At 38.1% G+C, this 144,179-nt stretch overlaps 1 protein-coding gene and 1 pseudogene across 1 annotated transcript; one reads left to right on the top strand and one right to left on the bottom strand.

Moving 5' to 3' along the window:
* Positions 41,238-140,297, top strand: LRPPRC (leucine rich pentatricopeptide repeat containing). The gene is made up of 38 exons (XM_018055178.1): positions 41,238-41,434; positions 50,638-50,837; positions 52,163-52,285; positions 55,877-55,998; positions 56,105-56,163; positions 56,842-56,928; positions 57,620-57,746; positions 58,281-58,425; positions 58,740-58,885; positions 59,154-59,259; positions 59,341-59,448; positions 66,725-66,843; positions 68,291-68,384; positions 71,537-71,603; positions 80,349-80,376; positions 82,852-82,909; positions 84,002-84,108; positions 84,326-84,403; positions 84,932-84,976; positions 85,319-85,423; positions 86,406-86,536; positions 87,242-87,327; positions 88,752-88,959; positions 96,210-96,334; positions 96,837-96,943; positions 108,032-108,100; positions 108,897-108,987; positions 114,926-115,068; positions 115,205-115,310; positions 120,213-120,339; positions 125,973-126,061; positions 129,620-129,824; positions 131,570-131,709; positions 131,854-131,969; positions 134,370-134,444; positions 135,572-135,656; positions 137,888-138,030; positions 140,139-140,297. Exons 1-38 carry the CDS (start codon positions 41,286-41,288, stop codon positions 140,193-140,195), a joined length of 4,176 nt encoding a protein of 1,391 aa, XP_017910667.1. The 5' UTR covers positions 41,238-41,285; the 3' UTR covers positions 140,196-140,297.
* On the bottom strand, positions 116,962-118,298 carry LOC102177169 (annotated as a pseudogene).

The raw sequence follows: 144,179 nt of genomic DNA, 5'->3' as shown, positions 1-144,179 counted from the left end.
TTATATGTCATTTATATGTGGAATCTAAAATATGATACAGTGAACTTATTTATGAAGCAGATTCACAGACACAGAAAACAAACTTACAGTTCCCAAAGGGGAAGGGCAGTGGGGGGGATAAATTGGGATTAGGAGATTAACAGATGCACACTACCACATACAAAATAGATAAATAACAGGGATTTACTGTAGAGCACAGGGGACTACATTCAATATCTTGTAATAAACTATAATGGGAAAGAATTGAAAAAAGAATAAATACATATACATGTATGTGTGTGCATATATATATATGCGTGCATGCCAAATCACTTGAGTTGTCTCTGACTCTTTGTGATCGCATGGCCTGCAGTCCGCCAGGCTCCTCTGTCCATGGGCTTCTCTAGGCAAGAATACTGGGGTGGGTTGCCAGGCCCTCCTCCAGGGGATCTTCACAACCCAGGCATCAAACCTTCCTCTCTTATGTCTTCTGCATTGGCAGGAGAGTTACCACTAGTGCCACCTGGGAAGCCTGTATGTATATATACATGTATATTCACATATATATGTGCATACAGATATACTGTTCTATATAGACATATATACACAGATTGCCCGCCAGGCTCCTCTGTCCAAGGGATTCTCCAGGCAAGAACACTGGGGTGGGTTGCTATACCCTTCTCCAATATATATACACATATCTAACCAAATCACTTTGCTGTACACCTGCAACTAACACACTGTTGTAAATCAACTATACTTCAGTAAAAATGTCACAGGGATGTAATGTACAGCCTATAGCTAATAACACTGTAATAACTTTGTATGGTGACAGATGGAAACAAGACTTATCTATCAAATTAAAAATAAAAAAAGAATGCCATGAGTCTTGAATGTTAGTGAAACCACAGACCTGAAAGCAGGGTCAGCACAGGCCTGAGCATTTGCTTCCTGGCCCTCAGCAGTCCTTACACTCAGAGCAGGAGCTTATGTTTGATAGAAGCTTGCGTAGAGCATAACGTCCCAGGTTTGGGACATCTGAAAGACCTTACAACATGAGCCAGTCCAAGGGAAGCTGGAGACGTTTCTGACTCCCATACCGGGACAAAGAGGTGCAATGCACCTCGGCACTGCACTGCAGGGGTGTTGCAATGGCCACAAATCATGAGGTCTGGGATCCAGTAGACCCTGATCCTGATCTCAGGGAAACTGCAGACAAGCAGGTGAGTGTTCCCCAATCAGACACCTCTTCCCCTCACCTCATACGGAGGGTTGGTCACATCTTCCCCGTGGGGCCCACTAGATCTGCTTGGAATCTGTTCAGAGTGTGTGGCTGCTGGAAGCGGACCTGCGAGGCAGATATTTCTATCTAGTAGGTAAGCCTGCCATCTAGTGTCCATGCTTGGGTAGTGCAGGGGCAGAAGTGCTTTCTTCGCGCTCTGAGCTGCATGCACTCAGTTCACCTCAGTTCAGTCGCTCAGTCGTGTCCGACTCTTTGCGACCCCATAGACTGCAGCACGCCAGGCTTCCCGGTCAATCACTAACTCCCAGAGCTTACTCAAACTCATGTCCATTGAGTCAGTGATGCCATCCAACCATCTCATCCTCTGTCGTCCCCTTCTCCTCCCACCTTCAATCTTTCCCAGCATCAGGGTCTTTTCGAATGAGTTAGTTCTTTCCATCAGGAGGCCAAAATATTGGAGCTTCAACATCAGTCCTTCCAATGAATATTCAGGACTGATTTCCTTTAGGATTGACTGGTTGGATCTCCTTGCAGTCCAAGGGACTCTCAAGAGTCTTCTCCAACACCACAGTTCAAAAGCATCAATTCTTTGGCACTCAGATTTCTTTATAGTCCAACTCTCACATCCATACATGACTACTAGAAAAACCATAGCTTTGACTAGATGGACCTTTGTTGCCTAAGTAGTGTCTCTGCTTTTGAATATACTATCTAGGTTGATTATAGCTTTTCTTCCAAGGAGCAAGTGTCTTTTAATTTCATGGCTGCAGTCACCATCTGCAGTGATTTTGGAGCCCTGAAAATAAAGTCTGTCACTGTTTCCATTGTTTCCCCATCTATTTGCCATGAAGTGATGGGACCAGATGCCATGATCTTAGTTTTCAGAATGTTGAGTTTTAAGCCAACTTTTTCACTCTCCTCTTTCACTTTCATCAAGAGGCTCTTTAGTTGTTCTTCGCTTTCTGCCATAACGGTGGTGTCATCTGCATATCTGAGGTTATTGATAATTCTCCCGGCAATACTCTGATTCCAGCCCAGCGTTTCTCATGATGTACTCTGCATATAAGTTAAATAAGCAGGGTGACAATATACAGCCTTGACCTACTCCTTTCCTGATTTGGAACCAGTCTGTTGTTCCATGTCCAATTCTAACTGTTGCTTCTTGACCTGCATACAGATTTCTCAGGACACAGGTCAGGTGGTCTGGTATTTTCATCTCTTTAAGAATTTTCCACACTTTGTTGTAATCCACACAGTCAAATGCTTTGGCATAGTAAATAAAGCAGAAATAGATGTTTCTCTGGAACTCTCTTGCTTTTTGGATGATCCAACGGATGTTGGCAATTTGATCTCTGGTTCCTCTGCCTTTTCTAAATCCAGCTTGAATGTCTGGAAGTTCATGGTTCACATACTGTTGAAGCCTGGTTTGGAGAATTTTGAGCTTTACTTTGCTAGTGTGTGAGATGAGTGCAATTGTGTAGTAGTTTGAACATTCTTTGGCATTGCCTTTTTTTGGGATTGAAAACTGACCTTTTGCAGTCTTGTGGCCACTGCTGAGTTTTCCAAATTTGATCACCTCCACTAGCTTTGTTCGTAGTGTTGCTTCCTAAGGCCCACTTGACTTCGCACTCCAGGATGTCTGGCTCTAGGTGAGTTGATCACACCATCATGGTTGTCTGGATCATGAAGCATCTTTTTTGTATAATTCCTTTGTGTATTCTTGCCACCTCTTCTTAATATCTTCTGCTCTGTTAGGTACATACCATTTCTGTCCTTTATTGTGCCCACATTTGCATGAAATGTTCCCTTAGTATCTCTAATTTTCTTTTTTTTTTTTTTTTTAGTATCTCTAATTTTCTTGAAGAGATCTAGGCAGAAGCATATTCTTTGGCTGCCCTCCAAGAGGGCACACCACTCTGCTTTCAGAGTGGATTTGATTTTTTAGAAACAACTGAAAGTCACACTAAGCCAAATGGTTATTGGTGGGAATACAAAGAATAACACAGATTTTTCTCTGTGGTTTGTAACCATCTAAAAGCAAGTGACTATTATGAACATACATATATAAGATAAAATATATTTTTATATGTAAGAATATATATATATATTTAATTAGTATCTTAAGAGAATTAAAATTCTCCATTTAAAAAGCCCAACAATGTATACCACAAACTCCTCCTTGGGTATGTTTTTATATAGAATTTAAAGTACATCCTCTAGGGATGAATGTTGGTGCCATTTTTTTTTTCCATGCAGGCTCAACTTCTAAAAGAAAAGAATAGTCCGTTTGTTTTATTTAACAGCTGAGGAGGGAGCTGTCTATACAACTTGATGGATCCCAGGCGCCCCTTATATCCTGCCCTCTCAGAGCTGAGTATTAAACCCAGAATTGGGTTCTGCCTCCAGGACCATTCATTCTGGAGCTTTCTTCAGAAGACTTCTGATGAGGGAAAGGGCTAATGGAGGGACACGAGGCAGGAGATCAGCTCTGTTCCTATTTCTCAAAGAAGATGTGGAGCCCAGTGTCTGTATCAGGTGAGGAAAAGGGCCCAGAGTCTGTCTGAGGCCACAGAGCGAGAAACAGAAAATTAAGCAGCAGAGACTCAGACATCTGGTCCCTGGGGCCGGTGACTGAACGCTACTGCTCCCTCGAGGAGCAGGAGAGCCAGAGCCCCAGCCTGAGCCTGGCTGGGATGGGAGATGCTAAAGAGAGCCCTCCCCAAACCAGCAAGGCCAATCCCTGGTGGTCAGGTCTTGGGTTTTGAAAGTCCTTGAGCTTCCTGTGTCCTGGGAAAAGGCCCCCCTGAAATTCCTAGAGCCCCCTTTCCCTGGAGTACAAGGTGAACCCATGTCCTTGGATACTTGCTGACTTCAACATTATCTGAGCTCAAAGGGTCCCTTCGGTGGGAATGAGGTTGGAATTCAGCCCCAAGCACCAGAGAGTCAGAAGAGTTAGCTGACCTTTCTCTATATGAAACAAGGCCAGGAAAATAGGACCCTCACTTGGCCCTGAGCACTTGGCAATTCCATTATTGCTTTTGGTCAGCCATATTCTGGAGCTAGAAGAGTCCCAGCTAATAAAAGGAACAAATAATTTTAAAAAATCACTAATACTCCAAATGAAATAATGGGTCTAGGTAGCAATCATCAGTGGATGCTAAGACCATCAAGTAAAAGGATGATGGAAACTTTGTGGACTGATACTACCTAAACCCACTGATCAATCTTGGTATCATTAAAAGTTGAAACAACCAGATTCTATATGCCTCATAGTATTAGCACCAGATTATGAAGCTGAAACTCCAGTACTTTGGCCACCTCATGCAAAGAGTTGACTCATTGGAAAAGACTCTGATGCTGGGAGGGATTGGGGGCAGGAGGAGAAGGGGACAACAGAGGATGAGATGGTTGGATGGCATCACTGACTCGATGGACGTGAGTCTGAGTGAACTCCGGGAGTTGGTGATGGACAGGGAGGCCTGGTGTGCTGCGATTCATGGGGTCGCAAAGAGTCGGACACAACTGAGCGACTGAACTGAACTGAACTGATGAAGTATTTGTGCCTAAAAATGTTGATATTGAATCTAATTTAGGACCTGGAGATAACTACCAGCTTATAGGAAATATGGAGGATAGAGGAACATATTACTTGATCCCACAAGAAAGCAATCAGATGAATACAGAACACAAGACAAATTACCTGGTTCCTCCTCAAATCAGTGTGAAGGTGGACTGCTTTAGAATAAAAGAAACCAAAAAGACATGGTCATGTGCAATATCTGGATTTTGAAAAAGCCAGCTCTAAAAGGATATCTAAGGTAAGCAAGAAATTTGAATATGGACTGGGTTTAGATGAGAGTGAGAACTGTTGTTAATTTTGTTAGGTAATTACGACACGGTGGAATAGGAAAACTCTTATAATTGGAGATACAAACTGAAATATTTCAGGTGAAATGACAAGCTATCTAAGACTTGCTTTGAAGCACTCTAGCAGGAAAAAATGGGAGGGGTAGGTGAAACAAGATTATAAAAATGTTGATAATTATTGAAGTAGGGTGATGGAGGTTCTTTTTATTCTACATTTGAGTATGTTTAGAAACTTCCATAGTAAATGCACACACACACACACACACACACACACAGACACACATAAACTGTGGTGCCCTTAACCCCTAAGCAGATCTCAGTTCATACTGTATTATGTAAAATTCAGCTGCAGCTTGGGGTCTGAGAAGAACAGACTTACACAAAATAGATAAGGAATACCCATAGAGAATTCTGTGAGACTCTTCCTTCAAACATTTGGATTTGCAAATATGACTTAAAACAACACGACGGCATTGCACGCCTATTAGAATGGCCAAAACCCAAAGCACTGACATCCTCAAATGCTGGCAAGGATGTGGAACAACAGGTGCACTCATTCATTGCTGGTGGGGATGCCAAATGGTATAGCCACACTGTATGATACTATAATGACGGATACAAGTCACTATACATTAGCCCAAACCCACAGAATATATAACACCAGGAGTGAACCCTAATGTACACTGTGGTCTTGGGGTAATAGTGATGTGTCAGTGTAGATGACTCAACCGCAACCAATGTACCACCATGGTGGGGGATGTTGATAACGGGAACCTTATGCATGTGTGAGAGAAGGTGACATACAGGAAATGCCTGCACCTTTCGCTCAACCTTGCTGTGAACTTAAAACTGCTCTAAAGTATAAAGTCTATTAAAAAAAAAAAGACAATTGAAATGATCTTTTAAAAAATATTCTATAGTCTCCACAATGGACAGAAAATTTCTATGTAAGAAGAATCTAAACCTCAATTTCTTGGCAATTCTGGGGACTGGCTACTAAGGTAAACAAAATAACCGGTATCTCATACAGACAAACATGCAAAGATGTCTACAGGGCACATCAACAAGCCGGAACACAGGGGACCACACAGACATATGTGCTGACACACCCCAGGCACAAAGTACACGCACGTATACTGACCCTACCACAGAGTCTAGCCACCCGGACGTGTGTAAATGTCCAGATACTCACAGGACACGAGAACATACTGCCTCCCACACAGTGCTGAAATATAAATCCAAATCCAAACAAACGCATTTAATAGTACTGAATATTAATGCATGGCTGGATAGAGAGGAAAATCTTTGGAAATGAAAACAAAACTCTGACACCTTAGTACTCCTGGAAGATCTTTTTTAACTTGAGGGTAAGTTTAAAGTTGTATCTCCAAAAAAAAAAAAAAGGAAATGTCAAAAGAAAAAAGACAGCGCTTGACTTTCCTGTGCTTCATTCTTCTCACGTCACACATTTCTTCTGGAAAATCTAACCCAAAGCCACATTCAGTACCTGTATACTAACCACTCCCAATTCTCCCTCTAGCTCACTCCTCTCTCTAAGCGTCAGACCTGTATTTCCAACTGCTCATTGAACAGTGCTTCTTGAAAATTAAGGTACAGGCTAAGTTTATTTCTCTCTCATATGATAATTCAGAGGTGGATGGCCCAGAGCAAGTCAGATGGCTCTGCCATCTTCAACATATCTCTGCCCAAGGTGGCTATTTCACCTGGTATCTTTCAGCCAGTGGAAATGAGAAAGGAGTCAAGAGTGTTCATGCCCAATCCTTCTAAGAGCAAGAAACACATCACTTCTCACATCCTATTGGTCAAAGTGTGGCTGCTTTCTGCAAGGGAAGCTAGCGAGTAAAGTCTCTAGCTGAGTGGCCATGTCCAGCTAACACTAATCCTCGCAGAAGAAAGAAAGCTATCAGGGGATAATCAAACCAGATATAAATAGAAGTCAGCTTCTCAGCTTCTTGGGGCTTCCCACGTGGCTCAGTGGTAAAGAACCTACCTGCCAATGCAGGAGACACAAGAGATGTGGGTTCGACCCCTGGGTCTGGAAGATGCCCTGGAGAAGGAAATGGCAACCCACTCCAGAATTCTTGCCTGGGAAATCCCACAGATAGAAGAGCCTGCTGGGCTATAGCACATGGGGTAGCCAAAGAGTTGGGTACGACTGAGTGACGAGCATGCGTGCATCATCCTCGTGGCCCCCTCTCCTAGGTATATCTGTTTTTCTCCTTTGATCCTCAGATTAATAAATGACCCAACATTTATCCAACCATCTAAGTAGGTTTCCCAGATTAAATACAGGATTCCCAGTTAAAGCTGAATTTCCATTAAACAAGAAGTTTTTGCTTATCAATATGTACCAATGTTCCACGTATTTTTATTTGCTAAAGCTAGCAGCTCTAAACCCAAACCAGAAGCCTTGAAGCCATTCTGAATTCCTCTCTTCGTTTCCCATTTTCAATTGTCTTCCAAGTGCTGCTAATTCTCTTCTATATTTCTCAATCTGTCTCTTCCACCTACACTGTGCCTGCCATCACTTCCTCTCTCAAAGATTTCTGTATGCACTGCTTCCTTCGTGGCCTTCCAATTTCCAGGCTTGCCCCCATCTAATTCAGGGTTTGCACAACAGGGAAACTGGTCTTTCTAAAAGGTAAACTTGACCACATCACTCCCCTGTTTAAAATCCTTCCATTCCAAGGAAGATGAGTGAATGTGGAATCAACTACAATGTTGAGTCAAAGGGACACTGTGAGGTTCATATCATGGAAAGTGGAAAGAGCATGGCAGACTACTAGGAACTTAGAAAAGAAGAAGGTCTCAGGTCTCATGATAGAAACTATCCTATTGAAAATGAACATTTCAGCAGAACTGACACCAGCCTGGAACGGAAACTCCAGGGAAAGTGCCGCTTCCCTGTGCAACTCCAGGGATGCTTGTCTGTGCAACCACAGATGTAATATTTTCTGACACACTGATATGGAAACATTGGATTTGATACCTACTTTTGAGATTACAGAATTAAAATCTCCTTCATTCCTCTAAAAAATATTCTTCTATTCCATTACTCCCCATAGCTTTCAGGATAAACTTATTAGCCAGGCTGATAAAAGTCCTGACCTTCTGGCTTCTCTCTCTCTACTCCCATATCTCTCAGCATATAATCCATCAATAGTCCTGAAAGAAGCTCTAGCTACATCAAGTCTCTGGGAACCCTGTAAGACAGCCACGTGCCCCTTTCGATCATGTATCTCCTCCATCCAGCAAGAGTTTCTAATTCCTACTGCCATCCCCACGCACCCTACTCTTTGCCTGTCTAAATCTTACTCATTCTGAAAAATCCAACTTAAATGTCACTTTCTTCTTACTTATTGTTTTAAGCACATATGTTTGTTCCCATAGCCCTTGACACACACTGTATTGTAAGAGTTGACTTATCTGCATGTTTTCCCCAACGACATTTTAAGTTCCTTTAGGATGAGGACTGTATCTTGTTTTGATACATTCAGCAACTGATCAGCACTGCTGCTAAGCCACTTCAGTCGTGTCCGACTCTGTGACCCCATAGACGGCAGCCCACCAGGCTCCCCCGTTCCTGGGATTCTCCAGGCAAAAACACTGGAGTGGGTTGCCATTTCCTTCTCCACTGATCAGCACTAGTAAACAATAAATATTTATTAGTTAAATAAATATTTATTTGGCTTAAAATGGCCTTGCTCCCATTCCCGGCTGATCCAGCAGGGCTCAGTTGGACAAACTCCATTTCCAGATGTGAGCTCTTCTGTGCCAGTCCTAAGCTTGTTGTATCTTTGTCTGTACTGAAACTCTGGGCTTTGATTTCCCTGGCTCATCTGTGATGAAAAAGCTTCTTGTCCACTCCATTACGCTCCGACTGAACGGATGCTGGAATAAGGAAATGACACCTTACCGAGTGAGGCCCTGGCCAGTGCCCTTCCCGAGCTGAGTTTCAGATCATGATTCCAGCTGACATCAGGCAGCTGTTAGATGAGAGTTTTTCTCCTGCCCTCCCAACCCCCACGATCTGCCCCCAGCCCTCCCTCCTCCCGGGGGAAATCACTTCTCTTTTTTTTCATTTTGGGCCACATCAGTGTTTAGCAGGAGCAGGCAGCCATGCCTTGTTGGAGCTGTGATCTAACACCAGCTGACAGGTGGGTTTCAGGGGTGTCTCTGGGGCCGTGGCCTGTTTCGTGGATTTACCACTCTAAACTCAATTACAGGAGACTTTCACGCTCCACAGGCAATTCCAGTCCCTTTTTAATAAAAACTCTGGTGAGTAAATAAGTCATGATGATGATAGGGGCCTGCCATTTAATATTCATTGAAGTACACATGTTTGGAAATTGGAAGCAGAGTTTAATCCATTTTCATATTTATATCAACATGCAGCTTTAGAAAGGATCCCTCCTTTCCTCCAGCAACCTTGTCCATTTCTTGTTTGGAACGATAAAGGTAAACTGGACTTTTTTACTTTTTAAAAGAAATTTGAAATATCTGAAGTTATAATTAGGAAAGAGTGAGCTTCAGATCTGTTCATCTTTGACTCAGAACTAATTCCTGCTTTTCATGTGAACTTGTGGGAGAGGTAGGTAACAGATAAATCAAAGATGTTACCATTTGTGGCAGCTAGATTTTTTTGGATTTGACTTTGCTATGGGAGCTCAGGGATTAGAGCCAGCCCAAGGAATGCAAAAGCACCCCACTTTATGTAAAAGTAAGACTCAGAAAATCACACTGTTCGTGGTTACCAGTAAAGGTTACGGGACTGTTCGTCAGGAGGGAGATTGAAAGCCGGGGAGAAAGAGCTAACAGTGAAGGGTGTGGGGCACTGTGGTGCTGCCCCCTCCTCACGCCTGCTTTTTTTTTTTTTTATGTGGATGAATGTTTAAGTATGGCACTGTGGTTGAAGGCAACTCTTTTAATAATGCAACACACAGCTTCCTGAGGGGACAGCAGTTGATTTGGAAACTGAATATGGTGCACTCTAAATTCTCCTCCTCGAGGAGGGCTGACTAACTGATAAGTGCCATGAGCGAACACGGGGACTCATTCTGTCAAATCAGCTTGCTGCAAAGGCCCCGTGCGGAACCCTCTCCAGTCTCTGGGAGCTAATACAAGCAGACACTTGTGACATTAGACAGTGCAGCAGGCCTGGCATAAAGGGAAAGTTCACCATCCGCTGACAAGGTGGTCTTTAGATGACAAGGATAAAGAAATCAGTGCAAATTTGTTAATGTAACAACTTGGAAAAGTATGCTTAAAAAAAAAAATCCCACCCTTATGGAGAGAGAGGATCAAAAGGAAAAGAAGGCAAGTGTAGTACTTGGAAGCTTTTCTTGGGCTTTCTGCACCTTCAGGGCCATTGACTTTTTTCTTGGTCCTTCTTCTAGGCTGGGGTACCTTCAGTTGAGTGAGTCTTAAGCTTCGTCATTCTATGAGCTGTTCTGAGTTGTTGTTGTTCAGCCTCTCAGTCGTGTCCAGCTCTTTGCGACCCCATGGACTGCAGCATGCCAAGCTTCCCTGTCCTACACTACCTCCTGGAGTTTGCACAGATTAATGTCCATTGAGTCGGTGATGCCATCTAACAATCTCACCTTCTCCCATCCCCTTCTCCTCTTGCCCTCAATCTTTCCCAGCATCAGGGTCTTTTCAGTGAGTCAGCTCTTTGCTTCAGATGGCCAAAGTAACAGAGCTTCAGTATCAGTCCTTCCAATGAATGTTCAGGGTTAATTTCCCTTAGGATTGACTGGTTGGATCTCCTTGCAGTCTGAAGGACTCTCAAGAATCTTCTCCAGCACCACCATTCAAAAGCATCAATTCTTCAGCGCTCAGCCTTCTTTATGGTTCAACTCTCACATCCGTACGTGACTACTGGAAAAATCAGTTTTTATTACACAGACCTTTGTCGGCAAAGTGATGCCTCTGCTTTTTAATATCCTAGGTATGTCTTCCAAGGAGCAAGCGTCTTTTAATTTCATAGCTGCAGTCACTGTCTAATAAAATAAAATCTATCACAGCTTCCACTTTTTCCCCATCTATTTGCCATGAAGTTATGGGAACGGATGACATGATCTTAGTTTTTGAATGTTGAGTTTTTAAGCCAGCTTTTTCATTCTCCTCTTTCACCCTCATCAACAGGCTCTTTAGTTCCTCTTCACTTTCTGCCATTAGAGTAGTGTCATCTGCATATCTGAAGTTGTTGATATTTCTCCCGGCAATCTTGTCCCAGCTTGTGATTCATCCAGCCCAACATTTCGCATGATGTACTCTGCATATAAGTTAAATAAGTGGGGTGACGATATATCTCCTTGTCATATTCCTTTCCCAATTTGGAACTAGTCAGTTGTTCCGTGTCCAGTTCTAACTGTTGTTTCTTGACCCAGATACATGTTCTCAGGAGACATGTTTAGTAAGATGGTCTGGTATTCCCATCTCTTTAGGAATTTTCCAGTTTGTTGTGATCCACACAGTTGCGTCAAGCAGGGGCTCATTGCAGCGGCTTCTCTTGTTGCAGAGCACGGGCTCTAGGCACACAGGTTTCAGGAGTTTCCATGAGTGGGCTCAGTAGTTGCAGTTCCAGCGCTCGAGAACACGGGCTCAACAGTTGTGGCGCACAGGCTTAGTTGCTCCTTGGCATGTAGGATCTTCCCAGACCAGGGATTGAACCCATACTTCCTGCATTGGTAGGTGGATTCTTTACCACTGAGCTACAGGGAAACCTCAAAACAGTACGTTATCAAGTGGGATTGGCAGGAGGCAGAACTGTGCATGATTAAAAACACAGACACTGCAGTTGAACAGAAGTGAAGCGAAGTGAAGTCGCTCAGTCGTGCCCGACTCTTTGCGAGACCTGGGTTTAAATCTATCAAACAAGTTATTCACCGTCTCTGAGCCTCAGTGTCCTCAGCTGTGAAGTGGGGGCAGTAGAGATATTTACCTCCTAGGCTTGCTACATGAATTAAACGAGGTGATGTCTGGCTGATGCATATATCCCAACAGAGGCGCTAATGTCTGTCAACAAATAATGACTTAGTTATTCTATTCTCAACCCCTCCACTCATTAAGAGACCTCGGTGCCTCCCAGGTTGGAGCAGAAGTTCTGCAATGGGAATCAGCACCTGTGGGCTTTAGAGCATCCTTTGTGCTTGACTAAGAAGTTTGCTGATGGACATATGATGTGTTTACTAATATCACCACACATCCCTGTGTGGCAAGGTTCTTCTGTGAGAAACAACAGTAGCACACTTTTCCTACCTGTCTCTGGATTACTGTGAGATCAGATCCCTGTTCTCATGTCCATAGATTTTCTTAAAGTAAAAAGGCTTATAGCTTCCCCCCCCCCCAACTCTTAAAGTTTTTATTTACAAGCTGATTAACAAGCAATGTTCTGATAGCTTCAGGTCAAAAGCGAAGGGACTCAGCCATGTATATACATATATCCATTCTCCTCACAACTGTTCTCCCATCCAGGCTGCCATATAACATTGAGCAGAGTTCCAGCTGCTATACAGTAGTCCTTGTATGTTATCCAGGCTTATAGCTCTTTCAAAAATAATTTATTGGATGCTGTGGTCCAGGCTGTGTACTGGGTCTTACTTGTAATACCTTATTTTAATACTCACTATCAGGTGAATATTATTATACCTATTTTAGAGATGAGGAAACTGAAGCCTGGGAGGTCAGGCATTGCTAATTCCCCCAAGGTCTCATAGCTAATAAGAGCTAAGAATCAACTCCAAAGGTCTTAGAACCACTGTGCTTTAAAAACTAATTCCATTAAAATACATTTTAAGTTTGAGACTAGTATTGGCCATATACAATTCATCTCTCTACCAGGTTATACAGTCATCTTTTTAAAAAAAAAATACTATTTTTTCTTTAAAACAATTAATTTATTTACTTTAGGCCATGCCATGGGGCATGTGGATTTAGTTCCCCAATCAAGGATCCAACTGGCACCCCCTGCATTGGGAATCAGAGTCCTAACCACTGGGCCACCAGGGAAGTCCCATACAGACTTCTTTCTGATATTATAAAATCCTTAACATGGACAGTGGCCACCAGTTAAATGAATAAAGATGAAGCATTGGGGAGAAAATAGAATGATCAACACAGAATCCACCCTCTTAACTGGATGATTATCTATAGGCACTGGCTAGTTGATTAACTTTCCCTGTGACCCATGTGCATTTGCAATGATTATTATTATGATTAGCATATGTTTGAGGACACTAACTGCAGAAAGTGCAGTCACCTGTGTTAACTGAGCTCTACCTCCTGATTGTTCCTGGATGGCAAACTGACATGCGCAGCAAGCAGCCTCATGGACTTCTGAAGTTGAGCAAGGTCTGTCAGAGAGGGAAAATCCATATTAATGATATGCTATAAAACACTTTTTGTTAGTTACGTATATTCCTTTACTTTCATTTCCCAAGAATAGCTCAGCTGTCAAAGCATTTCCAAGATTTCCATAGATTCGGCAAATACTGTGCGATCGAATTATTGCTCTGAGAGAAGCTACAATTAAAACACATTAATCACTGTAACAAAGGACCCTTATTGAGGCTGACAAAGATGGTGAAATCCGATGAATAATTGGTCTGGTTAATCTTTTAAAAATGAATTAAACTGCTAACAATTTAAATCACTGTGATATTCAAAATAAGCCTCCAGGGTGAGCAGAGAATGGGAATATTATCATCACTTTTAAAAGATATTTTCTTCCTCATTCTCCTCTCTGGGTTTGCGCTCGAGGTCCTGGATGAGAACAGTGGGATCCAGAGGAGCAGCTGGGGAGAATGAGGCTGACCAAGCTTTCTCCTCCTATGATTTTTCAGTGTATCTAAGGAAGTCATACAGTGGATGGAAAAGGAACCTTGCATCGTGACCTTTAAATCTGATTTGGAACTAGTACGGCAGCTGCTTACCAGCCATTCTCTATGGCCTCTGGTACATCTACCACCCATTCTGACTTCTCTCCCACTGTGAGCCGACCAACCACGACGACAGGGTCACTCCTGTATAACTTCCCCTTTTGCCCTTCTCTCTGGTCAGATGGCTTATTCTTCCATCCAACACCTTTTCATCTTGCATTGCAATTACTGTGACAGATTTGCTGTACTCAGAAATAAACTAAGATGGGTAAACATGAGCTAATAAATCATGGGGAATGGACAGCAGGGGACAACAATCCTTTGGGATCTAGTCTTCACTTTGGCTGAGCCTCCATAGCCTTTGGGGATTTTAGTGATGCTGTGATGTATGGTCCAGGCCCACTTCAGGAAGAACTTATTTCTCCAGCTGCTGGGAGTGCTGCTGGAATTTGGCCCTCAGTTATTAGCCTTGAGTGAGAAAACTGCCCCTCCAAGGTCACGCTTCCTTCCAGGGACAGCTGGCAACTATTAATTCTGATCAAGGTGGTGGTATAAAGACCAGCCTGACTTGGGACAACTCCAAGGGTCATCCTGATACCAGGGTTCCCTGTGGGGTTGGCTAAGGCCTTTGTTGGGAGAGTATCATAGCCCAATTTCTCCCTTATCCAATCCTAATTCTTCTTCTCCCTTCTGTAAGGATTAATCACAAGAGGACTCCCTAATAAATAAACTGACTGCCAAACTGCTTCTCAGAATCTGCTTCCTTAGAGGCCCCAACCATAACAGAAGAGGTTTCACTTGTGAGATGGAGATCTCTGATGACTTCCCCCAAGGTCTCTCAACTAATAAGAGCCAAGAATCAGCTCCAAAGTTGTTAGAACCACTGTGCTTTAAAAACTAATTCCATAAATTCCATTTTAAGTTTGAGACTAGTATTGGCCATATACAATTCATCTCTCTACCAGGGTCTACAGTCATCTCTATTTTTTTTGTAAAGTTATTCTTTCTTCTTAAAAATGAATTTATTTATTAATTTATGACTATTGATTTACAACTAATGATGACTATTAACCCAGTAAAAGCAGGCGGGAAAAATAAATCAGGCAAGTTCCCAAATCAGCTGCCTCCAAGCTCTATATTGCTCCTCCAGCAAGAGTATTCCTACCAACAGGTGCTATAGGAGATGTCAAGGATCATTTTAAAAGTTCTACTAATTCCCTTCCAATGAAAAAGTCGATTGTGAGGATACTAAGTCTTTCGTGACTTTTCATAGGAACAAAAAGACTGAACCTGGAAGAACTTTGGCTGGAATTACTGAAGAACACTGAAATCTTTAGAGATTAAATCAGGCTATGGTATATGAGTGTGAGGGTAAAGCGTCTGCTTGCATTGCAGGAGAACCTGGGTTCAATCCTTGGGTCGGGAAGATCCCCTGGAGAAGGAAATGGCAACCCACTCCAGTATTCTTGCCTGGAAAATCCCATGAACGGAGAAGCCTGGTAGGCTATAGTCCATGGGGTCTCAAAGAGCTGGACACGACTGAGTGACTTCACCTTGTTCTATTTTTACACTCAAGATTGCTTTTTAACATTTTGTTTTATAGCTATGCAACACAGTCATGTGGTTTCAAAGTCAAATCTGCAAAACAATGTGTACTCCAAGAATTCTAACTGTCCCTGATCCTCCTATTCCATTCTCTCCTTCTCCCCTAAGAAACATGTTCAGGTGTTTCCTTTGTTGTGGCCTATATCTTTTTAAAAATCTTTCTTCCTTTTCACTCTCTCTTTCTCTTCACTCAGTTATCTATTGTGCTTATTATTCTCTTTTGTGTTTTCCTAATTTAGTCTTTATTTCTGAAATAAAAATTTCCCTTTAATTTGAAAATTTTCCTGGGTTTATCACCTCATTTCCAAAATTTTCTGATTTTGGAATTTTGGATTCTAAATTGTCATTCTTTTATATCTTCTATCAGCTTTGAATTTTTCTTTTAGCTTGTTTGAAATATTAGGACTTGTTTTTCATTCATGAGCATATTTTTCTAAGTAGCTTTAGTTTGGAGGTGAAAAGGGGAGCCTGGTGGGCTATAGTCCATGGGGTTGCAAAGAGTTGGGTACAACTGAGCAACTAACACCCTTTATTTTAAAAAAGTAAGATAAACTGTGGGCTTCCCTTGTAGCTCAGTCAGTAAAGAATCTGCCTGCAGTGCAGGAGACCCGAATTCGATCCCTGGATTGGGAAGATCCCCTGGAGAAGGAAATGGCCACCCACTCCAGTATCCTTGCCTGGAAAATCTCGTGGACAGAAGAGCCTGGTGTGCTGTAGTCCATGGGGTCGCAAAGAGTCTGGCACGACTGAGCGACTAACACTTAGTTACTACTGTTAATTTCCTGGCTGCTAAATCCAATTATCTTTTTTTCAGTTTTTATCTTACATGAGCTCTATTTACTCTCAGACATCATTGAGCACTTCCTCTTTCCTGAATGCTCTCCTTTGCTAGCTTGCTTTCTTCGGTTTCTCGTTCCTCAGCCAACCACAGAAATTTGCTGTTCTAGGGATTCCATCATTGACCCTGATCCATTCTCATATTGTATGCCCTCCCTGGGTGATCCCATTCACTGCCTCAGTTTCCACTACCACTCAAATGTTAATCACTTCCTATTTACTACTTATTTACTTATCTGGGTTTCCCAGGTAGTGCTAGTGGTAAAGAACCTGCCTGCCGATGCAGAAGACGTAAGAGATGCAGGTTTGATCCCTGGGCTGGAAGATTTCCACCTCTCCCCTTATTAAAAAATGAACTTAAGACATCTCACCAAGATATATAGTGAAAAAATTAAAGGAGAAAATCTAGGCAAAGGGTAGAGGTGGAGGGGGGAGGTGCTAAAAATAAGGTTGAACAGAAAATCTGGCTCTAAGATTTCCTGTAGCCAGTGCAAAAAGGAAAACAGAATAACATGTGTTTCACTATTTGCTCAATAGTAGTACAGAATTTACAGTTCTGAGACACAAGCATTTGGTCCCCTAAAGTCCTCATTAAGGGGACATTGCACTGGGTTATGGTATGTTCTTACAATGTATTAGTATAGTAAGTACAACAATGTTTTTCTACAAGCTGCTTTTTTTTTTTAATGCCTCTCAATATTGATGAATTTGATTTTTTTTAAAGTAAACATATGGAGGCCAAAACGATATAGTCCAGGTACTCTGGTCTGTGATAACCAAGGCTAGTTTTTCAAATATTTTAACAACAGACTTCTTTGTTAGAAAGGAAATCTGATTTGGAGTACCAACACTTAAAACCAATTCGGTTGGAACAGTTCTGATTGAAAGAGCAAGCAGAGACCCATTCCCTCCATCGTCTGTCTACCCCCTCCTGCCTGACAGCCTCTGAGGTTCAGCAGAACAACTTCTGGAAGCCACCATCCTGACTTAGATTCAAGGGTAAATTCATCTTGAATGAAGAGCTTTAGACAGTTCTCTGTAATTATACCCTGAGGCTAAACTTTGGATCAGCATTGACTAAGAACATGGGGCAACAATTATTCATCAATATACTAAGCAAATTAGCGTGACTATTTTGGAAGACAGTTTGGCAATATTTTTTAAAAGTAGCAATAAGTCATAGTGAGTTCAAGGTTATATTCCCAAAATATGTAAGTATTCTAAGTTGCAATTTAAGGACAGATTCACATGATGAAATGATTGGCCAAGTTGAAGACAGGATCAGGATTCTCTTAGGCAGTGGTTCTCAAACTTAAGTCAGGTATCAGAGTCACCTGGAGGCTTGTTAAAACAGACTGATACCCTCCACCTACAGAATTTCTGACTTAGTAGGTCTGAGAAGGAGTCTGAAAATTTGTGTATCTCACAAATTCCTGGGTGATGCTGATACTGCTAGTCTGGGTACCACCCTTTGAGAACTACTGTTCTTAAAGAAATCTAGGGAAACCTCCAAGGTGGCTACCCACTGACATGTATGTAATGCCCTCAAAATGTAGTTTTGAGGGGACTTCCAGTGGTTAAGAATCTGCCTGCCAATGCAGATTCAGTCCCTGGTCTGGCAGGATCCCATAGGCTTCGAAGCAACTAATCCCATGCGCCATGAATACTGAGCCCACGCTCTAGAGCCTCAGCTACTAAAGCCTTCGTGTCCCAGAGCCTGTGCTCCGCAACGAGAGAAGCCACTGCAGTGAGAAGCCTGAGCACCACAATGAAGAGGAGCCCCTGTTCGCCACAGCTTGAGAAAGTCCACGCATAGCAACGAAGACCCAGCAGAGCCTATGTATATATGCATGTATCTATGTAAAATGTTTGAATACACTCTAACTCCTGTATAGAGCTATCAAGGCATTCATCCAAATTTTATCGTGCTATACAGAATGATCCAACTGTAGTCTTTCCTCCAAATAATAACCAGGTACCCGTAAGCTTTATTAAATTATCTACTATGAAGCTTCCCTTTTAAGGAAAAGGAAGAAATCAATATTTCCCAGAATTTCTGGCAAGAATTCCCTAAGGCATATATTAAAATATAGGTTCACAGGCCCCTACCCAGGTATTGTTTGAAAATCAATTTTTGAGAAATAAAAAATATTGAAGAAAAACTCCATTCTATCCTCCTCTTTGGTTCTGTGGCTAGGCCTAAGGACTAAACTGACCTAAGACAGATTAACAGGAGGAACGCATACATATTTCATTTAATATTTTTTATGTGCACACAGGAGATTTTATAAGTAAAATGAAGACTCACAGAAGCAGTTAGAACTGAAATCTTATACACCTTTTAAACAAATAAATGATACATTTGTGGAGAGATGACAAGACAAAGAGGTTTGGGCTATGGCCAGTAAATTGTGGGAGAGTGACTAGGAGGTATATGAGAGAAACTAATGGAAGACGAGAGTTATCTTAGAAGCTTGTTCGTATAGATCCATTTCGGCACTGGCTCCCTGTCTCCTGGGATAAGAATGTTCTCTTCTCGGTACAGGGAGGACATCTCTCTCAAGAGTGATGTTGCGACTTGCTTGTAGATACGAAGGGAGCGGTCAGAGAGCCCTTCCTGCATCTGCTCTTTTCTCAAGTGACTCAGCTTAAAATAATCAATATGCCAAAGTGGAAGATTCAGGGGTGGCGTGTTCTGAAACCTTTCAGTATACTGGCAATTCTAGATGATTACAGGGAGGGAAAGAGAAAAAGAACAGCCCCTGATTTCCAGGAAAAGACGACACAGTGGGCTCAACGTCTGACACACTGACCTGCTACTGCTAGCCCATACTGTTCTCTTGTCAAACATAAACATCCTGCAGAATGTCCACTTCAGACAAGGTCGCTATACGACATGAAGCACCATCTCTCCCAGTCTCCTGGCTGACATGACTGACTGTCCCTATAGATAAGATTTATTGAGATGCCCCATTACAGAACTGCCCCACTTTCTAACAGCACCTGATCCAGAGTGAGCCCCTGCTTCCTTAGACCCTGCCCCAAATTACCCAACCACAGCTTAAATCCAAACCAAATAAGGTTTTTTGTTTTCATTTGCTGTGCCGTGTGTCTTGAGGGATTTTAGTTCCCCAACCGGGGATGGAATGTGGGTCCCAGCAGTAAAAGTCCCGAGTCCTAACCACAGGACCACCAGGGAATTCCCTCAAATAGGTTCTTTTCAACACCCTCTTACTGAGACATCTACACTGCAATGATAAACCCAACTTCTTCAACTACAATACAGGCGTGTTTCTGGTCGTGTTAGGCTGAAAGGCATTGATAAATTACAAAGCCTCTTCGGTAGGTCTAACTTCTAAATAATTGCTGTGGTATCTGTTGGATTTTAATAAAACATGCTACCTTCATATTAAGCCATTTTTATTACTTTTCTTTTGACAAGGATTTTATTATTCATGAAAGTTAATTTGGAATGCTCAATTACACAGTTGTGTCCCATGCATATGAATTCAACTTGCACATGCACATTTGTCTCAAGAATAAAAGGACTTTCTTGGTGATCCAGTGGTTAAGAATCTGCCTGCCAATGCAGGGGACACAGGTTCAATCCCTGGTCCAGGAAGATTCCAAAGGCCGGAGCAACTTAGCCCACGTGCCACTACTTCTGAAGCCCAGGCACCTAGAGCTGGTGCTCTGCAGTGAGAGAAGCCATGGCGGTGAGAAGCCTGCTTGCCATAACTAGAGAGGAGCCCCTGCTCCCCACAGCTGGAGAACAGCCTGCGCAGCAACGAACACCCAGCACAGCCAAAAAGAAAGAGATAAGATTACTGAAAAAATTTCCTGATCATCTACAAGTGAAGAAATGCTGACAAATCTGGCTATGCTGACTATTGAGTGGTAATGCACAAAGAAGAGCCATTTTTATATACTCATTGACAAAGACACAGAAGTTATATTTCAAAACCATAAACTATAATATTAGCATTAATTCAGCTATAGACCAATAAGTAGGTATAAGTTTTTCCTCTTTTTCAAGAAAAATACTTATCACATTTTAAGTGCTATTTTTATTACCTTTTTCTTTTTTGTATAATAATATATTTTTGTTTCATTTAAAGTTTTACAGGCATGATTATACACATGATAAATCAATATAAGGTTTCACTTTGTATCCTTTTTACTGGCCATTTTTCCTGTGTGTGTGTGTGTCTATTGAGGTATAATTAATATATAACATTCATTTTAGGTGTACAACATGACTTAATTCATGTATATATTCCTAAATGGTCACCACAGAAAGTCTAGTTAACATCTGGCCCCCATACAGAGTCACGAAAATCTTGTTCATGTGATGAATTTTATTATTCCCTTGTTTCATCTACAGTTATTACTGAATAATTGTGTTGAATACAGAAGGGAGTATTTAACAAGAATCTGCTCTGAGTATCCAACATACGAGGGGTGCCACTGCAGACCAGGCCCTCTGTTTTGGAATCTCAGCCTAGATTGCACGTTCCCTTTCTCTTCCCAGGTAACCTTTACTCATTCTTGGGCCTCAGCCAAAATGTTCTGGAAAAAAACAACTTTAAACCTTCCCCAAGTTAGGAGTTTTTGTATTTTCCCCTCTGGAGCTATATTTCCTTTTTCATATAGTCAGTGCTTGTTTCACTGTTTTTGACTTCAGTTAGCTTGTGAGCAGCATAAGGCTTGTATTTTTCCTGTTTGCTCAATAAATGTTTGCTGAGTGCATTAAATAATGAATCCCCCTCCCCTGACGGCTAAGGAAACAGAGCAAATAAGTAATCGGCCTGAGCTACTCAGCAAGTCTTTTGGTAGAATTCCCAAAGCAGGAAGTTTCTAAATAGAAAGTTTTCTGGGAGCAATTCCCACAACCAACTTGTGAGACTCAAAATGAGCCACCTTCGGTTTTACCTTTCCTCTATTCTTCCAGTCCCTGCCTTTATCTATGCTTTAATTTCACAGAAGTTCCCCAGGAAAATTCAATGTAAAGATAAGAAGATATGTCTAAAAACAAAGAGAATATCAAGAGGAATAGGACTTGAGGGAAAGAAGACCAGGAATGTCCTCCATTCAGAATAGATCTGTGAGGAGCAAGTACTTCTCTCCTTTAACCCCTGACCCTGGCAGGTATAACCTACTCAGAATTAGGAGGGGTGAAGGAGCGGTAAACTTGGGTCTCCAACAGCTGACGCAAAACCCAGAGGAAAGAGAATAAGACTGATTCCTGGGGAGGGGATCAGGGAGCCTTTCGTTTTCCTGAGGATCCACTGCTAGCTGAGGTCAGCAGATAACAGGAGGCCAGGCATCCTGGCTGAGGAAAGCCTCAAGTTCCCCCTCTCTTTAACAGTTAAATTCAGGGTGATAAACATTCACCAGTGACTCATGTTCCCGAGAGCCCTTGGATCACTGTGTTCACGACTGACACCCAATCCACAGGATGGCTAGCAGGGGACCTTGAGCAGTGTTGCAGCCTTGACCATCAGAGTTGCTCCAGGTATGATATGAATACCCAGTGTTGACAGGAATGTCAAGTGTAAATAACTGAGTCTGCTTCCCCAGCAGAGAAACTCAGTATTCTGCATAGAGAATTGCTCTACTGATTAAAATGTGTATTTTGAGGCAAAAAAAGATTTCCTACATTATAGTCAGACTGAGAACTCGCATGTCAGGCTGAAGCCTGATACAAATTAAACAAATGGGTAACAAACCCTTCTGGAGAGGAGCTTATAATGGAAACCCTGACGGGATATAATTATTATGATCTGGATTTTGATCACTACATTCTATTGAAGACACCTCTGGTATACAGTAGTTATGTAAAATACCTGTACACTGTTGTCAAGTGGCATTTTAGAAAAGCATTGAGTTAATTTTTAAGAGCCTCAAAAGTCACAGTAATGATTAAATGAGGAAGCCAACACTGTTTTCTCTTTGCTACAAAGGAATTCAAGAGAGGCAAGGGGAGGTGACTGGTGGCAATCTACTTAAATCCTGTCTGTTTTTCCTTCTCATCTAAGAGGTTCTCAGCCTTCAGAGTCTATTTTGTAGGTCTAATTTAAGGACTGGTACACAAGTGTAGCCTGACAGAATTTTTCCAAATAATTAAACTTGACATATACCTATGGATGGCTTGTGGTGAAAGTGAAAGTTGCTCAGTCATGTCCAACTCTTTGCAACTCCATGGACTAAAGAGTCCATGGAATTCTCCAGGCCAGAATACTGGAGTGGGTAGCCTTTCCATTCTCCAGGGGCTCTTCCCAACACAGGGATCAAACCCAGGTTTCCCATATTGCACGCAGATTCTTTACGAGCTGAGCCACCAGGGAAGCCCAAGAATACAGGAGTGGGTAGCCTCTCCTTTCTCTGGTGGATCTTCCCAACCTAGGAATCAAACCAGGGTCTCCTGAATTGCAGGCGGATTCTTTACCAACTAAGCTACCAGGAAGGCTTGTGGTACATACAATATAAATCACAGTTCCTGCTCTCAAGGAATCTACCATCTAGTGGAAGAGAGAGAATCCAGATGCATGAAGTACCAACATGCAAAGCTATGCATTTTAGATACCATGGGGCCTAAAGGCTCCTTATTTAGTTGGGAGGTTAGGAAAAGCCTCTGAATAGTAAGGCCTTAAACAATAGGCAAAATCTTCAAGAAGAGATAAAGGTGAGGAGTGTTTAGGGCATGGCAGGCAGAGGGGACAGTAAGAACTATGGTGTGGAAAAAAAAAAAAAAAAGAACTATGGTGTGGAGGCCCTAAAGTTCTGATGTGGGCAAAGCATTAGACAAGAGAAGTCCAGTGGGTGATAGGCATTAGCATAAGGTCAGCCCAGAGCAAAAGAATGGAAGAAGACCCCATGGGTATCATGGTAAAGACTTGGAACAATAAGATTGCTTTATGCATTGAAGATCTGTTAGGTCAGGAAGAAGTCCCATCCGAGTCTAGCATCTCCAGTAAGAGCAAACCTGATAATGTCCCTCAGTGACAGAACAGCCCCTTTAAAAAAGAGCAGTTATGATTCAGATGCATTTTATAGATTCTAAATCCATTTACACTTACCTTTCCTTCCTCTATTAAGCAAAGAATACTACCCTGAGTCCAGCTTCAGATGTCTAACCTCAAGCTAAGTCTGATTGAGAAGTTTGTAGATAAGAATTAAGAAACTAGAAATAACCTCAAAATACACTCTTAGAATGAGGCCATGCAGCTTCTGCAGTTTTCTTGTCCTTTTCTATTCTGGGCCTCAGTAGGAGGCAAGCTGGGGACCTCAGACCAGAAAGGATTGACTGGCCTTAGGGAGCTGAATATGAAGGATAACTGAGTTCCATGTCTTGGTAATAAGGGAAAACTGAGTTCAGAAGTATAAAAAGTGCCACTACCCATTTTCTTATTCCAGGGTCCTTAATCTTTGTGAAAAGAATTAGTTTCCATTTTCTGAAAGCTTTGAGTTTTCTGTACATCTGTACACATCTATACATCAAATTTCTATAGAAAGCACACGTGGGGCTCTCCTCTCCCAGGTGGGAGTCCAAAGAAAGAGAAGCTTGGTAGAAAGGTTCATCTTTGAAATTCCTGAAAGACTGCATTCCACTCACTGGTTTGGTACGACAGATACACTTCACCAAGACTAAATTCCTCTGCCTGGAGACGCCACAGCATCGCTGTCCGTGGTGCTGACCACCAGTGTTTCGCTTTGCTTTGTCGCTCAGTTGTCTCTGGCTCTTTGCAATCCCATGGACTGTAGCGTGCCAGGCTTCTCTGTCCATGGGATTCTCCAGGCAAGAATACTGGAGTGGGTTGCCATTCCCTTCTCCAGGGGATCTTCCCAACCCAAAGACTGAACCCAGGTCTCCTGCATTGCAGGCAGATTCTTCACTGTCTGAGCCATAAGTAGACATAACTGTTTCTCTTATTTCTGAGACACTGACGATGATGAGTTGAAGGTCCTTCTGTACACTGTGTCCAAATGGTCATAGTTGTATTTATCTTCTATTTTAAGAGCAATTTTAGTTTTTACAATATTGCAGAAAAAAATATGGCTTATATTTCAATGTAGTATTTACAGACACTGCAAGTTCTACCATGTTTTAGTTGATGATAAAAGATCCCCCTCAGGAAGGCAAATTGGCTATTCACTCTCCCCTCATACCTCTCTAGTTAAAACTCTACCTGGCTTTGAAAGTACTCTATAAATAACCTGGTCACAATACTTGCCTAGCCCGATCTCCTTTCAGCATACACTCTCAGCAGCAGAGAGCAACTGCCTTTTCACTCCTCACATGTGACTATCAATCTCCTCTAGTTCTCAGTTTATTCTGATTCCCTGGCTGTAATTCCCCTCTGAATTTCCTACTTTCTCATAAAAACTCTACCCAGATTTCAAGGTTCCAGCTCCTACACTGCCTCCTCCATGCAATCTTCTTTGATAATCTGATTACCTCCTTCTTCCTCTTCTCCAGGCTTCCCTGGTAGCTGAGACAGTAAAGAATACACCTGCAATGCAGGAGACCTGGGTTGTGAAGCTCCCCTGGAGAAGGGAATGGCTACCCACTCCAGTATTCTGGCTTGGAGAATTCCATGGACAGAAGAGCCTGGCAGGCTACAGTCCACGGGGTTGCAAAGAATTAGACATGACCGAGCGACTTTCACTTTCCTCTTCTCCAAATTCCTTCAGAATTTGTTATTTGAAAAATTTGGTATTTCATCTTGGATCATAGCACATTTAGAAGGGAATCTCAGCTTTAGATGTGCCTATGCCAATGTAGCACAATGAAATGGGCATGTGTTTTAGTATCAGACAATTCTCAATCTCAGCTCTAACGCTCTCATTCCCTAGCTTGAGTTGAGGTACTTAACCTTTTAAAACCTCATTTCTTCTTCACCCATGAAGAAAAATGTTTAACCTATATATCATGAAATTATATATGCATTATAAATTATTTGGCACACAATAGGCTCTCAATAAGTGAGTTTTTACTCTCCTCTTCCTCCCCACTGTAGCCATCACACTCCCCAGCACAATGTTGAACATATGGTAAATGTGACTTTACTGAAATCATACAAAATTCAGTTTGTCTACTCAACCTTTCTGTGAGGTTGAGCTGCAAGATACTGGCCATCTCTCATCAAGCACATTTTGGACAGAGAAGTGTCCACAAAACTTGAGAGAGCAGACATCAGAGAGACCATTAGAGGAGATGTTAAATTATGTGGCTCTTGAAATAGCTACTATGATGGTTAATTTTACGTGTTAATTTGATTGGGCTGAAGGATGCCCAGATAGCTGGTTAGATATTTCTAGGTCTGTTTGTGAGTATTTCCAGATGAGATTAGCGTTTGAATGGGTAGACTGAGTAAAGAAATGGATTTCATCAGTGTAGGTGGGAATGATCCATTCCATTAAGGGCCTGAATAGAACAAAAAATGTGGAAGAAGGGCAAAGTAGCTCTCTATCTGAGCTGGGACATTCATCTTTTCCTGCCCTTGTACATCAACATTCCTGGTTCTCAAGTCTTCAGACTCAGACTGAATTATCCCACTAGTTTCCCTGGTCCTCTAGCTTGTGCATGGCAGATTCGGGGAATTCTTGCCTTCCATAATCCTGTGAGCCAAATCCTACAATATTGTCTCCTTTGTTGTTGTTGCTGACTTGCTACTTCCCAGGCAAGAATATACATATGTATATTCCCATGGACACAGAAGTCTGGCAGGCTACAATCTGTGGGGTCACAAAGAGTCAAACACAACTTAGTAACTAAAAGACTATATGTATATGTATATGTATATATATATATATATATATATACACCCTATTGGTTCTTTCTTTGGAGAGCCCTAACACAGTCATGTTCTCAGTCAACGTCTGATGACTGAGTGCAAAACTCATGGATGTGGGCACTGAATAAGGATACGTGTAGTTGTGGAAATCTGACTCCTGCACAACCTGTGCCCAAAACTCTTTAAAATTCAAAGTACAGTGTTGGAGGAAATTTCCCCTCTCTACAATTGCCAAATTTTGACATTTTTTCCCCCTGACATTTTTATTTTCTATCAGAAAGGGTAGAATTTCTTCTGAAAAAGAGAAGAAAAAGAAGATACATAGAATCTCCATTTTAAGTGTTATTTTTGTTCTTGAAAAGGCTTCTCATAGACTTTAAAAGAAAGCTTTTTTTCCTTCAGAGATTTATTTTGATAGAATTATCTGAGCCTTGTCAGGGAGAACAAAATTTTTGTGAGCCTACCATACCCGTAAAATGCCAAATTATATGCTGTAAGTTTTTTATTATCTCTGGGTCCAGTCAAAGAGAGAAAAGATTTTGAATCCAGAACTATTAGCATTTGGAGACAAAAGAGAGCCTTCACTGCAGCTGATACCTTGGGGCTTGTTCCCCAGCCCTACAGGCTCCATCCCTTAGGTGGGAAGATGCTGTATCCCTATCACACACACACACACGCACACTCTTTTTCTGGAAATCCAAGGAGTTTAAAACAGGATCAATTTCCTTAGCAACTTCTTTGAAAAGCTTTAAGTTAACTTTATAATGAATATCAGGAGATGAGCATATACACACACAACACACCCCTCAAAGTAACATTTTACTGAGGGCATTAAATCCACACTAGTTTGTTGTGATCACAAAGAAGCAGCAGAATGCAGTGGGAAGAGCTTAGACTTTAAAACCAGACACACCTGGCTGTGAATCCCAGTTCCTACTACCGTCTGGCTCTGCTACCCTAAGCAAATTACTCTCCGAGCCTCAGTTTCTTTATTTGTGAAGAGGAGATAATCATAACACCTGTGGTTAGAATTTAAAAATTATGTATGTAAAATGCCTTAGGTATTGGCTTGCCTGTAGTAGGCGCTCCATAAGTGGTATGCTATTACTATAAATGAAGCCTGGACTACAACGTCTGAGAGACAAACTACACTGTTGGAGGCATCACAGGCAGGCTAGTTTGAGTGCAAAGAGGCACCAACAGAGAGCAGCTGATGAAGCTGTGAAAACAAGCAGGGGCCACATCAGAGAGGAGCTCATGTGACCAGAGGAAGGACTTTGGGTTTTTGTTCTCAGTGTGATGGAGAAGCCATAAAGAATTTGATTAGGGGAATAAAATTATTCAATTATGTTCTTAAAATATTTCTTTGGTTGCTATGTAGAAAACAGACTGTGGGTGAGTGGTTAGCAGACTGCTGTAGTAGTCTAGGTGAGAGCTGATAATTGTGAGAGGCGATGAGGCAGATGGCAGCGAGTGTTTGGATGTGCAGTATCACATGATGGTGGAGCTGACAGAACTTGCTGATAGGCTGGAGGCAAAAATATGATAGAGGGGAGGAAAAATATGATATTTAGGATTTTGTACTGAGGAGTTAGAAGAATGGAATAGCTGTGAGACAGGGAAGACTGTGGGAGAAGCAATTTGGGTCAGGGAGAACAGGGCATGACATGTTTTAGACATGTGAGGTTTGTAACATCCATTAAACATCAAGGGGGAATTGGAGTCTGGACCTCAGAGGAGAGGTGAGACATGAATTTGGGTGTCATCATCCTAAAGATTGGTATACAGAGCCACGAGACTGGAGGAGATTGACAAGGTAGAGACAGAAGGAATCTGAGGCCCAGGACACTGCTTTGTTTAGAGGCTGGAAAAAGGAGGAAATCCAATAAAACAACACTTTGCAGGGACAGTCACCCCTGGATTTGGCTTCTCAACCATACTGGTAAGTGAAATGGTGGGAACAAAACCTGATATGAATAAGTTCCAGAATGAATGGAGTAAAGGGGGAAAAAAATAGTATAGGCAACTCTTCAGGAATTTTACTGTAAAGGGAAAAAAGGAGAGAGAAGCTGGAGGGAGAAGTAGAGTCTTGAGGTTTTTTTTTTTTTCCAAGATGAAAAATATACTAGAATGCATGCTGATGGGAATCATTTAGTAGAGAGGAGAAATTAACGGCACAGGAAAAAGAAGAGAAAATTTCAGGATTGAAGTCCTTGAGTAGGTCAGAGGAGGTGAGATCTGAAGAAAAGTGGGAGGGTTGTCCTTAGACACAATGGATTGTAAGAGGAAAGAAAGCCAAGTTTATGGGCAGAGATTCAGGAGGCTGGCAGAATAATTGTCTTGCATATCCCTGAACAAGGCCTGGGCCAAAGCACATTGCTGGAGAATACCCTATACTGGGCATTCTACAGTGTGATATTCCACAGCACAACACAGGGAGAGGTAACTTTGTTTTTCTCCTGTTTCCCTCCCATCGACCTCTCCTGGTTGTCTAACCAGACTCCAGCATGAACACTGCATGCTAATGAGACAACATTTGGTCCAATCCCAGGCCTTTCTTTCTGAATAATTAATCTGGCACTTTACCAGCACCTACAGCCTTGGTTTTTTTCTGATGATTAAATAAAAGGCCAAGGCTCTTAACAACAGTAAACAGGCTCTTCGGTGTGGTTTGGCTCCATGTCACATTAACCCACTAGGAAGTTTGGAACAATCTGATGAAAGGAGCACCCCTGCTCCTTTTCAGCCCTCCCCCAAACCGTAGCTCAGAGAGCAGGGGTTCAGCTGAGTCCTTCCGGAAAGATGGAGGAGGATAGGCTGTCCTGACAATTCCAACCGCACACACCCACTTCCAGCATCACCTGGGTACTCTGGCTTTCCTGAGTCCCTTCCAACCACTCAAGGGCCCTGTTTTTGCTTGCTTTCTGGCAATTCTCATGTCTGGCTCCTCTCCATACACTAGTCTTCTATTTCTCCTGAATGTGATCAATGTCGGCTTAAATTCCCCAGACTATGTGACTCAAGCCCTAAATTCAAAATAAGAGAAAGTCTTCTTCCTATTGAGATGTGTAAAAAAACCCCTAACAATAACAGGTTTCTCTCAATTCAAGTTTGAAAATGCCCAGCAGAAGCCCCACCTTTTAAATAAGCTTTGAGATTTCTTCAAAGATGACAGAGAGGTGGAAGAGAAAGAGGATCGGGTAGCAACTGGGTTTTGTGAAGCCCTGCTGGCACTGCAGAGCTTCCTGAATTCACGAGGGGCATCAAAGGCACTGAGATGGCAGAGATCGTTGTGGCAGGAGCAACTGGAAAATGTCCTGGGACTGAAACACAGATAGATTAACATCACCCCAGTGGACACTAATGACTTGCACTTTGAAATGCCAGAGGCTCATACTGCCAGTTAAGACAAGGGGAAAACACATTTCTGGTCTCCAAAGACCTTAGATCTTTCCAAACTCTGCAGGCAAATGCAGCCGTCATGAATTTCTGCAGCTGGGCAGCCCCATCGTGCCGCTAGGGGAATCATTGCCAGAGTTGCTATGGGCAGGGTAGTCAGCAAAGCTGAATAAAACAATCACTGAAAACCTCTCAGAGGTGAAGTTTAGTAATGATTCAATTTATAATTCAATGCAATCAAGCCTACGGCATTTCCAAATACCATGCTTATTTTAGCGGTCCCAGGTAAAACATGATTTCCTCTGAAGGTTCACAGGCTTGACAAAAGGGTTTCCAAACAAGTTTTATGATTTACCATCGGCAGATAATTAGAATGTCTTTTCAATCACTGGCATCTGGATAAAGTAATTTTGTCCCAGCATGGGCATTTCTAGGAAGCAAACAAAAGTCAAAAACGAAAGAGCTTGCTGGAAGCTTTCTTAAAAAGAAAATCTTTCAAGAACTGCTCTCAGCTGCAGGAAGGGAACGTTCCCACACCAATGTGATTAGCAAAATAAATGGGGGCTTTGAACAGTGTAGATCAACAAAAGAATATCTGGTGTGATTCAAGGAAGGAAATCTCTGGTTATACATCTAAACCTGCAAATGGGACCGATAAAATGAAATGTCAGTCTCATGAATTCAGTCCTAAGTGAGTCTAAAATTCACAGGTTTCTAAAGTCAATTTAGCATTTCCAAATCTGGCAACAGATAACTTTCTGATGCCCTGTACTAGGTGCCACAAGCAAGGGGAGATGAGAAAGTGGACCTGAGATCTAAATTTCTCATCTGGTTGAGAAGGCCAGACTAACAGAATGAAAGGGGCATGATCAAATGCCATATTGTGCGGTACTGATTTTAAGTTGAATATAAGTTCAGAAATAAGAGAAATCAGTGTTGGCTGGGGCGGAAGAGTTCCTGGGGGGCAGAGTAGCCAAAGACCCCAAATGAGCCCAGACATATTCTTCTCCTGGCCGGCCTGCCATTGTTGCCACTGCTGCTGCGTCTCTGCCTTGTGATTGCTGTTTTAAAACAGTGTAGGGTAATGGTTAGATACACACTGGCTTTGGAACCCACTTGCCTGAGTTTCAAACCTGACTCAACCACTTACTATTAACAGCTCTGTGAGTGGGTGACAGATAGTGAGATAGGCTCAGTTGTGAGATAGTCGCTCAGTCATATCCGACTCTTTGCAACGCCATGGACTGTAGCCTGCCAGGCTCCTCTGTCCATGGGATTCTCCAGGCAAGAATACTGGAGTGGGTGGCCATTTCCTTCTCCAAACAGCTGTGTGATCTTGGGCAAATTAGCTTTTCTATGCCTCAGTTTCTCATTTATAAAATGTAGTTACTAAGAGATTCCATCTTACAGAACCGTTAAGAATGTTGAATGAGTTAAAGTATGTATTTCACACAACGAATTTAAAATTTGTGCGCATCAGAATTACCTGGGGAGTTTATGTAAAATATGGAATCTGTAGAAGTTAAAGACATTAAGCTCCCTAGTGCAGTTAATTATATTTGGGGAGATGGTGGGAGAAGTGTATGGAGATTTCTCTTCTTTGAGTGTCTTATGTACAAGCCACTTGATCAGCAGACCATTTCACCTTTGTTCTAGGGTGTTTCTCTTCAACTTCTTGCACTATTTTGCTGTGGAATATTTTTGGTGTGTTAGTTTCAATTTGGATTATTTCTGATTTTTTTTTTAAATCCATTTTTTGACTTCTTCCCTTTTGTTGAAACTTTGGAGTATAGCTTGGTTATGTTTTAATCTTAGGGCATTATCTTTAATTTCAGGGCATTATCTTTTTTTTAATGTAATGAAATTATAACCAACAAAATGAAAAATGAGAACACAGAGAATGAATCAAAACATTAAAAATAATTTAAAAAGTCAAGTTATTGATGCTTGCAGGAAGCATGCTATTAAAGAATTAAACCTAAAACTATCATGGATAATGATCCCATCCAAACTCAGTATGTATTAAGTGGGCCTTTTTCCAGTGCAACAGCAAAAACCTCTTTCAAATCAGCTTAAGGACAAAGGTGATTTATTGGCTCATGTACCTGGGAAGTCCAGGGGTAAATGTGGCTTCAAGCACGACTGGATACAGAAACACCAATGAAGTCGTCAGATTTCTCTCTGGACCTTGGCTGTGCTTCTCTGTGTTGTTCTCATTCTCTCCCTCTACATACAGGTGGCTTTGCGGGGCAGGGAGAATGACCACCAGCAATTACTGCTTCCCATTTTCATGGCTGATAACTCTAGGATAAGATGTCTTTCCTACCATTTGCAGTTAGTAAAATCAACGAATTATGCCAACTGCCTTAGTTTGGGTCCCTCTCGCTATAGCCCAAAGGATGGGATTCTCTCATATTCTAGGCTTGGCTCATGTGCAGATCCGTTTACCACTAGTGGGGGTGATATTGGAAATCAGAAGTTTGAATGTAGGGGAAACATTGTGAAACAACAGCAAATGCTGCCAGTCTCTTCCATCTAAACATGCAGTGATACACAAGTATCTTTCTTCCCACATATAATTTTAAAAAGTACTTTAATCTAACATCATTCAACTGTTCCACACTTAACTGAAAACATGCCACTCACTCTCCAGTGGGAGACAACCCCAGGACACACACTATTTCTACATCTTGCTTGCTGTACCACATTTCCAGGTGATCTTCATTCTTCCTGGTCAAGCCTGGAAAGCAAAATGGGTAGCCGAGAACAACAACCATATCAATATCTTTGCACCTTAATGCAATGAAAAATCCATAAATTCTCTACTAAGCACAAGTTAACTCTAGTAATTTCCCTCTCCAAATTAAGCTGAAGTTATTAGAAGGTTGGTGGCATAAAAGTGTCCAACTTGCAAAAGAAATTATTTTCCAACCTTTAGACACATGCTAAAACAAAATTTCTCAGTACCTCTTGCTCTTAGAAATTATATTTTCTAGTTCCTTAAAAACAAACAAAAACAGTTATACAGGAAATTTAAGAGACCCATGTTACATTTTAGGAATTACCAATGACTGTTTAATAAAGACTTTCTAAAGTTCATGTTCAGCTAATACGAGGATGGTAACTGTTTTCTGTCTTGAAGGGACTCAGTTGCAGAGTACATGGAAATGACAATTATGTTTGACCACTATGCTATATTGATTTATCCAGACACTATCCGCCCTATGGGAAACACATAAACTTTCAGCCGTCACACATGGTAACACTGGGAAAATATCAGCAATAACCCCTTGTTGCCAGTGGTGGTTACTTTCTTATAGTAAGTGACCCTGCATCTGTCTTCCTGGTTTATATGCTTATGAAAGAACTGTTGTTTGACAGAACTGTTGCTGAAGGGTGTAACAATGACAAACTGGACCTCCACTTATAATGAGAATCTCAGGCTGTGTGCAAATAAAGGTCTGAGCAGAATATTTTTTGAATAATTGGGAATTACATAAATGAATAAATTTGGCTATGAAGAATGTAGTCACAGATGGATTTAGCCCTTGATTCATCAGACACGTTGCCTTAAGAGAAAATACAATAACTAAACAAATCTGCTGGTTAAAATATGTTAAGGCTTTTAACCAAAACAGGCTTTTAAACTCAAGACAATCACTTGTTTCTTTGCTCATGCTAGTTTGGATGTATTTGTGTGAAAATTGAAGGTGTCTCCAAAAAGGCCAACAAACAATTATGAATGATCAGTTCCATTTTTTGATTCTTTGTGATTCCTCATAAATTATATGAGGGCAAGAAAAGGTTAATTTGACCGAAGTGAAAGGAGATTAATGCCCACTGCCTTTTAAATTTTCCATTCAAAGCATTGAGTACCATACTTTTAGCTCAGAATTTTGAACACACTTTTTTTTTTTTTAAACTTTGGTCTTAAATGAAAATCTCTGTCTTAGATTGTATTGGCAACAATCTCAGATACTTCATATTTTGTGTAAAATGACAGCAACAACAGGTAGTTTTGGTGTTGGAGCAACTATTTGTTGGAGAAGTCAATCAACTCTTGTTCCTGTGAACAAATCTCCAGCTCAAGAGGTACAGCCTGATACATTTGTCTGTCTCCTGTTGTTTACCTTGCATTTATATTGACATGATTGAGTACAGTGCTTTTCAAACTCCAACTCATGATACAGGTGAAGAATGAAATAAAAATATAACCAGAACTTAAGATCTTTTTCTTTATGAACACAATATCATCTACAAAGTAGACAGAATAGTAAAATGAACTCCCATACACCCATCACCCAGTTTTAACAATAGCAAGATGTTCACACCTGCTTCTTATGTCCTGTTGTTCCAACTTTTACTCCTTGGGAGGTATTTTCGAGAAAATTCCAAACAGAATGTTAATTTACTTCTACATAAGTCAGCATGTGGCTTCCCAGATGGCACTAGTGGTAAAGAAGCCGCCTGCCAATGTAGGAGACCAAAGAGACATGGGTTCAATCCTGGGACGATCCCCTGGAGGAAGGCATGGCAACCCACTCCAGTATTCTTGCCTGGAGAATCCTGTGGACAGAGGAACCTGGTGGGCTACAGTATATGGGGTGGCAAAGAGTCAGACACGACTGAAGTGACTTGACACGCACGCATGCCAGCATGTTATCTTTAAAAAATATATAAATATTTTCTTACATAAAAACAAAATCCATTACTACATTAAAAAAGCAACAATTCTTGAATTATTCACTATACCTCAAGTGTCTGAAAAATGTCTTTTTATAGCTAGTTTGAACTAGGATCAATCAGGATTTAAAAAAATAAAATAGAGGGATTCCCTGGTGGCCAGTGATTAAGACATTGCCTTCCAATGCAGGAGGAGGCTGATCCCTCCTCGAGGAGCTAAGATCCCACATGGCTCATGGCCAAAAAACCAAACCATGAAACAGAAGCAATACAGAAACAGATTCAATACGACTTTTAAAATGTCCCACATCAAAAAACAACAAAATTTAAACAACAACAACAACATTTTAAAAATGAAACAGAAGAAGATAGATTAGTAGATATCTAACAGCATCACATGTAGCAAGGTTAGTTATTATTTTATGAAATTTTTTGGTTATATATCTATTAGGGTCATTTATGAAATGAATTTTCTTATCATTGTTCATAGCCACAGAAGCATAAACACTGTTGGTTTAGTGATCCTCTCCTTTATTCAGCAGGCTCTGGGCAGACCTCTGTGTCCAAAAACATTCTGTGCAGTTTAAAGAGGGATGTATGTACAGAAAGGAGAGCTCTTCATTTTTGCTGTTTCCCCTGCCTAGAAGTCCTCTCGCCACCGTGTCTACTATTTCACATCCTACCCAGGCTCCAAGGGCTGAAATGTCATTCCCACTACGAATACTTCTTCTGTTCTCCTGCCTGGCAGTCATTTGGCTTGCCTCTTCTTCATTCTCCTCGCCATACTGCCTAATGTGGTGGTTATTTATGTACAGTATGTGTTTTATCATCTCCTATAAGTTAAGCCCCTCAAGTGTAGGACAGAAAATTTCTTTGCCCTGAGATGTAAACTGCCCCATGATCTGCTTACACTAAGCATTTAACAACTGAATAAACTGAGATAGGAATTTGGGACAATAGCTATAGATTATTAGGCAGTAAAGATGCTGGTGTCAAAAACTGGACCCCAAGGAGATACTGGAGAAGAACCCAAATTCATGAGGTTTAGACTTGATTACGAAAAGCAACAATAATTTTTCACAGTTTCCTATGCAAGTTCTAACATTCCCCAAAAATCCTGGGAGGAAAGAATAGATATCACCAGTTTTACACTTTTTTTTTTTTTTTTTTACACACACACACACAAAACAAACAGTTAAGTAATTTTTCAAACTGTTAAGATTCTGTTCCAAGGCAATTCTATTAACTGGGGATGGGGACCCCTAATTTTTTTTCCTTAAATTTTATTTTTAATTAGAGGATAATTACAATACTGTGATGATTTCTGCCATACATCAACATGAATTGGCTGGTCATAGGTATACATATGTCCCCTCCCTTTGGGACCTCCCTCCCATCTCCCATCCCATCCCACCCCTCTAGGTTATCACAAAGCAGAGGCTTAGGGTTTGCTGCGTCACATGGCAAATTTCCACTGGCCATCTATGTTCTATATGGTAATGTATATGTTTCAATGCTACTCTCTCAAATCATCTCATCCTCTAACTGACAGTCAAATGCATTTCATAGTTCAGAATAAGCTAAGGGAGAAAACGAGGATGATCCACCTGGACTTCTCTTCCACAGCTTCTAGAGACTAAAGAAATCTGAGAACGATTTGGGAAGTCTGAACTGGTAAATAAGGAAAAATCCCTCATTCTCACTTACACACACATGTGTGCACGTATCTTGAGTGCATTAACAACTATTCATGCCTCAGATCTCCACTTAAAGATCCCTTTTAAAGGAAACGTTTAAAATTCCCAAATGAGGCACATTCTGTCAAGGAAACATGTCTCTTTCTTCAGCACCCGTTTCAGTGTGTAACTCCTTGACTGTGATTATTTAACACCTGCCTTGCCTCTTAGAATGTAATCTCCATAACTGCAGGAACCATGCCTGCTTTTGCCCATCCTATATTTTGTAGCACTTAACTTGCTGCCTCACAGAACTTAGGTATTTATTAAATAGTGGATACATTCACGATTGAATAAGTGAACGCTTGGTTCATCAGTATTGCCTCACACTTCAAGAGGATGACTCGCACAAGAATAGAGAGAGAGAATGCTGGTTGCGGACTAAGGGTTTTAGAGCTAAAAGCAAGTAGAAGAGAATATCCATTTATTTTCACCACTACCTCTACCAGCCTCCCTGATTCTGCAGCCATATGCCTTGTCTTTCCTTCTGTGACAATGGCTGGACTGTCTGGATTCTTACCTAAAGTCGACCCCTTCACTTTTGTATTGGATTCCATCCCATCTTGGATATTCAATGTACTTTCTCCCTCTTCTATATTAGCAATTTTTCACACCTTACTGGAGCACTGTCCAGTAGAATTTTCTATGATGATGAAAATGATAGCTAATATGTGACTATTGAGTACTTGAATGTGGTTAATTACTATGAAACTTAATTTTTAAATTTTTGATTGAAAATCTTAAAATCTTTAAAATTTAATTTAAATCTTCACTCCCCCATCCTTCATGTATTCTTAAACTCACTTCAAACAATAGTTTGACTCAACATGTTACAAAAATAGCTCTTCTAAACATCACCACGGACCTCTGAGTTGAGAAATCCTATGGTCAGTGATGAGTGCTCATTTTACCAGAACAGCCACGTTTTACATGGCTGATAATCCCCATGATTGGAAGACTTCTGTTATTTGTGAACTCATCACTCAGTTCTTCTTCTTCTCTGGCTATTCTCTCTCAGTCTCCTGTGCTGGATTTTCATCTTTGCATTCTCTAAATACTGAAATGTCACAAGTCTCAGACCTTTGACAGCATCTTTTCTCTATCCATATTTTCTTCCTAGGTGCTTTCACCCATTTCTATGGCTTCAAATATTAGATACAGACTTTAGACTCCAAGTGTATCTCTAGCTCTAAACTCCAGACTTGTATGTCAAACAGCCAAACCCCTGCTCAAACTTGACATTTAGATGTCTAACAGGCACCTCAAGAAGATTACTGTTGATTTTAATATTAAAAAATTAAGCTGATTGGAGAATAATTACTTTACAATATTGTGATGGTTTTGCCGTACATCAACATGAATTGGCCACAGGTATACATGTGTTCCCCCTCATCCTAAAACCCGCCTCCCATCTCCCTCCCCACTCTATCCCTCTGGGTTGTCCCAGAGGATGGCTTTGGGTGCCCTGCTCCATGCATCAAACTTGCACTGGTCATCTATTTTCCATATGGTAACGTACATGTCTCAATGCTGTTCTCTCAAATCACCCCACCCTCGCCTTCTCCCACTGAGTCCAAAAGCCTGTTCTTTACACCTGTCTCCTTTGTTGCCCTGCAGGTAGGATCATTGGCACCGTCTTTCCAAATTCCATATATACGTGTTAATATACAGTATTTGTCTTTCTCTTTCTGACTTACTTCAACTCTGATTTCAACTTTAAAATCTGTTTTTCCCTCAGTCCTCTCCTTCTTAATCAGTGTCATCTCCATCTTTATAATTATTCAGGCCAAAAATATTGGGGTCATTTTTTACTTACATCCCACAGTCAATCCATCAGTAAAGCCTCTTGGTTCCATTATTTAAATAGAGTGAGAATTTGACTCTTATTATCTGACCTGCCGACCCCCTAGTCCAAGTCACTACCATCTCTACTTTGTATTATTGCAAGAGCCTTCTCACTGGTCTCCCTTTCATTTATCCTCATTCCCTCAAAATCACCTTTTCAAACAGCAATGTGTGTGATCCTTTAAATATGCAAATGGACTCATATCGTCACAACATACTAAACTTTCCAAGGTTTCCTACCTCATTCTGAATAAAAATCAAAGTCCTTATAGCCACTTACAACACTCTGCATGATCAGGGCCCCAGCTGCCTCTCAGATCCTCAAGCCCACCATCCCCTCCACTACCTCTTTGCTCTTTCTTCTCATCCTCACTATCCTCACTGTTCTCCGAGTGGGTTAAGCATACCACCCTTAATTCCTTTACCCATATTTATTTCACATCACAGTTTTCCTCTGTCTTCCAAAACTAAACTTTGGAGCGAATCAAATCAAAGTCCAAACTTGGTCTCTATTGTTCTCTACTATATCCTCATCTCAAATAGTGCCTGGCACTGCACATGTGTTCAATGAGTGAGTAAATCTTATGCTAATGCCTAGTAGCATCAGTTCAGTTCAGTCACTCAGTTGTGTCCGACTCTGCGACTCCATGGACTGCAGGACACCAGGCCTTCCTGTCCATCACCAAATCCCAGAGTTTACCCAAACTCATGTCCATTGAGTCAGTGACGCCCTCTAACCATCTCATCCTCTGTCATCCCCTTCTCCTCACGTCCTCAATCTTTACCAGCATCAGGGTCTTTTCAAATGAGTCAGCTCTTCACATCAGGTGGCCAAAGTATTGGAGTTTCAGCTTCAGCATCAGTCCTTCCAATGAACACCCAGGACTGAATTCCTCTAGGATGGACTGGTTGGATCTCCTAGTAGTCCAAGGGACTCTCAAGAGTCTTCTCTAGTACCACAGCTCAAAAACATCAATTTTTGGCCACTCAGCTTTCATTATAGTCCAACTCTCACATCCATACATGACCACTGGAAAAACCATAGCCTTGACTAGATGGACCTTAGTCGGCAAAGTAATGTCTCTGCTTTTGAATATGCTGTCTAGCTTGGTCATAACCTTCCTTCCAAGGAGTAAGCGTCTTTTAATTTCATGGCTGCAATCACCATCTGCAGTGATTTTGGAGCCCCCAAAAATAAAGTCTGACACTGTTTCCACTGTTTCCCCATCTAGTTCCCATGAAGTGATGGGACCAGATGCCATGATCTTAGTTTTCTGAATGCTGAGTTTTAAGCCAGCTTTTTCACACTCCTCTTTCATTTTCATCAAGAGGCTCTTTAGTTCTTCTTCACTTTCTGCCATAATGGTGCTGTCATCTGCATATCTGAGGTTATTGATATTTGTCTCGGCAATCTTGATTCCAGCTTGTGCTTCATCCAGCCTAGCATTTCTCATGATGGACTCTGCATATGTTAAATAAGCAGGGTGAAAATATACAGCCTTGACGTACTCCTTTTCCTATGTGGAACTAGTCTGTTGTTCCATGTCCAGTAATAACTGTTGCTTCCTGGCCTGCATACAGATTTCTCAAGAGGCAGGTCAGGTGGTCTGGTATTCCCATCTCTCTCAGAATTTTCCACAGTTTCTTGTGATCCACACAGTCAACGGCTTTGGCATAGTCAATAAAGCAGAAATAGATGTTTTCCTGGAACCCTCTTGCTTTTTCAATGATCCAGCGCATGTTGGCAATTTGATCTTTGGTTCCTTTGCCTTTTCTAAAACCAGCTTGAAAATCTGGAAGTTCACAGTTCACGTATTGCTGAAGCCTGGCTAAGAGAATTTTGAGCATTACTTTACTAGTGTGTGAGATGAGTGCAATTGTGTGGTAGTTTGAGCATTCTTTGGCATCGCCTTTCTTTGGAATTGGAATGAAAACTGACCTTTTCCAGTCCTGGGGCCACTGCTGAGTTTTCCAAATCTGTTGGCAAATTGCGTGCAGCACTCTCACAGCATCATCTTTTAGGATGTCAAATAGCTCAACTGGAATTCCATCACCTCCACTAGCTTTGTTTGTAGTGAGGCTTCGTAAGGCCCACTTGACTTCACATTCCAGTGTAGTATAACCCAGAGTAAATCATTTAACTTTTTCGTTTTTGGATCTTCTTGTTCTCACCTCTCAAAGGAGAAATGAGCTCGAATACCTCCAAACACATTTATTCAGTGATTAATGCTTCACATCAGGTAGGCGCTTCTACTACTGGAAAAAGTCACACAGTTCCTGCTTTCCAGGAGCTCGAGTGCTGAAGGGAAATGATCCTCCAGGGCTCCCAGAGAAATTTTCTGAGCATTCAGTTGGGGATGCTTAGAACGCAGCTAGGTGAAGAGGGTGTTGGAGAGCTGGTTACACCTGAAGCTAGTTCTTGGCTTCCCAGATATTCCTATTTCCCCAACAGATATTGAAAGGGGCAAAACTTTGCTGAGGAAGCTATTCCGAATTGTGTTGGAAAATACATAACTGTCACCTAAGTGTTTTTACAAACTAAGATGGCATGATAGCATAGTACTGTTTTAAAAGAGTTGTTTGAGTGGAAACCTTTGGGTAACTTAGAAACTTGTAACCAAAGTTTACATATACAATACGCAAAATATTAAGTTGATATATGTGCGTAGGGGGCCCTTCAAGGTCGTAAGGCCGGGAGACTCTTCTTTCCCCAGATTTGGCGCAGGACTCTTTTTTTTTTTTTTTCTTCCAAGACTCAATTATACTGTGATCTTACCTCCCATGCTAGTGCATTTACTGAAGGAAGGGGCGGGTGGGAGTTGGGGAATATAATACGTTCACTTCCAGCCCAGTGCAAAAGTCTTGAACTTTTTCCTGCCCCACACTTGGAGAGTATAGAACGTTCCCTTCGGTAGGCGCGGCAACCTGTGCTCGGAGCCGTAACTGACGGCCGCAAAATCCGCAGAGTGCAGAGAATTGTCCCACACTCCTGGATCTTCATAATCGGCCCGTCTGGAGAATTCCCGGGGTTTCTGGCTAGTTGGCCCAGCCGCAAGCCCTTGCGCTAACCTGGGCGGAGTCGACCTTTTCCGACTCTACCAACTGAAAAGTGTAGGGGTGGAGGGACTGAACATGCCGACATGAAGGAAAGAGGACCGAAAGAGACGCCCCCTAAAATTATAAATCAATCTATTTTCTTATATAAATATCTCATGGGGACCTTATGTCCTGGGAGAAGCAAGGTCTTCCATCTCCTGATTTATAACAACAGATGCTTCCCCCTACGTCTAGCACGCCCAGTCGTTGGTCTCTTCCGCGCCGGGCAACCTAGCGGTCACGTGCCCCTCCTGTCCTTCTCGCTCAGCGTGCATCCTGCTTTGGGGACGGCCGAGCCATGGCAGCTCTGCTGAGACCGGCCCGCTGGCTCCTCCGCGCCGCAGCGGCCCCGTACCTCCCACTCTCCCTGCGCCTCCTCGCGGGCGGCCCGGGCCGGCCTGACGCCGCTGTCTGTCTGCGCGCCGCTCGAGCCAGGCCTGTTGCCGGGTGAGTTCCCGGCCGCTTCCCCCGGCCTTCCTGTATGCAGCTCGGCCGTCCTCCCGGGGGCGAGGACCGGATCCTGCCTGTACTCTGTCCACACCTTTTTCCCGGCTCCTGGGCCTGGCGTCCCCGGGCCTCCGACCACACTCCTCATCCCGCAGGGGCGGAGTTTGGGGTGGCGGGCTCGATCGCCTTCAGAAGGTCACGGGCAGGGCATGCTTCCGGCATGGGTCCTAACCTTCGCCGTCTCGCACTTGGTCTATTTGCCCTCGGGCTACGGACAGCCTAGGAAGCTGAGGGGGAGCTTTGAAGGCTGTTGCTGGGGGTCAGGTGTTACTGCTTAATCATTGAGTAGGTTGGGTGCTGTCCCACGTGCAAGCCGTATTGCACCAGCTAGGATTTAGGTTTCGAGAGCTTTGTTTTTGGGAGGGAGGGTAGGTTGGGAATTCTGGGTGAGCTAGGGACAGCTTAAAGGTGGAAGTTTAATTATGACCCCTTAGGGATTTTGCCTGCGTTTTGGGTGGTGTTTACCTCAGTGTTTACGAGGATGTGAGGTGGGTTGGGAGTTGTCACGGTACTTCAAACCCATCCGTCTCAAACTGGATTCATCACTTTACTGTACGCCAGAAACTAATACACCCTTCTAAGTCAACTACATTTCAATTTAGAAAATTAAAAAAATATATATCAAACTGGATTCATCTTTCCTATTGTATCTGTTCGTCTTGTGTTTCCTGTTTTAGTGAACTTTGCTATTTCTATCAGTTTTCTAAAAGATTTTTCATTTACATTTCCTTGACACCTCCCTGTCCCCACCTCTGCTGCTGCTGCTAAGTCGCTTCAGTCGTGTCCGACTCTGTGCGACCCCGTAGATGGCAGCCCACCAGGCTCCCTCGTCCCTGGGATTCACCAGGCAAGAACACTGGAGTGGGTTGCCATTTTCTTCTCCAATGCATGACAGGAAAAGTGAAAGTGAAGTCTCTCAGTCATGTCCGACTCTATGTGACCCCATGGACTGCAGGCTACTAGGCTCCTCTATACATGGGATTTTCCAGGCAAGAGTACTGGAGTGGGTTGCCATTGCCTTCTCCGGTCCCCACCTCTACCCCTGTGTATTGATCGCAGAAATGATGTCCTATTAGATCTGCTTCATTTGGAATAATTCCCCACCTTCTCCCCACATTATTCTGTAGTTCCCATGATAATTTGATCATGTCATTGTCCTGCTTAGAGTGGGACATGGTGGTGGCTCCCTGGTGGTGGTTCCAGGGTAAGGTGCTTCGTGATCTGGAGATGGATGTGGAGCTGCCCTTCTTGTGAGTTCATTCCCATGGCATCCAGACTCTGCTTCAGAGTCCTTGACAGCAGGGCTTCCGAAACTATAATGAGTGCAGGAATTCTCGGGGGATCTTGTGAAAATGTGGATTCTGGTTTTGTAGGTATAGGCAGGAGACAGATTCCACCTTTTTAACAAGCCCCCGGATGATAAAGGTGCTGCTGACCTGGGAACCAGCAAGGCTTTGATGGGCCACGTTGCACCTCTTCTTGCCTCTGATGGTGATTTCACTCTTGAAATATGTCTCCTCTGTTAAATCTCTGTTGCTGGCTTCTCACTATTGACCACTCCCTTGTGCGGAATTACTAAAGCATCAGTTAACACTGTTGAGTTTGTACCCACCAGCATCGCAGACTTCATTGTAAGTTCCTTGAAAGTGGGGGCTTTTTTTTTTTTTCTTGTCTTACTCTTTTTGTGTCCCCTCTTGTTTTTAACTTTGTGGCATATAGTAGATGTCAAATGTTTGTTGAGTAAATCAGTGAAAATCTTAGACATTGAGGAAGGAATATTTGTGAGAGGCAGAGGAGTTTGAAGGGGTACTCCCATTCATGTAATCCATTGGATCGCCACAAATTCACCTTGATCTTGATTTCCAGGAATGTCTGAGAAGGACAGATGAGTATTATTGAGTGAAATTATAGAATTTATTCATCAGTCCTTATGTGCTTATCAGAGAAAGGATAAGCATTGAGCTAAATCAGTTTGGGTGGCAGGTCTGGATTGAGCATTATCTTAAAGGTGAAGAGCACATATTGCCTTATGACAGACTGTTGTGACTTCTAAAATCGAAAGGAAAGAAAAGTTTTCCTTGTTTACCTCTCATTAAAAAAAACTTTCTGCAAATGTCAAAAGTTTGTCTTGGTCCCTTGGAGTTGCAATGCAGCCTCTACTCCTTTTATCAGTTACAGAGGGCAATGATAGGCATGTGTGTGGCTCATTATATTGATAAATGTGCCGTCCGTGAGAGAGGAAAGTAATACGACATTTCAGAGGCCAGAGAGTCATGATTGAAATGTTTGAAATATGTTTGGCGAGAGTCATTTGTTTGGCGGTAGCGCATTGCTCGTGTTTAAGAGAACACTGGTAATGAGTAGTCAGTGTTAACAGAGGAAGAAATTGGGAGGTTGTACTTTTATCCTATGTGTCTCTGTGGGGTGGGATGTAGTGGAAGTTGACACTGCAAAGGCCAGTCAGTTGATGAGAAAGTTGGTTGGAAGCCATTGGAGGGTTTTGAGAGGTACAGGTCTTGACAGTTTCCATAGACTCTGGGAGAGACAGGGACTGGGAATGGATAGACCAGTGAGGAACAACGTTTATGCTGCAGATCAGGGTTAATGGGGCCCCAACTAGGTGGTGCAGAACTGAGGAGAAGATAGATTTCTTTTCTGAGAGAACAGGAGCTTGGCAAGGATGTTAGAGTTAGGAAGAAACGAGTTGGAGATGAGGATAAAGGATAATACCTTTGGTGTAGATCTTTACCATTGTCAAACTGTGCGTGTGTAACTGTATCACATGTGCATTTCATCTTCTGTGCATTGTTGTATTACAAATTAGGAAACTGAGGCTTAGAAGGGTGAAGTAATTTACCTAGAATCCCCACAGCTGGGATTCATCCCCAGATGCTGTGATTCTCAGTTCCCAAATGTTCTGAATATGTTGTGTTTTAGGTACTGAAGGGATTACTTATGGACATAAAAAGACTTTTTAAAAGGCAATACATATTACATTATAAATTGAGGAATTAAAGGCGATCACAAGTAAGTAAGCATATGATCTCAGAGTGTAAACTCTGGAGGAAATATGGAGAATAATCTAATCTATCTCACTCTTTTATAGATTCTACAGAGTATCTTGCTCCACATCACATCGTAGGTCCCAGCCTGGTTAACTGATTTATCACTTCCTATCAAAGCTGAGACAAAGGAGACCTCCCTCTGGACTGGAGGAGCCAGAGATGGAGGGGACATCTGGATAGGTGGATGGGAATGGCATTGGTGTTTCAAGCCAGCAGACTGTTATCAAGTGTAGAAGGGCTGCAAGTGACTTTTTTATTCTGAAATTCTGTGACTTACCATAAAACATAAAGCAGTATTTGGGGGAACAGCTTAACTGGGCAAGACTTTCTAGAGAAATCAGGTCTTGAAAAATTTAGGGAGAAAACAGTGCAGGGAGAAAGTTCATTGTGACAGCTTTACAAAAGATTTTTTAAAAGATCAGTCAGATAAATTGAGTTGTTATTCAGTCACTAAATTGTGTCCGACTCTTTTTGACCCCATGAACTGCAGCACGCCAGGCTTCCCTGTCCTTAGCATCTGGAGTTTGCCCAAACTCATGTCCATTGAGTTGGTGATGCCATCCAACCATCTCATCCTCTGTTGTTCTCTTCTCCTCCTGCCCTCAGTCTTTCCCAGCATCAGGGTCTTTTTCCAGTAAGTCTGCTCTTCACATCAGGTGGCCAAAGGATTGGAGCTTCACTTCAGCATCAGTCCTTCCAGTGAACATTCAGGGCTGATTTCCTTTTGGATCGACTGGTTTGATCTCCTTGCTATAACTTAATTTTGTTCTCAGCAAGAATGTTAGAAAAATAAAGAGCTTGATGCAGTAGTTATTTCGGAATATTTACTTAAGTAAATAAAGCTGCAGAAATAGGTCTTTATCTACTTGGTATCCAAAAACATTTTCCTAACAGAAGTGCAATATTTTGGGAAACATTGCGTTATCTCTGTCTTTTTACATCGATTCCTGTTTGGTAAATGCTACTATCTCTGAGATTCTACAAGCTTAGAGTTGTGATAACTTGGCCAAAGTTACACGTCTTAGAAATGGCAGAGCCTGAATTCAGGTCAGTCTGTAGGACTCAAGCCCATGCTCTTAAAGCTGGTGTTTCCACTATGCCATGAAGGCTTCTGTTTTTGTCTCTAAAATTGATACATAATAGGCAGAGGATAAATTAAGTCTCTCTAGGGTACTTTTATTAATACTGAAGTTTTCTCTCTTACATGGGAGTGAGAATTAACAAATTTGTAGTGAAATTAGGTGGGGGTGTCAGTAGTATGTACTTCTTTCCCATCTCCACTGCCCACCCTAAGTTTCTGTCCGTCTCTCACCTGGACTACTGTAACAACATCCTAAAATGGTATCTGTTTATTCTTACTGCCCTATAATTTATTCTCCACCCCACAGCTAGACTGATCTTTTCAAAACAGACGTAGATCATGCCACAACCCCTGCTTACAAACCTTCAGTAGGGTTCTGATACAGTTTTGTGCTTGGGATGACATCTGTACTTAGAATAAAACCCAGACCCCTTACTTTCACAGTCCTCCATGTCTAGGCCAGCCTGCCTCTCCAGTATCATTCCATCTAGTCTTCACTTGCCTGGTCTGCCGACTATTCTCGTTTGCTGAGAATACTCATCCTCCATGTCTAGGCCAGCCTACCTCTCCAGTATCATTCCATCTATTGTTCACTTGCTTGGTCTGCCAATTATTCTCGTTTGCTGAGAATACTCATCCTCTCCTGTCTGTATGGTGGTTTTTTTTCATCCTTAGTTTATAAATTTGAATGTCATCTTGGTACATTTAATCCAAAGTAGAACTGTGCCATTATTCTTTCATGAAAGTCCCTTGTTTATTTCCTTAGTAGAACTTAACACGACTGGTGAGGTTTTTTTTTTTTTTAAGTTTAATTGATTATCAGGTTTATTAATACTTACTTGGCTTCCCCGGTGGCTCAGACAGTAAAGAATCTGTCTGCAATCAGGAGACCAGGGTTCGATCCCTGTCCACACAAAACCTGCACACAAATGTTTACAGTAGCTTTGTTCGTGAAAGTGGAAGTTGTGCCCAACTCTGGGACTGTAGCCGGCCAGGGTTCTCTGTCCTTAGGATTTTCCAGGCAAGAATCCTGGAGTTGGGTAGCCATTCCCTTCTCAAGGGGATCTTCCTGACCCAGGGATCAAACCCTGGTCTCCTGCATTGCAGGCAGATTCTTTACTGTCTGAACCACCAGGGAAGCCCAATATAATGGCCCCAAATTGAAAGCAACTTAATGTGTCCTTCTGTAGGTGAACTGATAAACAAATGGTAGTATAGCTGTACAAGAAAATGTTACCCAGCACTAAAAAGAAATGAACTATCAAGCCATGAAAACACACAGAGGAACCTTAAATGTATGTTGCTAGGTGAAAGAGGCCAATCTGGAAAAGACAATCCACTGTATGACGTTTCAGAAAAGGCAAAACAGGACAAGTGAAAAGTGGTTGCTTGCTTGTTTAGGAGGAGGGGGAGAGAATGAACAGGTTAGACACAGGGCAGTTTTAATACAGTGAAACTATTTTGTGGTTCTGTAATGCATGTCATGTATTTGTCAAAACCCATAGCATGGATATGTGCACACACAGAGTGAACCCTGGTGTAAACTATTGGTTGTCATTTGTGACAAATGTATCACACTAATACAGAATGCTAATAGAGGAAATTGGGTCGAGGGGAAAGAGGATATAATATATGGTAACTCTGTACGTTCTGAACAGTTTTTCTGTAAACTTAAAAATGCTGTGAAAAAGTAAGATATTTTAAAAAGTGACAGGCTTAATAAGGGAGTCCAGTGGAAGCCTATATATAATAGGCTAATAGTAATCAGTCTAATAATAATCTAGCCCTTGTACATTTTTGAAATATGGTTCCTCAACTATAAAATCATTATGTTTTTGCACTAAAGGGTCAAAAATCACTAGCAGCAATTATTAAGAAACAAAGGCAAAAAAAAAAAAACCTGAGGAAAAATTACTTTTTAAGTGCCAGATTTTGTCAGAAAAATTCAGGGGTAACCTGGATGTTAGTAGTGAATGCTGGAATCTCAGGAGGGAACCTGAGAAGTTTAACTTAAAAAATAGAAAGGAGCCATGTATGACGTGAGTGGCGTGATGAAATACTTTTCCCTTAGGTGTTTATGTCACTGGGTCGTCAGGATTTGGGAGCAGTGCATTTCAGCTGGTGCAGGCCTGATGTATAGGTTCCTGCCTTGCCATGGACCCACCTTAATCCCTGCACATGTTCTTTCCTTTCTGTTACCACATACCCGTTCTAGACTGCATGCATGCCCAGTCATGTCTGACTCTTTGCGACCCCATGATGGACTGCCAGGCTTCTCTCTCCATGGAGTTTTCCAGGCAAGAATACTGGAGTGGGTTACCATTCCTCCTCCAGGGGATCTTCCCAGCCCAGGGATCAAACCTGTGTCTCTTGGATCTTCTGTGTTGCATATAGGTTCTTTACCACTGCACCACCTGGAAGCCCTAGCTACAGAATTCTTTTTCTTTCAGGGTGTGTTCAAGTGGATTTAAAAATAAATTGTGACTCAAATAAAAAAAGGTAGAAAACGCAGTCCTACGAGGAAACACAGGAGAATCCTTTTGAAGAATGAAGAATCCTTCGGTTTAAATATGTAACCCTTCTCCCCAGTTTATTTTATAGCAGAATCATATTTTGACTTAACTAAATAAAGCTAAACACACTTACACGTGAAAGAGATTTGACAGCATTAAAGATTTGTGAGAAAAAAATAGCTTTAGAACGTTTTAAAAAAAAAGAACGTTCAGTCTACTGTGCTGGTTTATTAACATCTCTGTTTTCTCCCTGAATTTTGTTTGTTCGATGTTACATGTTAAAACTGCATTTTGAGGAGAGGTTTTATTTTTATGCTCCTCCACAGTTTATCAGATTTGGCTTGTATTAAAAAAACATCGACAAATACTACACTTCACTATGGTTTTTAAAAACTGTTTATTTTTATTTATTTGGCTGTTCCAGGTCTTGGTTGCAGCACTCTGGGTCTTTAGTTGTGACATGTGGGGTCTAGTTCCCTGACCAGGGATCAAACCCAGGCCCCCCGCCTTGGAAGCATGGAATGTTTGCCACTGGACCACCAGGGAAAGCCCCAATTTTTAAAAGATTTATTTTTATTTATTTGGCTACTTGGGGCACACAGACAGGGTCTTTGATCTTAGTTGCAGCATGTGGGATCTAGTTCCCTTGACCAGGGAGCGAACCCAGGTTCCCTGCTTTGGGAACAGAGTCTTAGCCACTGAGCCAGCAAGGAAGTCCCTTCACTATGATTTTGAAATCTCTCTTATTTAGCTTTCATTGGTGAGCAGTATTTTACACTCATCTGAACCTGACACATTGTTCTGAGTGATTTAAAATATTTTGTGTTTGCCTAACTTGGGGATAGGTTATTAATAACTGATCTCCTAGAAGGGGTAAATACATGTAGCAATATGTAGCAGTGTATCTTCTATGGTTCATAGGTAAAAACCTAGTATTCATTTCATTTAACTAGCTTTAATCAATTAGCCATCTACAAGTGCTGATCATTAGATTTCCTAATTAAGCAAGACGACATTGTTTTTAGTTAGTATTCTGATATTTTCTGTTGTTTTCCAGTCTGCTGTTTTACATCGGTGGAATCATTGATGGCCAGAGTGGTTGTGTTTTGTCCCGGGTCCTGGTGGTAGAATTTCTAGTTGGATATTGATTACTGCCTCAGTGTTTTGCGTAAACTTGTGAAACTACTGATGTTACTTTCTTTGATGTAACATTATGTAACATTAAGTTTTGTGATTGGTTTTTCAGGTTAGTAGCATAAGAAGTCAACAATTTTATTTTTAAACTCATGAGTATCTATTTACTTTGGTAATTGACTGTTCAGTTCAGATGCTCAGTCGTGTCTGACTCATTGCAGCCCCATGGACTGGAGCATGCCAGGCTTCCCTGTCCATCACCCACTCCCAGAGCTTCCTCAGACTCATGTCCATTGAGTTGGTGATGCCATCCAACCGTCTCATCCTCTAATTAACTGTGATTAAAAAAAAAAAAGTAACATGTTAAAAAAACGTGATTGTCATCGTAAGGGCTTTCTTGAATTAATGAGTAGAGTGTTTTTACATTATTACTTAGTTAATATATACTTAGTGTGTATTCTTTAGTAATACTTACTGGCTACTTCTGAAAAGTCTAAGATATTTGGGGGTAAATGTGTAAATCTCTGCAAATTAGATGATTTTATGTGAGATTGGAATGTATAGAAGTTCAGATTTAAAGATATATGACAGGGCTTCCTTCACACGTAAGGATTATTTCCGTTTCATGTTTGTAAATCAGGTACAGCCTGTATTTCTACAGTGTGAAATACCTCTGATTTCATGTTTTGGCTTGCATGTTAGACCTGCTTTATTAAAATAAATGGTTTAAGGGCTGTTTGCTTTTTGTAAATACATATGTTAGTCTGACCTTTATTAACTTTTTTTTTTTCACTTAAATGTTTCAGATTTATTTAGAAGGATGGGGAATACTTTTATCATTAATGATCCTTTAAAAAACTACATATTTGGAAATGGGTCTTATTAATAATTCAATATCTACACCTAGAAAATGTTCAAAGAGTGCTTTAGAATTCTTCACAATTTTAGGTATATTTTAGATCTCTTCTTCATTTGTAGAGGTTAGAAAAGCTTTGTAGCATAATCTTCATTTTTCTTCATTAACTTGGTTTTGGATAAGGGAGATTTAAAAACATACCATATTATTGTCTTAGTTTGAGATGATTCCATGTGGGAGGTTATCAAGAGACATTGTGCGACAGTTATTCAAGAGGTTACTTTGCATATAATTTATGTGTTGTGATTTTATTTAAAGCAAAGTTCAAAACTTTCTTCCCTACCAATTTATACTTCTGGACATTTTTGCTATTATGCTATGAATTTAGGTATTTAGTAACTAATAAAAAAGCTTTGTATAAATTTTACTCACAAAGATGACCTATGTGGATAGTAGTTGACATAGTTTATTACTAATTGTGTTTCATTTTGTAGAGGTCTACTGAGCCAAGCTAGGCTACATTCCATTGCTGCTGAAAAAAAGAATTATCTTCAGGAGGAGCCCACCTCTTCTCATAGAAGGAATGCCAGCCAATTTGATTGGGCTTTAATGAGGCTAGATAATTCTGTCCGAAGAACTGGCCGCATCCCTAAGACTCTTCTACAGAAAGTCTTTGATAACACCTGTCATTCAGGTATTTCAAAATTTTCTATTCAAAAAGTTGAACTTAAATTCTGGTTTGATGGTAAGCTCATTACAGAGCACATTGTTTGGTACTTTAAATTTTGTCATTTCTATTTGTGATTTTATGTTATGGTTGTGTTTTTTTTTTCCAATTCAACAGAGCAAAGTTTTGAGTGAAGCATTTTGTTTTGCATGTTTATTTCAAAATCAGCAAATAAAAATTGTCTTTTCCCACAGTTTATAAAAGAATCACTTTCAGTGGTAAATTTTCTTGGAAGATACTAGTTTTTATCTTCTCTTGCATAGTGTCTGCTTTCCCTAAGATGGTCATGTATGAAAATTTCCAGAAAGACTGAAGACTAATAATCATTATTTCACTTTCATTTTCACTTAGCTGTTAACATTCAAGTCACTTATGCAACTTTGATAATCTGATAGAAACTTATAGGCCCTCAAGTCCCCTCCCCCCAACCCCCCCAAAAAAACCGGACCACACAGGCTCACACAAAATCCTGCATTCAAGCCACACGTATAATTTTGTGTATAGTTTTGAGACCGTTCACCAGCTTCCCAAGCTCATCCATGATTTCAGTCACATTAAGAAGCTGTAGAATCTAATGATGAGGAATACCAAAGAAGTATCAGTAATAACTGGCATTTAAAGACAGTTTTTATCATTTTCTGCCTTTGATTTATTGAGTTACATGGCTATCACAGCAGTCAATTTTAGAACATTTCTATCACCCCCAAAAGAAACCTCCACACCCCTAAACATCAGCCCTCAAACCCGCATCCCTTCTAGCCCTAGACCACCGCTAGTGTACTTTCTTAAAGATTTGCTTATTCTGGATACTTTATATGAACAGAATCTTGGCAGTAAGTGGTTTATTTTTGTTTTGAAACCAGCTTTTAGGGACATGCGGCTTAAGGGAGAAGGAAGTTAGTGTTTGTAAGGGATTGTAAACCTGAATTGAATATTCATGGATTTTAATTGGGCTGCTTTGTACTATTTGCGTAAAATACTGAGAACCATAGCCTTTCAGTTGTAAGAAGTAGTGCATATAAATTAGCTCTTTTGTATTCATGTACTCTGTAATCTTGCAGATTGTATAGATCTCTAACCTTATCCCTAAGAAAGCAGACCAATTTTTAAAACTTTTACTGACATTTTAAATACCTGATGATTGAGATAGGATTTTTCTGATTTATTAGGACCCTTTTAGTATTACCTTTAGTGAGGCAGGAAATTTTTAAGTATTTACAGATTTCAGTTTAGGTTTATCTATATGATACTGGGTACTGTGTTAAATATTAACCATTAACCTGTTTTCATAGGTAGCCCAGGTGGTAATCAAGCCTTGCTTCTACTGCGCAGCTGTGGGTCTCTCTTGCCTGAACTAAAGCTCTCTGAGAGAACAGAATTTGCTCATAAGATATGGGATGAACTTCAGAAATTGGGTATGATTGTTTGAATATATGATATGTATAAAGGGTGTGGATTTTTTTTCTTGTAGTAAAAAAGAATTTCTTTGCATAAATGTCATTCAGTTTTATCGAAGGGTTTACTTGATTCATATTTTTTGTGTGTGATATGACTTATTTGGTGAGTTACAGTGACATCTAGGGGCATTAAGAATAAAGTAATTTTTCCTAACAAGTACTACTTTACAGGTAAGTTAAAAAGAACAAAATAGAAAGACATTTGGTCTTTCAAAGTTACAAATGCACATACTGTTTGCCCAAGTAGTTCTGTTTGTTAAAATTATTGACATATCAAGCATTTCAGTGTTTTAATATGTCTTATTTTTAGAAAATGTCTTTTGAGGTATACTTGGTTTACAAATTGTTTTAACTTCAGGTATACAACATAGACCATTTGTTAGAATTTAGATAGATATACTCACATGTGCAAAAGGATAGTCTTCATTGTAGCTTGTTTGCAATGGTGAGAATTTGGAACCAACTCTAATGTTCCTGACTAGGGGCATTGGTTAAAAAAATTAGAGTGTCCATAAAATGGAATATGGTGCACCGTAAAAAAAAAAAATGGAGTTCTTCATATACTAATGTGGGGTGTTTTCCAAAATATAGTTAAAAATTAAGATGCAGAAACAGGGTGTATAGTTGGCTACTATTCTGAAGAAAAATATTTACATGTGTCTGTGCATATAATAAAATATTTCTGGAAGGGTAGTATACACTAGCTATAATTTTTACTCTACTTTTTTCTTTTTAAACGATAGTTGATTACTCTGGCTTCCCACGTGGCTCAGTGGTAAAGAATCCGCCTGGCAATGTAGGAGACATGGATTCGATCCCTGGGTGGGGATCCCCTGGAGGAGGAAATGGCAACCTACTCCAGTATTCTTGCCTGGGAATTCCAGTATCTTTTTATGCTTTTTCAGTTTGGGACTGTGAACATAGTACCTATTCAAAAAATAAAATAGTGTAAAAGATAATTTGATAAAATTCAATGTTCATTCCTGATTTAAGAAAATCTTCACACACTATATATGTCTGTATGTCAGTCACATAATTTAAAGATGCATGTTGAGCTAGAAGTATTTGTGAGAATGGGTTATATTCTTGAATAGAAAAGAGCCCTTAAACCGTAGTCATGACATTTAATACTTGAATAGAAAGACATGTAGTGTTGTCTAATTTAACTTTTCACAAATACTTTTCCTCTACACTGTGTATCCTTTGTGAGAGTAAAATTCATAGTATCTTTTTCTCTTTGCCAGTAGACCAGTGCTTTGAACTGACTATACTTGTTAAATAGTTGTTGAATTAACATTGTTAGAAACCTGGTAGTTGCAACTGTGACTTGTTCGCAGACTTTTAAAGCTGTACGAGATTTTTTTTTTGCCTTGTCACACAGCATGTGGCATCTTAGTTCCTCGACCAGGGGTAGAGCCTGCCAGGGATAGAGCTTACGCCTGTTGCCTTGGAGTACGGCATCTTAACCACTGCATCACCAGGGAAGTCCCAAGCTATAAGAGACTTTTTAAGCTTAGATAACATGTCCAAAGTTACAAAATGAGCTGTGAAAGAGCTGAGACTGGAACTGAATTTTCTAGAGTAAAGGGGATTCTGGAGGAAACACTGGAAATGATAGGCTCTCATTTCAATGCCACATGTTAAATTTTTTTAAAATAGAATTACTTCTGGTGTATTCTTGGCCCCATTCTGTTAATCTGTCTCCTTAAGTTTTTTTGTTCAAGTTGTTTCATCTCTTTTAGAGTGTTCTTTGTTTCTTACTCTTGAAAGCAGTCCATTTTTCAAGCTTTAATTTAAATCCCTCCAATCTGGAGTTTTACTTGAAGTCCCAATTTGTGTCTCATCGGTTGCCTGCATTAGAGTTGTCAATTTGTCTTTTTATATTAATAAATACTCTTCTCTCGGCGGCTGATGGTCTTATCATATTTGAATCTTTGTCATGAACCTTCCAGTGTTTTGCATATGTTGGGTACTAAAGTAATAATAATTGAAATTATAGAAAATGAACTTCAAAAAAATTTAAATTTTACTTCATTAAATAGTGAGACTTTAACATGGTTCAATTTTGAAAGGCTCAGTAAAGTTTATAGTGAAAGGCTTGGACCGATGTTCCCCAGGCACCCAGGTCCACTCTTGTCAGTCAGTCAAATCTTAACTCAAAAAAATTCTCTTAAAAAAAAAAAATCTCTTAAGATAATAATCACATTTTGGAAAAGGATAGATGTAATTTTTTTTTAATAAAACTATTTTTTTACAAAGGCTATTTATTTGAAACTGCAAAAAAAACTTTGCTTACTAGATCTCTGATTTAGAGACAAAGGTAGGGATAAAAACTGCTCTGCACAAAAAAGCACAAACATGTTTTTAAGTATAAGTATTAGGGCAGGTCCACATTTAATACAGTTACATAATTGATGAAGGGAACTGTATAATGCCATCTTCAAGTCTCTGTGTCTTTCTTGGATAGTAGAATGCCAAGCTAATAAACATAACTGCACATAAAAGCCCTGTGAGGTGACAGAAAAGTGTCAGACGTTTACTGTGGGCAAGCACAAGGGAGTACATGGAGCAGAAAGTAATCGTCCAGATTACACCGATGGATGAGTGAGTGCAGATCTAGCAAGAAGCCTGGCTTCTATCTAAAATAGTAACGTTTTAGAATATTCTTTTGAGTTTGACCAAAGTAAATTGATGCTAATTTGTAAAATTATTACATAATGAGATTGAACAAGAACATGATACCGTGACATTAAAAGTAATGGGCAGTACAGCCAGAGCCAAGAGATGGAATTAAAGGTACACAGGTACATGGTAAGACACATGAGGACAAGCTGTTTCATAGCTTTTTATTATTAAAGTAGGATGCTTTAGGATGTTGTCCTGCGTTTTTAGTGTTAATTTTAGACAGTTAAAGACTTTCTCAATTCACTCTATGAAAGATAACAGTATTTATTTTTTTAAAAAATTCTCTTCGAGAAATGACCCATGAAATTAACTAGACATAACAGTAAATATGGGAATAGCATTTTTAATGAAATTCACAGAAATATTTTTGTCATCTGCAGAACTATGTTATTTTGACAGAAATAAAAAAATGAAACCTAGTAGAATTATGTTAACCTTTATCTTGACCATAAAATCTTCCTGAAAAACCACAGTAGATGTCAGTTACCTGGATTTTGAGCATTGTTCTCAGCTTTTCCAACTTCCATGAGGAAATATTTTTTCTAGAGGAATATTAGAGGAAGATGCACACTAGGGGAAGCAATTTCTGACTGGAAGGGAATACTATGCTTCATGAGTAAGAGACCTTTTAATGCTTGAGTAGATGGTTGCATGTAACTGTCCATTAATTCAATAGTTACTCTTGTATACTTAGTTTGCTCTGTTCTGATAGGATTTCTACATAGATGAGTCTAAATATGGGGTAAAATTCTAAAATTCTGAATTGATCATTTTATCCTTGTTACATTTAAGTGCACATATTTCAGTTGTGATAAAGGGTATGACTTTACTCTTCTAAAAATTTTATGTAAATTTCACTTGTAGGAACTGTGTATGATGTAAGTCACTATAATGCTTTGCTCAAAGTCTACCTTCAAAATGACCATAAATTTTCGCCAACTGACTTCTTGGCAAGAATGGAAAAAGGAAACATTCAACCAAATAGAGTAAGTAGTTGCTATTACAGGTGTGTTTATTGGTCATATCAACTTTTGTTTTTAACCAAGAAAAAAAAATTATTAAAAAGTATTTACTGGCCCATTTCTTTGACAGGTGACATACCAAAGGTTGATTGCTGCTTATTGTAATATGGGAGATATTGAAGGTGCCAGGTATGTAGTTTTATAAATGTATGTTTAAGCAAACAAATATGTAAGTCTTGTAGACCTAGAATATAGTCACTTAAAAAAAATTTTTTTACTTAGTAAGAAAATTGTTTCAGAAGGATTTTATCCTAGCGAATTTGGTCATATGACTTAGATAAAATACTAAATTGTGTCAAAGGGGAAGGATAATTGAAAATTATTATTTTAATTAAAAGTATAATTTATTGGAGCAGAAGTTTAAAATTGTTGGGTTAAAAGCTGGTTTTACTTTTTTTGTTCATTAAATTGCTGTTTCCAAAAACAAATGTTGGTAACCATTTACATTGTATTCATTTATAAAACTGATAATACTCCCTTTATTTCACAAATGTTTTATATAAAATCAGTTGTGACATTGTTCATGTATAGTTTATTCCTACTTTTAGATGGAGGGTTTAGGAAATAAGGAATAAATTGAAATGTGCAATCTCATTTTTAATGAAATGAGTCTGGTTAAACTTTATGCTTTTTGAAGGTTAATTAGTAGTACAGAAATCAGATTTTTAAAATTTACCCTTTGTCTTTAACCAGTGTGCTTGAAAACTATTGATACAACTTCCGGGAATGGGATTTTTGTATCCACATAATGTAAAAAGTGTTTTTCATGTATTTCCAAGAAGTATTTTTACTTCTCTTTTCTTGCAGCACGATTCTTGGGTTCATGAAAACTAAGGATCTTCCAGTCACAGAAGCAGTTTTCAGTGCTCTTGTCACAGGGCATGCAAGATCTGGGTAATGCTCAACCTAGGGATTTCCTCTCAAGTGAGGTTTAATTTATAGGAAGCTATCGTAGAAAATTCTTAAAACTATGTTTAACTCGCAAAAATCTCTTTTGAGTCTATGTGGTAGAATATGCACATCTTAATATAAGTTATTCTTAAATTATCTTAAATTTTGCATCTCACTTGTTCTTTTAATTAAATTTTTATTTGAAGGTTTTCAGTTTTAAAAACTGAACTTGATCCAAAGTAACTGACTTTGTAAAGTTTATTAACTGTTTTGCTAGTGCCCTAGAAAATATTTTTATTTTTGAAGAATATTTTACTAAATGTTATTCTTTCCTAAAAAGATAAATTTGAGTCATAACATACCCAGTGGAAGAGGGCACATTATTTAATGTCTGTAATTATTGTATAATTTGGTTTCTTTTTTGGAAAAGTTACCTATAAAAATTTGAGATGTTAAGGATCCTTATTATTTTGGAAACCTATTACTAGTTTAATATGTATTTTTAATACATGTTAATACATATACATTTTTATAATATATATCTAATATGTATTTTTCCTTTTCTGATGTTACACTTCTAAATGTTTGTACTTAAGAATTTTTAATAAGTAGAGGAAATATATTCTAGATTAAATGGTACAACATTTGGCAGTATTATAGTAATCTGTTTTGTTTTCTTTGAATTAATGTACAGAGATATGGAGAATGCAGAAAATATTCTCACAGTAATGAAAGAGGCTGGAATTGAGCCTGGTCCAGACACATACCTAGCACTGTTGAATGCATATGCCGAGAAGGGTGATATTGACCATGTTAAACAGGTGTGACTTACATAAATAAACATACTTTTAAATCATTTGTATAAACTCTTCAATTTTGTGCAATATGGAAAAGTGTAGTATATATCTGTTTTTAATGATATCTCTTATAGACAGTCTTGAAGGAGAATTCTTACTGTAGTTCAGTACTTTGCTGCTGATGTAACAATTATTGCTGAAACAGAATATTTTCTGTTTTACAAAAGAAGTCTTACACCTTGAGATGGTGTGTGTCCTCAGTCTCTCAGTCGTTTCTGACTCTTTGTAACCCCATGGACTGTAGCCTGATAGGCTCCTCTGTCCATGGGATTTTCCAGGCAAGAATACTAGAGCGAGTTGCCATTTCCTACTCTAGGGGATCTTCCTGACCCAGGGATTAAACCCATGCCTCTTTGAGTCTCCTGCATTGGCAGGCAGGTTCTTTACCACTGTACCATATATATAAATTTTAAAAATCTTGGCATTTTAATTTATTTAGATTTAATTTAAAAAATTTTGCATCTCACTTGTTCTTTTAATTTCTGGACCTTCCTTTAGACCCTGGAGAAAGTGGAGAAGTCTGATCTTTACCTTATGGATCGTGATTTATTGCAAATTATCTTGAGCTTCAGTAAAGCTGGGTATCCTCAATATGTCCCAGAAATTTTGGAAAAAATTACATATGAAAGAAGATATATTCCAGGTAGTTTTAAAGTTTTTATTTTCATAATTTTTCTAAAAATAAAACTATTTTTACATGATGGAATGGACATTCTCTAGCAATAGGGTATTGTGGTAGATGAACATAGGATTCTTTTAAAGCTTTAATAAACTGAAAAAATTGAGTTAATGAACACATGGGAATATTTTGATTTGGAAGTATTTGTTATTTAGGCAGATAAATCCTTTTTTGGTATTTACAGTTCATAAGTTCGTCTTTGATGTTGATATCAATGGGAAAACAGTAGCAGATTTTGTTTAAATCAGTAACAAAAGATATCTTTGTTTTCTTTCCAGATACAATGAACCTCATTTTGCTTTTAGTCACTGAAAAATTGGAAGATACGGCCTTGCAGATTTTATTAGCATGTCCTATATCAAGGGAAAGCAGTCAGAATGACTTTGGCAGTTTCTTTTTACGACATTGTGTGACTATGAATACGGTATTCAAATAGTCCATTTTTACTTTGTAGACAGTGTAATCGGCAGTGAAATAAGATTGTTTAAAATAGAAGAACATATTATGAGACTAGATCAACTATTAATATAAATATTAAGAAAGCTTTGTTTTTGGGTTGGGAAAGTTTTGGGCAGAAAGAGGATGAGGGGTTCCCATTTTTCTTTTGTCTCAAAAGCAGTAGACTATTTGCAGAGGGTCAAATGGTAGGATATTTGCAGATTGAACTGATGTGTAGTGCCTTTCTTTTCTAGCCTGCAGAGAAGCTGAAAGACTACTGTAAGAAGTTAAAGGAAGCCCAGCTGCACACATCGCCTTTGCAGTTCACACTCCAGTGTGCTTTAGTGGCTCAAAAACTCGGTACTATATTCTCATAATTAGAACTCACATAAGTAAGTTTTGCTGAGGTAGCTTTGATATATTTTATGGTATCTCTTTCAGATTTGGCAAAAGTTCTGATGAAGGCTTTGAAGGAAGAAGGTTTTCCTATTAGAACTCATTATTTTTGGCCGTTGCTAGTTGGACATCAAAAGGAGAAAAATGTTCAAGGTTTGGTTTTACCTTTTACAGATACAGTGGTTCAGGTGTTTCTGTACCCATTTAATTGAATTATTTGAGGAAATATACTTACTAAACCTTATGAGGAAATAGAATTGGTTTAAGTCGTGGTAAAGTATTAGGTAAAAGCCTAAAAGACAAACATAATGGATTTCTTTGATCTTAATTTCATTTCTTATTTCATCTCTAATCTTGATATTCAAACTTGTGATTGTGGCTTTAAATAGTTCATCATTTTTAAGTTCTTCAAAAAACTCTTTAGTTCTTGATTTTACATACATAGAGTGTTTGAAATTAGTTTATCTAACCTTATTAAAGTCAAAGTTAATGTACCGTACAACCAGACCATTTTCTTTCTGGACCAGTCTGTTTTTCCTTTACTGAGCTGTTACAATAATAGGAAAGGCAAGAGAACTTTTATTGCAAAATAAGTGCTCATGGCCTGACAGCCTACTGATTGAAGGACAGAAATGTTCATTCTTTCAGGTTCTTAAGTACGTTTAAGCATTTAGCATACTTTTCCCCGTACACATGGGATGTCTATAGGATATGAATAAGAATTGAACAAATATTAAATTTTAGAGTACAGTATCTAATTCCTTGGTTTGCATTATTGGTAATTCAGAAAGAGTAGTCTCATAAAAAGATGCTTTTAGCAGAAGTACTTCCCCCTTGGGGAAACAAAAAATGGTCTTTTTCATTTTATCTTGCTGTATAATGTGCTTTAGAATGAGATGCAGGGTTGTTAGTGTGACATTGGGTGACAAACAAAGTGCACAAACAACCAAAAAGTGCTTTTAGCGACTTTCATATTGCAATTTTGTTTTAAATATATAGCTGTCTTCTGGTTTAAAGGAAATAGTGAAACAAGTATTCCCTAATTGTTTCTGGCTCTAAAAGTATCTAAATCCTTTTTAGAAAAATCTTTGGGAAAACAATATGTTAGTTGATTAACTCTTTGCGTATCCTCCAGTTCTGAAAGCTCCAAGAGGTAACCTTTAACCTAGTATTTTTGAACCACAGAAAATCTACATCATTCCGTGAAAATCCTTGGGCATATGAGTATTGTCCACTGTACACAGATATGAAAATAGTTTGAGTACTCCCACTGAAACCTTTGTTTGTTCATCAGGTCAATTTTTTTTTCTCAACCTATCAGAGTATCTAGACTTGAATTGTTTACCACATTTTAGTACTTAGTAAACATGAAAGAATTCAGATAATTTCTTTCCGTAATTGTATCTCAGACTAGTAGAAAAGTGGACTCTTATCTCCTGGCCCTCTTTTCTTAGACTCTTAGGATCAAAGGTACCTTTTTGAAAGTTCACATTGTATTAATGAAGGAACTGCGAGCCCAGAGAGAGTCAGTGGAAGGTCTTAGATTCTACATGCAGTTGTCAGTAGTGCTTGGATTAGAACACACTTTCTGTCCTCCTGTTTTAAATACTCATTGTTAATACCTTAACAACTCCATATGCAGACATTGATAAATATACTGTATTTGTTTTCTAAAAATTCTTAGCTATTGGTTAAAAATTAGGTATTGATTTTTGAATTAAGGACATTTTAAAAAAGTGGTACCAAGTTATTTTAATCAATGAAGATTTTTAACTGGAAAAATAGGAAAACTGAGGAAGTTAGCCTGAGAGTACAAGAGATTGTCAGCTGGTTTATAGTTTTTAAAAACTCATTTCTCCCTTGCAAGTAATCCTGAAAATAAAGTATGTATTCTACAGACTTTTCTTCATGTAACAGGTCAATGACTGTGTATATTTTATATAGTTTCGTTCAATTCAGTCGCTCAGTCGGGTCCAACTGCAGCATGCCAGGCTTCCCAGTCCATCACCGACTCCCAGATCTTGCTCAAACTCATGTCCATCAAGTTGGTGATGCCATCCAACCGTCTCAGCCTCCATTGTCCCCTTCTCCTCCTGCCCTTAATCTTTCCCAACATCAGGGTCTTTCTAGTGAGTCAGTTCTTTGCATCAGTTGGCCAAAGTATTGGAGCTTTAGTTCCTGCAATGAATATTCAGGACTGACTTCTTTTTAGGATTGACTAGTTTGATCTCCTTGCAGTCCAAGGGACTCTAAAGAGTCTTCTGCAGCACCACAGTTGAAAAGCATCAATTCTCCAGCACCCTGTAAGATAAAGAAGTAACATTCTTACTAGTGCAGTGACTTTATCTTTTGGGGAATGTCATATGTAAACTGGTAGAAATAAAACAGAAGACAGTAATGGCTACAGAGATGGAGGATGTAGAGGAGTATTTTTCATGAGGAGAAAATAAAACTATTTAGGAAATCAAAGAAAGGTATTCAGAGCTCAGATCAGACTGAACCAAGTTTTCAACTGTAGCATGATCAAATGTTTATTGAATAGAATTCTTCTGGCTGCAGATTTGGCCATCACCAAGCCCTAAAAAAGATTCTTACAATGACTTCCTCATGGCTTATCTTGCTGGTGTTTCTCTGTGGCGCAAATGGAAAAATCCTCTTGGAATTTTAGTGGACTGGCCGGAGTGAGAGGAAATAGTGCAGAATGATGAGGATCTACATGCCTTGGTATATGTTTAGAAACCTGAAAATAAGAATATAAAGGAGGTAAAATATGAAAGGAAAGGCTGGTATGAAAGCTTAAATACCAGTTGAGTAAAATGGTTGAGTAGGAGGTACTTTTTATTTTTTTTAGTAATATGTTTTTTATTGTAAATCTAAACAAACAAATGGAAATGCATCTATGTCTGGTTTCATTGGAAGCAATTTACCTTTTTCCCCCAAATGGCTTACAATAAGTTTTTTTTTTTTAATTTGAACAAAATCTGTACTTTAGTTAACAATACTGTATCACACATTAATTTCCTGGTTTTTTTTAATTTTTTAAAAAACATAGTATTTTCTCTATATTCTCAGAATTGGATTAGAAGCTTCAAGCCTTGTTCAGTTTTTTTGGTTTTAAAGATCACTAAGGTAATAAATTTTCTAGACTTTTAGCAGTAATACTTGATGCCAAAATACATGGAACTATATCAAAGTTTTGAGTGAATATAAATTAGAAATCTGGCTTTCTATTCATACTAACTCAAACAAGTAGAATAAAAAAGAATCCTTATTTTAGGTGGTACTTTTTAAAAAATAAATTCCCTCCTTGTAAAGTGAGTTCTCTGGGTAGAGTCTAAAATCATGTGGCGTAAACAGCCCTAGTCAGTGGGATTGGTTCAGAAAACCCATGTATCTTTCCCAGTAATTTGTAGTACTTTAATTCCTTTAAAACTTTTGAATGGTGACTTCCCTTTCGCTTTATAAACTATATTGTGCTTACATTTGAAATGCTGTCACTAGATCGTTTAGATTTTCTAAGTTCACAGAGGCTTGGGAACCTTGTTTATCTAAGTGAATATATGAATATTTTTTAAAAATGTGGATTGTATTTTTAAGGAAGATATATGTAGGTATGTCAGATCAGTCACCTTTCTTCTTATTGAGAAGTGTTTGCATCTTCCTGTCCGACTATAGTTACTGAAGTGAATATCCTTGACTGAACTCATCTGAGCAATGATGGGAATCCAGGTTTTCACAAAACTGCTTTAGTTTCAGTTGGAAAGATGCATAAGTTAAAAATGGTACCAATGCAGCTCATCTAAACAGGCAGAGTGCACTCGTCCTGACCTGAAAAGCATTATTAGAAGATTGAAGAATTAAGAGGTTAAAATATATTAGAGGCATTGATGATGAGAAGTGTTTGTGTAGGACTCTTCTTTCTGTAGTCAGTTTGTTGACCTGTTTGCAAGAAAATAAAATAGTTATGCTATTAGAGTATTTTAAGACAGCTAAAAAAATTTTAGTTGTTGTTACTATTAACATTTGTTTAGTGATTTTAGGGTTTCACACAGATTTTAGTTTTAGTGACCACCCTGAGAAGTAAATATGGAGCTTTATTATCATTCCTAAGGACTTGATCTTAGGTCCTTCTGATTGGAGGGGAAAGTGTAGGTTTTTCCATTTTTGTAGTGTTTCAAGCACCTCCCTGCAGTTAGGAAACAGTGTTTCTATTTTAGGACATGCCTTTGACCTTGAAGAAAATGCTTACTTTAACATTTTTGTTAAAATAAAGATTATTGGACTTCTGGAGGCATTTCCAACTTTATTTAAGTAGAGAAATCTATACTCTTCCCCTGAGTAGGCTGAGATGAAAGCCTTCTTAATATAGAACTTTATTTACTGATCAACTGAGTTGCAATACTGGGATTCTTTTTATTCAGTCTGTTTTTTCAGTTGTCCTCCATCTTCCTGTAGGCCTAGACCACAAGAATTTGTTCCATACCTGTGGGTAATATTTGCAGTTTTGATACTTTGCTTCCATCCATTTAATAGGCATGGACTTTTACAGGTCAGAAAATTGTTCCGTTTATTGAGTGCCTTGATGTATTGCCTTTCTTATTACATGGATGGTGGGTAGAAGGATCAAGTCAAATGTTACATGTTAAATTGTTGTTATGTGTTAAAATGTCTAGAAGGCACAGTTTGGGTATATTGCCATTTCTAGTGTGTAACCTAAGAAATTATGGCCCAGTAAAGTGGAGTTTTTCTGAATGTTGAGCTTTAGGCCAACTTTCTCACTCTCCTCTTTCACTTTCATCAAGAGGCTTTTTAGTTCCTCTTCACTTTCTGCCATAAGGGTGGTATCATCTGCATATCTGAGGTTTTTGATATTTCTCTTGGCACTCTTGATTCCAGCTTGTGCTTCTTCCAGCCCAGCGTTTCTCATGAGGTACTCTTCATATAAGTTAAATAAGTAAGGTGACAATATACAGCTTTGACATACTCCTTTTCCTATTTGAAACCACTCTGTTGTTCCATGTCCAGTTCTAACTGTTGCTTCCTGACGTGCATATAGGTTTCTCAAGAGGCAGGTCAGATGGTCTGGTATTCCCATCTCTTTCAGAATTTTCCACAGTTTATTGTGATCCACACAGTCAAAGGCTTTGGCATAGTCAATAAAGAAGAAATAGAAAACTAAGATCATGGCATCTGGTCCCATCACTTCATGGGAAATAGATGGGGAAACAGTGGAAACAGTGTCAGACTTTATTTTTGGGGGCTCCAAAATCACTGCAGATGGTGATTGCAGCCATGAAATTAAAAGATGCTTACTCCTTGGAAGGAAAGTTATGACCAACCTAGATAGCATGTTCAAAAGCAGAGACATTACTTTGCTGACAAAGGTCTGTCTAGTCAAGGCTATGGTTTTTTCAGTGGTCATATATGGATGTGAGAGTTGAACTGTGAAGAAAGCTGAGCACTGAAGAATTGATGCTTTTGAACTGTGGTGTTGGAGAAGACTCTTGAGAGTCCCTTGGACTGCAAGGAGATCCAACCAGTCCATCCTAAAGGAGATCAGTCCTGGGTATTCATTGGAAGGACTGATGCTGAAGCTGAAACTCTAATACTTTGGCCACCTCATGCAAAGAGTAGACTCATTGGAAAAGACCTGATGCTGGGAGGGATTGGGGGCAGGAGGAGAAGGGGACAACAGAGGATGAGATGGCTGGATGGCATCACCGATTCGATGGACATGAGTTTGGGTAAACTTTGGGAGTTGGTGATGGACAGGGAGGCCTGGTGTGCTGCAGTTCATGGGGTCGCAAAGAGTCGGACACGACTAAGCGACTGAAGTGAACTGAAAGTGGAGTTACTCACATTTACTCTGCCATTAAGTGCCAGAACCAGAGTTGAAAGCTAAGTCTCTTTAAACTGCAAACCTTGCTTTTGTTTTGTCACTTCACTGTAATGTCGTACCTGAAATTTAGAAATTTATTTTAACCGTGGTCATGAAAGCAATCATTACTAGCCAGAAGATACATTGAGGACATCAGATTAGCACAGGTCTATTACTAGTAATTGAAAAGCAGCTATGTACTATGCCAAGTGCTTAGTAATTTTTGCGTATGAAGAAGAGCCCAGTGTGACTTGCCATTTTTATGATAGATATAAAGGTTATTAGTACAATTCTCAGGGAGTTGTTGGAGGAATAGCTTCAGATTTTTCTTGCAGTTATTGTTTAGGCTTGTGTGTGCTGTATGGACCAACTCGACATGCATGTTCTCTTCATATGTAAGCACATGCTTTGTCTTTTGGGGTTTTTTCCCTGTGTTATTTTTATATCTTGAAAAATAGATCTAATTAACTGAGGTTTTGAAAATACTGGGTAATTTTAAATATAATGAACTGTTTAAATTAAAAAGGTTTTGATCCATAATCTGAATTTTATCTAAAAAATGTGCAATGTTCATAATGTAGTCAGACTTCTGACTTGCAATTCTGTATTCAGTGAGAATTTATAGTCAAGTTTTTGTACTAGACTCTATTACATAAGGAACTTAAAGAAATATAGCTTTTATGTAGATAATACCATAGATCAAAAACGGAATTTTTTTTAGGGGAAGTTTTAATAATGTGAAAGTAATGAAGCTAAAGAAGTAAATTCTAAAGAGAAAAACAAATGAGGTCTTTCTTAAACGATTGCTTCTGTCAAAGTAGGTAGCACCTGAGTAGTTTGACAATATTCTAGAACCAATTGGTCTAATTTAAAAAAATCAGTTTGTACTATTTGAAGCTAACCATAGCTTTTGAAAACATGAACTGTCCTTTTGAGAAGTTAATAAAAATGTTTTTATGAATGGGGGAAATGAAAGAATGAACAATTTACTAGACTCTTACAGTGTAAAATACAATGAGACTAGCTCATTAGAATCAATTATTCTTTCTTGTGTTATTAAATAAGAATTCACAAGGTAGTTGTTAATTCAATAAGGGAATTCTTTACATACGTGCTAACTTAAAAACTTTTGTCTTGAACAGATCTCCTCTCACCCCACTCCTCTAATCCCTTGTCTCTGTGATATTTATTCATGTCAAGTTTCATTTTGTAGATCCATCAATGCTGTGTGATAGCAGTGATGTTTTATGATCTCTGTTCAGTTGGGATACTGGAAATTATTACGCATCTGGCTTAATTGTTTTCATTTTTCTTATAAATTCTGGAGTATTTCCTTTCTGTTTACTCCTGAATTAATAGGGAGAGATGAAGGAAGGAGTAGTTTAATTTTTTTCGTTTAGCGTCCTATCACCCAGTTTTGTTCTTTCTCTTTCAGACAAAATGCCGAGTACTTTCCCTACATTACAATTCAAATAGATGAACTGAACTTTTCATCTTTTGTTAATGTATTCTGAGTTCTTCATCTCTGTGTTCTTCAATTTGATCTTACAGGTATAGTGGAAGTCCTCAAAGGAATGCATGAAATAGGAGTGACTCCTGATCAGGAGACATACGTTAATTACGTGTTTCCGTGCTTTGATAGTATAAAGTCGGTTCGTGCTGTTTTGCAGGTGAGCACAGTGTGGCTTTAATTTCATAACTGAAGAGAGCATCTTCCCTCCCTAGTGTTTTGTGGTAACAAAGGAAAAAAGTCACTGAGCTGAGGACTAAAACGGTTATGTTGGTATATAACTTTCTAAAGCTTTGTAAAAATATTGGTGAGTGTAACACCTGTAAAGTTGTTAAACCTCAAAATAACTTTAAAAGGGAAAGTAACATTTGTCTTGTGTTGAAGAGAGAACGTGCCGATATCACACAAAATTTAAATAAAACAATTTCACTCTCACCCCACTCTACAATGTAACTGTACCTGTTTTGAGTAGTACTTTTCACTTCTCTCTGAATTTTCATAATAAACTCTTAATAAATTTACTATTCCTTTTTTTTTTTGAATAATTTTTTGACCCCAAAGCTTAATTTTTCCTACCAGATACTTCCTCTTCTCACCAGAATAAGCAAGACGTTTATCAAAGGGCCTATGAAAAATTGACTTGGATGGTGCACTGGCTCAGCAAATGGTTGCACTTTGATTTTCAGAATAAAGCACTAGGCAATTAGGAACAACTCTGTAGAGTACCACATACTTTAAGAAGTAATATTTTGCTCAGAAGACCTGTTTCTTACGTGGTTATTCACATAATGCCTTTATTTTTCCATATTATTAGAGTGTCTTGTCTTTTAAATAATTTCATAATTACATTCCTCTTAAAGATACAATTTATGTCTTGAGTGTCTTTAGCTTTCTTCCCTGAGTCCTTAACAGTGTATTTTGAGACTCTGCTATCCATATTTATCTGTTAAAAAATGCATTTAAAAAGGTAATTTCCTCACATATTCTTATTTCCCTAAAACTTACTCTTCTCACTTGGCACCTTTACATTATAGTATGTAATTCCACAAATTATTTTTTATGATTGAATGTCTTATTGTATATTATACCAAAATATATCTTTGTTTCTTATTATTGATTAGTTGATTTTTAATATTGTGCTGTTATTATAAAGTGGTTCAGTAAATATGTTCAGCTGAATTTCAGCTCATTTACTTAAATTATTAAATATGATGTTGAGACAAGTAATTACCATTGGGAGTTAAGTAAAAATAAATTTGACCTGTACCTCATTATATGCCTTAAAATATCATTTTGGATCAATACTTTCTTTGTTTTGAATTAGTACATTGTTGTAAATGGGAGAGCAGTTCTAATGTCTTCAGTAGTAAACTCTCCCTAGAAGGAAAGCACTCTAATAGTAATAGAGTATATGAATTTGAAGATAAACATTTAATTTAGGATGTCGAAACTCCATCTCATAGCTTTTGCTAAAGTTTATTTATTCAGTTTATTTGTATTTTAGAAAATGATCTTTTAAAATGAAAGATTATTATAGTTTCTGATATGAAGAAATTTGCATATTTTTAGCTGAGGTATATTATCATTGAAATATGCTTTATCCTTAGGAAAATGGATGCCCACATGATGATAATGTATTTTCTCAAGCTGAATTGAGAAGTAAAGCAGTAAATGGAAACTTAGATTATATTTTATCATTTCGTAAGTATGCAACATAAGTAGTAGACTTGGCAGGTGTTAATTTCTGTGACTTTTGAGAGCATACAGGGTAGTCCATGCCCTCACTCCCTGCCTCGGGTAGTTCAAAGTAATTTCCGTGAAAGGGAGGAAGTTTTTATAAGTTAAAATTGTCCTGATAAGATGGTTTATGAGTTGAAATTTATAAATAATTTGGAAGTAGTTTTAAGATTTAAAGGACCTTGGAAGTAGCGTGGTATAACATTGGAATGGGGACCTGAAAGGCTTGTATCTTATCTATGATAAACTGCTGATTATGGGATCAAAAACAAATCTCTCTACCATTCTTTGGCTTCAGTTCATGAAATGGGATTGTATTGCCTGTCTCTCTACCTTGTGGGAGCTATGAAAATCCTATGAGATATGGTTTCTGAAAGTGTTTTCTAAACTAATGCTATTATGGCCCTAGGTTACGTGAAGCCAGCTCCCAGTTCTCGTTAATGAAACACAGCAAATGTTTACTGAACACTTACAAATGATAGAGTGCTTTACAGTGTTCATCACATATTAATAAATTCATCCACTGATAGATGAAGAGAGGCTTAGAAAGGTTATATGATTTGGCCAAAGTTGGTGACTGAGACAGACCAAGATCATCTAACTTTAACCTTATTATTATTTTTTTTACTATCAGACATTTTAATTTTAATAAATTAGACATTTTTTAATTAAAAATTTTTAACATTATCTGTGGCATTAACTTGACAGTGTTTCAGGTCTTGTGAAAAGACACCATGTAAAAACAAATATACAAACGTCAATATCTAGCCCACTAAAATGTTAAAAGCTAAGCTTTGATTAACATGTATTTAAATTGTATAAATGGAAGCTTTGTGAAAACCAGATTGTTGGTACATATTACCTGTGTCTCCATTATTTAAAATAGAGCCTCTAATTCAAAATATGCACGAATTAGATTTATTTTATTTTATTGTATTATTGTAAAGGGAAAGGTGAAATGTCAGTATGAAAAATGGTGATTGTTGGGTGTAGTTATTTGAGTGTAAGGTTGGGTATTAATGCAGGCTGCTATCCGAGTGTATTGATTTTGCCTCCCACTCTGTATAATATATAGATTTTTCATACTGACAAGTTGAAAACAGAGAAGCATTAATAGGAATCTGGGCACATAAGGTGAATACAAGAGAGATGCCTTTCCCTTTATCATATCATCCATTCCACTTCATTGTCAACCTCTTGATTTTTTTCAGACTTGTTTGTTGCTACGGAAACTAGATGCTTTCTGTCAGCAGCCTTCCAGCTGGCTGAAATGTTTCTGGTGACCTTTTTAATTAATAAAAACTTGATAATATTCTATAAAATATTAATTTGAATAGTTTAGAAATAAGTTTTCAAGAGGTTGTTTATTAAATGTGAAAAAGAAAATTGCCATGAACTTAAAGACAGAAGATGTCAGCTCACTCCCATCAGAGTCCTCCCTTTCCCTTGAATTACAGGTCTTTGAAGAGCAGTTACTTCTGTAATTGCTGGTATTTGCTTGTGGCCTCCTTATAGAGAGGCACTTTTGGTTACTACAAGGAATGGCAAGTAGTAGTGAAAAGTAAATGGATTGTCTTTTTTTAAATTGAGATGTAATTGACATAAAATATTAGTTTCAGGCATATAATAGAGTAATTCAATATTTGTACGTATTGGAAAGTGATCACCAGAATGAGTCTAGTTAACATCCATCCCCATACATGATTACGAAATTTTTTTTTTCTTGTGATGAGGACTTAAGATCTTCTCTTAGCAACTTTCACATACGAAATACATTATTACCAACTTTAGTCACCATGCTGTATATTCCAACCCCCTGACTTATGAAATAGCTAATCTTGATCAAGTTTGTGGAATAGTAAGAACCATTTCTCCATTTGAGTTTGTAGGCATGGAAATTAATGTGATCAAGCGAAATTCAAGGTTACCAAAAAGCATGTGGTGCATCCACTTTAAAATTCCTGGAGTGAGTAAATTCAGGTCATTTCAGAAACAGATTTTAGAGTTAATGTCTTGTGAAACCACTGAGAAACTTAGGCTTCATGTTCAAGGGATCTGACGGTTGGTCTCAAGTAATTCTGCTTATGTGTAGGTTAAATTTTTTTTCATATTTAGGGAGATGAACAAATAATATTAAAACTTATGATGACTTTTCCCATGAATTTTTTAAAAAACCTAACCAGGTATCTAAACTGTACTTATTAATTCTGTCTTCAGAATTTACCTCCACAGTGGGTTCCTACCTATTATAATTCTGTCCCTGTTTAATCTGTTAGTAGCCACTTTACATATGTACTGAAAAGATGAAAACAATTACTTATAACATGGCACCATTTTATATACTTATTTTATATAAAATAACTTCAGGAGATGCTCACTATGAGTCTGTCCCATGCTTGTTATGACAAGGGTTATGTGGGGCGTCAGGTCTTACGCATTAAAGCTTGATTCTTACACTAAGGCAAATTAGGCTTAGACTGTCAGCATTGAAACATGCAAGGTTTCGCTGAAACATGACTGTTAAATGCCAAAATGAATAGTGGAGGAAATAAAATCATCAGAAATGTGAAAGATCGATATAAATCAGTTATTTAGCAGAGATCAAGAGGTTATTATGACTTTAGGTTGTCACTCTTGCGTGAATGCATATTATAGATGATAGAATGAGGAAATGTGAATGGTTCAACCTAATCCTACACAACTCTCAAGAAAGAGCTTCCCCTCCCCTGCACATCTTCTGTTTTTAAAAGGTAGTTACACTCTCTCCCTTCGTAGTGCCGTGTTGTCCAATAACATACATCTTTGGTATATGTACCAGGCTGACTTTGAGTATGCTGTTAGATTAGTTAATGTAGTTATACAGAAGAATATTTATAAATTCATTAGTTGTATAAATTTATGTAAATGAAGTAAAATGTTTTTAAAAGATGGCTTATATTGCCAATATGTATTATTGTAATTTTCTAATTAACTCTGTATCAAAAATTTTCCATTTTTAAAATAATAGTTCCCAAATGAAAACTGAAAGATATTGGTATAAATGTGTTTCCAAATATATTGATAATGCAAGTTTTGTTTTTTATCTGGAATTTTATGATGATAATTTTCTTTTGCAGTGGAATCAAATACATTGCCTTTCTCATTTTCTTCATTGAGAGGCAGCCTCATTCTAGGCTTTAGGAGGTAAGATGATCACCTTATATGATCTTTGTCTAAATATGGACTGATTTCTTCTGTCTTTTTGACCTACTATTCAAGGAAAGAAGCAGATACTCTTACCTTACAATATGTTAGTTACCTGAAATAACCTTATCTGTTTTTTGTTTGTTTGTTTGGATCTGTTTTATTCTTACTAAGTAGTTGAATTGAGTTTAGGCTGCCTTTTATATCAGACATTTCCAAGAAATGCGTACTGATCTGATAAAGGTCTTGTTTCGAAAAAGAAAGCACTCTGAAAATGGCGAGTAGAAGGTATAGACAAATTTGCATGTATATTTGATTTATGCTTTGAGTGTTTAATTACAAGATGACTTTTTTTTTTTAACTGTAGGTCTTTGTTGGTTATCTATTTTAAATATAGCAGTTTGTACATATCATTCTCAAATTCCCAATCTATTTCTCCTTCCCCTCTCCCCTGCTGGTAGCCAACCATAAATTCATTCTCTGTGAGTCTTGTTCTGTTTTGTAAATAAGTTCATTTGTATCTGTTTTTTTTTTACGTTTCACATGCAAGCAAGATCATACGATACTTGTTTTTCTCTCTCTGACTTACTTCACTTAGTATAATCTCCAGGTCCATCCATGTTGCCGCAGATGGCAATATTTCATTCTGTTTAGTGGCTTAAGTATTATTTCATTGTATGTATGTGTGTGTATAGACACATACCACATCTTTATCCATCTGTCGATGGACATGTAGGTTGCTTCTGGTTTGTGGTGGGCTGGGAAGTTAGATAACCAAAGTCATTGTAGTTTGGAAAAATGAAAGCCTCTAAATAAGGGCATACTATATCTTTCTAGTTTTTATTTTTTGCTCTTATTTTGTGACAAAGATTTTGTGATAGCTGTTTTGATTATTAGAACATAAGCTCCATGTTTGGTTTATTGCCCTATGTTCAGCACATAGATATTAATACCTGGCACATAATCAACACTGTTGACTTAATTACTGAGGCCTTATTTATTCTGTGTTTCTGCCTCTGTTTTTGAGCAATCCCTTTTATTCAGCAAGTATTTATTGTTGAGATTGGAGACATTGATTAGGATCAGATTGTAAAATATTTTAAAAAACATGAAGGAGCTTGTCTTTTATTCTGAAGAAAGTAGACTAACTTATACTGTGCAGAGCTTTGGCTAAGGCAAAGATACATCTAGAATGTATTTGAATCTCAGACATTATATTTTTCATTTTGGGTTTTTTTTTTTCAATATATGCCATGTCTCCTTAATATGTTCATGCTTCTTTCTTCCCTCTTCTCTGTGTGGAAATATTAATGACAGATGTTTTGATGTCCTTGCCTACTAATTTTCTTAAATTTTTGTTCTTACAATGCATCATACATTTGTGCTTGTTTTACAATTTCTGACTGGATGCTAGTTGTGAATTTTATGGTGTGGAATTTTTTTTTTAAATTCCTCTGAATATTTTTGAGCTTTGTTCTGAGATGATCTTGCATTAAGGTACTTGAAACAGTTTTCTTAGTGCATGCTTCTATGCTTTGGGTGTGTGTGTGTGCACGCACTCTGTCGTGTCATACTCTTTTCGGCCCCACAGACTGTAGCCCATTAGGCTGCTCTGTTCATGGCATTTTCCAGGCAAAAATACTGGTGTCAGTTGCTGTTTCTTCCTCCTGAGGATCTTCCTAACCCAGGGATCCAACCCACGTCTCTTGCATTCTATGCTTTGTAGGTAGGACTTGAGCAGCTTTTAGACTAGTATTGCCTGAAGTTGCTCAGTCGTGTCCGACTCTTTGCGACCCCATAGACTGTAGCCTACCAGGCTCCTCCCTCCGTGGGATTCTCCAGGCAAGAGTACTGGAGTGGGTTGCCATTTAGACTAGTAGTATTCCCACTACATGAGTTGAGCCCTGCTATTAAGGTAGTATCTCCCTGATCCTGATACTTTACCTGCTAGCCCATGTATTTTGAGATTATTGGAAATGTAACTATTCCAGTCCATGTGTGAGTTCTAAGAATCTAGCAACTTTAGAATTGACTGACTGAAAGCCGTTCTGAAAACAGAACTGGTGGATATGAGCAGTAGAGCCCTGCAGCTCCTTAAGGATTAGCACGTAAGAGATTCACTTAAAGTTACTTAAGAGTTACTCTTTAGCGGCAATAATTACTCATATTTTACAGAAATGTAGTGAATTACAGAACAGTAAGTGAGATACCCTAGTCATTTTAGCTAGTCCCCTAAGGGACATCATCTTTCAGGGTTGGAAATAGCTCAACTGGAATTCCATCACCTCCACTAGCTTTGTTCGTAGTGATGCTTTCTAAGGCCCACTTGACTTCACATTCCAAGATGTCTGGCTCGAGGTGAGTGATCACACCATCGTGATTATCTGGGTTGTGAAGCTCTTTTCTGTACAGTTCTTCTGTGTATTCTTGCCACGTCTTCTTAATATCTTCTGCTTTTGTTAGGTCCATACCATTTCTGTCCTTTATCGAGCCCATCTTTGCATGAAATGTTCCCTTGGTATCTCTGATTTTCTTGAAGAGATCTCTAGTCTTTCCCATTCTGTTGTTTTCCTCTATTTCTTTGCATTGATCACTGAGGAAGGGTTTCTTATCTCTTCTTTGGAACTCTGCATTCAGATGCTTATATCTTTCCTTTTCTCCTTTGCTTTTTGCTTCTCTTCTTTTCACAGCTATTTGTAAGGCCTCCCCAGACAGCCATTTTGCTTTTTGCATTTCTTTTCTGTGGGGATGGTCTTGATCCCTGTCTCCTGTACAGTGTCACGAACCTCCGTCCATAGTTCATCAGGCACTCTATCTATCAGCTCTAGTCCCTTAAATCTATTTCTCACTTCCACTGTATAATCATAAGGGATTTGATTTAGGTCATACCTGAATGGTCTAGTGGTTTTCCCCACTTTCTTCAACTTAAGTCTGAATTTGGCAATAAGGAGTTCATGATCTGAGCCACAGTCAGCAACATTCAGAAAGCGAAGATCATGGCATCTGGTCCCATCACTTCATGGAAAATAGATGGGAAAACAGTAGCAGACTTTATTTTTTGGGGCTCCAAAATCACTGCAGATGGTTATTGCAGCCATGAAATTAAAAGATGCTTACTCTTTGGAAGGAAAGTTATGACCAACCTAGATAGCATAGTAAAAAGCAGAGATATTACTTTGCCAACAAAGGTCTGTCTAGTGAAGGCTATGGTTTTCCCAGTGGTTATGTATCGATGTGAGAGTTGGACTGTGAAGAAAGCTGAGCGCCAAAGAATTGATGCTTTTGAACTGTGGTGTTGGAGAAGGCTCTTGAGAGTCCCTTGGACTGCAAGGAGATCCAACCAGTCCATCCTAAAGGAGATCAGTCCTGGGTGTTCACTGGAAGGACTGATGCTGAAGCTGAAACTCCAATACTTTGGCCACCTCATGCGAAGAGTTGGCTCATTGAAAAAGACTCTGACGCTGGGAGGGATTGGGGGCAGGAGGAAAAGGGGATGACAGAGGATGAGATGGCTGGATGGCATCACCGACTCGATGGACATGAGTTTGAGTGAACTCCGGGAGTTGGTGATGGACAGGGAGGCCTGGCGTGCTGCGATTCATGGGGTTGCAAAGAGGCGGACACGACTGAGCAACTGAACTGAACTGAAGGGAAGCATGGATGTGCAGTTCCATATTGGAATGCAGTGTTTGGAACAGTTATCTCCCTTTAGTATTACCTGCCTTAGTGGCAGAACCCTTGGTCCAAGTGGCAGTAGTTCCTTCCATGTGTTCTGTCACCTGTTTGGGCACAGATTGATTTTTTGATGCCATCCCACAGTATTTGGGGAAGACCAACACTTCTGTACATATATTCTTAGAGTGGTGTTGAAGTAGCAAGCTAGTATTTCTGTAAGTTGATAAGCTCAGGAGATGGTCATTGAATACCAGTCAAGTGTAATGCATTCCCAAAGTTTCCCAATATATAAACTAAATTGTCTGTTAACCTATGAATGTGAAGTCACCTATATAAAAATGTTTAAAATTAAATACTGCTTATTAGTTAGGGATTATTCAAGGTTACTAGGGAGTTTTTACTATTAAGTTTTGTTTAAACTATTTTTAAAGTATTTTAAAGGATATTTACTTCTGGCTGATAAAGTTAGTGAATTCTTCTGTCAGATCCAAGGCCAGAGGATGTTTAGTATAAGACTTTCTTTCCTCTTAACAGTATTCCTAACTGAACAAAGTTCAAATGAGAAACAAGGCCACGTATATTTTCAATATTACTGAAAACTCTGCCACCAAAAATATTGAGTTACTTGTGAGAGACAATGTCATTGAAGATAGTTCAAACTTCTGTTGACAATGTAACATACCAAAAACAAATGTTTCAGAGCATTGAAACATGTATATTACCATATGTAAAATAGATGACCAGTGTAAGTTGAATGCACAAAGCTGGGCAGTCAAAGCCAGTGCTCTGGGACAACCCAGAAGGATGGGGGGTGGAGGGTGGGGGTGGTTAGGATCGGGGGGCACATGTGCACCCGTGGCTGGTTCATGTTGATGTATGGCAAAAACCACCAGAATATTGTAATTATCCTCCAATTAAGATAAATTATTATTATATTTTGAAGAATTGCCTTGGAGGCATTTAAGGCTTTGTAGTCTATAGATAGAGTTCTGGGATATAAGGAGATTTTCTGACCCGGTGGCAACAGTTTGAGCTTGAGAAGTGGGACTCTGCACCAGTGAACAGTAGGGCCTTTCACATGTTAAAAAAAATCAAGTTTCTGACACTGCTGCTGCTGCTGCTAAGTCGCTCCAGTCGTGTCCGACTCTGTGACCCCGTAGACAGCAGCCCACCAGGCTCCGCCATCCCTGGGATTCTCCAATTGAAATCAACCAAGTTAAATGCCAGATGTTAAGTTCCTCTTTTCAGTCAGCCAATGAGGCTCCCACTCATGATGTTTTTATAAGGAGAACGAAGATACTTTATGAACTATAGTTTGTGAGTACTCAGGAAGTCTAACTCTTTTTAGTGTGTGCTTAGGTCTAGACTGCGAGATAATAGGTAATTCGAGGATGAACAGGAATCTTCTTGCCTTCAACTTCTTAACTAGTTACAGACCAGAAAGTAAGAAAGCAATTGCAAACTAGTCTTGATACTTATCAATGTGTAGAGAAGAGGCTATCTCCGAATGGATAAAGAAGATGTAGTGTGTACACACATATACACCTACACATGAATATTACTCAGCCATAAGAAAGAATGAAACTGTGCCATTTGCAGCAACATGGATAGACCAAGAGATTATCATGCTATGTATGTGAGACAATATTACTTATATGTGGAATCTAAAATATGTTACAAATGAACTTATTTACTAAGCAGAAACAGACTTCAGTCATTTAGTCGTGTCTGACTCTTTGCGACCCCATGAACTGCAGCACTCCAGGCCTCCCTGTCCATCACCAACTCCCGGAGTCCACCCAAACCCATGTCCATTGAGTTGGTGATGCCATCCAACCATCTCAACCTCTGTCGTCCCCTTCTCCTCTTTCCCTCAATCTTTCCCAGTGTCAGGGTCTTTTCAAATGAGTCAGCTCTTCGCATCAGGTGACCAAAGTGTTGGAGTTTCAGCTTCAACATCAGTCCTTCCAGTGAACACCCAGGACTGATCTCCTTTAGGATGGACTGGTTGGATCTCCTTGCAGTCCAAGGGACTCTCAAGAGTCTTTTCCAGCACCACAGTTCAAAAGCATCAATTTGTCGGCACTCAGCTTTCTTTATAGTACAACTCTCACATCCATACATGACCACTGGAAAAACCATAGCTTTGACTAGATGGACCTTTGTTGGCAAAGTAATGTCTCTGCTTTTTAATATGCTGTCTAGGTTGGTCATAACTTTTCTCCCAAGGAGCAAGCATCTTTTAATTTCATGGGTGCAGTCACCATCTGCAGTGATTTTTGGAGCCCCCCAAAATAAAGTCTGCCACTGTTTCCACTGTTTCCCTATCTAGTTCCCATGAAGTGATGGGACCAGATGCCATGATCTTAGTTTTCTGAATGTTGAGCTTTCAGCCAACTTTTTCACTCTTCTCTTTCATTTTCATCAAGAGACTCTTTAGTTCCTCGCTTTCTATGATAAGAATTTTAAGATTTATCAAAGGGGAAAAGGGGGGAGCAATAAATTAGGAGTTTGGGAGTAGCAGATTATAACTACTGTAGAAACAGTGAGGTCCTACTGTATAGCACAGGGGACTGTATTCAGTATCCTGTGATAAACTATAATGAAAAAGAATATGTGTACAATGCAGGGCTTTGTAAACATTTTTCTCCACTTACAAAATACAGGTTCATCTTTTTAAAAACTTTTTCTGAATGTATTTTAGTAGGAGGAATGATTTTATCATAAGGCAGAGGATTCTAGCAGGGCATGGAACACGTTTTATTTTTTGTTTTGAAATAATTTTAGAGTGACAGAAAGTTGCAAGGATAAGACACAAACGGCCTATACACACTGTACCCATTTTCCCCCGGTGGCTGCATCTTACATAACTACAGTGCATTACCAAAACTGGAAATTTTACATTCGTACAATGTATGTGTGCAGTTCTGACAGTCTATCACATACATAGACTTGAGTAACCATTACTGCAGTGAAGATACAGAACTATGCCATCACTACAAATTCCCCACCTCCCTGCCATTACCTCTTTAGCTTCCATTCACCATCCTTAATCTGTGACAACCAGTGATTTGTTCTCAGTTTTTATAATTTTAGTTTGCAAAAGTTGCATAAATGGAAAAAAAGTTACATAAATCATATATTGAGATTGGCCTTTTTCCAGTCAGTGTAGTGCCCCCAGATCCATCCTAGCTGCCTTGTGTCAGTAGTTCATTTGGAATGTTTTTAAAGTAAAAATAGGTGCCTTCTTAACTCACTGTACCAAAACAGTTCACTCTAAACTGCTCAATCTCAAGTTTAAAGAGGCCTCTGGATTTTTGTGGGTGCCGATTTTAAGAGGTCTGTAAGTTTTGTGGGTATTTTTACAATGTAAGTATAATATACATAATTATAGTAAAAATATACATTATATTTGCATTGTAATATTATCATTAAAACACATAACTAATCTTCTGAAAGTAGATTCCATGTTTGAATTAAATATACAAAGCTTATAGACATTAAGTTTACAAAGCTTACAAATAGCCTAAGACCTAGTGTTCATTGGTTACCCAGTTTTGTAAATAGTTTTTCCTTTCAACAGTCACAATTTGAGTGAGCTATTCTGTTTGCTTTCCTGAAATAATTTCAGATTTATAGAAAATTATGAGTAGTACAGAGATTTTTTACATACCCCATTTATTAACTTTCAGCATTTTGTGAAATTATCATCTTACTTTCCGTTTATTTACACACACACACAAATAAATTTCAATTTTTTGGAGCTGTTTGGGCTTAGGTTGCGTATGTCATGATGCTTTATCTTTGAGTATGTCAGTATATAATCCCATAGAACAAGGATATTCCCTTACACAACCAGGTGGTTCAATGGTAAAGAATCCACCTGCCAGTGCAGGAGATGGAAGAGACATGGGTTCGATCTCTAGGTCGGGAAGATGCCCTGGAGAAGGAAATGGCAACCCATTCCAGTATTCTTGCCTGGAGAATCCCATGGACAGAGGAGCCTGGCAGGCTACAGTTCATGGGGTCATACAGAGTCAGGCACGTGTATAAGCATGTACAGATACACACAATTCCACAGAACAAGGATTTTCCGTTATACAGCCATATCACAGTTGACAAACTCAGGATATTTAACATTGATGGAATATTTTTATCTAATAGAGCTCATATACCAGTTCTGTCAAGTATTTTCACTCTTTTTTTTGGAGGAGCCCATATTTTCCTCCCTCTTATACAGAACCCCTGGTGGCTCAGATGGTAAAGCATCTGCCTGCAATGCAGGAGACCTGGGTTTGGTCCCTGGGTTGGGAAGATTCCCCTGGAGGAGGAAATGGCAATCCACTCCAGTACTCTTGCCTGGAAAATTCCATGGATGGAGGAGTGTGGTAAGCTACAGTCCATGCGGTTGCAAAGAGTCGGATACGACTGAGCGACTTCACTCACTATACAGAATCCAGTCAAGGAATAGATGTTAGTCATCTTTTCTCTTTAATTTTCTCTAATCTGGAACAGTTCTTCAGCCTTTGTCTTTTATGACATATAACAGATTTGGAGAATACAGGCCAGTTATTTTCTAGAACGTTCCTCATGATGGTTCCTCATGTGTAACTTCATGTTACGTTTCTGACTGGAATACCACAGGAATGCTGTTCTGTTTTTCTCAGGGAATTAAATCTAAAATGTGTCTGTCAGCGCCTCATTAGTGATGTTAAGTTTGATCACTCAGTGAAGATATTGGTTCAGTTTCTCCACTGTGTTGTTACTGTCTTTACCATGAAAAGTAATAAGCAGTCTCAGGCAGATCCTTTGAGACCATGCAGATACCCTGTTCCATCAAACTGGGACCCCAAGGTTTAGAGATGGTTCTTAGTGATTCGTGTCCAAAGCACTCTTTATTTTGAGGGTTCAAAATAAGTGAATCAATCTTTCTGAAAATTAGCTTTGATTTTGGAAACTTTTTTTTTTTTAAGGCTTTGATCTGTATGTATTGCATATAATGATTGCTAGTGTATTTTAATGTTTTTTAAACATCTGGGTTTATTTTTAATCCTTTGCTGCCCCCTGCAGGTCTATGAATATAAATCTTTGGAGCAAGGTAAGTAAGTATTCCTAATATTGCAAATCATAGTGTGATAGGTAAAAAGCAAGCTATAATAGCTTTATACATTTATCATGCATCACTATAAGTTAATGAATTTAGAATCTTGAATTGGTACTTTTAGTTTTAAAACTACCTTCCTGGATCATGAAATTTATTGTTGAAGTGACCTTGAGTTAGTCCTAAATTCTTAAGTTTTCAACTTTTCTAAAAAATAACTGTTAACATTATGGCAGTGATCATACGTATTTAATAATTACTTTTAAAAATATATGCATGTTATAGATGTTATACATGTTTGTGTAAGTGTACCTATCTGTATGTGCTAAGTTGCTTCAGTCGTATCCGACTCTTTGTGACCCTATGGACTGTAGCCTGCTAGGCTCCTCTGTCCAAGAGATTCTCTAGGCAAGAATACTGGAGTGGGTTGCCATGCCCTCCTCCAAGGGATCTTCCTGGCCTAGGGATCAAACCCATGTCTCTTAACGTCTCCTACATTGGCAGGTATGTTCTTTACCACTAGCGTCACTTAGGAAGCATCAAGTGTATCTATATGTATATCTGTATATGAATGATAAACAGATCAGTTTTTAAACTACTGTCTTTTTAAGAAATTAACTGCTTTTATGCAGGAAGTACAACAATCCTTATGTTGAATTACAAGATATCTGCCTGTAATGCAGGAGGTGTAAGTTTGATCCCTGCGTTGGGAAGATCCCCTGGAGAAGGAAATGGCAACCCACTCGTTTTCTTCCCTGGAAAATCCCGTGGACAGAGGATTCTGGTTGGGCTAAGGTCCATGGGGTCGCAAAAGTCAGACATGACTTGGCGAATAAACAACACTATCCGAATGCACATTATTGATGGGAATTCCCATTTTAAATATTTCTTAAAATCTTATTTTCATTCAGTTCTGTTTTTAGTATTAAACTGCCATTCACACTATATAAGTCAGTTAGGTGGTTAAGATATTTATAAGTAATTTTTTGGCTATAAAGACTTTTTCATTGGCTTATTAAATGTGTCTTTATTCAAAATTAGGTTTTAATGTGGCTGTCATATGTCTAATGTATGGCTACAACTTCTGGTAGAATTTATTGTCTATCTTCTACACGTCTGGGTTGGTTAAAAAAAAAATTGTAGATAGGATTGTTTTGCTTTGCTTTTTAATAGTTTCTACCTTAACTTTCCTGTGGATTGTTATTACCACATCATGCTTTCATTGTTGAATGAAGTGGCATATGATCAGGTTTACCTAATTTTCCATATTAGAAAATACATAGTTAAAGAAGTAACTATAGTTTGAGTTGTTAATACTTATGCTATGGCCAGACACTATCCTGAAGAAAGAAAGGGCAACCCACTCCAGTATTCTTGCCTAGAGAATCCCCTGGACAGAGGAGCTTTGTGACTACAGTCCATGGGGTCACAAAGAGTTGGACACGACTTAGCAGTTGAGCAGACACTATCTAAAGAGCGAATAAGTTCAATCGTAGTATACACATGAAGTAATCGCTCATATCACTTCAGAAACCTATGCTTCCTTTCTTACTATCTCCAGGCTGTTGATATATAGTCTGAATACCGTGTTCAAAAGTTACACATCAGTATCGTAGGTTTTTGTCATCAAATACGTTTGGATTTTTTTAATTGAAATTTGTGGGTAGAGTTAATGTTGAGTAAGTCTTTTAATTTGTGTATTCAGTTGATAATAATCAATGAGAACAAACGTATTACAACTTTTGACCTCCTTTTGTTTTAAGTAAGTAAGAGTTAGTTGCTCAGCCCTATCCGACTCTTTGTGACCCTGTGGACTGCAGCCTGCTAGGCTCCTCTGTCCGTGGAATTCCCTAGGAAGCAATTCCTGGAGTGAGTTGCTATTCCCTTTTCTCCAGGGAATCTTCCTGACCCAGGGATTGAACCCAGGTCTTCTGCATAGCAGGCAGATTCTTTATCATCTGAGCCACCAGGAAAGCCCCCTTTTTGTTTTAATGCCATTAAAATGACTGGCAAAATGTTGAAAAACTTAAAAGATTATTTAGTGTTTCAGGATATTTTACTTTCTTACTGCTGTAAAACTTCATTTAAAAGGAGGAAACTGGTTGAATTTCAGCAAGACCAAAAACAGTACAATGGCAAATAACATTGGTTGATGCTTCCTGTAAGCTGTTTTCTACAGTAACAATTTATTTAAAACAATATATAACCAGAACAGTTTAGAGGTTTTCTTAGTGATGTATCATGAAATACTGCAGTTTTCCTTCAACATGGGTTTGTTTTGTTTTTAAAAGACTAACCTGTTATTTAAAAACGAAACAATCTCCTTGGCAAGTTGGGGTGGTGTTGAATTACTGTGACATAGAGTAATACCTTACTAGGGAGAGGCTTTATTATTTCAAGAATTCAATTTCAGATTGTGTTTGTTCTAATTTGCTTCTATTGCTGCAATGCACGCATTTTCTGTCTTACCAGATAACAGAACTGTTGTACAAGGATGGACGTTATTGCCAGGAGCCTCCAGGACCAACGGGTAGCGTTTCAATTTTGATGATTGTAACTTATCCACAAATCCATTCTTCTGTGTAATGATGGGCTAGAAGGATTACAGCAGTAAACATTTTGTTTTTGAAAGTGAAATTTGAAAACATTTGTTTATAAATCTTTACATTGATAACCGCATCATTTTGAGATCTGTGAGGTGTTTGGTATTACCATAATTGTTTTTCTAAAGACAGGGTTGGGAGGGTTTTTCTTTTCAGATATTGAGGAAATGCTTCTGATAGCATCCATCAAAATAGCCTTAAAAGTCAGTAATCTGTAGTGTTTATGTGATTTTAATGTTTTGCAGGTATAATTTAGACATATAGAATGGTAAAGAGGTCTTGTAGATTTTTCCACTATTTATTACCAAAAATACATTATTTTGACATTTAATGATTTTTGTTTTCATGTGATAAAGCCTAGCATATGTGGTTTTCTGTTAAAACTCACACACACACACATAAAACCATATGGTATCTTTCTTGAAAGTTCGTATTTTTCTATCCTGTGTATTAACACATGGCCCTATACATTTTATGCTTGGATGCATAGGAAAATTACTGTTGTTACGAAACATCTTTGTTAATCTCGGTTTTTCATTGGCTAATAGGCAGCTCTCCACAGGAATATTACATCTTATTAAAATTATTTAACTTTCTATACTCAACATTTACCAATCCTCTAATTTTATGTTTCCCTAAATATTGCCCACAAAAAATTAATATAGAAATAAATACGAGGCATTTATTTATTCTCACTATTTGTGATTTGGACAGGAAAGGGGTAAGGCCTTGGGCAGGACCACTTCTGTCACAGAGTGGTAGAAAAAAATAGATTGAAGTAAGATTCAGTACCGAAAAGCTGTCACTTGGTCTGAAAATAATTAATATTCCTTTCACTCACCAGTTAGATGTGTGCTCCCAAACCACATAATCTCTATGCCTCAGTGATCATTGTTGCCATTTCAGAGCCTCTCATCAGGGTGACATCTCACACCAAAATGATTTCTTATAAATTAATCTTGATAACATGACAGTCTCAGTAATTTTAGTGGAATGCTTTCTCTTGTTTTTTTCCACAGAAGCTGTTGGCTATTTTCTTTATAACTTGATTGACAGCATGAGTGACTCAGAGGTACAGGCCAAGGAGGAGCGTTTGAGACAATACTTCCATCAGCTGAAGGAGATGGTACCATTTCATTTTTTGCTATATAATGCCTGTCCTGTCTGACATGTATCTATTAGATTTGAAATTGCTGCTTTTAAGTACAACCAGACCACTTCTCAATGACATACATGACTTGGAGACTTAAATTATGTCCGAGATAATTTCTGTTAGACAAATTTCAGTTTGGTTGTCTAAAACTTGTTTTTTTTTTTCCTTTTCCTCCCTCCCCTTTGCACAGAATGTAAAAATTCCTGAAAATATCTACAGAGGCATTCGTAATCTGCTGGATAGCTACCATGTTCCTGAATTGATTAAGGTGTGTGTGAAATAATAATCAACTTCTTAAAATGCTCAATTTATATATAGAAGCATGTCAAAGTTTTTTTTTTTTTAATTTTTATGTTTACTTTATTTTACTTTACAATACTGTATTAGTTTTGCCATACATTGACATGAATCCACCACGGGTGTACATGCATTCCCAAACATGAACCCCCCTCCCACCTCCCTCCCCATAACATCTCTCTGGGTCATCGCTGTGCACCAGCCCCAAGCATAGAGGCATGTCAAAGTTTTATTTAAATATATTGCTTTTGGCCAAAATTTATTTAAATGTGATAGCCTTTAAAACAAGGCTTTTTATTGATTATTGGTGAATGCTGTTTATATATTGAAGAATGTATTTTAAAGTGTTTTTTACAGTGGTTTTAAGTCTGAAGAGAATTTCAGGAATATTTTGGGAAATGGAAAAATAAAAAGAAATGAGACTTACAAAATTTGCTTTTGACATTTGCTAGTATATTTTCCATATGTTTTCTAATCCTAATTTAAATCCTGATTTTAGGATGTTAATATATTGGTTGAAAGAGAGAAGACAGACTCTAGAAAAGTAAGTATGTTTTTTGAGTAGATTCTCCATGCTGTAATAACCTCATTTAATGAGAGTTCTAGATTATGTCCTTTTAAAACTGGTGGTTCCTAACATTTTTGCCTCTAGCATAGTTCTAAGAAGTTGGTAAAAGCCATTTACCAGAAATTATATCTAAGAAATCTGCATATAATATCAGGAGCTTTATAAACCCCTCGAGTCCATCCCAAATCCCACATTAATATCCTTGATAGCATTTATGACATTTAGGAAAGGGCAGTTCAAAGAGAAGAGTGACAAGGGGTGCATTTTCTTTGTAGTAAATTTCTTTTTTTCTTTTTTCTTCCCATTTCTGCTTCGCAGCCTTCATCATCTGATTTGGAGTCTAAACTTGAAAAGCTAAAAGCTGAAAATCAACCTATAGGTGATATCCTAAAGCAGCTCATAGTAATGCTATGTTCAGAAGAGGTAACGTTTGTTTAAATACTTTAAATTGCTATTAAGGTAAAAAATTCTTTACAGATAAAAGTAAGCAAAGCCCAATATGAAATTTATTATTTTTAAAATTGATTATTATACGTCATGTCTGTGAAGAATGCAATTAAATGAGAGGTTAACTAACTTCAGCTACACCTTGAATGGCATGTTTTCGGGTTGCCGTAGTTTGTTTACGATAATCTGCAAAGTGAATGATAGTAACAGCCGTGATAGGTTTATCATACATGCCAAATGTCCTTTCAAGCCATGGCTCCGGTCTCTCATATCTAGATTGTCAAGCAACTGATACATGCAGTAGTCATTTGCAAGTCAAATATTACTAGGTTGTTAATGCAGGGATTGAAATTCCATTTTCCTGCTGGAAAAAAGCTCTTTCTGAGATAAAGGGTCTCTTGCCTTTTTTCAGCAGGCGTCCAGCTGTACTTTGTGTTCATTTTAGTGTGTGTCTGCAATTGGGGTATATCACTAGACTTTTTCAGTTTCTAGTTCAGTGTCATTTGGTCGTATGCCTGTGTTTTAAGGGGGAAAAAATACAGCTGACTTTAAGGTTATAATATGGCACTATTAAATTCTAAAATATTTCCTGCACATTACGGACTGTGAGGAACTTGGCAGTGATATATATTTCTATGCATGGAAATTGGACTCACTTGGTACATATTTAATCTGGAAGTCTTTTCATAATACAGTATCCAAACCTAAAGCATCAAATTTAGCATAGTGGTCAGTTTTGCAGCGCAGATAACAAATCTTTTGAATCCTTCATATATATCTTTTCCTGCTTTTTAGAAGGTGGATTAAAAATATCAGGGAGCAAGATGAAGTTAATAATGTGTATCCATTTATTTTAAAAGTAGTGTTAACTTTTTTTACACTCTGAACATGGAAACTAGAAATTTCACAGTTTTATATTAATTTCTTACTTCTTTTTAATTTCCTTCCTTTATTTTAGAACATGCAAAAAGCTCTTGAATTGAAGGCAAAATATGAATCAGATATGGTTGTCGGTGGCTATGCAGCTTTAATAAATTTGTGCTGTCGACATGATAATGCAGAAGATGCATTGAACCTGAAACGAGAATTGTGAGTACCCTGGCACTGAAACAAATCATCAGCATTTATGCTGCTATACAGTCCTTGGTGGCTCATGTAGAGTGAAGACCGCTCTGATATAATGTAAATTTTAAAAATTCTCTTTTGTGAGTGCTTTTGAAATTTCATACTGTAATACTCTTTGATTAATTATGGCTTGTTTTCAGCAAGAAGTCTTTGTTTAAGTGTGATAAGACATTCTATTTCTTGAAGCCAAGATTTTTTCCTCTTGATTATACAACTGCATATCACAACAGTGATGTAACTATGATATAAGGCTTGTTAAATATTCCCCTTTCTGTACTGTAGTGTGAACAGAATTCTGTCCGTTTCTCAGGTATCCTTGGCTTCCCACTGATAGATTTACCAAATAAAAATGTCTCTTGGGAGTATTTCAGTATTTGCAACAAAGTGAGAATCACCTTAAGTGCCATGAAACAGAAGCATTCCTTATTCGTATCGTTTGCAGATGGAAAGATATAGTATAAATGTAGTATTACATTTTTACTTCTTTGAATATAATTGCATGTAGATTTGTATATGGCCCCCCAAATAAACCTGAACTAAAAGGTAGAACCCAGTGTTAATAAAAATTCAGATTCTGAGATTTTTGGAAAAGTGATCAAGTAGATAACTGCACTGCTATTAACAGTTAAACAACTTCTAACATTATATAAATATGGCTTTAATTTTTAGTGACCGTTTAGATTCTTCTGCTGTCCTTGACACCGGCAAGTATGTAAGACTCGTTAAAGTATTGGGAAAACATGGCAAGCTCCAAGGTAAGCATCAGCACATAAAGGAAATGTGTGATGCAAGTATCTTGCCACTGGAATAACATGTGAATTGATATTAATGGTATATCATGTCCATCCTGCAAAGTGCTTGAACACTTTGCATACAAATTTGCATGTGAATCCAACCAGAGCTGCATGGACAGTGTAGGCCATTAGTTTTAATGGATTGGCAAGCTTGTCATTTACATTTGCACAGCTCAGTGCTTTTTGCATTTCTGCAGCTAGTTTTTATTAGCATTGCTGTTTGGGTTGAGTTTGAAGATCATGACTTATGGCACAGTTTGCCTATATGCCTGCACTAATGGCTTTGTTTTTGCTTAAGAACACTGGAAGGCTGAACATAAATCCTGTAAATATAACCTTTATTTAAGAATATGAATTTTGCAGGTGTCTTTGTCTTCACTTCTAATAGCATTAACAAAATGTATACTTCAATAAGGTTTCACATAGAAGTTTGCAGGAAGAGCCTAACTGATTATACAGTTGATGTGTATCCTCTAACTTTCTTACAGTTGGGGGGGATAATGCTAAGCCTAATATAATTATACTTAATAATTTATTTTTAACTATTTATTTCTTAACTTTCTCATTAGGCTTTATTTGGAAGCTTTAAAAAAAAACTCCCTGTCTTCCTTTAATTCCTAGAGAAGATTTTTTGTTTTTAAATCATTATAGTGAAAAATGTATGGAGAAAGTATTTGACTTGATCGTAGAATTTTTCCCTAGGAAATTTTTCTAACACAGACAGTCCTTTATGAAGATTAGCCTGCTTTTTAAAATCACTTTCTATAAAGCGGTCAAAACATTTTGTCTGTGCAATAATTAATAACAACATTATAAAAATGCACTTATTCCATATCCTAAAATGTTTGTTTCTGCCTTCCTAATGAAGCTTAATGAATCTAATGTATTAACATGCAGTCTTTTGGAAAGCTTTCATTGGCTCTGCTTGGCTAATTAGTATCGACATAGCAAACAGGCCCTATCGGTATCAGACCATTAGTCTGGCTGTATATACAGTGTAAACACATCTTTATTATCTGGCCTCCTGACAAGCCATCTGCTGAAGAAACAATGGTGTGATTTAGCAGATGTTAGCTCTGAATGATAAAAGCATCCATTTAGGAGGATCTTACAGCTATAGGGCAGACCGTACAGGGTTATGTGGTGCAGAGTGGGCACACAGTCCCTATCTATAATTTGTAGTCAAAGTTGCAGGGAAATGATAAAACCATGCTATTGTGGATTTATAATTGTAGTCTCGTTTAGAAATGCAAGTAGTAATTAACTTGAAATCGGCATTATACACTAGAATTTACATTCCTGCTGGGCTTGAAATGCTGTTTTAATAGCAGTTTGTTTTCCCTACATGAAATTACCTAAGGGTCTTTTGTGCTACTTCATTGTAGATGCTATTAACATTCTAAAGGAGATGAAAGAGAAGGATGTTCCTGTCAAAGATGCAACAGTCTTGTCCTTTTTCCACATCCTAAATGGCGCAGCTTTACGAGGTGAAACCGAAACAGTGAAACAGTTGCATGAAGCCATCGTGACCCTAGGGTTAGCGAAACCATCTACCGCCTTAAGTTCCCCATTGGTCACCCTATATCTGGAAAAGTAAGTTAATTGAATTTTCAGTTTTTAATGTTGGCATTGAAATAATGAATCTAATCATACAGGGATTATATTTTGTAAATTTTCTGTGATGCTGCGGAAGCCTTATTTGCCACAGAATAAGAGAATGTCTATGGTGTAGGTGACCTTTAAAATTGCCAACCGCCCTGTGGTCCTATGGATTACTTCTCAGTGGAAAGATCTATGTTGGTTTTTTGGGGGGGTTTTTTTTGGTGGGGTATGTGATGATACTACATGGAACCGAATCTAGTTTTCCCCAGTTTTGAGCCTTATAAGTGTCAATTATAATAAATATAAGAAAGGATTCTCCGGGGCTTTTGGTTATGCTTCATCACTGTTGTTCAGGTTGTGATGTGGCAGTGTCTCTTGAGGGATCCTTTTTTCCGTGTAGTGTTTTAACTGTGTACACCAACACAGGAGTCACTGTAGCTTTGCTAAGTTATTGTAGAAGATGTCTCTGTGTCTTGTGGCAAGAAGATGAATTTTGTTAATAGGGTAAGGTTTACTGAGTTTGAAAATGTCTGTATTTGGAATGTTCATGTTAGTGCCCAATTTAAGGTATTTTTTTCAAGTGTAAATCATAAAGTCAACCTATGTTCTAGTACAGAGTGAAACATTTTAGTAAGATAATAAAGCATCCTTTATTACCTTCTTTTCCTCTAGCATTTGTTTTTCTTTTCTGTTTTTAAAAATTTCTCAGATCTTACCCCTTTGCCATTCCCTTCCATGACTTAGCGCAGTTTTCTAATCTGCTTATTTTGGAATTGAGGTTTTCTCATTTAGTTTGGATGTTGCTGTATCAATGCCAGGATGTTGCTGTATCAATGTAAATGATAAATCTTAGTGTATTCATATTCTTCCCAAATTTCTGGTAGTTTTTCTTTATTTGCTAAGAGCACAATTAATTGAATATAATGAATGATTTAATATTGAATTGAAGGTGTGGAATAAAAAACATCTAACTATGTTATGTTTATACATATGTATATATGTGCACACACGTTCGTACACACAAATGTTTTGTGAAATAATTTCTTTGACATCCAATCAAAAAACAGTTTATCAACTTAGGTGATTTGGCTAAGTCTTTAACCTCCACAATCTCAGCATTACATCTTTTTAAAGAATAGTGATTCAAACAATTACTGTGTTATTGAGTTCTCGTGTTCACAGCCAACTTTATATAGAAATCCTGTAATTAATATGCTTCCTCCAAGAATTTTTTTGATGATCTCAAAAGACCCATCTCTGCAGATTGCATGTGGAGCTCTGCAGAGGGGTTTGAAAGAAATGGGCCCAGTGCCCAGAAGAATTAGACCCTCCTCCATCAGTGGGCAAAAATAAAATAATTAACAATGAAAATGAGGCCATGGTAGAGAAGTATCTTACAAACAGAAATACCGTGAGACAGAAGATGAAAAGTTTTCCCAGAAGGGTCTGCAGATGGGGCTCATGAACCAAGGAGAACTTCCCCCAAGGAAAATGGAAAAAGCATGGGATTCAGATGTTAACATGGAGCATACTTTGTGCTTCTGATTTAATAGTACAGAGATTTGTTTGTCTCAGTTAAATTTGACTGTCCCTGTTAATTGGGCTAGAGAAATGTAAATTAGTACCTTTTATGATTTTTTTTTTTACTGCTTTCAGATATAAAGAGAAATTGTTACCTTCTATTTTTATTTGCCTACCTTTTTTTTTTGTTTTTTTGCTGTCTGTGCTTTGCAGAGACTTTTTACCTGACAAGATCTTTCAGTTTCATCTGTCATGATAAAAACTTTCTGTCGACTCTTTTGAAGAGTCAGAAAGAAGAAATTAAGGAGAGAAAGGAAATTTCATGTTTTGCAGAGAACAGTAGTAGCACTCCTAGTTGGGGCTAAGTTGCAGGAAAACAATTGATTTTGAAACTTATTTTCAATTGTTTTCTCCCAAATGATGGAAGTTAGCTAATTATTTAGAATCATGACAAGTGCAGTACTAGGATTAACTACACTGGCCTCCCCAAAAGTCTACATATATTTGATTTGATTAAATATGTTAGGTCTTCAATAATATCATGTAACTGGCCTCAGCAGGTATAAGCTCATCTGGATAATGAGCCTTTTATTCAAACTTGAGGTAAAATTAAGAGAAACATTTCAAAGCATGTACAAAATCTTCATCCTTTCCTTTTTGGAAAATCATTGCCAGACTGTGAAGAAGGCTGTCACTTACATACTGTAATTCTGGAACAAATCTGTGAGGTTGAATTCCTTAGAAAGGTGATCTTTAAGATTCAGTAGATTTTAATTTTGAACTGATTTTTCCAGCATCGGATAAAACACAGGAGAAATTTAATTGTATCTGTCTGTTACTGGAATAGTGTATAAAATCCTTATTGTTATGAAAAATAATACATTTTGTTTTATTCGTTTGCTCAGGGAAATCCAAAATAATGACGGGTTTGTAAAATTTTGAAGAAGTTGTTTAATCTGATTTGTATTGTCAAAATAATGCTTGTACCGAACAGAAAAGAAACATGCTAAATTGAACAAAATTTTCATGTGTTTCGTTTACATTGGGGTTCTATAAGCCACATGTCTACGTGTAGTCCACATGAACATTAAACATTTTCCTTTGTAACTACTTAAAAATATTTTTTTAATTGAAATCATGCTGGATTCAGAAAGATGACCTGGATACTCCATATTAAGAAAGAAAGAAAAATGTTTTAAAGTAGGTTAAAAGAGCTTTTGATTAGTCTTTATGCTATGGTAAAGGAAATAAAATTAATGAAATCTGGCCATTAGTTTTAAAAGCCCTAAGAATTTGTATGATGCAGTTTCAGATTCACTTCTTGTATAGCTGATCCACTTTGGTTTCATTGCATATGAAAAATATTTGAAGCTGTTTAACTGGATTATTTAGTGCAAATGATCAAAGAAACTTTAATTTCTGCTTTCCATTAAGGATTTTTCTATGCTGATTTGTGCTATAAGCTGTATATACCCACATGCATTTCATTTAAGTGAATCATGGACTTTGTGCATATAATCCTCCCAGAATTCTTGCTATGTTAATCTTGAGTTCTTCATAAAGAAACTCCCAGTTTCTGTAAGATGAACCTATGCCAGTACATTTTAAAACTCACACACTGTAACACTTCAGTGTGTTGCAGAAGTGGAAATATACTTTTTTAGGATGGTGGTTATTCTGTCATATACACTCCCCTTTAATTTTGGCATCTTCATTTGTACTGGATACTTTTATTATTTATGGGAATGCTTGCCTTCTAGAGTAAAACTCTTTATGTGCTGAAAGGAAATTAAGGAGGTTTGGCTCTTTTACTCCATTATTGCAATTAAGAATTTAGCATCATCTGTGCCAAAGGACAAAAGTGGTTCATTTGCCCTAGGGGAACAGGACAGTGATAAGATGATTTTTCGTCAAGGATCATTGGGTCGTAATTAAGTTACATTCATGGCTATTGCTTTTTGAAGGATGATTGGTAAATGACAGGCTTCATGTGCTTAGTACGGACAGTGTTCAGTAGGGTTTTTTCTCCCTCTGTCAGAAAATCCTGTTGAGCCTGATAATGTAAATGTGGCATTTTATTCTGAACAAAAGAGCAGGGAAATGAGCTATCTTGTCTAATCATTCAGTTGTTTAACACCGACTTCCAGTTTAGACTCAATTGGCTGGAAAGCACTTGACATGTGAAGTTAGTGCTGTTCCGAACGCATGTTTGAGTAAATTTTAAAGTAAGTGACAGCTAAATTGTACCTAGGGAAATTACAAAGCCTTCAACACAGTTAATTTTTTGGGGAGGATTAGTTGTAATTGCAACACCAGTCTCCTTGAAGATTCCTCATTTATAGATGATGAACAGAAAAAAAAAAACATTTAGCTCTTTCAGGGACTGGTTCTCTTAACAGAATAATTTTTGCAAAGTCTGTGGTTTCTCCTGGAATGATTTCTTTCCACACTGAACATCTGCTTAAGATTTATAGACTAGTCGGTGTTTAAGAGTGTTAAGGTGTTTTTTCCCCCTCTCCCGTGTTTTGAACTTTTTTTCTCCCCAATGACCTTCTTTTCTCTAGTGATTTCAGATTTTGAGAGCTTTTCAGTCAGTAAGCTCTTAAGGTAAATTGCCACTTCACCAGCACTTTATGCATAATGTTGAAGCACTTTATTCCAATTAAAAAAATCAATATTTGTCATTTAAAATTTTGATTAAATTAAGTATGCTCTCTGAATTGGAAGTTATGGGTAAGCAGACTTAAGTTTAAAGCTATCGATAGGTAAATAGATAGTTATCGCTGATTGTTCTTGTTCTAACAGTTCAAGTTTGTATGAGACACATTTGTGAATTTTAGTTTATTTATAAAGAAGTTTGATTTAGGAGGGCTTTCTTTTCTGGTATCGTTATAAAATCTTTCTTCCATTCTGCTTTTATTTCATCGGCTTGTAGAATTTTGATTAAAGTCATATTGAGTTAATTTGCATCGGTCACAAATGCTTTTAAATGATTGTTTACTTTCAATTAACATATATTTTATTTATGAAGATTACTTTATGTATATCATTGAAATACTTTGAGGGGTGTCTAGTCATTGAAAATAAATATCATAGTGGATTTTTCTTAGAGATAATAGTATGTTAGAGTTGGTTTTCACTTAGTATTATTTGAGGTTTCTGAAAGCAGTGGCTAAATTTTTATTTCTATTTAGAGTAGAGTTTTAAATCAGTTCTAGTGTTTTCAAGCATACAGAGGAAAGCAAAGTTGTTTTAGGGTATAGAATTACTCTGATCACTTAAATCTTCTCCCACGTTTTGGGTGTAAAGCAGTTTCAGCCCTTTTCCGTTTGATATTTTGCTGCACTTCCTGATGTAATCCTGCCTAATACAAGTAGTAGTCATGTGATGGTTTTCTCTGCTGGTGTGAAACATTTGAGATGATGAACCTACTAAGCTCAAGTTCATAGAACCTCACATTAGAGGATTCGAACTGAGAGGAGACCCAAAGATCCTTGAGTTCAACCGTTGTGATAATCTACTTTTATCACCACTTCTTGAGATGTGTAACATTGTTATAGCCAAGCTGTGTGTAGTACTTGTCAATTAGAATTGAAATTCAAAAGTCCTATGAGTAGACAACTGTTTTAGCAATGTCAGTTTTAGATACTTTCTCATATTTTTAATTTCCATAACCAGAATTGTCAGGCTTAAATAGTAAAGATTAATGATGACATCAAATTATATGAGGAATGGACATTTTTGTCTCTTTCTTAAAGTTACATGATCCAGCCAAATGCAAGTCAGAATGTAAATAGGAAATGAAAAGAAATGACTAGTCATTAGTTATTTCTATCTATGAAATGTTTCATTACAGATTTTTAATTCATTTTGTTGGCAACCTGGGATGAGTGACATTGTTATTTAAAATTACTAACAAATATATATGAATTATTTCCATTTTGCTATCCATGTCTTTTCTGTTGTTGTTCTGAGCATGTGTAATCTTCAGAAGCATGTATTTGGAGACCAAAGACTATTAGCGTTTCTGTTTGATTGACTGAACAGTTATTCATTCATTTATTGAAAGCTTTGACCTAATGTAGGGAAAATATAATTGAGATACAATACTATTCTAGTTTGGGAATTGACCTGAAAAAACAAATCATCCTGCCTTTTAAAAATCTGTTATGTGTAAGTTTTTCTTCTGAAAATATTTTGGTAGTTTTTCCCTTAAATGGAATTGTGGAAAGGTAATAACTGAACTTGTATCTGAAGCAAAGGAAAATACTGATTATATAAAGCTTTATATCATATGTGGTAGCTTCTGTAGCATTTCCCTTGTATGACAGTAATCTAGCCTGCAACATCTACTTGCAGTTTTGAAATTAACCTGTAATTTAGTCTTCACCCCAAATGACAAAAATTCAAATGACTCTGTGGGGTACCAGAAGATGCACTGTAAACAGGGCTCAGTAAGGGGATGAGGTGGAGTTCCATTCCGATCGGCTCATTTTCACTGTGTCAGTATTATTGCAGTAAAATTAACACTTCTTCATGGTATTGTGCTTTTTAGTTCAGTTTAAAATCTTAATCTGGATAAAATAGTAATTCAATCTAGGGCAACGTAACATTTGTATAATGAACCAAAATGTTAGGGCTTCAGTGGAAAATTTTAAAAGGCTTTTCTTCCTTTCAAAAACTGTTGCACGTGTGAGAGAAATATGTTTTCTCCACAAAGATTATCACTAGCTATACTTTTCAGTCCATACCTGTAACCATGTTTGTTTGTTTGTTTGTTTTCTAAGTACATCTCATACTTTCTTTTAAAAAAATCTTATAAATTTATTATTCCAAATTATATCACCATATTAGGCTAAAGGAACAACATTGCTTTTTAATAGGGCATAATGTATAATTAGATGTACTCTGAAAGGGGGAGTCCAATGACCTGGTGGCAGTGCCTTCCCAGTGGCCTTAGGCTAATCAGTCAGTCTCTAGAGGCCTTGATTTCCTCATCTATTTAAAAATAAAGGAAAGTGGCAGGTAGACGTGGATCACATTACCTAAACAGCTTTCCCAAGGCCTTAATAACTTCTTATACGGTTGTTTCCCAAAGGATAAAATAGATTTTGAGGACCCACAGAATATATTTCCATACTCTTATTTAATAAATAACTTAATGAAAATGTCTTTTTACTTTAATTAATTACACACCTACTATGAGTCCTGAAGTTATTTCCTCCTTATCCGGAGAGGCAACAGTTTGAAAATTATGATGAGAAAGGTGAATGTGCTTGAAAAGTTCTTGATGACCATTGATGCACGTTTAGTAAAGTTTCCCAAATCTGAAATTATTGAGAACCATAAACTGAAGTGGTTGGAAAAAATATTTGACAGTAGCCCTTGTTTTTAGAAATAATGCATCCTTATAGCAACTTCTATATAATATGAGGAAATGCCTTCGTCTTTTGGACTCTTTAAAAAGTGCCATTTAGCAAGTGAAATAATAAAAAGGTGCCTTTTAGCCGAGGAAGCAAGGAGCCACTAATGATGTCTGTACTCTGAGCATTGATTTCTGTGTGAGGATTATTTCTTGTGTGTTTGTTTGTTTTTTCCATTTTGGCTTCGTGGTGGTCTACTTAAGTAAAAGCTGCCTGTCTACTTTTTGACTGGTCACTGTGTATCTCTCAGATTAATTAGATATATTTTTTCATTGTTAATATTTTGTTGTTTCCAAGGGATGACTTACCTGCTGCTCTTGAAAGCACCATTGACTGCTATGAAAAGTATAAAATCCTGCCAAGGATTCATGATGTCTTGTGTAAGCTGATAGAGAAAGGCGAGACTGAGCTAATTCAGAAAGGTCAGTCACCTTCGGATATCTTAGGGTTGTTAGTCTTTTTTTTCCTCCTCTTTCTTGCTTGTGTAATCTTAATGTGTTGCTGTGAGGAGAAAATTTAACAGGAAGACAAGCACATCCAGAGAAACTTTTGTTGTGCTTCTGAGTTGAAGAGGAAAATATCAGGTAAATTTTTTTAAGATTACAGATGTCCTTGTGTTTAGTAACTGTTCATTTTGAAAAGTTGCCCTTTGTTAATTTTTTTGCTCCACTTCTTGATGATCTGCCTTTGTGGGGATTTTCATCCTTAATCTCACCAGGTCTCTCTGAAACTAGTCGTAAGTGCTTAATGTCATAAATATATGCTGTTAGGTAAAGAACGTGACAGAAAATTGTTTCATATAGCTATAAGCTCTAGGTTATTCTGAATATTTATTTTAAAGGTTTCTGATATTCAGAATTCCTCAAGTGATACTGTGTTACTCTCCATTTTTTCTTCTAATATATTTTCTTCTTTCCTCTCTAGCAATGGACTTTGTGAGCCAAGAACAGGGTGAAATGACTATGCTCTATGATCTCTTCTTTGCCTTCCTACAAACAGGAAATTACAAAGAGGCCAAGAAGATCATTGAGGTATGATGTTAACTACAGTATTCTAATTGTACAGCTATTTAGACTCTTAATTAGAATATGTTTTTAAATTTTAACCTTTAATTACACTTTTTTTGATTCATGTTAATATAATTCAGTCCCAATAATGTGGGGTTGGGCAGGAGACTCGGCCAGCTTCTTTATTGTATGTAATTACAGTTCAGAAAAGGCAGCCTAGTTGTATATTGAATTTGTTTCTTCACTTTGTTAAATTCACTGTTATATATCAAAATGACATTTGCATATTAAATCTTGGATTGTGGAACAATTAAATTAAACTGGCATTCCTGGGTGTAAAGTTGCTAATCCTCTTTGCCAAGGAATTCTTTGTTCTTAAAAGCAGTGGAATTTAATTTGCTGCAGACCATGCTCAGATTTATTTGTAAAGCTTGTCTACAAGTTAATCAGCCAAACAAGTGCTGTCTGCAACTGTTTGGCATTTAATTCAAAATTTCTTCTTCTTTTTTTTTTTTTTCACTATGGTAAGCAGCTTATGGGAAATGGTAGGTGACAAACCTGGGCTATTTAGGATTAGTATGTTTTATCTAGGCTTGATTGAAATTTTGCTTACTGAAATTGATAAGTCAAAGGGCAACTATGAAGTCTGTCCAAATTGTGATTAATTTCACTATTAAAACAGTCCTGTGTCCCCTAAAAAATCATTTCATAGAAGATGGACACATCATCTTAGATATTGCTTAATGTGTATAAAATAAACTTGTAAATATATCAGTCATCATGTTTCTTTCAGATAGACCTTACTGCTTGCTACCCATGTCTTTTCCCAAAAGTGCCCATGATGGATGGCCCATGATAGATGAGACATAGAGGTAGTATTTGGCCTCCTTGCTTTTATGTTGATGACTACGTATAATGGATTTGAAAATACAGGCGCACAACCCAGAAAATTATTAGTTTCTCTTGACATTTTTCAAAGAAGAGAAACGTCTAGCATGAAAAAGGACTGTGAAATTAATTCAGAACTTTTCTTCTTTTTTCCTCTTCAATCCAGTCTGTCCTTCTAGCAGAGGGAAGTAGGGTGTACTGTCTCAGACAGGTGCCTTTGTAGCTCAAGTAGTTCATTTGTGTTTTCTGGGAAATGGTGTAAATTCTCTCACTTGAAAGCACACAGCATAGGTATCTGAAAATGAGGGGAGCTGCCTGCCTGTTGAGTTCTGCTACTCTATGCATGTTATCAATATAGTAAGGCACCGATCAGAGCAGAAATAAAACTCAGGTATTCAGACAATAGCGATTAGAGGTTCTACAGCAGGAAAGCAGGTGCCTCTCGTTGTGTAATAAGCAAGACATAATAGGAAGAGCAAAGGCTTAAGAGAGGGTTCTCCTTTTGTCATCTACTTCCTGTTGTGATAAAGAATAAGTTACTAAACCTTGTTAAGCTTCCTCATCTATACAATGGAATGTAGTATCTTTCTTTAAGATTCAGTCACATAATTTAGTATGTAAAGCAGCTTGCATGTTTCTTGGATTATGGTAGTAATCAATAATATTAATTCTCTTTGCCCCTAAAAGGTAGAGACTCTGTTGTCTTCTTCACCTCACGTAATTCACAAAATTATGCTTAGTGTAAGGTATATTCTTGTCATGTGAATAGGCAAGAGAAGGAGGCTGCCTCTTAATTACTTAAGGTTTTGCCAGTGTACAACAGTTAATTGAGTGTAATCATTTAGGAATGGCTGTATACTGATGGCAGAATTTTTATGGTGGAAGTGTATAGAACTGCTTAAAGGATAAAGAATAGATTTACAGAATCCTTCTGCAGTACTCTAGGGTAGGACGGCAAGGTGTGCAATATATGGAAATATTTGAGGCACATTTTTAGGGTTTTTTTTTTGTTAATGGTTAGTTGGAGTTGAATTAAAGTAGGAACTTGAATTTTTTTTTAAACTTCTTATTTTGTATTAGAGTATAGCCAGTTAACAAACAGTGTTATCAGAGTTTCAGATGAACATCAAAGGGACTCAGCCATATATATACACATACATATATCCATTCTCCCTCAAATTCCCCCTCCCATCCAGGCTGCCACTTAACAGTGGCAGAGTTCCATGTGGTATTCAGTAGGTCCTTGCTGGTTATCCATTTTAAGTATGGTTGTGTGTACATGTCCATCCCAAATTCCCTAACTGTCCCTTTTCCCCATTCTTCCCCCACCCCCCCACCCCCATCAGCAACCATAAGCTTGTTCTTGAAGTCTGTTTTGTGAGTTCATTTATATCATTTCTTTTTAGATTCCACATATAAGGGATGTCATACGATGTTCTTCCTCCTCTGTCTGGCTGACTTCACTCAGTATGGCACTGCCTAGGTCCATCCATGTTGCTGCAAATGGCATTTTCCATTCTCCTTAATCACTGAGTAATATTCTGTGTATATACGTTCCACGTCTCCTCTGTCCATTCCTCTGCCGATGGCCGTTTAGCTTGCTTCCATGTCTTAGCTATTGTAAGCAGTGCTGCAATGAGCACCGGGGTGCATGTGTCCTTTCGGATTGTGTTTTTCTTCAGATACATACCCAGGAGTGGGATTGCAGGGTTATTTGGTAACTCGGTTTTGATCTTTCTAAGGAGCCTCCATACTGTTCTTCATAGTTAGTGTACCAATTTATATTCTCACCAGCAGTGTAGGAGGGGGAACTGTATATTTTGACTGTTAAAATTCAAGGCCTGGAGTTCTCCTTTGTGATTTTTCTAAGGATTATTGAAAATCTTAAAAGTAATGAATATTAATAAATGAGGACAGTACCAGCATATGAAAGAACATAAAAAATACTGAACAACATTTTTATCATTCCCCAGAATGCAACAGTGTGTTATCCAAGGGTAGATTCACTAGGGTTGAATTTCCAAAGTAAAATATGCGATAAAGCTTCTTTCTATCCTAAGCACTGTGGGAGATAAGATAAGCCAGTCAACCAGTCATAAAAATGCTCTCATTAAATGAAGACCAAGACAAGATTTGGTGTGTTATATGACCTGTGTTTTTAAAATGAGTTGGTTTGCATATATCATAAATTATCATGTTTTAACATAGTTTTATATTTCTAACCATCATTTATTGCAGGAGAGTGGAATTATAGCTGGCATTTTGCTATATACTTTTCTGTATTTTCTTGAGTTTTCAGTAATGAAGGTATATATGTATTCTTATTCTATATATATTCAGAAAGAGTGTTGTTTTCCTCTATAAGAAAGGCTAAGGGAGAGAAAATAAATCAGACCTAGATTGATTCCCAAGGAATTAATGTGAAGCTTCTCGAACACAAGATTAATACATGAAGATAACATCTGTGTTAGACTGACAATTGTTAACTGCTATAAGAAAAATACAAATGGTTTTGAGAGTTCAAGAGAGAAACTTGTTCTTAATGTAGGAAATTAGGTGACTTTACTGATAATGGGGTTTAGGGTGTGGATTGATGGATGTGGTAGTACTCTTCACATTTGTGAGTCTGATGGGGTTGGAAGTGTGTTAAAGGTATTAGCGGTAGAGCAAAGAAGTAGAAAAGGGAAATCTCTAAATAGTTCCTTTTCTCCTCCAACTTCATTGAGATATTAGTAACACTTAACATTGTATAACTTTAAGGTGTACACCCTGTTGATTTTGATATGCTTATATATTACAGAATGATTACCATAGTAGTGTTATTTAACAGCTCCATTACCTCATGTAATAATTACCCTTTCTGTGGTGAGGACATTTAAGATCTGTTCTTAGCAGCATTCAAATATATGAGAGTGTGTGTGTACATAAGCTGTATTATTAGGTTTAATTGCGATGTTGTGCGTTAGATCCGCAGAACCTATTCATTTTAGAACTGGGAGTTTGTGCTGTTTGACCAGCGTCTCCCTGTTCCCCTCACCCCCAAGACCCTGGCAACCACCATTTTATGCCCTGGTTTTAGGAGTTTGGGTTTTTAGATTTCACATATAGGTGATAATCATAAAGACCTCCCCCTTTTCTGACTTATTTTCCTCCGCATGATGCCTTCATGGTCCGTCTGTGTTGTCGCAAATGGCAGGACTTCTGTGTGCTTGAGTGTATGTGTGTTGTGTGTCTGACTTAAGTCTCATAATTTTCAATGTACAGATCTTTCATAGCCTTGGTTAAATTTATTCCTAGGGTTTTTTTTTAATCATTTTGATAATCTTATGAATTAGGATTGTTTCAATTTTTTTTTTTCAGATATTTTGTTCCTAGTGGATAGCAGTCAAACTGACTTCTTTATGTTGATTTTGTATCCTGCAACTTTATTGAATCCATTGATCAGTTCTAATAGATTTTTGATGGAATCTTTAGTATTTTCTACATATAAGATCTTGTCATCTGCAAACAAAGCCAGTTTTATTTTTTTTCCTGATTTCCTAAATAAATCTTTCATCCTGGGGTATAGGATTTAAAAGAAATACCTTGTAAGGGTAGGTTGTTCCCAGAGACCCTTCAGTATCTGAATAAGCAGGCTGGAGTTCATTCAGAAGACAGTCAACTCTCAGCAATGTTAGAAAGAAGTTTATACTAGCAGAAGGATGTGTGATAGATGAAAGGAGATTTGGGACAGTAAGATTAATAGGATCTGAATTAGGATAGTGGTTGTGGGGATTTTCAGGACACTTTACTCAGTCATTTTAAGTGATATGTAATAGTAGATATCTCAATGCTAGTGCCCTTAATTAGCAGAAAGTATGGTGGAGACTGGGAAAGTCTGAAGGCAGGAGGAGAAGGGGACAACAGAGGATGAGATGGTTGGATGGCATCACTGACTTGATGGACACAAGTTTGAGCAAGCTCTGGGAGTTGGTGATGGACAGGGAAGCCCAGTGTGCTACAGTCCATGGGGTTGCAAAGAGTTGGGCATATCTGAGCTACTGAACTGAATTATGGTGAATTAAGGGCTTCTCAGGTGGCTCAGTGGTAAAGAATCTGTCTGCCAAGCAGGAGACACGGGAAGATCCACTGGAGAATGAAATGATAATCCACTCCTGTATTCTTGCCTGGGAAATCCCGTGGACAGAGGAGCCTGGCGGGCTATGGTCCATAGGATCGCAAAGAGTTGGACATGACTGAGCAACCAAACAACAGTGATGAATTAACAGAGGCATAAGATCATCTAAGCTCTGACTTGAGATACTTTGAGCTCTAACTTAGATCTGACAACAGCACCTCCCATTATGAACCCTTATGAAGTTGGCATTGGCAGATTTCGTAACTTAAAACTGGGTCAAGTCCTTTAACTAAGGTGGTTGATAAAATTTGCGTGGCTTCTCAGTGTGATCAATTTTCCCTTCATTTCTCTCTTCCCTTCCTTCAGTAAACAGTTATGGATCACATCTTACAGTCTGTCCTAAAGATAGACTTTAGAAAGATGAAAGTGCAATAATTGTTTTATTGTAACAGAACGTGCTATAAAAGTATTTATTTCAAGACTAGATAGATCTTTTTGAGGAAGTTATGTTTGGGCTGAGAACTAAAGGGTGAACTAGTACTCTCGCCTGGAAAATCCCATGGATGAAGGAGCCTGGTAGGCTGCAGTCCATGGGGTCGCTAGGAGTCAGACATGACTGAGCGACTTCACTTTCACTTTTCCTGTCATGCATTGGAGAAGGAAATGGCAACCCACTCCAGTGTTCTTGCCTGGAGAATCCCAGGGACGGGGGAACCTGGTGGGCTGCCGTCTATGGGGTCGCACAGAGTCGGACACGACTGAGGCGACTTAGCAGCAGCAGCAGCAGGAGCAAGGCACGTAATGAGTGGAAGCAAAAACATCTCACTCAGAGGACACTCCCTGTGCAAAGGCCCCAGAGCAGGACAGGACTTCTTTTCTTTATCCTTGTTCTTTCTCTTAAGGCTCTATCAGACGACACTGCTAAGACCACATCTAGAGTGTCTGGGACAGTGTTAAACACTGCATGTTAGCTTTATGCTCTGCTTTCTCTGTGATGTTCTTTCTTGTGTTGAAGTCAAACTCTTTTCTCTCGTCTTCAGTCGCATCCTCTGTAGGCTAACTGTCCCTTGTTCCTTCCAGTATTCTTCTGGCACATTCTGGAATGAAATGTGCAACTGGGGAAGTGTTCACAAATTATTTTTGTAAATGTATATAATAATATCAGATAAATACACTGTGTGTTGTATTTTGTCTTCCCAGTGATGTCAACCTGATTGTTCCCCCTGTGTATGCTGTGTTGTGCTTAGTCATTTTAGTCGTGTCCAGTTCTCTGCCGCCTCCATGGACTGTAGCCCATGAGGTTCCTCTGTCCATGGGGATTCTCCAAGCAAGAATACTGGAGTGGGTTGCCATTGCCTTCTCCAGGGGATCCTCTCGACCCAGGGATCGCAGGTCTCCCACATTGCAGGTGGATTCTTTACCGTCTTGAACCACCAGGGAAGCCCATGAATACTGGAGTGGGTAGCCTATCCCTTCTCTAGGGGATCTTCCTAACCCAGGAATCAAACTGGGGTCTCCTGCATTGCAGGCGGATTCTTTACCAGCTGAGCTACCAGGGAAACCCTCTGCCTGTGTATAGATTCAAGTAAAGCTTAACATGTGTTACTGTTTAAAATACACCAAGTTTATTAAGACTCACTATCAGTGCCACTACTCATCTAGTCATCTTTATAGGTTTTCTGTCCTTTATTCAATGCATATTTCTTTTGTATATATGTGAAATTGAATCATATAGCTTACATAATACTTTCTTCACCCTACATCACTGTCTCTGCATTCTCTGAACGTCAGGAAGAACTGTTCTAAAGCATTAATGACTACATTGTTCTTTTGTATAAGATTATTTGCCCATTCCTCTTTTGAGGACATTTTTCACTATTGTAAGTAGCCATCATAATTCACATCTTTACCTCCTAGCATATTTGTTTTCCAGATTATTTACTTAGGATCATTTCTCAGAAGTGGATCGTATGTTGTTATTACCATTTTTAAGGCCCCTGATGCATAAAGACAAAAATTTTGTGTGTTTATAGATGATTCCTCTTTCATGGCTCATAGTAGCAAAGATTGGACTAAAACCCAGGCCTCCTGAGTTCTAGTATTTTAGTCCCATACTTCTTTTGCTACATATTATGATAAAAAGGGTGGTATTTCTTTGTTTAGAGAAAATGACTTCATTTTAGTCAAGTTCATTCACCTCCCAGGAAAGAAGTGTTGTGGGTCATTTAAATAAATTAACACTGTTTAGATAATTCATTTTATGTTTTTAAGATTGCAGCTTAAGTCCAGGGAGAGATGGTACAAACAAGTACAGAAAGTTAAATAATGACATGAAATGTTAAATAACTATATTCAAAGTTTCTGTAGAGAATTATATCAGTTTTATTCTTAACCCTTTGAGCAGCTCAGTAATTACACAGAGATGAGTAAGAGTCTACTTTAAACTTACTTAGCATTTCTTTCTCTAACCTCGTCTCTTGAGGTTCAAACCTAGATTACAAGCTAAGCAGTATAACCAATATTAGTAACATTTTAATACTTCTGAAATTATTTTCATGTACATCTTCATATGAGCCTCACAGAACAACTCTGAGGAGTAATTAGGGTGGTGAAACTTCAGTTCAGGGTGTGAGTGTGGTTGTCATGGACTTGGAAATTACATCCTGATTTCAGATTTTCTGTTGGTTCCCTTACACCATTTCTGCCTCTGCTTCCATGATCACTCTTTTTTAAAAATTGAGTTAAGATATAATGTTTCATTAAGTTTAAGGTGTTGGAACTATTGATTTGATATATTTATATATTCAATATGGGGCTTTCCTGATGGCTCAGATGGTACAGAATCTGCCTTCTATGCAGGAGACTTGGGTACGATCCCTGGGTCAGGAAAATCCCTTGGACTAGGGAATGACAACCCACTCCAGTATTCTTTCCTGGGAAATTCTATGGACAGAGAAGCCTAGTGGGCTACAGTCCATGGGATCTCAAAGAATCAGACACAAGTGAGCAACTGACACTTCCTTTCACTTTCTTTTTCGTGTATTCAATTCAGCCTCCATGATCTCTCAACCTTTAATATCTGAGCCACCAAAACAACTTAAAATTTCTCCAGAATTTCTCTTTCTTGAATTTTCCCTCCGTCTTTCTCTGCTATTACTCTTGCATAACATTTCAGCCAGAGTAAACTTGCTATCTTCTCAGGGGGCATATCACTTCTTTTTATGACTTTGCCTTTAGGACTAAAATTTTGGATTATAGCAGTCTCCCAACCTTTGTTCCTCCTCTTTGTTCTTTAACAGATCAGATTCAGGGCTTTATTCTAATTTGCCTTCCTTAATAAGCCAAAATGGATCTCATGTATAAAGAAGGGATTTTAGAGCTAGCTCCCCCACTGTGTGCGTGTGTGTGCTCAGTCGTGTTCGACTTTTGCAACCGCATGGATTGCAGCCCGCCAGGCTCCTCTGTCCGTGGGATTTCCCAGGCAGGAATACTGGAGTGGGTTGCCATTTCCTTCTCCAGATCCCCCGCTTCTGTCCCCCAGATTTCAGGAGATGTCCGTTCTCCTGCCGGTTCATACTCCCTCTCTCCCACGAGTTACTTAGTATCTTCTGTAACAGCGGGATCATATTTAGTTAATGATACTTAGACTGTTAGTTTGACTTGCTCAGCCATATTTTCCTCCTTACTAGACATGGCCTTTGAGTCTGTCTCTGGAGAGTGTAGAGAAAGGACAGTTGTTGGAAGGTTCTGTAATTACCGTGATGCCCTTTTACTCCTTGCTGTTCTGGCTCTGGGGATAGATAGTTGGGTTCTTACTGCTCTTGTTTGTCCCGTCCTCCTTGTGCATTTGATCTTCCTCCTCCTACTTCAGCTAGAGGACGTGAAGCCAGAGTGGTGGTTTTCCATTTTCCATTTCTAGCAGTAATGGTAACAAAACTCAGAACAGGCAAAAATCACTATTTTAGTTAAATTTAAAATGATTTCCTTTGAGGTGCAGTTTGAAGTAGAAGAATCTTCATCTGTTTTCACTTCAAAATGATAATTATCAATGTTACACTTGATATCTGTTTCTACTAATATACATAGAGGCCTGTTATGATAACAGCAAATTTATATCAGTGATGTAACAACATTAATGAAAATTATTTTTTAAATTGGGATTACTTTTTTCTAATACAAGTGAATCTAGTTCTGAATCGCAGCTGCATAAAGTGTGTTTTGAAGCACAGTAACCCAGGTGGAAACAAACATGCTGTTTGTTTGTTTTAATTATAATAATTACTTTATCCTGTCTATTAAATAGATTGTACATAGGAAAAACAGGAAAAATTAGAGATGAGTTTATTGTTTTAATTAAGCATTAACTGGTTTTGGATAAGTTATATTTAGCATCCCAATTAGAATTCTTTTCTCCATGTTTTTGTTATATTTTCTTTTCTTTTTTTATTTTTTTTTGTTTTTTGCTTTCAACTTACAGTGTTTAAAATTCAATAAGATGTTAAGAGATAAGCCAGAAATGTAGACTGTTACAGAAGCCTAGGAGATTTAGTTAATCTGACCTAGATGTTCTTTTGATGATTGAGATTCATTTGTGAAAACAATCCTTAATTTCATAATGAAGTATAGGAATATCTGCCGTATAAGTCAGTTGTCCTGCCAGTGACAGGCAGATTAATCGGCCACAAAAGGAAGAGTTTGCCTTGAAAGTTGTGCTATTTAGATCATTGCCATTTGGATGAGCAGTAATATTGAAAGTTGTAAGTGAATGTAGCCCTTACATTTTGCCATGTTCTAAAGAGGATTATCTAGTGTTTTTTTTCAAGGGCTTTCTGTGTACATTTGATGTTGGCTTCATTTTCATTGTAATGCACGTGAAACAGAACAGATAATGTGAGAACATCCTTGAGTAGAAATTGGATGCGAAAGTAAATATTAGTGCTGTTTGAGAATATATATATATCTCAGCAGTTAATTTATTCCACATTTATTTCTTGTAACCCAAAATCTGGGTACTTGCACGGTTAGAATGAGAACACTTAATTTACAAACTTCTATACCAATTTTTTTTGTTGTTCTACCAAAGCCCTGAGATGTTGGTTCTTGCATCAGCTTTTAATTTAACATTGTATGATATTATTTTAAGAAATAAAACATAATGAGGACTTAGAAATAAGAGATCAGATTTGAGGGTTGCTTGGTGTAGTCCACAAAACTGAGTGAAGAAAGCAGTAAAGATATGTCCTCTGGACTGGAGCTGCCAGGGTACATTGTTTTCTTGTCACAATGCTGTGATCATGTATTAAATAATGTAGTGTTTTCATAGGGAAGCCCTCGTAGATGATGAAGATGCTGTAGGTAGAGTGACAGATCCTTGAGATTAAATATGAAGCGGTTTGTCTTTTATTCAGTATCCAAAGTTGTAAAGTAATTGTTTTGAAACCAGAATTATTGACTAATTATTAGTTATTCCTAATTTGAGGCTATAACATACATCTCAATTATTGAAATAAGCTAAGACTATGAACTAACTGAGTACTTGGATTGTTTTTAGTACCTAGCTCTTGAAACATTTAGTTTTCGATGCTAGGCAAGCATGTGTGGTAATCAGAATACTTTCATCACTAAGTTTTACAAGGCATGTCTCTTTAAAAGCCATTGGTTTATCATTGTGATAATTATTAAGTCTATGTAATGTATTAATAATTTTTGCTTTCTGAGTCTATTGGGATCTCTCTAAAGAGTGTGTGTGTGTGTATGTGTCTAATTTGATATATTTTGGAGTTGATTTAGTCCATCATTTCAGGGTTTCTTTCTCTTTCAGCTACAGAACGCTTAGCTGTTTTTAATAATTATAGATTTATGGAATTCAAATTGACCTACAGAATAGCATTTTGAAATAACCCAAATCTTCTAGACATTGGTTAAGTATAGGTTGTTCTAATCCTAAAGATCCTTGATAACTGTGGGATTAAGTTATAGATTTCTTTTAGTATATACATTGGGGAAGGAGGCAGCCAGGGTCATTAGAAGGAAAACTATCATTGAGGGGAAATTAACATTTGACTAAAGCCTTACCTTGTGTGCTGTATGATTATTTTATTTTACAGACTCCAGGCATTAGAGCTCGGCCTACGAGACTTCAGTGGTTTTGTGATAGATGTATTGCAAATAATCAGGTTTGTGTTTAATTTCTGTTCTCCCTCACCCAAAACTGTGAGTAGAAAGCAAGTGTCTTCCATATCCTGTGAGCATTTGGGGATTTCATGAGATGCAGCTTTGGTTACCTCGGTTGTTTTCCAAATAAGCAATCGTTTAATCCTGGTTCCTGAGGTCTACAGAATCCCTAAAAATAATAACATGGGCTCTGAAGATTTTAGCTGGCTTCATTATACTTGTTGGTTTGAGCAGGGCTGACGTTTCCTTGGCAGCTGAAACCTGCTTCAGTTGTTAGTGGCCAGAGGAGATGCTTGAGGGGAGCCCAGTGGAGTTTCTACTTTACTCCAGCCCAGATGCCTCTCACATCGTGCCAAGAAAAAGCCACAGGGAAAGAGGAGTATAAAGTTGGGGAGGAAGAATATTCCTGTTAACAGATACAGATGTACTCACTGAGTCCTCCACCCTCAGTATCTTTGAATTTTCCAAAATGCTCCTCCGTGGAGGTTTTCTCAACTAGAGAATCATTCACATGTATTCTTGTCTCCAAAGAATCCTTTAGCTCTTTAGTTTAAAATTGTTTTTAATTGTGATAAAATACGTACAGCATCACATTTATCATTTTTAATCATTCTTAGCATATACAGTTGGTGGCATTAAGTACAGTTGCATTCTTGTGTTCAGTCCTTCAACCTTTGAAGTAAAGTTAGCCTGCCCTTTGGGTAAAGCTGATTTGAAGAGTTATTCAACTGTGACTTGTCAACTATAAAAATATATCCTTTATACAATCTAGATCCCTCTGTTAATCTTATTTTTAAGGTTGAAACTCTAGAAAAATTAGTGGAGCTGACACAGAAGCTATTTGAATGTGATAGAGACCAACTATACTACAGTCTGCTAAAACTATATAGTAAGTAATATGACTCTTCCTCATGTTTTTATTTTGAGACATTTATTCTGTGGAAGGCAGTGCCTGGAAAGGAACATCAGGCCCTGAGGAAGCTCCTGGGGGTTGTCACTTGTGGAGTCTTCCACAGAGGCTCAAGGAGAGGCCAAATTGAATTTATATCACAAAATGCTGTGTTGTTTCACTAGACTTCCTACAGTCTTCCCTGACATTCTTACTGCAATAATGAGAAAGTGAGAAAACTCTTCATCAGAGCCACAGAATTTAATGGGAGTTTTTGAGGAGAAACTATTCTTTTTTTCTTTTAATTTAAATTCTTTAGTAAATTAATCAGTCACTTCTATAAGTAATCATTGACATATTCATGTGTCTAGATATTTTTTCAGAAAAAATGCATATTTATATACAGACTCATTGTAAACAATTACTTTTCAGCATGTGATTGTATTGTAAGGTAGTTTTGACTCGGTTCTATATTATCAACCTTTTTTTGCACTTTATCACCCACCAATGACTATATTGAACAGATATATTAGAGTTTACTCAACTAGTCTCCTACTGCTAAACGTGTGAATAAGTTTTAGTTTTCCATCCTATAAAACACTACATTAGTCATCTTTTTACCTTAATCTTTGTTCACAACCTTAATTGTTTCCCTAAGCTGAATTTGTATTTGCACTAAGGGTTAAAAGTGATTTCTGAAACTTGGGGTCTCTGTTGTTAAACAGTTCTCTAGTATGTTTATGCAAGTTTACACATCTGGAACTGTGCAGTCTCTTAAGGTATTTTGTAGAGAGGAGCGATGGAACAGTCGGTGACCTTTCTTCCTTCCTTTCCTACATAAGATATTTGATCTCGATCTATTCTTCTTTTTCCTTTACCAAACATAGACAGCAGTGAATAAGGTGATTCATTTGTCTTTTTGAACTTGCATTTATTATCACTGGAGGCTTTGTCTTACATCTTGATGGTGTATATTAAATATGCTGTAAATTTTACATTTCATTCATTGGTTACATTGACACATGGTTCACATGTAATTCTTAAAACTTTTCACTTGAGTAATGATCAAATTCTGGCACCCAATGCTGAGGTTGTTGTTGAATGTATAGAATTTTAAAACTTGGGTTTTAGGCATTTAATCCTTAATTAGTGGATTATAACCTGTACTAAAGTGCTAATTCTCCCCACTCCCCCTGCTTTTTCTTACTTTGAGAGAATTCTTTCTTTCTTAAGTTCTAATTTTTTGCAAGCTAAAAATACCGAAGTGATACATCTAAATGAGTTTCCAACCTTAAAGTCATCCCCGTAGAAGACTTTCATTCAGAAATATCTCTGAAGTCCACAGTGCTAGCATTGAGGTCGGCACTGCAGATAGAAAATGGTGTTCTTCAGAAGAGTTAGACCTGAACCAGGACTGACAATACCTTGGGGTGAAAGAACAGCTGCAAGGATACATGCGGTACATCCAGGGAAGGATGAGAGGCATCCAGCTTTACAGACTTTTTCCCTCTGGAGCTGACCTTTTGCTATTGTTTTTCTAAAAAGGAAGAAAAGGAAAAACAAGTTTTAAGTTCATCTTAAAATTTCCTTTAGGCATAAGCAGGAACTCTTACAAATAAACTGAGGTTTATTACCGTTTTCTTTAATCTCCGCTATCTGTTCTGATGGACACCCCCTCCCAGCTCTGTATTTGAGCCCATAGTCTGAGAAACTCTCCTCTGCTCAGCTGAGAAGCCTCTGAGGGTGAGATAGCATGACAGCAGCCTCTCATGGGACTGGAAGCCAGAGGAATCATCATAGGGAAGTATATACTTTTTAACCCAGCTTCTGTCATGTTATGAATCAATAATGTGGTTGTGGAAACCCTAAACCACTTTCTGAAGAAAAAGCAAGCTGTCTCCTCCTGCGTGTGCCCCCCCCCTTTTTGCCCTCTAACTTGGACCACTCCTTAAATACGTTGAATAATTTATAAAGCACACTTTATTTGAAAAGGAACATGTAGTATGGAATGATATATGGAATGTGGCCCTGTAACACATGAAAAGTCCAGACCGGATTTCTGAGAAAACAGTTTGTTCAGTGTATTGGAATTTTTTATGAACTCATTCTTTTTCATAATATAATTTTATCCCTTGAAGGGAGTTCATTTAATTATTTCGGGGTATTTGTTAAAGGGCAGTTTTGCATGTTTATTTTAAAACAGTGCCTTGCACACACACATACACACTTTGTTGTGAATTACAGCATACTGCAGAAGCATGCACAAGGCAGAGATACACTGCTCCGTGGTTTTGTGACACCAGCCTCCATATAGCTATCATGGAGATTAAGGAATAAAAAACGTAACTCTCTTCATTCCTTTAAATACTAGCTCTACTAAACCAGCTTTCCTTTTCTACTTAATAATATGATGTTCATAGGTGATCTGTTATAGGAATCTGCCATAATTCAAACTTTAGTTCTCTCCTTTCTGATATATTTTGACTTTCCACTGTGATAGTCTTATGAAATTAGCTCCTAAGCCCTGCAACAAACATTACATGAATGAAACAACTCCCTCACCAGCATATATATTATTATTTTAACATTACTAATAAGGAATATTCTGTTATTTCTAAAGGACAGTTTTTTCTCCTTCTTACAGTTTTATTATATTCAAAACACTTAGTTTCTTTACATATGCAAAGAAGAGAATTTATTCTTTGTATATGTAAAGTACTCTTGCCAAAACTTGAGCTGCCTTACATTCATAATTTTGCAATAAAAGTTCTTTGGATCTATTTTTAAAACCCCGACATTTAAAACATGAACATTTATGGGACTTCCTAGTGGTCCACTGGCTGTGACTCCATGCTTCCACTGCAGGGGACCTGGGTTCGATCCCTGTTCAGGGAACTAAGATCCCATGTGCTGCATGGCACCACTGGGGGGAGAAAGAAGACAGGAAAACCACCCTGAGTATTTATCCTAAGGTGTTATTTACGTGCTATTTTCTTTACTTATGACCATTGACGTTTCTTTTTCATGCTGTATGGCCTTCCCTCCTCCATTATTACACACACACACACACAACATAAATGTATTCTAAATTACTGAAGGGTCGAGCCAGTATAGTAGTATATAGTATAGCAAAACGTCAAACGTTGTTGTGTCCACACAATACCTGAGTTAACGTGTCTGTGGCCATCCTTCCAAATCGCTCTCTCTACATTTGTATCCATGTATTTTTTTGCATATACACCTATTATTATTTTGATTGTTTAATGCTCTACATGCTTTGTGTGCTGTGTTCTGTGCCTTATTTTATTAATATGAAATAAATTCGTAGGAAAAGATACATGCTTGCTTTTTCTCCCTTTAGTTAACCAGTTTTAAATGCTGGTATCCCTGGAACCTCCTAAGTTGATCATTGAACATGTTTTTAATGAGTTCATGAACTTTTTGGTATATTTGTGTTTCATTTCCTTGCAGTCATTATTCTTTTTGGTGCCCAAATTGTCCCGTCTTTGGTCACTGGGAACCTCTTTACATCAGCTCCCTGTGTCATTTGACATACTGCGTTAGTCTTTGTTGTTATATATATATAACAACCTGCATTAGGTTGTTATATTTAGGCCAAACAAGACCATCCCGGCTTATGTGGCGTAATTCCTGTCCAAACCTTATTTTAGAGAGGAATGATATTTAGAGACCATAATCAGGTGATTGACACATGGGAAATGTAGAAATTACCCCATCCTGTCAGTAATGCATAAAAACTTGACAACTTTATAATTGAAACTCTGAACCCTAGAAATCTTTGTCTCTTAGTTTAACACTATAGGAGCCATGTGTGAAGTGCCAGCTCTTGTTACATGCTGGTCAGATGGCCTCACAGTGAAGTCCCACAGCTGTGTTCCTGTAAAATTCACTGACAGTGTCAAAAATTCCTTGGCTTTTATAGTTTAAGAGTTCTCAGATCATTTAGTACATCAGTGCTCTTGTTCTTTAAAGAAGGAACCATGAGTTCCAGGAAAGTAAAGGAATTACTGAGGCAGTGTCCATTCCCTGGTTACAGCCAAGTCTGTGGGCTGTTTGATTTTTCAGATAACAAGTATGATTGTTGTTGTTTTGGTTAAAGGAATTTAAAGCCCCCAGGGTATATTATGAAAGGCTTAGCCTTTCTGTGTCTTGGTGAGAGCATGGCTACAGATTTTGGCACCAACCAGTTTGATTGCCTCAAATTTTTATTCTGTATTCTGTGATCCAGGTACATTTCCAAGATAGAAAGTGCGTATATCTCAGTTTCATGCTGGATAGTTCTCACCTGTGTTTTGAAATATTTTCTTGTTGTAAGCTGTTAGTCCATTTGGACAGGAGCCTCTCTGTTGTATCCTGTTCTACTGAAGTGAATTATCTTCCCATACTCCTTCCAGTCTGAAAGCATGGTACCTCATCCATCTCTTCACTATCTGAAATAATAATTACTAGCTTAAAAAAAGTGCCTTAGCGGTTCTGTTCCCAATGTGTGGAAGCTTTGCCTGTGTCCTCCACAGTCCATAGTGCCCTTTGGCATGAAACAGAAATGCTCCATTTTCCCCTTTCTACAGAATTAAAGATATGGGGGCTTGGGTTTTTGTTTTTATTTAATTAAATAAAGTGTATTTGACAACCTTTATGTATATAAAGTTTTATATATTAACATACTTGAAAAATTACTGTTGAATTTTACATTACATGAAAACATTTTAATGAAGGAAAAGCATAATTAGCTTATGAGAATCTTGCTTTGAAAATTGATTGTTAGGCTGATTTTATTATCAAAGTATATATAAAATCACTCTGAACTTTAGGTTAATTTCTACTGTTTGGTTCACCTCTTAGTATATTCTGTATGAAAACTTGGGCTGCCATCTGAGTATGACTCCTAGGAAATTTTCTACTTGTTTTCTTTTTCTTTATTGCACGTTTCTAATGGAGTGTAAATGTGTTTCGTTTTTGTTCTTTTGAGTTTTTTTACTTTGAAGAGTCCGTTATCAAAACACTTACTAGCTTTTCAATTTTAGGGTGGGAGGAAATCTAGGAAAATTTCATGTATTTTGGTATTTTGATATTTTTGAGAAACAAACATTCTTATGTTTTCTGGAACATTCGTGTCCTGAAACAAACCCTCTTCCTGGAGCTGGCCGTACACCACTGAGATATTTCTGATTCATATTTTCAAAAGGCCACTTTTAAAACAGTATTCCTTTGTGTGTAACAGGTGTATTGAACTTAGTGCCATAAGTTTTTCATATTTTGCTCTAACTTTTCACGGGCAGAAACTTAAATGACTTGCTGTTTTTTCAAAATTCATAGAATGTTTAAAAATGAAGTTTTGATTCTTAAGTTTTTGCTATTTGTGAAGACCAGGTTATCACACAGAAGACACTAGATACTTTGTTATGAAGGAAATCTGCTGGTTTCTTTCCAATAACCTTCCTCTCCCCCTGTAATCTTACTTAAGTCTGTTGACATTATGAGAAACATATTACACACGGACATAGAAATTCTTAAGGTCGACAGAAGAGACAGAATTCTCCCTATCTAAGCAGAAAAATTTGTCTCTTTTGACAAAGATCATACATTTGTACATTCTCAATCATTGTAGCTGTGTACTGGACTGTATATGTGCATCCTGTCATCTTTCCAGAGTCTACTGCTCATAGTTGAGAAGTTTTTAATGAAGTGTGGTTTTTCTTTTCTTATGTTTTAATAGGTAAGGACTTTCTGTGGTTTAAACTTCAAAAGGTACAAAAAGGTATACAGAAAGAAGTCTTCTCACTTTGGGTCCACAATTACCCTGGTCCTTTCCCTGGAGGCAGTGTTTTGGATACTTGCTTTAGCAGCAAATAAAAAGTTTTAAATATTTTCATGGATTCTGTTTAGTATGTTCATTAGTTTCTATTTATTTTTACAGAAGTAAATGATGACTGGCAAAAAGCTGATGCTGTCTGGAATAAAATGCAAGAAGAAAATATTATTCCTCGTGAGAAGACATTAAGGTTATTAGCAGAAATCCTTAGGAACAATAATCAAGAGGTTCCATTTGATGTACCCGAGGTAATTTGTTTTTAACTATAAATATAACAGATTTCTGTTGTCGTTATAAATTTAGGTTATAGATTAACCCAGCTGTACATTGAAAAGGTTGCTGTATTTACCACTGTTTTTTTAACTGAATAATTTTATTTTTAAGTTGTGGTATGAGGAAGAAAAGGATTGCCCGACTTCATTACCCTCACCAGTAGAAGTTAATCTTCAGCAAGGGCTATTGAACGCCTGCCACAGGAGGAGAAACAAAGGTAAACGTGGACACTGGGGTCTCCTTTTTGACAACGTGGGATCTGAGCCCAGCAAATTAGTAGTGACTTAGGAAGAGATGGAACTTAAATTGTATATATTCATTATTTTCTTTCATTTAAGTTAACAAAGACATTTTGGTACAATTGGGAAAATTTAAATATCGACTCAGTAGTAGGTAGTTAAGGAATCACTCTCATGTTTATATTAGATAGAATAACAGCTTATGATTTATAGATGTCCTTGAATTTTGAGATCAGTAATGAAGTATTGAGAAATGAAAAAACTGAAGATTTCTGTAATTCATTTTAAAATACTTAAGCCTTAAGTCAGGAGCCATGTGTTTAAAGGTTAAACAGATCAGGAAACATGTTGCTTATTAGATGTAGGCAGTGGGTATATGGTGGGGGTCATTATACTATTCCTTATATTTTTCTGTACACTTGAAATTTTTCATAATGAAAACTAAAGTAGATGTCATTTTATCAAAAATTGCACTTTGAATATAACATGATCATGCATTTTTTGACAAATGTATTTGTTACATGTTTTAATTTTATGTGAAAGCAAAAAACGATTAGGACTTTAAGCTAACATCTCAAGGTTGTAGGCTGGATATGAGACCCGTTTCTTGCTCTTCTTCGGTTTTTTCAGTGGTAATATTTCCTGAAGGTGTGCCTACCTCTATTAAGACCGCTTTAAAATTTCTGTGATGGTCTTGAACCCTTTGATACAAGCTTGCCTTTCACATTCTAGATGTTTTCATTTAGACCTCATTGTGCTCTTCCCAGATCATACATTGCTTCCGTTTTCTTCACTTAAGTTTTCTCTGTAGAATGCTTCTGTTATCTCTAATTTCTCCAGTTTTTATGTAGATTTCCAAGTATGCTTTATGATAATTTAACCATTATGCAGCAGATTCATTTTCATTCTAGTAGTGATAGTTTTGAGTTCTCTTCCATAGAAAGCCATCAGTTTAGAAATTTATAGAACCTCTTAACTTTTTTTTTCCAAGAGGGTATTAAACTTTTTATTGATTACACGTGATAATAGATGATACACAAGCTTCATTCCCATCTATAACTTCATCAGTACCATAATTCAATTTAAATATATTGCATAGGATATGCCAACAATCATTAATAACCAAAAAAACTCCATGACTTTGCATGGGTGACCCTTTTAACAGTGAACTCCAGGTTACAACAAAGTAACTGTCAGTTCAACTACACCAAGGTTCTGAAGACAGTAGCTTTTCCACCAAAGCAGGTTGTAAATAAATTTCAAATGGAACCTGACATCACCTTGAAGGAACTCTAACTTCACACTGGAGTTAGAAGTAGTTTGGAGTAGTTGGAGTAGTTTACCAAAATGGCTTCAGAGTAGACTAACTTTACACAGCACCTTTGAAAAAAAAAAAAAAGACATTTATTCAGCAGCATGAGCAGACTATTGCATTTAGCAATCAACAGCATGGATGCAAAAAAAAAAAATCTACATGAAAAACCCTTTGTTGGAAAAACAAAACAAAACAAAACCCGTTGTTGGAATGCTTTACACTTTCCACAGAACAGAAACTAAAATAACCTGTTATATAATTAGTCACAAATATAGTCCTCGAGTTTTTTGCCCATACACATGAGTGTTGTCTTCTTTGTAGCAGCTAGGCCCTGCCACCACTGTGCTTGGCTGAGTTCACAAATCTGTTGTAACCTGTAGCTTCCCTGTCACTTCTCTGGCTCTCCTCTCCTGCTAAGCTTGGTTTCCTGGCAGTAATTAGAACCTTCTGCCACTGCCATAGTTAACTGCTACTGCTAGAACCACCATAGCCACCTCGATTTTGTGGTTTGGCAAAGTATTGGCCTCCAACCACCATATGGGCCAGAAGTTTTGCCTCCAAAGTTTCCTCCTTTCATGGGTCCAAAATTTTAAGATTGATTGTTGTAATTGCCAAAATCACTGTAGCTTCCGCCACCTCCAAAATTGCTTCCATCATTACCAAATCCCTTGTAACCATCCCCACTGCCACCATATCCGCCACCACGATTGGCTGCACCAAAGCCACCTTGGCCACTGAAGTTTCCTCCATGACTGCCACCAAAGTTTCCAGGACCACTTTGACCTCTCAGGCTGGATGAAGCACTAGCCATCTCTTGGTTAGAGAGGGCTTTTCTCACTTCACAGTAGCGGCCATTCACAGTGTGGTATTTCTAAATGACCAATCTTATCTACGGAGTCATGGTCATCAAAGGTTACAAAAGCAAAGCCTCTCTTTTTGCCACTGCTTCGGTCAGTCATGATTTCAGTCATTTCAGTTTTCCCATACTGTTCAAAATAACCCCTCAGGTGATGTTCTTCAGTGTCCTCTTTAATGCCGCCAACAAAAGTCTTTTTCACAGTTTAGTGGGCACCAGGTCTTTGAGAATCTTCTCTTGAGACAGCCCTCTGGTTCCACAGCTCTTCGTCCACCTTGTGTGGCCTTGCACTCAGGGCCACATCCACCTCCTCCACCGTGCTGTATGTGACAAACCCGAAGCCTCTGGAGCACTTGGTGTTTGGATCCCTCATTACCACAATCTGTGAGCGTTCCCCGTTGCTCAGAATGCCTCAAAGCTCAGTCCTCCGATGAAGAGCTTCCGCAGCTGTTCGGGCTCTTTGGGAGACTCTGACTTAGACATGACGGCAGTAGAGACGGGGAGACTTCAACGATGCTCTCTGGGTGGCGTCCACGGGCAGAAAGGAGTGACCTAACGAACATATCTCCCTCTTGATTTCTTTCTTTTTTTTTTTTTTTTAAATATTTGCTTGCAGTTTATTTTGGTTTTTCTAAATAGACATTCACATCTGTAAACACTAGGATTTTGGTTTCAGCCCCAATCCCCAATTCCTTACAAGTTTTTGCTCTCATACATTGGCTAGAACTGCCATTTGTTGTTTAGCCGCTAAGCTGTGTCCAGCCCTGTTGTACTTCATGGACTGTTGCACGCTAGACTCCCCATGGGATTTCCCAAGCAAGGATATGGGAGTGGGTTGCCGTTTCCTTCTTGATTTCTTAACTAGAAATTTTGTGACAGATTTTGTGACACAGATATACAGTGTCTGAAGTAGGAATTAAGCTAAACTTTTAAGCTTTCTCAATCCTGCAGAATAACTTTGTTCTTTCTGAGTTACTTTCTTTTGCTGCGTATTCAGTCTAATACATCCTTGAGTCTTTCGCCATGTATCTCTTAAACCTAAAGTTCATTATTATCGATTCTGTTTAAATATTTAATAAAATTTTGATTTAACTGAAATGAAGGTACAGTTAGTGTATACTTCCTATTTTAAGATTCCAGAACTCCATATATTCCCTTTTTTTAGTTGTTGTTTTTATTTAAGTAAAAACATCTAACCAGTTAACTAAATGTAATGTATTATAAATATAAAGATACACCCCTGCTGTAGTTTTAATATACCATATGCATTTATCTAGTTGGTTTCATTCTGTTAATTCAAGAGGTTTTAGTTATTTCTGTGTAGAAGTGCTTGGCAAAATGTGAGTACTTTGAAAACTGAATTCAAGACTACAGTTTTAGAAAACAACTAGTAAGCTTTTCTATATTACATTGTTGATCTTAAATACTCAGACTGTACTTACTGTAAATATTCACTTAGCAAAGTAGTGACCCTGTTGTATATGTTTGTTGGGATGTAGCCAGTAATTACAATACATCATAATTTCTAAGCTTCCTTTAAAGAAAAATATATTAATTGTATACTGAATGATAGAGTCTGTCTTTTAGTTAAGATGCAAATATTAGTGTCATATCTTTTTTTCTTGTTTTCTCAGAATTTAACTTGAAAGGTTAAGTTTTTGGTATTGTCTCTTCAGTTTAATTGAAGGGCTAGTTCATGCTCCCATAACTTGTAAACACAGGCATAATTTCTGCTTGGGTTTTCTTTTTTTTCCTGCTTGTTTAGAAACGTCTAGAGTAGCGCAGAATATTCTCTGAGCTTTAATATCATGTTCATTCCTAGTTATGTGTTCTGTATTTCTTTACATGGAGCTTTACATCCATAAAAGGTCTTGAGTGATAGTTCAGTTATGCCCCACCTTTTTTGTGACTTGTTTATACACAACAGAGTGTGGATTATAGTTTCAGTTGGATGTTTATAGCCAGGCAATTTTATTTCAGAAAAGTAAATGACTGAAAAGTGTAGTTACTTCTCTTTTGGTAACATCTTTTCATTCACTGACAGTTATTGTGAACAAGTGAAATAAAACTGTTAATCAGTCAAACAAATGTTGCTTAGTTTACTTGTTAGATATCTGTATATTTGAAAATTGTATGTTTTTGTATAAGTCCTGTCGTAGCCAAATAATTTGATCTCCTAATTTTAGAATTATAGGCTATATTCACTTTAATGCTATTGTGTTGAAATGTTAACCATAGTAACCACCCACTTATAGATTAAAGATTGCTTTAAAATGAATCTTTTGCTCCCCTCAATCTAAATTATACCCCTGGTTTATTTGGACTTTAACACACATTTACAGTTTATTTTGAAACTGGGATCTTTTGACAAACAAATTCAGAAGAGCTGTGTTCTGTTTTTATTGGCATGAAAATAATTTATTGACTTTAGAGAGCTAGTATGAAAAAAATCATTGTAAAAGGAAGCCCTTTCTATTACCATCCTCTGGAATTAAGTAGTAGTTTCCAAAACTGTCCCTTACTTTTTTAAATATTAGAACAGTGATACCATCTGCTTACTTGGTCAGTGTGTATCTCTGTAGACTGATATACTGGGTGAATATTAAAAGAAGCAGAAATATGAGGGGTTGGGGCTTTGCTTCAGGGCTTTTCCCCCTCCTTTTTGCCATTTCAGAATAATGTCATCTCATTTTTTGTTTTCCTTCATAGATGCATTTAATATTTTCCTGACAGCAAAAAAGCAAAACATTGTGTTTGACAATGAAACTTATGCCAGGCTTATAAACTTACTTTTGATGAAGGATAACTCTACGCAAGCAATGCAAGTGAAAGATTTGTAAGTATCAGTTCATTTATTAAACTTCACACTCAAAAAAGAAAAACCTATCATTAGGATTTTTCTAATGATGTATTATAGTAACGGTTGCCTAATTGTCTTCAACTACCCATAGAAATTATATGAAATGGTTTTCTAATTTTAAGGGGGTTTTTAAACTATAAAAGATAAAACTTTTATTTGTCTTGCACACTGCAGTATGTTTTATTTTACCTTACAGAACCTCACAACTCATGTATGTTATTCATAGACAGAAAAGTAGTCTGGTTTTTCGGGGGGAGGGTTCTGTTTTGTTTTATAGGTGTCTGTTTTATTTCTTGTTAGCAGCTTGATCTGTGTACCTTTTATGGTGGAAACAGCCTACTATGTGAAGGCATCAAGGGTTTTGAACTTAGGCAAGCCTTTGAATCGTACTTGAAAGTCCTTTAGAAAATTTGTTCCTATCTCTGAACCTCAGTTTTTCTTCTCTGTAATGAAATGATAATAAATCTTACATTAATTGTTTCTTCTAGGCATTGAAAGACATAGGGTAAGGTAGGAAAAAATATATGGTACTCAGCACATTTTAAATGCCTTTTCTCTGTCTCTTCTTGTTTTGTAACCTGTTTTGTGGTGTAAGTGGTAATGGTTTTATCTCTCTGACTAGTTCCCTAGAGTACAATACTTATAAAATCAGAACAAAAGTAAAGCTTTCTTCCCTGATGTGTTAGTTAACTGACTCAGTTGTCTTATTCCCAAGGAGGTAACTTCAGAAGTTAAGGAAAAGGAGTAGATCAAGGTTACGTGCTCTGGAATGGAGACCTGTCCTGTTAATGAGTCAGTAGCTTTATTTTTCAATGGCAAAAGTCAATATTTTCCTAGTATATTGTAAGTTTTGAAATGATGTTTCCTGGCTAATTTTTGGCCTTCAAAATTTTTAAGTTGCAGCACTTTTGGAATATCAGAATCCTGAATAGAAGACGGTTCTTTGCCATTCTTGGAGTTCACTGGAAAACCTGATGTTAACATTAGTGTTATGTTAAAGTTATGCACCATAGGGCCATATTTACTTTTCATGTTTTGATACATTTTGAAAAATATGTTGTGTGTGATTGTACTTGTCTATGGAAATATATCTATATCTCTATATATACATACATGCCATGTATATATATATATATTCATGATATGTACATATAAGTGCTCATATATGGATATATCCATATATCATATATATCTATGATCTTGAATCATTTGTATATCTTGATATTGAACAGTCACACTAAGACTTAAGTTTAGATTCTGAATGAATTATGTCTCATTTGTGTGTTTACTCAGTTGCTATTAATAATTAAATTATCTATCTCAGGAATACTCAGTATATGCTCAATTAGTGACTTGAAAAATTTGACATTGAACAGCATCCTGTCATCTACAACCATTGAAGTCATCCAGGAGGTGTAGATTTTTTTCCTACTTTTCTCTAAAAAGTATTGACTAAACACTGTGCTCAATTATCAAAGGTATTTTTGAGGCAACAGGGATTTGGGAGGAAGGGACAGCAGGGAAAAAAGAGGGACATTTTGTGTTGAGAATTGGATATTGAGAATTTTGTGTTGAGATTATCTGAGGAGATGGAAACAAAACTTTTTCAAAAGTCTTTTAATCGTGAGGTTGGCCACAAGGACCAATACTTCCCCAAAGCACAGATTATAATTCTTTCCTTTTAATTTGGCTTCTTCTTGAATGGTGAACCTCACATTCTGATAGCACAGGTTCCTCTCCACCCACCCCAGAAGTTCTGACTCACCTGATCTACAGTAGGGCCCAAGAATCTGCGTTTTACTAGACATCCCAGCTGATTCAAGAATCTTGTATCTTAAACTTTTGATCACATACCATTCTCAGTGAGCTCCACTACTATATGATATGTAAGTATGTTATAAAACATATTCTAAAATTAGAAATTTTTCAGAGGATAAGATTTAAAAATAGAAGCAAGCGTTTTCTTGCCTCACCCTAGAGCATTCTCACAGTGTGCATACCTCTTATTGAAGTCCCCTGGTCTAGAATCATTTTTCAAATGTATTTGTAACCAGTTAGTAAATGATTAATTTTATTCAACGGGGCAGAATCAACATCTTTTTTAATGAGTGGAGAAGGCAATGGCAACCCACTCCAGTAGAAAACATCAAAGCACTCCATGTAGTAAAGATACTTTGTGAACGTTTGCTCTCTGTTACACGTGTGTGTGTATATTAGCGTGCTGGTTTGTAGTGTTAACACATCATTGTTTACTATGTCTGACGGAGAATCTCCATCAAACAAGTATGAAAGCTCTTTACCTAGAAGGTGGTTATAAGCACAACCCATCTATTTCCACTTATGTCCACAGCCTGTAAAATGTAGGTTTATCTTCTCTCCTCCCGTCCCTCTCTCGATCTTCACGAAGCCTTGCTGTACTCCTGAGGTCACTTTCATCCTCGCTGTGTTACCGTTTGGGGAGTGTTTTGTGGATGGCTTCCCCATGTGGTTGTGTGAGCCAAAGAGAATCCTAGGTGCAAAGCTTTCAAATGCCCAGAGGCACTTAATCTAGGAATCTGCGCACATCCTTTTCCTTGAACCAGTAAAATGTTGTATCTAACTATGAATAATGGTAAGAATTGTATCTTGGGTTAGACCTGCATTGGGTAATTTTGAAAATACCTCTGGACTGGGAATTCAGAAGTGGAAGTTAGAGTTCCAGTTCTCTGTTACCAAGGGAATGTCCTGTAACTTCCCTCGATTGGTTTCCTGGTTTATTACCAACATTCCACTAGGTCATCTTTTCCACTTCCAGCTCTGCATCAGTGATCAGAATGAAAAATAATTGTTGCTTTTTTTGTTTAGAGCCATCATTATTTTAATATGGTATGACCAAATGACCCACTGTAGCTAGTGGCTGTACCCCTAGGATTTTTCTGGCACTATTACTCTCACTTTATTCCATAAACAGCAGTCTGTTATAGTTACCTACATGATGCCACTTGTTCATTCTTAAGAGCAGTTGTTTCCCCTTTGAACTAATGCAGTCATTGTTTTTGCTATACCTTTGGTGTCTCTAATGTGTTACAGATTCACTTGACTACTTACTAATGAGATTTCTTCAGTTTTGTTAAGAAGGTTATTTAACCTTCCCAACAAGTAATGAAAGCTCAAAAGTAACAAATGCCTTTAAAATTTTTGAAAGAATGATGTTCTTTTATTTTTAGTTAGAAATACATTTCTTCATCTTTCAAAAAAAAATTTAGGTATAGTGAATTTTTTCAGAGGAGGAGAACTAGTTATTGATAAAACAGTAAGGGTTATATAAATTGTTATTTTAAATCTTTGTTAACACTGAACTGTGTAGTTGTGAAATTTGAGAATCGTGTGGTGATAACTCTGCTTTATCTTTGGAGACTAGCACTTTATTTTGTTTTGTTCCTACTAGCTTATTTATTCTGTCTAAAAATAATGTTAAATCAATCACTGATGCTTTTTACTGGATTGGCCAGTTTTTGTTATCTGAAGTAAGATAAATTCTGATCACTGCCTAATGCCCCATGTGCATGTTATGTAAGTACAATCCATAGACCAGTCATTGCTTTGAAATCTCTAAGATGAAACTTTCCCTGTCATATTATCTTCTTTGGTTAAGACAGATTAACTTTTGCAGTTGATTGTAAGTTAAAAGATTGATACCCCTTTCTCTCTGTGATTTTTTTTTCCTTTATTTTGGCCACTCTAAAAATGAAAATATCTAGAATTCTGTGCTGTCCAATCCAGTAGCCAGTAGCTATAACTGCCCACTTAAATTTAAATTACTAAAATTAAATATAATTAAAGTTTCCATTTCTCCACCACAGTAGCCAGGTAGCCACCATGTAGCTTGTGGCTACCTATTATTGGGTGACATGAATAAAAAATATTCTCATCATCACAGTAAGTTTGATCTGACATCTCTGTACTCGATTTTTTTTCCAAAAGGAAAGATCAAAATTAAGGATCAGAAGTAAGCTTCTCCTATTTTATTGTATTAGTGAATCCATCACAAAGTTACCAGTACCCTTTGTAGCTTTTCTCCCTTTGTCAGTTTGAAACATTTTGGTTGTGATTGGTCAGTTTCTGTATGTAAAACGTGTATGTATTCAGCATATAATAGACCTGGGGAGAGTTTTCTTCCTGTTTATCCTCAATTTCGAATTTGTATTGAATACATACCTTCTGAGATAGGAAGAAATTGTTAAAAGAAAAATATTCTGTGTTTTGAGATTTTCAAAAGGTTTAACATCAAGTGTGGTGTCAGAAGTTTTGTTACCTTGTGGTTTTAATGAATTTTAGTTAATATTTTCAAGTAAGTATCATATAATACATTTAATAATGTGGGCATAAGAAGTGAGGTTAATTTTAATAGTGTCTCCTTGTTTATTTAATCATGCTAGAGATTGAGAACGTAAATCCTTTATTTTCTGCAGTTTATAGTCTCATGCACGAGTTGTTGACTTAAGAGCTTTGACAGATGGGACAAAGGAAACAAGTCGAACTGAGCAGTGGGTGCTTTGGTGGGATTAAGAGGATCGTCGGGGGAATAAGAAAATCCTGCACCCGGGAACTGCAGGGGGGATCCCCAGAGGCTGGAAGTGACTGAGAGGATGGGCACATCACGGTGTTTGGGAGGATTTTCTTGGGATTGATGAGAATAATTTAGCAGTGACCCTGCTTTTCTCGCAATCTGCTCAGCTTAGATGGTCATGTCGGCACGCCAAGGTTGTTAGCAGCCAGACCATCACTGAGCTTGAGAAGGCGAATGGCAGCAATTGCTTTTGCTCCTTCTGACCTTTGGAGATTTCCTAATCAGGAGATGAACCCCAGGGGCATTAAGGATGCTGAAATTTCAATACAGGTGATACACAGTGTAGCAAGCAGATCATCTCTGGCTAGGGTTTTTTTCCTTCTTTTTAATAAATCATGTAGGTTTTAGTCATAAGCAAGTTTTTGCTCTTGAGTTTTAAAAAGTTGGGGGATTACAAATTTAAGGCTGGGACAAGATTGTGTGAAATTTTACATTTTACTGTAACCGTGGGTTTAGTTCTGCAGTAGGTTCACCTTTAAAAACTATGTGTGTAGATGACAGAAATTTGAAAATTAATCAACTGAATGAGATGGTGTTAGTAATATGCTTTAGTTTATATTTAAAATATAAAGTGCTGAAAATAAATGCTCATTTTTGTTGCTGAAAGACTAGTTTTACATTTTATAAATTACGGTGAGTGTAGGGAAAAAAGGGAAAAGTATCCCGCTTAGGATACAGCAGAACAATGCAGGGCATGCGGTTATTTTAGTCATCTAATATGTCAGCATTCAAGAATCTGAACCGATTGTTTAAAAAAAATCTTGTACTTTGTTTCTTTTGTTGCTCATTTCCAACTTTGTCATCTGTCAGAATGCAAAAAAAAATTATCCTTCTATAACCATTGACAGGATAACACAAAAGCTGTCTCCAGGTCGATATTTTGCAGCAATATTTTTAACATACGAACAGTAGTTTTTATAATTTCACCTTGGTGCTCAACCATTTATTATCGTATCAGAAGCATGTCAGTAATTCCTTTCTAAATGTCTGCTTCTTTTAGCGCTGAGACCCACATCAAGGGCTTCACACTGAACGATGCTGCCAACAGCCTCCTCATCATAACGCAAGTTAGGCGGGATTATTTGAAAGGTATGTCACAATGCTTGACCTTTACGTCACATTAATGCCTCTGCAGATTTTTCTTGTAACGCCCTTCGAATACTTGGATAAAGGAGTCCATTTAGCAAATTACCTGCTTATCAAGAGCCTTTTGTGGTAGCTGAGAGACGTAAATTACTGTACATGCATTTATAATACAGCTTGAATATGAATGTACTTGTCATTTGACCACTTAGTCCAGTTTCCATTCCATTTAACACAAGATGGGTTTTCTTAAGATGAATCACAGCTCTTCAGACATGCAAAATTTGTGTTCCAGAACGAGAGAAAGTACAGGCTTTCAAGTGCGTTAAAATTCACAGCACAAGTCATTTTTTGCTTTGGAAATTAACATACTTTAGAGCATCTGAAACAATTCCCAGCAGTTGTTTCTTGCATATTGTGTTGGTTGTGTGTGAGATAGCAAATGAGTTAAATTGAGTGTTAAATATGTGGGATTGTGCACCAAATGATTATAATATTGATTTTTAAAACTTAATCTAATACTTTTTTAATAGTTCATAATACCAACAGCAGTAAGATACCATGTTTATTTGGAGTTTGGAGTTTTTAAATGAATATTAAGAGGATAACACCAGAGAAATTGGAGATGACTCTGGGGAGGATTGGGACATGGGGCCGTTTGCTTGGCAGAGGCCGTTTATGTGTTTGCAGAGGGATGGATATGGATGGGATGGGCTTATGAATGAGCTCCCAAGGGGGAAGAATGATGATTCTCTTAAATTTAGGTAAGCATCTGTTCATATTTAATTTTACATTTGAATTTTAGTCAATACAGTAACACCACAGTTTTTGCCGATGTAACAAAACCTACTTAGGAACTCTTTAAGGAAGGTTGAAACAGCTTTTTAACTGTTGAATATGTATATTACCTAGTTTTTTCTTCAGTCTGTGAGAATCGTGTTATTCCTCACTTGCATGCTTATAATAGAATTTCACATCTCTGAAAGTTGCTAATTGTGCAGCTTTAATGTTACCTGTAATGCCTAGAGATATTAGACTATGGATGTCTTCCTAATTAGTGAGGACTGAGTATATAAGTGATGATTTCTGCCTTCGCAGAATTGCTGCTTCAGTATTCTATAGGCAGGACCAGCACATTAAACAGCCCAGCCTTTAGTCATAACGGAGTGTAGTAAGGTTTGCTATTAAAACTTTAAAAGCTTTCACTTTCAGTAGCAAAGGCTTTTGGGCAAGTTGCTTTTTAAATGCAGAAATGATAAACAATTTTTTTCTACTTCTTGTATTTTTATTTTATTTTTTTGGCCATTACACCCAGCATGTGGACTCTTAAGTTCCCAACCAGGGATCGAACCCCATGCCTGCTGCAGTGGGAGTGTGGAGTCTTAACCACTGGACCACCAGGAAAGTCCCTGATAAACAGTTTTAAAGCATCAATAAATTAAATTTGCTTCTCATATCAGTAAGCTCATTTTTGTGAAACGCTTATATTTCTGTAGACATGGAGATCATGTCTACATGATTTTTTAATTTCAAGAGGTTGCTTTTTGAGCTGAATCTGATCACTGTTTAATTGACTGCTACCCTACTTGTATGTTAGGTTATCCTGTGAAAACAACAAGAAACTGATCTAATTTCACATCTGTTTTCATCTGTTCATTGGAGACTGATTGAGAGCAGAAGTCATGAGCCCACTTTCCATGCTTCCCACTGACTAGTAACCTCTGGTGGTCATTGTCGAGGGCAAGATGGTATTGGCAGTATCCATATTACCCTGTTTGTGCCCCATGGCTGACTAGAGCTCCCAATTAAAAAAAAAAATTTCAGGTTTCTTTTTCTCAGTTCCATCTAAAGCAGGAAGAAAAATAAAGCCAATTCAGTTCTTAATCTAATTTAACTAGCTTATGCTGTTGTGGAATATTAATAGCTGATACATCACAACTTGGCCATATAATGAGTATTACTCGGGGCGGACGGTGTGGGTGGGAACCGCTTTTGATGTCTCCTAAGTCATGAATTGTACAGAAGGCAAATTCTGTATGGGAATATGATTTCAGTTCCAAGGTCCCCTGCTTCCTGTGGGTAGACATAGGTGATCTGCTTTCGATCCTTCACTCTTTGACACACACATTGGCCTGTAGATGCAAGCTCCAATGTGGCTAAGTTGTTAAATTATCTGTACCTTAGTTTCCCTCATATAAATTTGGTACCTCAGAAGGTTAGTTGTGTGACTCCTTAATCTGTGTCTGGAGTGTAGAAAGTGCTCAACACACGTAGTAAAAGCTTGATAAATGCTAGTTACTATCTTCAACATGATTATCGTAATTGTTATTTGATCTACTTGTAGGAAGATCCTTCTTAGCTGACAGTATTGCTGGCTAATATGAATATTCCAAAGTTGATTATCTGTGTATGACCAGCAGTTAAGATTTTATCAAGCCTATTTTCTATAGATAAAATTTTTTATTTCCTATATGTTCATATGTAAAATTTTACTGACTATACCTTTTAACCTTCTTTTCCCTTTTCCCCGTTTAAGAATCACTCATTTAAAGTATAGATTTGGAGTAATAATCAAATTTTTTATTCAGTAATAAATACTAAATTCGTGATGTCTTTTTCGTATCACTTTTAATAGCATGTTTAATTATTACCCTTTCCCTGTTCTTCTGTTAATGATGGACTGTTCTTATTTGGAAAGCTGCTTTGAGAGTCTTAGTTTTGTGTAGGTTGCATTGCCTTAATTGCTAGAGAGCCATGAAGTTTTCTTTGGTAGCAGTGATTGTTAAGTGTTACATGTTCCCTCCAGTCCACCACTGTATTTAGTTTAATGATTTTGCTACTCTGGCACTTAAGTCAGTAACTCAGAAGGATATTCCATATTTATCCATAATCAAATACTTGTAAGTTTGAAATTAAAAAAACAAACTCCCGTGGAGAGTCTCTCTGGGAACCTGATGAGCTTTCTTTTCTCTGAAAAATCAGTGCAAGAAAATATCTGCATGGTATTTAATCATGTAAAATAAATTTGTCTCTGTGTGAGCTGAATGTTCCAGGTAGGCTGTTCATCTTGGATGATCAAACCTTTTTGGATTAGAAAGAGATAACTGTTTTCAAGAAAGAATCTTTGGGATATTAGAAGATTTTGATAATCATGAATCTTTTGAGTGTAATAAAATCTGGGGAAGTATGAATGCGGGTAAAAGTTACATAGTTTTGGGAAGTCTTTAATTTTTAAAATTCTTCCTTATTTATATTTCTCTAAACTTGTCAACTTCCTTGAAATTAGTCACTAAATGTTGTCCCTGAATGGAACCTGCTTTCTTATCAGTAACATTTGCATTTCTGTGTGACTTAAAGAAGACGTTTTTCTGGTCTCTGATATAGTCAAATAAAGAATTTTTTTTCAGGCTTCACATAAATATTAATATTTTCTATAATATGAATAAAAGTATTCATAGCTTTTTGTGTATAGTCATTTGGTGCTCATATTTAAAAGCTAGTTCTCAAAATGCATTGTCAGTACATTTCATATAAGAAAAACTGTCGCCTGCTTTTCTGTTATAGATGCTCTGACAACACTAAAAACAGCCTTAGATCTGGACCAGATACCTTCTCGATTAGCAGTGACCCGCCTTATTCAGGCCTGTGCTTTGAAGGGTGATACAGAAAGCATACATGACATTCAGAAGTTGGTAAATGGACTCGAGGACTCAATTGGACTTTCCCGTATGGTTTTCATCAATAACATTGCTTTAGCACAAATAAAGAAGTGAGTATCTTCAAACTTGCTTTTCTTTCACTGTATACACTGGAAGGAACGTTATCTCAAATACCACCTTTTAAAAACTAGGCAGGCTATTAGAAACCGTATCCACTGTAGAGAAAATAGTGATGCCAGTTGCTGCCTATTTTATAATTGTCAGGGAATAATTTTGTGTTGCAAAATATGTTTTAGCTGTAAATTAAATCGTAAACAACTGATCAAAGTTTTCAAATTCATAAAATTTGCCCCACAGTTGATAACTTTTCTCATTCATACATGCCAGGCCCTTGTTGAAACACTTCTTTACGAAACTGAAAAATAAGTTCATTTGAATGTCAGCAACACTTGGAGGTGACACTCTGCCAGAACACCATGAAATGGGGGACCCAACAAGCTTGTGAAAAACACGCCTTTCTATTTTGTCCACTCTCCTGTTCATCCACCCGTGTCAACACACACCCACACAAAGGGAGGTATTTACAGGTGATTCTCTTACCCCCATTTCTAGATTCCTTATTGAGAATCACTATTCTGGAAATAAATAAGAACTTGGTTTTTATTAGCCTCACTGGTGAAGTTAAAGATTCATGTTGGTAATTATGAAATTGACATTCTTCATGCTTTTAGGGAAAAAAATGTTCGTTAGCAATTACTCTTACACACATGTAATGGGTTATGATACTAAAATGTCTTATTGGCTTTTACGGGGTTTTTGTTTTTTCCTTTTTCTTTGGACAGAAGTTGTTTGGTTTTTCCCCCTTTTAAAACTGTTTCCCCATATAGAACTTCTAACTTTCCTTTTAGTAAGAAAATGTGATTATTATTTTAAGTTAGGAGATTCCAGAAAATTATTCAAGAAAGATCCGGATGAATTTTAAATATTACCATATAATCAGAGTTTTATATGATATGGAGATGTTTTTATTACCTATCAAATATAATTGACAAATAATTCTCTAACTAAAACCCTTAAGAAAAATTGATTGTAATGGGGTTCATTTTTAGAGAATTCTTGTTTCAGGTGATAATTCCAACATAAAATTGATTATTTGGATTTGGTACCATACCATAACTGTAAAGTATCAGTTAAAGAGCACCTTAGCCAAAAAGTCAGAAAGATAATTTTCATCATAAGTTGTTTAATAAGGCCATGTAATTAATTTTTTAAGAATGAAGTATGAAGATACTTTGTTCAGAGAACTTTGATATAAATTAAATATTTTTCGAATGTTGTATATCACCTGACAAGAACAAATTGTTGTGACTGTGGGTTGAGAGACGTGAAAATGTACCTTTTGCAGACATTATCAGCATTTTTAAGAATGCTGAGATTAACATTATCTTTATTACTTCCTGCAGTAGTGACCAGTTGTAGATTATAATGCCAAAGTTATAAAAGATTTCGTTTTATATCCAAACAGCTGCAGAAACAAAACTTTGAAATACAATAATTTTTTAAGTTACCGTCTTTAATTCTTCTCTATATAGTTGTTTGTTCTTTTCTCTAGAGCAGTGTTTTAAAATAAGCAGCTACTTCAGTTGTTTGTTGCACCATAAAGCACCCAGTGATTGCCTTTGCCACATAAATGTAATTTGGTTCAACTTGTATAATGTTTTTTATCTGGTTAATTGTCTTTTTTTCCCCTAAAGTGCTTGCATGTGTAAATACTAAATTACCTGTACTGAAACTGCCTGCAATGTTAATATAAAAGCAAATATTTCTTTATAATTTATTCTACTTTCTTTTATAGTAATAACATAGATGTTGCAATAGAAAGCATTGAAAATATGCTTACTTCAGAGAACCAAACTGTGGACCCTCAGTACTTTGGCTTGGCATACTTATTCCGAAAAGTCATAGAGGGACAGTTGGAACCAGCACTTAAAAAGAGTAAGTTAGCTCTTCTGGTCGAAGAGCAAAGAAGCACTTTCTCTAGCCTGTGTGGACTGACTGTCTTTGGTGAGTTAGTTATACCGTTGTTTAAATGAAAGGTTTTTCTTACTTGTCTTTTTTTTTTTTTTTTTTTTTTCCCAGTAAGCATCATGGCGGAGAGATTGGCCAATCAGTTTGCAGTTTACAAACCTGTAACTGATCTTTTCCTTCAGCTTGTGGATTCAGGCAAGGTGAATGATGCCAGAGCTCTCCTACAGGTAATGACCCACCACATGTGGAGCAGTGAGGCTTTGTGACTTGTGTGAAGTCAGCTGAGAAATTACTAGGGTTAGGTATGTGGTGGAAGACCAGAAGTGAAGGGCAGCACTGCTAGCACATTTAAATTCAATGTAAATCAAGGTTACATGACAAGGACTGGATTGTATGTTACAGGTTGCTGGTTTTAAAGATGCCAAATTGGACTAGAAATGTCTTTAGAATTAAATGGGGGTGGAAAGAGACATGTTTTGCCAAAATGATTTAAAGACCAATGTTTCCGTGCAGATAGGTATTGCAAAACAATTCCTTTGATTTCCTAGTTTAATTTCTCTAGCGCTCTAAATACCACGCGTCACCATGGCAACACAGTTTGCAAACAAAAAGTAGGAAATGTTTGGTTTTCAAGTACTGCTTCTCTTGAATACTCAAACACTCTTGGTGCCTTATTCAAGATTTATTAAGAGTCAAATTTGCTTTCTATTCACCTGTGTGTCACAGACACATTAAATGACAAATGCAGGTCTCTGTGGCCCGCACTCTCAGTTAAATTAGCAATCTTCGGGGAAGGAGACAACTGCATTCATGCCATTTTAACAGCACTAAATATAAAGCCGCGCCAAGTGCCGACAGAACGGTGGGTGATCGGAGCTGCCACTGGTAATGTACACAAACAGGCACCGCCAGGGAGCCCCTTCCCAGCAGGTGGCAGCCAAACAGTCACCGTGATCCCGCCAACGGCTGTGTTTGTGTAGACTCCCTGTGTCAAATTGAGGCCTGGGACCAGTTTCTGATAGTAAATAGTATTACATTCGCTTACGTTTTTGCTAGCTGTGACACATCTTAGATAGCAGATAGAGAGGGGGAAGTGAACTCACCTGCTTGTGATCCTGAAAGGCCATCCAGTTCGAGAGTGGAATCCAAGCCATTTGTAAAAGGAGTTCCTGAGAAATTTCTCTGTGTTAAGTTGGCACTGCCTCTAAAGCTTTTTTTACTTTTGTTCCTGGAGAGAGAGAAATGCCAATTATTTGAGAATTTTCTTGTTTACTTTTTTTTCCCCTTTAAAAATGTTTTTTTGAAACAGAAATGGCAATTTATAATGGGGATTCAGGAATCTTTTCATTGTTCTATCTTCTTGCCTTCTGTGTTAAAAGCTTTATCTTGAAAAGAATAAAGTCTCATGTTTTATCTTTGTATGGTACATACCTAAGTGTACCTACTCAGGTATATGCATGTCTAGCTGAGTATTCATTCAACTGTGACACATTACTACAATAGCTCTTTAGAAAGATGCACTTGGTATTTCATTTACAAGCTTTTTCCGAGCCATGGTCATCAAGGCTCTTAGTAGCCCAGGGTGGGAGGCACTGGGGATGTGATGGCTGCCCTCAGAGCTGCATGTGCCCGCAGCAGCCTGTCCACAGTGCTTTATGGCAGCCAAGTGCTGCTGCAGCAGCATCGTCTTTGCACGTTTATTCCTTCAGTAGACTGTGGTTTCAGATGGTAAACCCTTCACCCATTCTTTACCTGCTTGCCAAACAGTTAAAGATTATTCTTACTGTAGTGAAGAATACCTTATTCACAGATGTTGAAAGCATCCGTTTATAGTGTGAATGTTCTGTGTGTCCCCCAAAGTTCTTTTTATGCTAGTCGTTTTAGTATTGACAGTGTTTTAAAGCTTTGAAAGAGCAATGTGCTTTTAGAAACTTAAGAGAATGACATCTGCGATGAGTGTAAACTAAAATATTGTCTTGCCATATTTGATTTTACTATAGCATCTAAGATGGGATAGACACTTGATTTATCTGGTCTGTCATATAAACTTTTTTTTTTTTGAGTTTAACTTTTGTCTCTTTCTCAAGCACTGGCTGTCTGTTGCAATGAAAGCCTTTTATAAAATAGAGAGATTGAAATCAGTCCTTTTGTATGCATAAGTGTAGGTAATTATACTTTAAAGAGAACTTGCTTTGTACATTTTAATTTTTATAAAGAAACGAGCAGTTATCTCCCTGACACCTTATTAAATGTATAATTAACCTTATGATCCCTAGCTCACTTGTGAATGCTTGGCAGTATAATTGGAGAGGCATAGTGTTTCTTTTTTCCCTCTTTCTTTGCAGTCCTAAACCTTATTCTGTGGTTGTTGAAGCATTAGTTTAATTTTTCCCTTTTCTTTTTAAACAAACTTTATACTTGCAGTGCCAAGGACAACATTCACAAAAGCTTGGCAGAGCTTGCACTTGTTTTCTTTTTTTGCTTTGAAAAAATTGGTTGACTATTAGGCCTTCCTGTTAGTAATGATACATTACTATATTATTGTGAACTTTCTTAATTGGAAATATTCACCTTGGTCCCCTCGTTTATCAAAACCGTCACTTACTGAATAATGTTTCGATTTTTAGAGGTGTGGTGCAATTGCTGAACAAATGCCGATTCTCTTGGTGTTCTGTATTAGGAATTGTCAGAGACCAGGAAAGGTAAGGTGCTGTACTTGCTGCCAAGGCAATAATGCTATGAGCTAGTCTTGTTCAAAAGGATTGAGTATCATAGAAGAGCTTTTTGATTCAGGACCTTTTCTAAAAATGCTACAGAGATTGAACACTTGCTGGCCTGAACTTGTTTACTTTTTTAAGATACTGATGCAAAGTCAATTCCGGCTCTTTGGTTGTATCGGAAATGCAAAACAGGTTCATGCAGTGCATTGAGCCCCAAGAAAGGACTCTTAGGAATGTAAGATACAAATCCCATTGCTTGGGTCGCTGGATGAGTTTCAGAGTGCAGAGCATGAGGGAGCTGCCTGCTCCAGAGCGCCTCCTGTCAGGTCACTCAGGGAGAAACCGCGAGGTGGAGGAGCTCTTTAGCTTATTTATACTAAAAATGTGTGTGTGTATATGAAACAGAACCACATCTTATTGATGTTTATTAAAAAAAAAAAAAAGAATAAAAGCATATTTCAAAACTGTCCTTTTAGATTCGATTTTACCTGTGAGTGGGCCCCAGAAACCATGTTTTTAGGTTATTTGGGCACATTATGAAGTTCTAAACTGAGCGCCAATTGTAATGTTTGTTTTATATGAAACATTTAGGTTATTTCCAACTCTGGCAACTAATTTTCCTTAATTTTCACATAAACACACTTTTTAAAAGAAAAATATTTACATCAGGCATCATTTAGGAAGTATTCAGTTGCCCTTTTTTTCCTTTCTATGAGATTATATAAAATGATGTATATTTACGTATAACCTACCACTCATTACCTGTAAATGTTAAATCATCCCTAGATTACCGACAATACCTAGTACAGTGTAAATGCTATTTGCTGGCCCCCATAAAATTCAACATTTGCATTTTTGGACTTTCTAGAATTTTTTTTTTTTTTCTGAATATTTTTCGTCCAGGGTTGGTTAAATCCACAGACTTGGAACCCACAGGTTACAGAGGGGCTGACTATACTAAGAGATACAAAAGGGAAATAGTCCATTAAATTGAGTAGGCAGTTCTACTATATTATTGTTAAATTTCTGTGATATAATGTCCATATATCAGTGTCATATTTCACTGTTCTTTTGAGTTGTGGTGATGTTACCTATATTTAATTTCCTAGGCACCAGTTATGAAGTCTTTGTTAGAATTGATTCCTGAATTAATTGACAAGGAAGAAGCATACACTTGCCTCATGAAAAGCTATGGTAATAAGTCTCATGTAACTGCGTTATTTAAGTGATTTAAATATTTGTAGTATAGTCAACAAGTCTTTAGCTCAAAAGCAGTAATCCTAAATATCAGATAATTGCTTATGGTATAAATTATTTAGCCTTGGGATATGTTTTAAAACTATATTTAAGGGGGTTCCCTGGTGGCTCAATGGTATAGGATTTGCCAGCCAGTTCAGAAGGTGTGGGTTTGATCCCAGGTCTGGGAAGCTCCCCACATGCCATGGGGATTAACCCTATGCGCCACAACTGTTGGGCCTGTGCTCTAGAGCCCAGGAGCTGCAGCTGCTGAAGCTCGTGTGCCGTAGGGCCCGTGCCCTGCAACATGGGAAGCCGCTGCAACGAGAAGCTTGTGCACCACTGCCAGAGAGTAGCCTCTGCTCGCCACAACTAGAAGAAAGCCCATGCTGATGCAGAAGACCCAGCACAGCCAAAAAAGAAAAAAAAGAAACCCCGTGTTTAAAAAAAAGTCTGAAATTATTCTTACAGGTTAATGTAAACCACCTCTGAGCATCTTCTGAGGGGCCCTGCTTTGTTGAGTCACGATCCAGCTTCCTGGAAAGACTTAGAAGTCCACTTGGGTGTGCATTCTGGGAACCAGTCCTGCCCCTCCAGGGGCCTGGCGCCTGAAGTCGAGTGTAGAGTGGCTGTATGTTTAAGACTCCACTTGCCTGTTGGCTCCTTCAGCGGCCTGCCGACCTCCTCTTGGAAATAGCAAACACCTTCATTAAAAAGTGGGCCCCAAGCTTTTGCCTGAAGTCACAGCTTTGAAATTGTAGTCTTTTAAGCAGTTTTCTTCCCTGGTTGCCAGGCGACCATAGGTGGAAGGGAACCAGTCTAAAGTTTCCTCAGTGATTAAAATGAATGTCAGCATTTGTAAGTTATGATCAGCTGTCCATCTGACCCCCGCTGATTTTTGTTCACTTGAGCCAAAGGGTAAATAAAGTTGCTTTGTGGATTTGATTGTTGGCAGGACACCAGACTTAGCAATCAGAATTCTCCATTATTATACCGTTATGAGCGGAATATGATATATTTTGAAATAGTGCTATAGTCATAAACTTTCTTAAGGTTACATTTGCAGAATTGGCAGGTGTTAGTATGTAAGATGAAGTAGTGTAAAACAGGATGACTATACTACTAAATTGCGTGACAGTTGGGAGGGAGAAGAGCAGGGAGATAAGGAAAGAGAAGATAGGAGTGTTTTGGGAGCAGCTCCCTAGAAGATGGTAGAGCTTGGGTTGAGCCCTTGGCAGTGGAACGAGAAGCCTTTGGTCTCTTAGGGACGGGAGCAAATGATTCACGCAGAGGAAACTGGCTTCATCCAAACTAAAGGTCTGTTCAGCTTCAATGAGAGGTGTACAGTCATCCTCAGTCCCTTTAGGGAGATCCTTGATTGATCGCTGAACATCCCACATCATCCTGGAGGCTCACCTTGGTGCTGGTAGAGTTGGGGTTAATTATTCAGCATCAGTGTAGGGTAGATGTTAACAATCTAATGCAAGATCAAAGAGTCAGATCACTAACAGTTCTTAGCAGAGCCTGTATAATTTCAACAGTGAACTTAAAAATATTTGCATGTCAGCCACAAGTAGAGAGCCAGCTAAACTTAGCTCCTGGGCTGCTGCATCATCCAATTACATGAAATACTAGTGTAGCTTGTTACACAGATATATGTAGTTTTTTAATGTATATTAATAATGTATATAAATTTGGGGGGATCACTAGCTAACTATATGCCTCACTTGCATATTTTAGAATAGGAGAATATATTGAAAGTCTTCTGGTGTTGTTTAGCAGCTGATCCTGATGTAGATACAGACTTCCACATTACTTACTTTACATGCCCCTCATCACAAAAGTCACTGAATTAGCCTGATTTCAAAGTGTGGTTTTATAGAGAAGAAGATTGAATGGCATGTGCTTACTCTGTGATTGAAGACTTCTGTCTGGTCAGTTGAACTAGCATGGGCCTTTTAAATAGCTGTGTTGCCATTTTCCTTCTCTTTCATAGTGGGTAATGCTGAATGAGAGGTGTGGGGAAGAAGACTGGGTTGTAGATCCTGGGTATGGTTTTTTTTGTTGAAGGTAGTTGAGTATTGGTTTCGTTTAGGATGAAGGGATCCAGGTATCGATGAATGGCTAAGTGTTTGGGAAAAACAAGAAGAGAGGTTGACTTTATCTATGATTAATATCTTTTTTTCTAGTCTTCGACAATGATGTCACATCTGCTAAAGCACTATATGAAAGTTTGACTGCAAAGAATGTAAAATTGAATGATCTGTTTCTAAAGCGTTACGCAGTTTTGCTGAAGAATGCTGGAGAGTCTGTCCCTTTCACTGAACCTCCTGTGAGTGTTTCTTAATTAAGAGGGGGGAAAATACCTCTACAGATTTGTGTATGCTTCATAATAATGTGTGAAGAATAAGGTGAATACTTAATTACATGAGGATTAGATCTCTGTGAAGGACCCTCCAGGGAGGGCTTCAGGAACTAAAGTTATGCTATGGGTCTGGCTGCTGGAAAACAGCCTTCTGATACCAAGGTTTAAAATACAAGGTCACTCTCAGACCTTCAGCTGTAGGTATGAATTTATCACATGTCCTTGGGGCAGTTCTCTCTTCATTTCAACTTGAAATAGGATTTAATGGCCTGTATTTCAATAGCTAAGCATATTATGTCACTGTTAATTACTTGTTCATTTCCATTTTTAAATAAGTTGGTTTTTATTTCTTTATCTAAGGTTTTTAATTGAAGTGTAATTGACATAGCATTATATTAATTTCAAGTGTACAAAATAATTTGATATTTGTAGATACTGCAGAATGATCATCACAGTAAGTCCAGTTAACGTTGGCCACCATACATAGTCAAATATTTTTTCGTGTGAAAACTTTCAAGATCTGCTCTTAGCTGCTGTCAAATGTGCAGTACAGTATTATTAACTATATATATATATATGTATATTATCTCCCCATGGCTTACCCACTTTCATCCTCCCCAACCCACACCCCTGCCTGCCTCAGGCAACCTTTGCTGCTGCTGCTGCCGCTAAGTCGCGTCAGTTGTGTCCGACTCTGTGCGACCCCATACATGGCAGCCCATCAGGCTCCCCCATCCCTGGAATTCTCCAGGCAAGAACACTGGAGTGGGTTGCCATTTCCTTCTCCAATGCATGAAGTGAAAAGTGAAAGTGAAGTCGCTCAGTCATGTCTGACTCTTAGCGACCCCATGGACTGCAGCCTACCAGGCTCCTCCATCGATGGGACTTTCCAGGCAACAATACTGGAGTGGGGTGCCATTGCCTTCTCTGCAGGCAACCTTTAAGCAACCACTAATCTAGTCTCTATCCATGATCTTTGTGTTTTTCAGATTCTAGATATAAGTGAGATCACACAGTGTTTATCTTTTTCTGTCTGGCTCATTTCACTTAGCACAATACTCTTGAGGTCCATCCTTGCTTGTTGTTGCAAGTGGCAAGATTGCGTTCTTTTTATGGCAGAATAATAATCCTGTGTCTGTGTGTGACATTTTCTTTATTCATCGATCCATCGATGGGTGTTTAGCTTGTTTCCTTGTCTTGGCTCCTGTTAACTCTGCAGTGACTATGCGGGGAGCATATATCTTTTTAAATTAATGTTTTCATTTTTTTGGATAAATACCCAGAAGTGGAATTGCTAGATCATATGTTAGGTTTATTTTGGATTTCGTGAGGAGCCGCCATAGTTTTACTTAGTGGCTACGCCATGTATGTTCCCACCAACAGTGCACACGGGCTCCTTTCTCTCCATATCTTCACCAACACTTGTTATTTCTAGTCATATTTTTACAGTAGCCATTCTAACAGGTATGAAGGGAGATCCATCCCAGGGTGTTTTTTGTTTGCATTTCCCTGATTGGTGATGTTGAGCAGCTTTTCACATACCTCTTGGCCATCTGTAGTTCATTTCTGGAAACATGTCTGTTCAGTTTCATTGTTGCTGTTGAGTTATGTAAATTTTTTGTATGACAGTTAACCCTCACCAGATAAATACCTTTGCAAATATTTTCTCCCATTCAGTAGGTTGCCTGGGAAATTTTGTTTTACTTGGCTTTGTTTAATGAGAGAAATCATATGTGCAGAATTCCTTTTTACTGTTTCACTGAACTGGAAGTGGCTAAAACATGTTTATTTCAAACCTCTTAACCTTCCCAAGGGAGACTGCAGAGTTTCCCAAGCGTTAACACCTGCACACACAGAGGAGGGGCTCCTGGTGCTTGACTCTGACTTGGGGGCTATTGGATAGGTGACTTCATGAAGCAGAGCAGAGTGCTGAAGCCTTGAGGGGACGGCAGCTCTCATGGGCCCAGCAGTCTGTCCTGCCCGTTGGCAGTACTTTGTGATTTCCAAGTTTTGTGCCATCATCTCTTGCTGGTAACTCTTATCTGTAACTTCCCTCGCTTTTTTCTTGTCTACAGGAGAGCTTTGAATTTTATGCAAAGCAGCTAAAGGAGTCAAAGGAGACCCATTTGTGAAGCAAGCCAGCACTATTTTATTTTGTGTGTATTTGTGATTCTGTGTCTAAATATTATTTTTTAAATGTGTTTTAGAGGACAAAATAAACAAATAAAAAGTGACTTTGTTTATGTACTTTTATTTATTCATAATGTTGATAATGTTCACCGTCTTACTGACGATAATTATGTATATCAAGTCACTGGACATTTCTGGGTTTTGCCTACACTGTAAATCTGTGCCATTTTCTCTGAAGCTCCTGGTGTGTGAGGCCATAGTTTTTCAGGGTTCTTCTCCCCATTAACTTTTCAGATCCTCTGCTGTTTTGTTCCTTTAGTTGACCTGGTTGTCAGTATTGTTTGTCTGAAAAATTTTGGAGCCAGACAAAATGATGCTCAGTGGGCCCTCTGATGCTTAATATACTATGAAATTCTTCACTTACACACCCCACATACTTTCCAGTTTGTGAAATGTTGGTGCCAGAAGGCATCTGACGTGTGATCAGATCCATCGCTTGTCATTTCCAGTGAGACGCTAAGACTCAAAAGAGACTTGCTGGTTCAGGGTGCGCCCTCCAAGCCTTGCCTTCTCCCACGGTGCTCCCACAGACCTCTGTTCACTGAAGTCTCCAGTCTGCATCTGAGTCTTGAGTTTGATCATGAAGTAGAGCAGTACATTTCCGTTCATCATGGTTTCAGGTCTTCATCAGCATAAGCTCTACCCTACGCTGGACTTGTTACTTCATACTCACACCCAGTGAATACGTAAATAAGTATATGAAGGAGTGAAATCTTGGTTTGTGTTCAGTTTTACCAAAGTTGTCCTCAAATAGGCCTTCATGCCTGTTAATATCTACACTGTAAGTCATTACTATAAAAGATTTTAAGGCGGGGTAGTCAAGATACTCTCATCCTACTTGGGGATTATGGTATTATTTAAAAGTTGAAAATGCTTTAATTGAGACTTATCCCCATTTGGTGTATTCCTTGTTCATTTGAAATCAGTGATTAGCTACTGTTTTGGTTTCCATGAGGTTTCTTGGTTCCCACCATGTACAAGAAGGGGGACCTTACCTTGGTGGGAAATAAGCCAGCCCCCTGCTGTTTATGCTGCTAACTTGTGTGTCGTTGGGACCAACCGTCCTGCATCTAGGGCCTGCAGGTGTCATGAGAAGGGAGGGTTGATGGAGGGAAGCCAAGGAATAATGTTATGGTGGCACCAGCCATGCTTTTCTTCATCTCTGCTCTGCAGAATTAGACCTAAGGAGTGGGGCTCGCTCAGTGCTGAGTCCCAGCCTCCAGAACTTAGTCCTAAGCTTCCCTTTGTGCACTTTTCAGGTGCAGGACCTATGCGTGTTGTTTTGATGATATCTGATTTGCCATGAGCCTCACTCCATTTGGGATTCCACTGAAATAGGCTCTGTATTTTGTAGTTATGCCAATCATAGGTTAGTTGAACTAAATTTTATTAATAGTGATTGACATAGATCTCTAAGATGAGGAACAACCTTGGGGCAAAATCTGAACTTCCCAGTCATTTTCACAGAAACTCAGAGTACAATCTCATTTACATGAAGTGACTCCAAGCCAGCCTTGTATATGGACTCTGGTAGAATGTGGGTCTAGTGCAGAGGACGTAGACATAAACCACTTGATGAGCTTTTCCTGCCTAATAACATTTCTAGCAAGCTGAACCATTAAATACATTTCATATGTTAAAGAACTCTCTAGTCATGTATCTGTAGCACTGTATTGGCTTCCCCTTTTTAATGTAAATATTTAACATATAACCATGTATATTCTAGATGAGCTTATGAATACTTTCTAAATATCTATTAGGAAAGTTGAAATAAATGGGAATATAAATACAATTATAGCAACACTCAGTGGTATCTTTTAGACTCAAATTAGAAGCATACAGGTGATTCTAAAAAGTAAATGTCATAAACCTTGGAAAAGTATAGTGTTTTATAATACAATTGTATGTGTATTTAAACCTAATATTTTAATGTGAATTGCTTTGAATAAATTGTATTCCAGCAAACTGTGTGCTTGTTCATTTCTATCTTATCAAATTTTTATATAACCACTTTAAGCCATTTCAAGGACTTGAGTCTTAAAATTTTTAATTAAAAATTGTGTGGTGGCCTCTGTTGTGGCCGGAATTTCCTTGTCAAATGATGCACAGGTTGTGTGTATGACGTCACTGCTTATCTGTTTTAAGGATGAGCAGATACTTGAGATCTCCGAGGTCCATGGTTGGTGAGAATTAGAGTTGGATGTGTGGTAAATGACAACAAGGGGGACTTAAGTGTCAGACGAAGCATTTTAAAGCTGTACAGCGGAGTGGGCTCCACTCCCCCAGGGCTGTGCACACTCCTGTCTTCTGCCTTCCCTCTCCTGCGCCTTGTTTGTGAGTGCTCTCTGAGGAGGCTTCAGTGTTCCTGCCCGCCTCCCTGCTCTCCAGGGCCCCCGCAGCTGCTGGAAAGCAGCGCAGATGCCAGCACACAGGTTGTGAACTCCCTGAGAGGCAGTGCCTTGTCTCCAGTCTGTATCCCCAGCCTAGCACATTCCCCAGTTGTCAGTGGTCAGTTTTGTGGGTTCTACCATGTGTCACACGCCCCTCCTGCCTGATACCCACAGTGAGGTGCTTACAGCAGTTAATTTGCCCGGAATCAGCGATATATAGCCAGGACCCTGGACAGATGTGTACTTATTACTATGAGAATACTAAAAAATAAAAAAGCAATGCAGCTTAGACTCAATTAAAAATCAAATCAGAATCTCTCAATATATTTTTAAAACCTTTCACATCCATACAAGTGTTCCCAGACTGGAGAGCTTGCACTATAAAGGTATTTTCTTCCATCTAATGTTCCATTTAATCAGCAGATTTTCATGTTGCAATAAATTATTAAGCTTTATATTGCAAATTATTCTTCCTGGAACATTTTATTCAGTCTGCAATGTGTGTGCTTTGCACACTTTTTCTCACGTCTTCAAGCAAACAGTTTTCATTTAATATTTGTCTTTTTGACCAACCTTGTAGAGTTTCTGTAAGTGAAAGCAACATGCCTGAAGTATGGTCAAACTAACAGCAGCAGGGGGTTACAAATCATGATCATTTATCTGTTGGCTGTTATGCAATCATACATGTGAGTGTTTCCATCAGAAACACACCCTGTTTTCAGGCCTGCAGACTTTTACATAGCCCACGTTATGCAGCTTTAGTATTAATAAGGAAAATGGCTGTATTAGCAAATTGAAAATAGGCACTTACCAGGGTTTTTTTGCATGAAGAAAAGCAACGTCATCAGGTCCAAGTAGAGCAAAAGCACTTAACCGGCTTCAGAGCTACGCCCCAGCACATGCGTTTGGACTCGTTGGATCTTCAAGAGATCAATAATAGATCTCACCAACCCTGCCACTTCCCTGCACTTGCTGAGATTCTCTTAATCATTTACTTGTTCTTGTGGTTTTTTCCCCCCAAGAACTTGAGCTCTCCCAGTGCCCTGGGGCCTCACCATTCTGGCAGTGGTAGGTGCCCAGTAAGCATCATTGAATGAAATCAACAGGTACCTCACTTGTCCCCGTTTCCAAGGCATGTTGCTTTTGAGGTTTATAGTTTCGGTGTGCTGGGGGGTGCGCATTCTTCGTCACACACCTTTTCATAGGAGATAGAGGCACCACCTTTTAGCTCAGAACTGGGATCTTGGGGTTGACGCCCAAGGAATTCTCTCAAACCCTGTGTGCCTGCAGGTAAGCATTTCCAGGTTTGCTGCCAGGAGGAAGACAGCTCTCAAATGTGTGATGAAATCAGACAACCTCCAGCTGAGCACAAGCACAGTGCAGGAGTGGACTCAAAGAGCTTTGTTTTTAGCATGGGACCACGGGGCTTTTTAGCAGTTTGGAGGGACACGACACAACGATAACGGCACTATCACCTGGAAAGCTGAGAAGAAGTAAGTATCCCGTCTTTGAGTTGGTAAGTATTTAAAAATCTCA

This window comes from Capra hircus, chromosome 11 (assembly GCF_001704415.2).
Source record: "Capra hircus breed San Clemente chromosome 11, ASM170441v1, whole genome shotgun sequence".
In the NCBI taxonomy this organism is placed as follows: Eukaryota; Metazoa; Chordata; class Mammalia; order Artiodactyla; family Bovidae; genus Capra; species Capra hircus.
The sequence above is the reverse complement of the archived record's forward strand: the minus strand, read 5'-3'. Positions and strand labels throughout refer to the sequence as shown.

Excerpts from the sequence above, each read along its gene's own strand:
- LRPPRC (XM_018055178.1), top strand. The coding sequence starts at position 41,286 with ATGGCAGCTCTGCTGAGACCGGCCCGCTGGCTCCTCCGCGCCGCAGCG. Across the intron at positions 96,335-96,836 it reads GACTGAGCTAATTCAGAAAG|CAATGGACTTTGTGAGCCAA; the intron begins GTCAGTCACCTT and ends TTTCCTCTCTAG. Across the intron at positions 138,031-140,138 it reads TCCCTTTCACTGAACCTCCT|GAGAGCTTTGAATTTTATGC; the intron begins GTGAGTGTTTCT and ends TCTTGTCTACAG.